This window comes from Akebia trifoliata, chromosome 8 (assembly GCF_017979445.1).
Source record: "Akebia trifoliata isolate Shusen 1 chromosome 8, ASM1797944v1, whole genome shotgun sequence".
NCBI lineage: Eukaryota > Viridiplantae > Streptophyta > Magnoliopsida > Ranunculales > Lardizabalaceae > Akebia > Akebia trifoliata.
Genome location: NC_141382.1, coordinates 16,960,497 through 17,104,675, shown reverse-complemented (window position 1 = coordinate 17,104,675; position 144,179 = coordinate 16,960,497). Strand labels below are relative to the sequence as shown.

At 36.3% G+C, this 144,179-nt stretch overlaps 1 protein-coding gene, 1 long non-coding RNA gene and 1 pseudogene across 5 annotated transcripts; 2 read left to right on the top strand and 1 right to left on the bottom strand.

Annotated features, from left to right (window-relative positions):
* The first annotated feature begins 24,788 nt into the window (after positions 1 to 24,788).
* Positions 24,789 to 29,658, top strand: LOC147396318 (uncharacterized). Of its 4 annotated transcripts, XR_015180818.1 has the most exons (5): positions 24,789 to 26,098; positions 26,495 to 26,538; positions 26,887 to 27,839; positions 28,830 to 28,921; positions 29,001 to 29,658. It is a non-coding gene; the product is annotated as an uncharacterized LOC147396318 (long non-coding RNA). The 4 variants fall into 4 exon arrangements; XR_015180820.1 differs by having other exon boundaries at positions 24,790 to 26,098; positions 26,495 to 26,525; positions 28,830 to 29,658; XR_015180819.1 differs by having other exon boundaries at positions 24,790 to 26,098; positions 26,495 to 26,529; positions 28,830 to 29,658.
* Positions 29,659 to 46,850: 17,192 nt separating this feature from the next.
* Positions 46,851 to 124,009, top strand: DGS1 (dgd1 suppressor 1). The gene is made up of 14 exons (XM_086452015.1): positions 46,851 to 47,284; positions 55,040 to 55,154; positions 55,262 to 55,465; positions 63,107 to 63,244; positions 63,401 to 63,568; positions 68,678 to 68,872; positions 73,087 to 73,187; positions 91,722 to 91,811; positions 92,455 to 92,527; positions 92,608 to 92,636; positions 92,716 to 92,839; positions 108,169 to 108,279; positions 123,339 to 123,439; positions 123,658 to 124,009. The coding sequence occupies exons 1-14, from the start codon at positions 47,049 to 47,051 to the stop codon at positions 123,776 to 123,778; spliced, it is 1,806 nt and encodes a 601-aa protein (XP_086308141.1). The 5' UTR covers positions 46,851 to 47,048; the 3' UTR covers positions 123,779 to 124,009.
* Positions 124,010 to 132,927: 8,918 nt separating this feature from the next.
* Positions 132,928 to 133,452, bottom strand: LOC147396316 (uncharacterized; annotated as a pseudogene).
* Between the last annotated feature and the right edge of the window lie 10,727 nt (positions 133,453 to 144,179).

Sequence of the window (144,179 nt, the reverse complement as noted above, 5' to 3'; positions counted from 1 at the left end):
ATTTTGACATTTTACCGTTTCATACCATTTTCTCATTCTTTTAAATTTTTACACTTTTCACTTTTTAAACACATCATTTATTTTTCAATATTCAATTACTCAATATGAGTTTATTGAATATTAAATTCTTTATCAAACTTTGAAACTGATTTTTATCAATAACATTGAAAAATTACAAATTGAGGTCAAAACATGGTTCGAGCAGTATACATATCCCAACTGACAAAAATAACCCAGTGAAATGTTCTACCCACGTATAATTTGTTGTAAACCACAATTAAACATATCAAATATATAGGTCCTAGCGTGAATTTGAAATAACAAAAAGAATTTTATGTTTTTTAAACATATAACTAATTTTCGTTAAAATCCTAAATGCAATCTTTACAATCTACAATTACCAATAGAAATTGAGAGACATTACTAAATCATTTTACTATATGCAAAATTTTACATAAGAATCAACGATCAATTATTACATTTAACAAAGGATGAGCAACTAAATATTTTAAAACTCACATTACATCTATCAGCAGTACTCCCTATAACATTTTTTTTATACAAATCTAATTGACTAAATTAAAACATTAAACATGCAATTCATTTTATATATAAAATAATGTACACAATGGTAGAATAGTGAAATTAGAGAGTTGGGATTCATGACTGAATCGTTCTCAGTCGGGACATGATGTTTCATAATAAAGTATTAGTTCCTGATTTTGTGGTTAGTCGTTATTTACCACACTTGCGGGACCATTTATCCGACTCAGACTGTCCATTTGACGTGACCGTAAACAATGGGTCTTTTTTCGATATGTCAAAACGTTCGAGTACTATAGATTGTTATTAATTACTAAATAATGATCTTCGTCTATACTTATCAGGCATGCATGTGATTTTCAAAAATATACCCCATTCGTATACGACTACTTTTACATTATAAATTTACTGGTAAAGATAGAAACGAATAAATCTAGATTTCAGTTGTGACTCCACTCTCATACGTGTCTCATACCACGTATGAGTTTGGTTGTTCCTACCATACATCCCAAGATTGTATATCAATTCGGATGATATAACAGATTATCCATTCACGTATTGGCAATCCCTTTAACAATTCACAAATAGCTATACATATCATTTTCTTTCTTTGAAAACAAATAAGAAATTAACATTACAGAGTTGAGAATAGATATCCAATTTCCTACCATGCAATTGTGGCCACGCGGCCTAAAATAAAAAATAGAACAAAAACATAACTTGTGCATCACGCTAAAGAAATTTAATAAATATGCAACCAATATCATTATCCCTGGATATCCATTTACCAACATACACACAACACAATAATGTAAAATGTAGACATCATTCCTTGGTCGTATTTCCTACCTGCAGTCACGTGTTAGCTCATGGAGCCTGCTATGTGTAGCACTGCTACAACATCGTTATCCCAACTGATCACGAGCCCAATTTGGCACATGCACAGGGTGTGACATCTTATCTTTTTAGTATTTTCACTTTTCATTTTTATCATTTAAATTAAAATTACAAAACTTAAATCAAAACAGGGTTTAAGCTGTGCATAGAACCTAACTGGGATAAATAACCCGGTGAAATGTCTTACTCACGTATAATTTGTAACAAAATATAATTAAACACATCAAATATGAAGGTCCAGACGTGAATTTCAAATAACAAAAAGAATTCTATATTTTGGAAACATGTTACAAGTTTTCATTAAAATTCTAAATGCGATTTTCACAATCAACGGTTAGCAATAGAAATTCAAAGTCCTTACTAATCCCTGCATGAGAGAATTAAAGCACGTATGCAAAAATTGATATAATTGGCATGGAAATCGAGGCAGATCGAATGTCGAGGCAGCTAATTTTTGAATCTGGCCTGGTTGTTTCAAAATTCTCGATGACGTCGTCCTTTCTCCCTTCTCCGACGGAGGAAAAATTGGCCTCAAAATGAATGAAATCCAAGGTTTAAAAATCGAAACCCCCGTATCACATATGACTAATTTTTGACAATACGGGGTGAAAAAAAAAAGAAAATGAAAGGAAATTGGATAGGTTTTGTAGAGGTCGAGGTTGTAGACATTTTTCCCTTTTGCTTCGGAAGTCAACGGCTACCCGTTCGCAACAAATCTGAGGATGAACTTTGAAAAAAACCAATTTTTCGTTTAAAAACCTTTGGTTGATTTTTGGAAAAAAATAAGAGATGATGAATAGTGTTTACATTTAAAAAAATTATTTATATAAGTGTGGGATGAAATCAATATTTTTTTATATTATTTCGTTTAACGATAACTTGACCGTCTAACTCCAAAAGTGGCGCATGAATACTCTATTTTGTATAATTTCTCATTCTAAATCTAATGGTGTAGTCAAATTCTATAAATTATATCTTTAACAAAAAATTATTTTTTCTGTCCAAGGGACTCTAAAATTGATGTTGTTTCCGTTTTTGACAATAATTCGACTTTCTGTACTCCTAAATTGACAAGTAAATAATTCATTTTCTATAATTTTTTGTTATGAATCCTATGGTGTGATCAAAATTTAAAAATTCTTGCTTTAAAAAAAAGTCATTATTTTAACCTGGTCTGACTTGAAAATCGAAGATTTTGTAACTTTTCTATTCAGACTCGCATTTGAACGTGTTTATAGGCTAAACTATATTTTCCAACCATTTTGAATCTAATGGTGAGGTCAGATTTCATTAAAAATGACCAGAACAAAATCTTAAATTTTTTTTCTAAGTCCCACTTTTAAGATTTTTTCAAACTTCCATTATTTTTTTTCGATATACGAATCAAAAACTCAGGATTTTATATTCTCCCCCCCCCCCCTTAATAAAAATTTCGTCCTCGAAATTGAAGTCATACCTTATCAAACTTCATCCCCACCATACTAACACAACATGTATAATAAATGATACCTATCCTCATTTATCATCTATTCTTGGTTTTAAGTCAATCTAATTTTCAATTTATAAACCTTATGCCACCTATTTTTTATCAACCCAATATATCCATCAATTAATCACTCCAAATCATTCATAAATTCCAACTAATCCATTATTTGTATAACCCTAAGACAACAATCAACTAACATTATACCTATTCTACACAATACACATTTTCACGTATAATGTTCTTTTCTACCCTACTTTACTTTGCATATTTCATCAATATTTTTTGTCCCATACTATCTCAATAACTTTTTACCAAGCATAGTGTCCCTGTGGTGTAGATAATTTCATTACTCGACTCGAGTTAGTAGTTTCTGACTCTGACAAGTGTGCAAAATCTTAATACAATTATATGATTTAGAGGAACCAAAATTGAATAAAACTCTACTTTCTTATATTATACTTAAAAATCGTACTTTCCAAAATTTCATCAGAGACAAGTACTTTCTCCAAGGTCACAACCCCTTACTTGCGACTGTGATAGAAGACATTCTCTCCTGATATGTCCCACTTGACCCTATGTGTAACATGTCAACGATCTTGTCTTCGTAGGTTTGTATGGAGTGGACAATTGGTAAACTAGAGCCTGCATGTTCTGAACCTGCCTTATTGGTTCCTTTAGCCCTATTTGCATCATTGAAGTCTCATTTTTCTATGACTCGATGAGGGGGAAATCTTGTAACTCAATAGTGGAGTAGCTCTATACTATGGGTTCGATGAACCAGGAGAGATTGAGCTCGAATACATCAACCTCTCGATCGGGTCTGATCTAGAAGGAAGAGAGGTCTAGGGTTGACTAGTTTGTCCTCAGGATATCTGTAATTCTATTCCCTATCGTTTTCGACCGCTAGTTTGGTATGTTTGTGGTGGTATAAGTATGTCATTAATCTTGTTAAAATCAGTGGCCTTATTGCTCCTTGAGTTGGCCCATCTAGCATTTTTCTGAGCCATGCATCTTGAATCGGTTGACATCGATCCGAACATTACTCCCCTTTATGTTCTAATTTGCCACACTCATATTATTGTTTCTTACCAAATTCTTCCATCCATTGAGTTAGTATGTCTATAATCCCACTCTTCATGTATGGTTATTCTTCTTATAAATTTACTAGTTTCGTAATTGTTTATCTCTTATTAAATATTAATTACCTTCCTTCCATTTGACTTCGAGGTGGTGGTGGTTGTTTTATTCATATTTCCTCTCGTAGTCCTCCCTGTGGTGGGATATTTACTCTTTGATCATTTTGGGATTTATCCTTAAAATGGTGGTTGAGCCTTTTTTCTATCCTCTCTAATCTTTTTGTTAATTGACTCACGATAATCATTTAGGTTTCAAACATCTCTGATTGTCTTCTTTCCATGTGAGCCTGACTAGGATAACTACGAGACTACTTCTATCAACCGTTCTATCTTGGTGAGTTTATTAGACCCAGGTAGATCTTCTCCACCAGTTTGACTCCTTATCATAGGTCCAGTTGCGCCTCTTTTTCCTTTCATTTTTCTTAACTTACAAGTTCAGTAATATTCAATTAATTAGAAGCAAGGCACTTCTTAGAACTACACAAACATCATTCTCATGGAAGCATTAACTACTAGTATAATAAGGAATCTAGTTATGAACACCATTTTTTATTACTAACAGAATGAACCTAAAATCTTATCCTACATTTACTAGGCTTTAAGGACTTCTAGACACAAAAGAGCTCGCAATCCTAGTACAAAACTATTAATGAGCTCGAATATCAGATTCATACTGACACTCTATGATTATCTCCAATGTTTGTGGTATCAGCCTATTCTCCAAAACATAACAAATCTGTATCCTATAACGATCTAATGCTATGCTTTGATACCATCTGTGATGCCTCCCGAAACACTAGCATAAAGTCCCTTATCAGATTTTGAGGCACTAGGTGGCACCTCAAAATTTCAGTATGATCTCTTCTGTTTATGTTAGCATTCCAAGACATTCAACCTGTTCCACTTGATAAACATAATTCATAATATCCTGTACATACAAAATATAATAATAGCGGAAGCCAATATACATTTAATAACGTACGATAGATCAAAGTGCGGAAGGATAAACAAATTACATGATTATATAAATATTCCTCACTCTAACAAAAGTCTTAACGCTCAGTACAAAACCCATAATACTAATTGAACGAATTAACACCACTAGGGGATATAGCTCCAGTACTCACCAGGTAACGGACTCTGGTTGTTTATCTAACCAACCAGATAGTTCTCACTCGTATTTTTCAATTGTTTCACCAAGCTCCAAATCTAAAACTAAAAAAAATGGAGAAGGAAAGGGTGAATAACAATGATTACCCAGAAGGGAAGCAAATAATTTTTATTAATAACCTCTCCTAACATGAACGAATAAACATATTGAATCATTTTACAATATACAAAAATTATTTTATAGAAAAAACTATGATTAACTGGTACATATAACCAGGGATGAGCAACAAAACATTTTAAAACTCACATTACCTCCATCGGCAGTACTCACTATAACATTTTCTTTTTATACAAATCTAATTGACCAATTGAAAATATTAAACATACATTTCATTTTATATATCAAAATAAGATAACATATACATAATACATAATGGTGGAGTAGTGGAGTTAGAGAGTTGAGATTCACGATTGGATCGCTCTCAGTCAGGATATGATGTTTTATAATAAAGTATTAGTTTTTGCATTTGTGGTTAGTCGTTGTTTACCACACTTGCGGAACCATTTATCCAGCTCAGGTTGGCCGTTTAACATGACCATAAGGAATAAGTCTCTTTTCAAAATGTCAGAACGTTCGACTACTATAGATTGTTAGTGATCACTAACTAATCATCTTCGTCTATGCCTATTGGGCGTGTATGTGATACCCAAATATACACCTCATTCGTATATGACCACATTTATATTGCAAGTTCACTAGTAAAGATAAAAAGGAATAAACCCAGATTTCAGTTGTAATTCCACTCTTATACGCATCGCATACCACATATAAGTTTGGTTGTCCATACCGTACATCCTAAGATAGTACATTATTCCGGATGATATGACAGACTATTCCTTTAGGTATTGGCAATCTCTTTAGCAGTTCACAAAATGATATATATATATATCATTTTCTTTATTTGAAAATAAATAAGAAATTAACATTACAAAGTTGAGAATGAATATCCAGTTTCCTACCATGCAACTCTGGCCACGTGCCTAAAATAAATAACATAACAGAAACATAATTTGCGTTTAGCGCTAAAAAAAGTAATAAACACGCAACCAATATCATTATCATTGGATATATGTTCACCAATCTACATACAACACAACAATGTAAAATTTAGACATCACTCCTTAACCGTATTTCCTACCCGCAGCCATGTATCGCACTACTATCACATCAATATCCCAACTGATCAGGAGTCCAATTTGGCACGTGCACAGGGTGTAACATCCCATATTTTCTTTATTTTCACTTTTAATTTTTATAATTTAAATTTCAAATTTGAAAAACTTAAGTCAAAATAAATTTCAAATTTGAAAAACTTAAGTCAAAACAAGATTTGAGCAGTGTACAAAACCTAACTGGCAGAAATAACCTAGTGAAATGTCCTACCCACGTCTAATTTGTTATAAAATATAATTAAACACATCAAATATGAAGGTCCGGGTATGAATTTGAAATAACAAAAATAATTTTATATTTTAATAAGTACATTACAAGTTTTCTTTAAAATCTTAAATGCGATTTTCACAATTTACGGTTATTAATAGAAATTGAGAGTCCTTACTAATCCTTATGCCAGAGAATTGAAACACGTGTGTGAAAATCGATATGATCGATTTGGAAATCGAAGCAAATCAGACGTCGAGGTAACTGATTCTTAAATCTGACCTAGTGATTTCGAAAATCTCGATGCTGTCGTATATTGTTCTTTTTGCGACGAGTGAGGATTTGACTTCAAAATGGATGAAATCCGAGGTTTAAAAATCAAAACCCTCATGTCACATATGATAGATTTTTGAAGATATGGGATGAAAGAAAATAAAAAATGAAAAGAAATAGAATGAGTTTTGTAGAGGTCGATGCTCCAGATGTTTTTCTCTTCTGCTTCAGAAGTCGACGACAACCCGTTCGCAACGAATTTGAGGTTGAACTTTGGAAAAAACCAATTTTTCGTCTAAAAATATTAGTCTGATTTTTGGATGAAAATAAGAGATGATGAATAGTATTTTCATTTAAAAAAATTATTTATATAAGTGCGGGACGAAATCGATATTTTTATATTGTTTCGTTTGACGATAACTTGACCATCCAGACTCTAAAAGTGACGTATGAATACTCTATTTTATATAATTTGTCATTATGGATCTAATGGGATGGTGAAATTCTAAAATTATGTCTTTAACAAATATTTACTTTTTCGGCCTGAGGGGACCCTGAAATTGATGTCGTTTCCATTTTTAATGATAATTCGACTTTCTGTACTCCAAAAATGACAAGTAAATAGTCTATTTTCTATAATTTTTCATTACAAACTCAATGGTGTAATCGAATTTTAAAAATTACTACTTTAGAAAAAAAATCATTATTTTAACCTGGTCTAACTCAAAAATTGACGATTTTACCATTTTTATATTCGAACTCCAATTTGAATGTATTTATAGGCTAAAGTTTATTTTTTGACCATTTTGAATCCAATGATGAGGTTAGATTTCATTAAAAATGACTGGAACAAAATCCTAAAATTTTACCCTAAGTCTCACTTCAAGATTTTTTCAAACTTTCACTATTTTTTTTTCGATATACGAATAAAAAACTCGGGATTTTACACCATGCAACGTTAAAATACCTTCTCTCTAAGAAGGATGTCAAAGTAATATTAATTCCATGAATTATCTTATAGTAAAATTTGATATCGAAATTCGAGATAAGAAAGGATGCGAGAATGTGGTTGCCGACTACTTATCCAGACTAGTAGTTGAAACAAGCTTTGACTCCCTTCCCATTTTCGAGAATTTTCTAAATGAACAACTAATTTCTATTTCCAATCTAGATACACTTTGCTATGCTGACATTGTTAACTACATGGTGATAGGGCAAACACCTACCTCATGGAAGAAACAAGTGAAGTGCATGCGCGAAAATCGAGATGATCGGTATGAAAAAGGAGGTGGATCAAACTTTGAGGTGGTTTATTTTTTAATTTAATCTAGTGGTTTCAAAGATCTCGACGCGATCGTCATTTCTCCCTTCTGCGACGGAAGACGGTTTGACCCCGAAATAGGTGAAATTCGATGTCGAAGTTACGAAACTCCCGTATATATATACGGCTGATTTTTGATGATATGAGACGAGCGAGAAAATAAAATGAGAAGCAGTTGGGTGGGTTTTATAGATGTCGATGCTACGGACCTTTTTTCCTTCTACAACGGAAGTCAACGACGGCCTATTCGCGACGGATCTGAGTTTGAAAGTTAGAGATAAAACAAATTTAAAAAGAAAAACGTTGGCTAATTTTTGGATGGTTTTAAATAACGATGAATAGTGAAAAATTTTAAAATTTTATTTATATAAATTTTTAAGATGAAATCGATATTTTACCTATTGTTTCGTTTGACAATAACTTTACCGTCCGGACTCTAAAAGTGACAAATGAATATTTCTATTTTATCTAATTTTTCATTCCGGATCTAATGGTGTGGTCAATTTTTAAAAATTATGTTCTAGCAAAAAATTATTTTTTTTGCCCAATGGGATCCTAAAATTGACATCGTTTTTATTTTTAACGATAATTCAACTTTCTGTGCTCCAAAAATGACAAATAAAATTTTTAATTTTTATAATTTTTTGTTATGATCCCAATGGTATGATCGAATTTTAAAAAATTTACTCAATCAAAAAGTCATTATTTTAGCATGATCTGACTTGATAATTGGGGATTTTGCAACTTTTCTGTTCGAACTCGCATTTGAGCGTGCTTACAGGTTAAAGTATGTTTTCTAACCATTTTGAATCCAATGGTGAGGTCAGATTTCATTAAAAATGACTAGAAAAAAATCCTAAAATTTTACCCTAAGTCCCACTTTTAGGATTTTCTCAAAATTCTCTTATTTTTCTTCCTCGAGATACGAATAAAAAATTTGGGATTTTACATTCGCCCCCTCCCCCTTAATAACAATTTCGTCCTCAAAATTGAAGTCATACCTTATCAAACTTCGTCGTCACCATACTAACACAACATGTGTAATAAACGATACCTACCCACAATTATCATCTATTCTCGGATCTTGCCAATCTTATTTTTAATTTATGATTCATAAACCTTACGTCACTTATTTTTCATCAACCCAATACATCCATCACTTAATCAATCCAAATCACTCTCGTATTCCAACTAATTCATTATTTTTATAACCCTATGATAACAATCAATTCACATTATATTGCTTTCCCACTAATATCTATTAACAACAATCCTTTCACATATTTCCTATTATTTATCTTTACTTCTCTCACCAATTACATCGTCTATTATATTTTACTCATATTTACTATGAATATTACTCCTCAATGTATAGATTTATCGCAAACACACCACTATTATTTGCACACCATTTAATACTCCTTAATAAGATAATACACAACATCCACACTTAATATACCCCTACTATAATATAAATATCTACTAACACTAAATTCGCAAACTGTATTAAAATCTTCATTCCCAATACACTATTATATTTATATTCAATGCAATATTCTATTTTTCTACTCTACCTTATCGTACCTATTTCATTAATACTCTTTGTTCCATACTACCTCAATAACTTTTTATCAATCATAGTTTCCCTATGGTGTAGATAATTTCATTACTCGACCCATGTCAGTAGTTTCTAATTCTAGCAAATGCACCAAATCTCAACAAAATTATATGATCTAGATGAATCAGTATTGAATATAACTCTACTTATAAGTGTGAAAAATATTAGCAACAATATATGATCTAAAAGAATCAATATTAAATAGAACTCCAATTTCTAACATCATAATTAAAAATCGTACCTTCTAAGACATTGTCGGAGACAGTTGGTTCCTCTTGGGTCACAATCCCTGCCTGCGACTGTGATAGATGGCACTCTCTCCTAATATGTCCCACTTGACCACACCCATAACATGTTAATGACTTTGTCTTCGTAGATTTCTGTAGAGTGAGCAGTTGGCAAACTGGAGTCTGAATTCTCTGGGTCTGTCTCGTTGGTACTCTTGGCCCTATTGGCCTCGTTGGAATTCCAACAACTCTATGACTTGGTGATGAGGGAACCCCACAACTCGGTGGTTGAGTAGCTCTATTCTGTGGGTAAACTGATCCCGGGGAGATTGGTCTCGAATACATTGGCCTCTTGGCCAGGTCTGATCTGGAAGGAAGAGAAGTCGAGGGTTGACTGGTCTGTCCCTGGCACGTCTGTAATTCCATCCCCCCTCGTTGTCGACCGCTAGTTCGATTCACTTGTGATGCTATAAGCATGCCATCGACCTTGTTAGAATCCGGTGACCTTATTGTTCTTTGAGTTGGCCCATCTAACATCTTTCTGAGCCACGCATCTTTAATCGGTTGTCGTCGACCCGAATATTGCACCCCTTTGTGTCCCAACTTACCGCATTCATAATATGCCACTACTTTTTTCCCTCGATCGATTTAGTATTATATGTTCTTTCTTACAAAACTCCTCCATTTCTTGCACGGGTATTTCTATAGTCTCGCTACTTATGTATGGTCGTTTTCCCCGTGACCCTGCTAGTTTCGTGATTGTTTGCCTCTTGTTGGATCCTAGCTGCCCTTCTTCAAATAGGCTTGGAGGCGATGATTGTACTATGCTTATTTCTTCCCGTAGTCCTCCTTGTGCTGGGATATCTACTCTATGGTTCTTTTGGGATTCATCCTTAAAATAATGGTCGAGCTTTTCTTCTATCTTCTCTAACCTCTTTGTCAGTTGCCCCACTATAATCATTTGAGCCTCAAACATCTCTGATTGTCTCCTTTCCATGCGTGTCTGACTTTGGGATAACCACGAGACTGCTTCTATCAATTGTTCTATCTTGGTAAGTTGACTTGACCCAGGTAGGCCTTCCCCACCACTTTGACTCCACGTCATGGGTCCAGTTGTAACTCTACTTCCTTGCATCTTTCCTAACCTGCGAGTTCAGTAGTCTACTATTTATCATAAGCAAGGTACTCCTTAGATCCATGTCAACACCATTCTTTCGAAAGCATTAACCATTATTATAATACGGAATCTAGTAATGAACACCATTTTCATTACTGTAGAATGAACCTAAAATCTTATCTTAGGCTTACTAAGCTCTACGGACTTCTAGACACGGAAGAGCTCGTAATCCCAATACGGAACCACTGATAAGCTCGGACATCGGATTCCTAGTGACACTCTAAGATTATCTTTAATGCTTGTGGTATCAGTCTATTCTCCAAAACATAATGGATCTATATCCCATACGGATCTAATATTGTGCTCTGATACCATCTGTGGCGCCCCGCCAAACGCTAACACAAATCCCAAGGCCAAATCCCAAGGTACTAGGTGGCACCTCGAAATTTCGGCATGGTCTCCTCTATTTATATTAGCGTTTCACGGAACTCAAACCTGATAAACCAATTTATAACAAAACCTGTATATAAAAATGTAGATACAGGAAAATAACAGCGGAAGACTAATTACATCTAACATGTAAGTAGATCAGAGTGCGGAAGATTTATCAATATACAGGCTTATCAAAACACTCTCACTCTAACAGAGGCATAAACTCTCAAATCCAAAAACTACATACATCCTGGATGAAACTGACAACACTAAGGGATGTGGCCCTAGTGCTCACCAGGCAATAAACTCTGATCGTCGATCTGATCGACCAGATACTCCTCCATTACTGACTCTACGCCTGCCTCGACAGCTGCAAGTGCTGAAACTAAAAAAAATAGGAAGGAAAGGGTGAGTAACGAAAGTAACCCAGCAAGTCCACAGCCAATTCCTACCAATAACCCTTCCTAAGCATGATCGAATAAAGCATACTGAGTATTTTTAATACATGCAAGGTTTTACAAGATAAAATACGATCAACTGGTACATATAGCCAGGGATGAGCAACTAAACAGTTTAAAGATTACACATGGCATCAATCATCCATACTCATTATACATTTTCCATTCTATGCAAATACCGTTGACAACATTAAAATGATAGACATGCTTTTCAGTTTATAATTCGAAATATAACAACAGATACATAATACAAGTGGTGGAGTATTGGAATTAAAGAGTTGGGATTCACGACTGGATCGCTCCCAGTCAGGACATGATATTCCCCAATAACATCGTAGTTCCTGATTTTGTGGCTGGTCGTGTCTACCACGCTTGCGGAACCATTTATCCGGCTCAGGCTGGCCATTTGACGTGACCGTAAGCAATGGGTCTCTTTTCGATGTGTCAGAACGTTCGACTACTACTAGATTGTTAGTGATCACTGACTAATCATCTTCGTCTATGCCTATCAGGCGTGCATGTAATTCCCAAATGACACTCCACTCGTATACGACCACCTTTACAATACACGTTCACTGGTAAAGATAAGAAAGGAATGGACCCGGATTCCAGTTGTGACTCCACTCTCATACGCGTCCCATACCACGTATGAGTTTGGTGGTCCCTACCGTACATCCCAGGATAGTGTACCCCTCCGGATGATGTGACACACTATCCCTTCAGGCATTCACAAACCCTTTAACAGCTCACAAAATAGCTACGTACATATATGATTTTTCATTTAAAACAAAAGAGAAATTAACAGAACAGGGTTGAGAACGGATATCCAGTTCCTACCATGCAACCGTGGCCAATCGGCCTAAAATAAATAACAGTACTCAGCGCAAGCGCTAACATAATCGGAAATAAACATGCAACCCTTTCATTAATAACCTGGATATCCTTTCACCAACCTACACACAACATACAATGTAAAATGCAGACATCACCCCTCGGGTGTGATTCGGACATTTTACCGTTCATTCCCTTTTCCCATTCTCTCAACATTCTCATTTTTCATCCTTTCAAATCAACCATTCATTTTCAATCTTTCAAAGTCATTCTTTTAGTCTTTCCATTGAAAACCACCGAAGTTTATTAAAAAACAAGGTCCCAGCGATGCTCGGGACCAAAGCTGTTAAAAATAGAGAAAGCTGGTGAAAATTTGGCTAAGTGTCAGAAACTCAAATTTTCAAAGTTCTCGAAATTAAAAACGGGTTTTTCGAAATGAAAGTCTTGATCATGAGATTCGACACCATATAGTTTTTGTAATCTAATTCAAAGAAACGCGAAAGTTATTTCATTTTGAAAACTTGCCGAAAACGTCGAAAAATACGTTTTGTTCTTGAAACCAAAATTCGGATTTTGATCCTTTGAGATTTGGATCTTAAAACCATTCCCATTGTTCCGAAATGGGGGGTAAAACCTTAATTTCATTAAAGAACTTAAAGTAAATGGAAAGTAAAAATTAAAGAGGGGCAGATGTCGGTGGGACCGACGGTCCTGCCGACAGCATAAAATTTCATCGCGTTTCGTCGGTGGTAGAAGCTTCATTCTGTCGGTGGGACCGACAGAATGCCTTCGGTAGGTGCCGGTGGTACCGACCCTTCCTACACCGCCTTCCCACCTACAGCCTGAACCTCGCGATTTTTGGGTTTTTCGATCCCTTTTTCGATTTCTCCTTCCATTCTTCGAACCATTCGACCCACCCACGATTTTGTTATCAAAATTCGATAAAACGTAAACAAAACACCTACTTCTACCATGAATTTGAAATTAAAACACCAATTTCTACCATTTAAATGCAAACAATAAGTTTTGTTTCAAAACCCTAAATGCACATTTGAGAAATCTAAAGCTACCAATAAGAATTGGAAGTCCCTTACATGGTTGTGGACGTCGAACGTGATAAACTCGCACAATGATCAAGGTTGGTGGCTCGAGAGTTGAGGTTGGGCTGACTTGGACGCGAAACGAATGAGGGTTTGTAAGGTATCCGACAATGACGCTCTCCTTCTCCTCTATAATGAAGTATAGACCTAGCTCCTAACTCGATGAAGCCCTCGGACGGAAGGTGTTGAGGTTTACTCGAGCTACCCAGCTGGTTTTTTTGATGGAGGATGGAGAAAACGAACAAGAATGAACAACCAAAGGTGGTGAAGTTGTAGCCCTCGTCGTGGCCGACAACTTTGCTTTCTTCGTCGAGGTTCAACTCGGCTTCGTTCGCGCACAAACTTGACGGAAATGGGTCGAAACCCTAGGGTGGAGAAGTGGCTGTCGTTTGGGGTTTTCTTAGAGAAGAAGAGGAAAGAATGAAATAAAAGAAATCAGATCCCTTTTTATAATAAAGTTGAGGGGCATACTTGTAATTTCCCCCTTATTTCTAGTTTCGATCGTAACTTAACTATTCGGACTCGAAAAACGACAAACGAATATACCATTTCGAATAATTTTTCGATTCAGATCTAATGGTGTAATCAAATCTTTTCGATTCTCGCTCTAACGAAATTCCACTGTTTTGTGTCCCACTTAACACGAAATTCGAGGATTCTATAATTTCTCTATCCAAATTTGAATTCGGACTTGCTTACAGGATAATGTATATATTTCGATCCTTTTGAATTTAATGGCGAAGTTGATTTTTCTCGAAATTAATCATAACAAAATCCGAGTATTTTACTCTAAGTCTCTCCTTCGATATTTTCTTCCAAATCTCACCATTTAACTTTCTCGAGATATGAGTTGAAAATCCGGGGTGTTACACATTAGTTGTGTTATCAAGTCAGTGGTCTGATCAAAAATCTGTCTCGTCTCTGTTGCGTTTCGACCTCTACCTTGTCCATTTCTCTCGTTTGTATTTATCCGTAACAAGGAACTTATCAGAATAAGGTCAAAACTGCTCTTACGTAACTGTGAATTGCTATCGAAGCCTAAAACTTAGTAATAGACTCCATTCTACTTACTAATAAAACAAACCTAGAATCATATCCTAGGCTTACTAAGCTCTATAGACTTCTAGACACAAAAGAACTCGTAATTCCAATACGGAACTGCTAATGAGCTCGGATATCAAATTTCTAGTGACACTCTATGATTATCGCTCTACTATCTGTGGTATCAGCCAACTCTTCAAAACATACTAGATCTATATCCCATATGGATCTAATACTATGCTTTAATACCATCTGTGACGCCTCGCCAAACGCTAACACAAAATCCTATGTTAGATCTCGAGGTAGTAGGTGACGCCTCAAAATTTCAGCATAGTCTCATCTGTTTATGTTAGCATTCCAAGGCGTTCAACCTGCACCTAGTAGACGACATACATTATCCTGCATATACACATACAAATTATAATATTAACGGAAGCCTATATAAATCTAATAATGTACGATAGATCAGAGTACAGAAGGATAAATAAAATACAAGATTATATAAAAATTCCTTACTCTAACAAAAGTCATAACACTCAATACAGAATCCATAATACTTCTAGACTAACTGACACCACTAGAAGATACAGTCCCAGTACTCACCAGGTAACGAACTTTGGTCGTTTATCTGACCTACCAGATAGTCATAACTCATGTTCTACACCTACGTTGCCAAGCTCCGGATCTGAAACTAAAAAAATAGAGAAGAAAAGGGTGAGTAACAATGGTTATCCAATAAGGAAACATACAATTTCTGCTAATAACCACTCCTAACGTGAATGAATAACCATACTAAATCATTTTAACATATACAAAATTTTACAGAAGAAACTACGATTAACTGGTACATATAGCCAGGGATGAGCAACTAAACATTTTAAAACTCACATTACATTCATTAGTAATACTCACTATAACATTTTCTTTTTATACAAATCTAATTAACCAAATGGAAACATTAAACATGCATTTTATTTTACATATCAAAGTAAGGCAACAGATACAAAATACACTATGGTGGAGTAGAGAATTAGAGAGTTGGGATTCATGACTAGATCGCTCCTAGTCGGTACATGATGTTACAATTCCTTACTTGCTTTTAGTTCCTGATTTTGTGGTCGGTCGCTGCAATTACCACGCTTGATTAACCATTTATCTGGCTCAAGCTGGCCGTTTGACATGACCGTAAGCAATAGGTCTATTTTCGATATGGCAAAACGTTCGACTACTATAGATTGTTAGTGATCACTGACTAATCATCTTTATCTATGCCTATTAGGCGTGCATGTGATTCCCAAATATACAATCCATTCATATATTACCACATTTACATTACAAATTCATTAGTAAAGATAGAGAGGAATAATCAGGATTCCAGATGTAACTCCACTCTCATACGCGTCACATACCACATATGAGCTTGGTAGTCCCTACCATACATCTTAAGATAGTAAACCACTTCGGATGATATGACGTACTATTCCTTCAAGTACTCAAAGACAATTTAACAACTCACAAAATAGTTATATATATTATTTTCATTTAAAAATAAAAGAGAAATTAACAATATAAAGTTGAGAATTGATATCCAGTTTCTAACCATGCAACTGTGGCTTCCCGGCCTAAAATAAATAACAAAACTCGGAGTCTCTGCGCCAACATAATTTAAATAAACATGCAACCAATCATTAAACCTGAATATCTGTTTACCAATCTACACAGAACACAATAATGTAAAGTATAGACATCATTCATCTGCCATATTTCCTACTCATAGCCATGTGTCAGCTCATGTAGCCCGCCATGTGTAGTACTGTTACCACACCGCTATCCCAGCTGATCACGGATCTAGTTTGGCACGTGCAGAGGGTGTGACATCCCATCTTTTTAGATGTAAAATGCAGACATCACCCCTCGGGTGTGATTATGACATTTTACCGTTTCATCCCCTTTTTCCAATTTTTGTAGTTCTCAATCTTTCAAAAAAAAATTCACCTTCTGATATTCATCAACTCAATATGAGTCCACTGAATATTAAATCATTTTTTCAACTATGAAATTCATTTTTTCAATAACATTGAAAAAATATAAAACTAAGATAAAAAAGGGGTCCGAGTGGTACACAAGACCTAACTAACGGAAATAACCCAGTGAAATATCCTACCCACATATAACTTATTACAAAATACAATTAAACATATAAAACATGCAAGTTCTGGTGTGAATTTGAAATAACAAAAATAATTATATATTGTTGGAAATAACTTACAAATTTTTGATAAAATTCTAAATGTAATTTTCACAATCTACAATTACTAACAGACATTAAGAGTTTTTTACAATCTTGGTGCGAGAGGATTGAAGTGCGTGCACAAAAATTGAGATGATCAGTACGGAAATCGAGGTGGATATAACTTCAAGGCGGTTGATTTTAAATTTGACTTGGTGATTTTGAAGATCTCGACGTCGTCATCATTTCTTCCTTTTACAACAAATGACAGTTTGACCCTGAAATAGGTGAAATCCGAGGTCGAAGTTACAAAACCCTTGTATATATATACGGCTAATTTTTGATGATACGAGGCGAAAGATAAAAGGAAACAAGAAGAAGTTGGGTGGGTTTTGTAGATGTCAAGACTATAGACTTTTTTCCGTTTTGCGGTGGAAGTCAAAGACGACCCATTCGCGACGGATCAGAATTTGAAAGTCAGAGAAAAAATAAATTTAAAAAAAAAAACGTTGACTGGTTTTTGGATGGTTTTAAATGACAATGAATAATGAAAATTTTTATTTATATAAATTTTTGGGACGAAATCGATATTTTACCTATTGTTTCGTTTGACGATAACTTGACCGTCCGGATTCCAAAAGTGACGAATGAATACTCTATTTTTTCTAATTTTTTGTTTCAAATTTAATGGTGTGATCAATTTCTACAAATTCTGTCTCTAGTAAAAAATTATGTTTTTGGCCCAATGGGACCTTAAAATAGATGTTATTTTCATTTTTGACGATAATTTGACTTTCTGTGCTCTAAAAATGATAAATAAATAATTCATTTTCTATAATTTTTTGTTATAAACCAATGGTATGATTGAATTTTAAAAATTCTTATTCTAGCAAAAAGTCATTATTTTAACCTAATCCGACTCGATAATCTAGGATTTTGCAACTTTTTTGTTCGAACTCGCATTTGAGCGTGCTTACAGGCTAAAATATGTTTTTTTGACTATTTTGAATCCAATGGTGAGGTCAAATTTTTTTTAAAATGACTAGAACAAAATCCTACAGATTTATCCTAAGTCGAACTTTTAGGATTTTCACAAAATTCCATTATTTTTTTCTTCTTCAAGATACGAATAAAAAATTCAGAATTTTACATAGTGTATCAGGATTAGTCTCGTGTTGTTGTTTGGTTGAAGATAATAAACTTAGCATTTTTCTGGAGGTAACTCTTGATTAGAAGGCTTGTAACATGTTATTGCAGCCACGTAGAAGCCGTTTATGAGTAGCATTTAGTTTCGTAGTTTAGATTGTTTTTAAATTCTAGTTAAGATCATTTGTCTTTTAGTATGTAGTATTTAATTTTCTTAAACTACCTATCGATTACATGTACGTTCAATCTATGCAGATCAGTGTAACATCAATATTTTTAATACCAAAATTGACTCAGGTGTGATCTTACCTCTTCTCACTTTCTTTATTGCTTCATATTGAGGATAATACGTTGATTAGGTTTGGGGATAGGGTTAGCTCACAATTGCATTTTAATTCTAGTTGTTTTTAGTTTTATTTTCTTATTTTAATTTATTTTCCTATTTTCAGAAAAAATGAAAAAAATCAAAAAAATATATTTAACACGTACAAAATATTTTCTTCAAACTTCTTGTATATAGAGTTTACATATGAATTTCAAATCTTACACTCATGTCATAATTTATCATAAGTTCTTTTTAGTTATTCCTCATCAAGAAAATCAAAAAATTACTTTGAAAATCCATAACACTTCTAATTGAGTCACTGGAAAAATAAGATTTTATGGAACAAGTGTTGACCCTCTCATCTATCTAGAGTATTAGGGGACACCAAATCTAGTAAATTATGACTTCCTTATCCTTTGGTTGACTGGTTAGAAGAAAAACAGAATTGGATCTAGTACGACTTGAACAACAACCTTAGGATTAGACTGGTACCTTGAAAAGGCCTACTTGTTTTTTGAAAAAGAACATTAAGAAAATGGTGATGTGTGAAAAAATTAAGAAAAGATAAAGCGAAAAGATGTGAAAAAGACCAAATCAAAGCAAGGAAGCTTCAATTGAAAAAAATATGTGCAAAATGAAAAGAGTTCAATGAGACCAAATAGTTCAATAGGATGAAAGTCGTCAATTTACATATATGAGTATGCTAGAATATCGTAGATAATGCCCCTTAGAGGTATTAAAATGAATATCCACACCTTTCACAATCCCAGACGGGATGCTTAGTTTCGAGTTAGAACTAAGGTAGAACTGACCATTCTTAGCAGTTAAGAGGTGAAATCTTGTTCCTAAAATGTTATTACTTTTAAAAGAGAAAAATCAGAAAAATTGCACAAGCACTCAAGTTATCTTTGAAAATTTCTAAAGTGCGGAATGAAAATTAAAACTTTTCTTAAACGTAAATGACCTACAACTGATTTGTGAAATATCGTTATATTTGCCTCACCTCCATTCAGTTTGAGTTTCATATTTCTGTGAAGTATTAGAATTTTGTGTGTTTATTCTCTACAAATCCTCATGAGTTAAACTCGTCCACTAAAGGTAACCTAGGGGTTTAAGGACTTGTTGTATCCGCTAAATGCAATTGTGTAACCTATGAAAGTGGTCTGTACTTTAAGTATTTACTTTACTTTTGTTCAAGACTAGCAAAATCTAAGTTTGGGGGTGTAATCAGAGTCTAGAAAATGATTTTTAGAACCTTAATTATATAGATTTTATCAGTAAATCATACATTAAACCTTTTAATTGAATATAGTTCATTGTTAGTCCAAAATAATTCTTTTTTTCAATTTAATTTTGTATTTCAGAACTAATTGCATTTAATTTCGTGTAAACAGGAAGATCGTAGATTTTCGAAATAATTCAAAAGATTTGAAGAAATCATTATGATCAAGGAACCAAACTAAGTCAACAGACCAAGACCCAAGTCACGTGGGCCTAGTTGGATCTCGATGCTATGGTCAACCGTGGTGGCACGATCAACGCAAACAGTCTTGCCTCGAAATTCGTATTGAAGTTTGGCGGCTAAAAACATTCGTAATTGACTAAGGTTTTAGTATTTTTCTAATCACGGAATATTTTTGAAAATCTAATTCCCACAAAAAACCTTAATATGGTTTCTCTATAAATAGAAGACGAGATCAATAGTTAAAGACATCTAGATTTAAAAAATTAATAGTATCAATTTTATTTTTTTTGTTTTCTTTTATTTTCCCAGAAGTTGTAAGGAGACTCTGTCAGTTTCAGAATTAAGTAGCAATAAAGAATTCATTTTCTCTTATTCTACTCGTTCTTTCATGTTATCTTTACTTTAGTTTTACTTTATTGCTCTTGCGATGACTATTAGCTAAACTTTTCGTTAGATCGATTAAGGAAACTAGAGCAAGAGTTTGTTAATGTTTTTACTCTTTTCATAATTGCTTCATAGTTTTATTGTGATAGTTGTTAGGTAATTATTATTAGGTTAAACATTGAATGTTTCTCAAAGTTTTGATGGTTAATTCTTTGATTAGTTCAAGATGAACCATGTTTCACAGAGAATAATTAATTTATTGTGTACTTTCAATTTCATTCTATTATAACTGTTTGATATTCCGCTTGATAAACATTAATCTTATTTAGTGGATCGAGATAAATAGAGAATTATAAATCATTGATAAAATTTGTAAAGTGGATTCAATTGATTTACACTTTTTCGTAATATTGTAACCCTTTTTATTTTAATACTTTGTTTTAGAAAATTTCTCTTGAAAATTATTTTTAATCGTTTACATGAACTTAAAATGGATTGGAAATAAAAATATTTTGGATTAACGTTGTCTATGTGGTTTGACCCTTGTTTGCCAAGGTTTTCTTTTGTTATTTATTTTATCATCGCATACAGCTCGAACATTATGCTCACAATATTCTATGATTTTGACATTATAGAACTCTGTACCATGATCACTTCTGATTTTCATGATAGTGGTTCCTTTCTCGTTTTGCATTCTTCTACACACTTTTATTAATTCATCAAAAGTACATGATTTTTCTCTAAGAAAAGTAGTCCCAGTGTATCTAGAGTAATCATCTACCATTACAAGATAATACCTTTTACCACTTATACTTTCTACCTTAGTTGGTCTGACAAGGTGAATATGAATGAGTTCTAGAAGTCTGGAGGTGCTAATAAACTTTTTTTTTCTTATGAACTGATCTAGTTTGCTTACCTATCTGATATGCCCTACACACTGACTTCTGGAGTTTTCCTAATTTAGGTAATTCCCTAACTAATTCCTTATTGCTAAGTCTAGACAGATCTTTAAAATTAATGTGATCAAGCCTTTTATGCCAAATTTCTGCATTGTCAATTTTATTTACATTTAAGTATACTAGTTGTTTTCTATTACATAGCAATTATCGGTAGTTCTAACTCCTTTCAAGATAACTTATCCAGTATGAGGATCACAATTTCACATACATTACTTAAAACTTAACAACATGATCTTTATCATAAATTTGACTAATATTCAAGAGATTATGCTTCAGTTCATCTGCACATAGCACATTATCAATTTTAGGAAGAATTGATCATTAAATAATTCTTTTACCAATAATTTTAGCATAGTTACCATAACCAAAAGTAACACTACCATCAATGCAATAATTCAAAATACAAAATTGTGATTTATCACCTGTCATATATCTAGAGCAACTATTATCAAGATACCATTTTAAAAATTTAGAACCTTTAAGAGAAGTTTGCACAACAAAATATTTTAAATTCTTCTTTTTGATTAATTTCTTATATTCATACTGTGGTTCATATCTATTAGGATACAATTTGTCATGCCTCGAAATCCAAACATGACTCCATAAGATTTATCAGTTAGAATCTCAAACTGTAAGGTAAACAAGGTAAACATACACACAACCTGATAGAACATTCAAGAATAATAATACTAAGAGATGAATAAACGCAGCAGAACTATACTGAATAACCTCAAATAAGAGTAACGGAAGCTAAATAGTCATAATCATAATCCATGACAATCCTCAACATCATAATTATATCCCAAAATACAACTCCCAAAAAAATTACATTATCTCCCATAATTCAAAATTTAAACACATCATCTCAACTCCTAAAGTGATTCTCAAATTGACAGAGGTTGCAGATTGTCGACATAACCTTCTATGGGGACCTTTTTGAATGGCACCTTGGAAACAGGCTCCTCAAAAGCTGGGCAATCTGAAAAGGTGAAGGATAGGGTGAGTAACAGGGGGATGTTATTCAACAAGATGAATATCGTTCACTACGTGAAAATCCTAAAAATTGACAAAGAAATTTGTTGGGCGTAGCCCGACGAATTTTTCAAGTTCAAATTCCGCGACCATGGGCCCATGAATTTCGAGTTTTTAAGTTCCATTTTTCTGCTCTCACTCACTTTCTCGATCTCTTGACCTCTCGATCTCTTTCGATTGTGAGCTCTCCTTCTAGATAGATCTCTCTCTGTCTTTCTTCCTCTCATCTTTCTCTCTATCTTCCTCGATTTGATCTCTCACTCTCTATTTGGTCGCTCGATATGTCTCTCCATCTCGAAGTGATCTCGATCTCTCAACATTAAAGATGATGGAGTGAAGTAGAAACCATTAACCTAAGCATCGAAGTCACTCTCGAAATTTCTCAGGTTAGTGGATCCATTATGTTGTTCAGGTTGTCGAAGATGAGATCTAGGGTTTCAGATTCCTCATGCTCTTCGATCTTAGAGCTAAGTCAAAACTAGATCTATTGAGCCAGTTGAAGGATCTAAAAGTCCCCCACAAGCTCTGCTCCGTGTCACGAAGGTCTCACACAAACACACACACACACGATTCGTAAGTTTTCATCTTCTTTGATCCAATCTTCTACGAATAGCTAGATTATTACTATTTTAGAGTACACTGCGCTTTAATTCTGCGAATGCTGATTAGCAAAAAGGTTGTTTAGATGATACAATTTAAGAAAACTTTCTATTTTGATTCATCTTTCAAGTTTTTTCGCGGTATGATTCAGTTTTAAGTTTTAATTGATATTGATTAGTGTTTTATTTTCTGCGTACTAATTTCATTGTGTGTAGCATTTTAATTTACTCAATTATCTGTTTTAGTATCAAATATCGTTCAATCTCTACTATCCAATCGTGAATTTTTTTTTCCAAAGTGGATTAAGCTTTATGAAAGGTTGTTTAGATAATAGAATTCTAGATAAGTTTCTTCTTTGATTCATCTTTAAAGTTGATTGGTGATTCGGCTATATGGTTTAAACTAAGTTGGACTGATTAGTGTTTTTTTTTTCCTACCAATTTCAGTGCTTGTAGAATTTTAATTTACTCAATTATCTGGTTCAGTATCGAATATCATTCTATCTCTACGATCCAATCTTGATTTTTTTTCTAGAGTGGATTAAGATTTAATTTTGTAAATTCTGATTAGAAAAAGTTATTTAGATGATATAGTTTCAGCTTAGATTCTGCTTCAATTAATCTTTCAAGGTGGTTTGTGACAGAGTCGGATTTGTGATTTTAAGTGATGGTGATTAGTATTTTTTGAACCAATTTTATTGCTTACGTAGCATTTTCATTTACTCAATTTGTGGAAAAGTTGAGGTTCAAATGCGTTACATGGTTTTCCAAGACTGTTTTGTGGTTTATGTTACATTTTCGTGGTTTAGAACGAATGAACTTGTTTATACATTCTTTCAGGATCTTGTTCTTAGATTGGAGCCGAGCGACAAAAAAAATTAAAAGGGTAAATGAGCACAATTTTGAGATGTGAATTTAGGCTTCAAATTTTTATAACCCTTGGAAAAAGTACCTCGGCTAACCCAAGTAGCTTCACCATGACAAGTGGACAAAAATGCCCAAGGAGGCATCACCATTGAATATAATTCTGTAGAGATAGCAGGTTGAAGCAGGTCAAATGAAATTTGACTTGCCCAATGAAATTTTATCCTTGTAGATCAGTTATCATCTAATGCTAAAAGAAATGTAATGAAATTTCACTTGCTACTACATCTATTTATCTTAGTCTTGTTGTATAGAGAACATGACGTGCTTATGAAAATCTCAAAATGTCACCATTTTTATAAAAAAATATAAAGTACCCGAGTCTTTCATCTAATGCTTTACTCATGGCACTGTTAGGATCTTTCAATTGGTAACATTTTGGACTATGTCTTATTCAAGTGGCAAGCAGACATTGAGTGAGTTAGATTGGTGTGTGGTGGTCATGTGTCTTGTAATGCAGGACAAATGAATGTAGTTTTATTTGTTGATACAAAATACTAATGCAAGTACTGTCTTTATCTAAACTTTTTTCAGGGAAAAATCAGCTATCAGTCATAGCATTACTTGGTGTCATCCTATTTCTGTCAAAAAAGTTGAAATTGAAGGAGCAACAACATATGCAGTTGCTAGTTTGTTGTTTAACCTAATTTATTACTTCAATTTGAAATGTATTGTAGGTTTGACTTGATCAAATACTTTTACTATTAGTTCTCCTAGTTGGGATTGTATTTGTTTATTTATTTTTTATTTAGACATCTAGTATTGTCTCCCACCTATAATGCATATGATTGTTCTGTTTGTTTTCATTCTTATCGTCTTTTGGATGTTCATCAAGACCATCAACTGCCATATCTGTAAGGAAACAGAATTCATGGCTTTGATCATGCAAACATGGCCCCGAGCTTTATCGTTCTTTGTATCGTTGCAGTAATAATTGAGGATATCTATCTATACCAAGTCAAATCCATCTACATTCATTATACTAATCCTAGAGGTTCCATCATCAAACTACCTCCATTTTGGATTACATTGCCGGAATTATGTTCATAGTCATGGCAATGTTATTTCGGTGTTTTAGTTTTATCAATGCATCATACACCAAGTGGTTTGTGGAATACGATGTGGCATTAGTATCTATCTACTTCATGATTCTACTTGGATTTATCAACGATATCCTCCATCTGCCTAGTAAAGTGAATTTCCTTTTGCGTTTATCTGCAATTCTTCCTCTCTTGGTGGCATATAGTAGACTTACTACCGTCGATGTACCAAAACCTCTCATTCAATATGTTGGGCAAGAGATTTTGGAACTAGAATATATTTACAAAGTCTACCTAGGGATTTTGGTGTTTTTTTGCTCAAACTCCATCAAATTTCATTCCGGTATAAATGGCCTTGAAGTGGGCCAAATGGCTGTTATTGCATTTTTTATTTTGATGCATAATGTGACGCAAATCGAAACATCTGTGAACATTGAGTGGAAACAGGCTCGTGCGTTGTGTACTTACTTTGTCCTACCCTTATTCTGCATTACTGTGGGTTTATATATGTGTGACTGGTTTCGTCCTTCAATTTTTTCTATTGGTGATACCTACACTTACCTCGCTGGGATGACTTTGGCTGTAAGTGGCATACTAAGCCACTTCAATGGAACACTTATGATCTTTTTTTCCCCCAACTTCTCAACTTGCTCAGCTCATGTCTACAGATATTTGTCTCTATCAAACGTCCACGTATTCGTTTGCCAAGGTTTGATCCTCAGACTGGACAATTGATTGGGACAAATGATTGGACGCTTGTGAACATCTTATTAAGATTGTTTGGTCCATGCTCAAAGCGGTTACTTTTCTGTGTGCTTCTTTTGTTTCAGGGTTGGTGCTGTCTTTTCGGATTAATTTTGTGGTATCTCCCTACCTCCTTTGAACAAGTAACAAAGTTTTGGAGTGAATGTAAATGTGAGTCATCATGAAGAGAAGCTGATGAGACAAACGTGATGACTGTAGGTAGTGGTAATATTATTTATGACATGGGATTAACTTTAATTTTATATTAATAGGTTAAAGGTCGTTTTTCAAAGTCTTAACCTTGCTAGTTGGATCATCTTGAGTTGCACTCAAATGGTTAAATACGTTGCTAATTAGATGAAAAAACTTCATATATTGTTTGCAATCTTGAAATTTCTCTTTTAAAAAAAAAAAAAAAACTTAATAGTTATAAACATGTTTACTTAATTGTGAATACTTGTTTGATCACTTTTCTGATTATGTTATTTTAAATTGCTAGATGTTGTTCAGTTTAGGCGATAATTTTATATTTTTTCTTGTCGTCATTACATCATGCTTATAAATTTTTTTCGATTTTTTTGAGTTGCTAATATGTTGTCCTATGTGTGTTCACAGGTAATCAGTGGCATCAACATGGGTAGCAACTGTGGGTATCACGTGTTAGTACCATATTCAGTGTTTTGCCTTCTTTATGATAGCTACCTTACTACTAACTAAACTAGAGAAATATTCTTAATCATAATGTATTGCCTTTATTGAAAAGAGCATAATAAGAAATATTCTTTATACCTTAATTAGGTAGTCCTTGGGATAAGAATACAATATAGTTAAGACTATGGAAATTGAAAACCATATTATTTGAGCTTTATGACAGTTTCCTTAAGGTTCTCTCACACAGTAATTTAGCACTTAACAATTTGGTTCTTATTCCAGCTTTGGTATTTTATCATGATTTGGTGTTTGCCACACTATCTGATGTGCTTCCTCCCTCATTTTTCGACGTGCAGTGTTTACTCTTGGACAGTAGGTGGTGCTCGAGAGGCTTTCTTTAATGGTGTACCTTCTTTGTCTATATCATATGATTGGTATGAAAAATATTTTAATTACTGTTTTTTTTTTTAGCCTGAACACCTTAGACTAAAAGAAAGAAAACTTGCAAATTTGAAGTAGTTACTGTACATTAACTACTCATTGTATGATTATTTGTTGTATTAGTGGGAAGAGCACATTACACATAGATGATGTCACACTAGAAGAGTATGAATACATTATATGGACTTTTTACTAATTGTTCACCTTTTATGTTTTTTAGGCATGAAACCCAAGATCGATTAAGAGAAGAACCATACAAATTATTACCAAGAGAATAACCACCTTCATTGAAGAAAACTATTGGAAAATCAAGGAAAATACCCTTAACAGCTTCTGAGATTTCAGGGACCTGAGCTCATCTAATCAGCTACACTTCAAACCCATTTAGGTTTGCAATGTAAAGGAAATCAAATGGGCAAATCCCTTTCAATTCTAGCTTTGATGAATCAGACCCATTTGGAAATTTGGTTTTTAAAGATCAATATCTTGAAATATCAACCAAATTGCCTAGTGATGCTTCACTATATGGTCTTGGACACACAACCCAAAGGGATTAAGATTAATTCCACTAATTCGCACACTTTGTATACAACTGACATCTCTACTATTAATCTTAATGCTGATTTATATGGATCCCATCTAGTTTACATGGATCTTAGAAATGTAGGTGGAAAGGCTTCAACTCATGGAGTTCTGTTGTTGAACAACAATGGAATAGATGTGTTTTACAAAGGGAGTTATTTAACTTATAAGATCATTGGGGGTTTACTGGATTTCTATTTCTTTGTAGGTTCAACACCTTTGGCTGTTGTGGATCAATATACCCAGTTTGTGGGTCGACCTGCTCTCATTCCTTACTGGGCTCTAGGTATGCTGTCTTATATATATATATATATAGATATATATATTACTTTCAAATGCTTGAGATTTATTTTTTATTTAATGAGGAATGATCTTGTAAAAAAACACTAAATTATTCTAGTTTAAATCCATAGGTATTCATGCACATTGGACTAAATTTATTTATTGTAATTACATTATTAAAATTACCAATCAATGAGGTTTAAAGAATTTAGGGGTGTAATTTTTTTTTTAGTAGATGAGATAAGGATTGTAGGATTATTGTTGATTAGTGTTTGGGGTCCAAGGCTTTGGCCTTGTATCGTGCATCTCTTCACTTTTCTATGTTTTCTAGTCAATCTCAACCTTCTCTTGTAAATGAATTTTATTTATTAAAAAAAAGAAAGAGAGAGGTAGTCTTGTTGATTGAGATGATTTCAGGTTTATGACCATGTGAGCTGGTTGTGGATAGAAAGACTCTTTTAATAATGTTCTTCTTGTGTTAGATGTTTTAAATGGAGTTGATGACTGATCACAATTACAAACAGCAAAAAAAAAAATACTCTCATCTAATCCATGGTTGTAGGCATTACTGAACCACATTAATTCTTATTGTGTTCTTTCTTTTATCTTAATTGCTTCTGTGATGTAATCTAGGCCAGGGTTTAATTTTCACAGTTTTAATTCAAGCATATCTATAATCTATAGTTTACATTGTAAGATCTGTGCATATTATGCATCTCTATTAAATGCATTTTATCCTTTTTTTCTATTTTTTCTCCTGGTGATCTTCATTAAAACTTGCTGGATTGCTTTCAGAGTTCCTTTTTAATTACTATTACTAACTAAGATTAGAGTGATGTTTAGAATTGTCCTTTTTATATAATCAACATTTCAATGAAAAATCCTCATCTTATGTATGAGGCCAACTAGATTAATTCCATGTCTGTTGCTCATTATGAAAGATGATCTTTGTTCAATCCAACAGATTAACTAACTGGATTTGTTCTCTTTGCAGCTTATAGCTAGCCACATCATAAAACTTCATGCCACTGCTGATGCAGCTTTCAGTGATACTAGAGCCCCAAAAGAAGAGAATTGGTTGAAGAGGTAAATTTATTTATCTGTCTTTAAACCTTCTTTGTCAAATTCCCATGTTGTAGATCTCTATAAGTTCCGATATCTGTAGGTACATCCAATATTGTCGGACAGAATGCCACCCTCAACTGATAAAATCCTCAGCCACCAAGTTGCAAAACAATTATGTTAAAATTAGACAGGTATGCTAACAGTTAGCCCTACTCTTATAGGAATCACTATTTGATGGGTCTCTTGACTAAGAGTCTCTTAGGGTGTAAGTTGTCTCAATGGGGTGATTCCAGCTATATAGTTTCGTTTAATTCTTGGGGATGGTCAAAAATATAATGCAAATTATCGGGCAGAAAGTCGCTGAATTTGATTCTTAGGGTCTTTTAAGTGTTTGAACTCCTTTTGCTCCTTAAGAGTACTAGAGTGTTCTGTTGTGATGATTAAATTTTCTCCTAATGAGCTGGTTCTTATAGGATAATTGGATTTATGATTGTTGCATAGCTTTAACTGAAGTAATTGATTCATGCTTTTGTAAATTGCATTGGATCGGCAACATTGTTGTTTACATTCTTATCATCGTTTTAGTTCAAAAACTACTTTAGTTTGAGAAGAAATTATGTTTTCAAAATACTAGAAACACTTTGTTTTCCTGGATATTGCCCTTGTTAAGACCATTTGAAATGAAACGTTTGATCTAAACAGCCATTTTGAGTGAAACTGTCAAGAGTCAACTAACCCAACTTTAAATATTTATTCATTGCCCTAGAACCAGCTCCACAAAGAGTAAATCACACTTTTCATATACTCACCATTACTTCCCCTTGTCTTTGATTATTTATTGTTATAAGTTTATTCAAAAAGATGGGGATGGATGTTTGTCTGTTGATTTAGTTGTGGAGAATGAATTTCTGTGGGGATATTAGTGCATTTTTTTTTATTGAGACCTTTCTCCAAGTGTGCGGATTGCTCTGATGTTAATGTTATGAACTTTCAGGTGTGTGAATTTATCATTTCTGATTGCTATTTTTTGTGATTTTATCTTTAATAACCTTCTTATTTGAGTCCATGAAATTTGACAAGGCGAAAGTTTTTTTCTTTGAGAACAATGGTAATGTACAGGAAATCTAAACCTTGAGGAAAATAAGAGGACATGATAGAGCCGAGAAAGCCAGAAGAGATCAAAAGCATCACGACCATTTGCTTTTGATTATGTTTTATTTTTAAGTAATTATGTGACTAAATTTCATTTGTAAGTGCCCAATTGCTTCTATTAGAATTTGTTTAGTAATGAAATTTCAATATATAATATAAATTTTGAGTTATTTAGTTTAATATGGAGTTTGTTTTATGATTTTTCTTTTATTTTTTATATATATTTTTTATTTTTTTTATTACTATTTCGTTTATTGTGATTGGTGAATTAGAGGACCGTCCTATTGTTTATTAAATCTCCATATTCGACGGTCATACTCTCTGGATTTTTTTATTTTTTTTAAACTTATTCTCCAATAATTTGATATTTAGGGTCGTCAAAAAAAAATTCTACAAGAAAATATTCGACGATCATATTTGACAGGATGGTCCATTAAATTTTTCAAAATTTGACGGACTAAGACCGTCAAATATGGGCTTTTTTCACATAGTGGTTCTAATAACGAGTCATACATGCACGAGTAATCATCTAAACAGTTAAATAATGTAGAATTTTTATAAAATAATATACGAGAATTGTCTAAGTATAATTAGTAAGCAATTGTAATAAACTTCAATCTATCATTTAAAGTAGCATATACAGCCTTCAAATAGAAATCATCTATCAACATTACAAATAACGAAAAGATACATAATACGAACACGGCGATGTAGTCGCTAAGAGAACGAAGGATCACGTCAATATAACCGCCTTGGCAATAGTAAATTCGATATTCTAAACTTCAAATCTGACATGGAATCCTATCGTTATAATCTTACTTTTTCGTCGGTCTAGCATACCACGGTTGGTTGATCATTTATCTGGCTCAGACTGGTCGTTGACTAAGAATCCAATATTAAGTTCAACTAAAGGTAAGGTCGACTGTTTGACGACTACTGGCTAACAATGAACACTAACTAGTTCAGGAGACCCCTCACGTTGAAGCCTATCAAGAGAATACATGTGAACCCCGCCTACCTCTACACTATACAGATACCGTCTTTATACACACAAGGTTCCCTAAAAAAGAAGTATGAGAAATTCCTGGATCTCAGAAGTTATAATATGCTCTAAAGTATTTCATACTATCAAAGTGCATATGACATCTAGTGCTAATCCTAGATTGACCCGCTGCTTCTGGATATACAACAACGCATCACTCTTTCTACGTTTTCTACAACTCTTTTTTGGTAAATAAAACAGTTTGTTTTGTAAACTATATACTAATTTCATTTTACAGAAAATACAAGTAAACTTTGTAGTGTCTTCTAGTGACATCCATCTGTCTTTTCATCAATCTATCAATCCATGCATCTATCTATCTATCATGTTTTATGTGGCATGGCTACTGCATAAGACTAGAGGCATTGTCTTATCATTTAGTCAAGAACATACATTCTCTCTATCCATTAATCAATCAATCGATCAATCCATCGTCTAACTTCCTACAAATATATATATATATATATATTAAAGTATCTTTATTTTTAAAGTTATTCAAGACCTATAGGGCATCAACCAATTCCATTTGATGGTTTTGGTTGAGTCGAAAAACTCAGAAAAATGCGATAAACTCATAAAACATAAAATTAGAAAAACTATCAAAATTTAACTAAATGTTGGAAAGAGTGATTTTTTCAAAATTATCAAAATTGAAAATGGATTTTTATAAATGAAAGCCTTGATAACATAAGAAACACCATGTAATTTTTATAACTTAATTCAAAGTAACGCTAAAGATATCGCATTTTGAAAATCAAACGAAAATGTCAAAATTTACGTTTTGTTCTTAAAACCAAAAATTACATTTTGATATGATAAGATTTGGATCTCAAAACTATTTCCAAAGTTTTCAAATGGGGGGTAAAATCTTAATTTCATTAAAGAACATAAAGTAATGAAAAAAAAATAAAGAGGACATTTATTGAGAAAAATAAAGAGGACATTTACTTAAATGTTTTTAAGGAAATAAAGGTATAAAAATACTGTATAAGTTGTGGGAAAAATAAAGCTGAAGCTATTTTTTAACTTTTGGAAGTTTTTGGATATGACGGCGGCTGACAGCGACAACATTAGTGACTGACGTCAGCGCCGTCAGCAAGCGAGAATGCCCTAACATTTTCATTGATTTTCATTTTTTCACCAAAAGTCAATCATAATCATTACAAAAGTTATATATTTGATTTTAAAACATTATTTAACTTATAAACAACTTAAATAACATCTAATGAGTCAAAATGAATCGAAAATAATCACGCAAACATGATTAAAATCATTCAAACATGTACAATTTAACGAATAACTCGAAATTTGGTAAGACAATCAAATATCTAAAGAAACAAATGTATTTTTCTATGAAGTTGTTGTACAATTAGGAGGTAGAAGGGAAGACAACCTACATGAAAATTTTTTGATGGTTGATTGAAAGCAAGGAACGGTACGAAGGTCGAGGTTGGTGGTCTTGGATGCGAAATGATCGGGTGTTGTAATACTCTTGATGACGACACTCCCTTTCTTTCCTATGATGAAATACGAATCTTCTCCCAAGTAAAAGAAATCCCAAGTGGGATGTATCAACACACACTCACTAATTTTTGGTAAGGGACAGAAATAATGAAAGAGACAATAGACTCAAAGATTGTGAGATTGTAGAACTCGACATCCTTTTCAATTTCTTCTTTGTCGTCGAAGTTCAACGATCACTCGACCTTGACGGATCTAGGAAGGAAAAGAGTGGAAATCCTTGGTTCTCAATAGCTAGGGCTTGGGGGTTATTAGAGAGAAGGAAAAGTGAAATAAAAGAAATCAGGTTTCTTTTATTTAAAGGCTTTAGGGGTAAAGTTGGTATTTTTTCGTTATTTCTATTTCGACGATAACTTGACTTTTTGAACTCAAAATTCGATGAATGAACAGTCTATTTTCTATATTTTTTTGTTGTGAACCTAATGATGTAATCAGATTTTATTAATTCTTACTTTAAGAAAAATTCACCATTTTGGGTCCCACTTAACATGAAATTCGCGGATTTTATAATTTTTTCGTCCGAACTCGAATTCGAATGTGCTTATAGGCTAAAATATGTTTTCCAACCATTTTGAATTCAATGGTGAAGTCAAATCTTATTAAAAATAAATAGAATAAGATATGAAAATTATATCCTAAGTTTTTCTATAAGAATTTTTCTTAAAATTTCAATATTTGATTTCAACGAGATATGAATTGGAATCTCAGGATATTACACAGTTTTCTTATATGATTTAGTTTTTTTAATTTTTTGCTTTAATTAGTCTTGACTTTCTATTGAGTTCAGTTATTTTTTAAAATATCTCTTTAATTTTTAGAAAATTTTCTTTTTGAATCTTAAGATCATTTTTTTCAACATTCAAATTGCATATGACCTGTAATTCCACAATAATAACAGTTTTAGATCTCATAACATGTTGAGGATGATTAATAGGTCTTTGGAAAAAATTGATTTTTCCTAGTGAAGATTTTGCTTTAACAAAAATAGTTTTGGATATTGAAGGTACAAATTTATCTTGAAAATATCTTAAACCATTTTTATCACAAAAAATTTAAACTCAATAACTTATCAAGAGTTTCAGAACTTTGAAAGAAATTACCAAAAAAAATTTTGTTAGCTTCAAGTTTCTTAATTTTAGCTTCAACTTGGATAATTTCTTTATTCATAATTTGGCTAAGTTTTGAAAGTTCATTAATATTGTGTTCCTTTTCTCTTAAAGTGATTTCGCAAAGTCTTAATTTTTCTCAAAATTTATTGCAATCGAAACTTAGTTTTAGGTTCAGTTTAATCAGATTTTTAAAGTCAAGATTTTTAAGTGATAATTTAGAGTTTTCATTTACTACCCTTTTTAAATATGATTTAAGTTCACTTACAATTTTGGCTTTCTTAATACTTTCTTGATATAAAAAAAAAATCGTAAGCTTCAAAAATGCAAAATGTGTTTTCATCTGCTTCCTCTTTATCTTTTTCATCTAAATTCTGAACAGATTCATTAGCGATAGTCATTAATTATCCATGGATATCTGTTCACCAACCTACACACAACACAACAACGTAAAATGCTGACATCACCCCTCAGGTGTGACTCTGACATTTTACCGTTTCACACCCTTTTTCCCTTTTTTCGAATTTTACAGTTTTCAATCTCTTCAATAAAATATCCATTTTCTGATATTCATCAACTCAATATGAGTTCATTGAATATTAAATCACATTTTTCAACTATTAAATTTATTTTTTTATCAATAATATTGAAAAAGAATACAAATTTTATATCAAAATGGGGTCCGAGCAGTGCATAAGACCCAATTGATGGAAATAACCCGTTAAATACCCTATCCACGTATAATTTGTTAAAAATTACAATTAAACATATCAAACACGTAATTTCTGCCGTGAATTTTTAAATAACAAAAGAATTCTATATTTTGAAAATACATAAAAAAAATTCGATAAAATCTTAAATGCAATTTTCACAATCTACGATTACTAATAGAAATTGAAAGTTCCTTACTATCTCTAGGAGAAAGGATCGAAGCGTGTGCGCGAAAATCGAGGCGATTAATATGGAAATCGACACAGATTGAACTTCAAAGTGGCTGATTTTTGAATTTGACCTGGTGGTTTTGAAGATCTCGACGCCGTCGTCCTTTCTCCCTTCTACGACGGAGGACGGTTTGACCCCGAAACTGATGAAATTCGAGGTCAAAGTTTTCGAAATCCACGTATATACGTACGGCTGATTTTTGACGATACAGGTTGAAAAAGATGAGAAAACGAAAGGAATTTGGTTGGGTTATGTAGAAAATGAGGCTGCGGACGTTTCTCCCTTCTGCGTCGGAAGACGATTTGACCCCGAAACGGACGAAATCCGATTTCAAAGTTTAGAAATTCCTATATATAAATACGACTGATTTTTGACAATATTAGATGAAAAAGAAAATGAAATGGAAAGAGGTTGAATGGGTTTTGTAGAGAACGCAGTTGCGGATCTTTTTCTCTTCTACGGCAATCTTCGAAAGTGGACCGTTTGCGAGGAATCTGAGGTGGAAGATCAGAAGAAAAAATGAATTTTTCGTTTATTATCGCAGCTGTATGGACGAGTTTGGGGAAGATGAGATAAAAAAAATTTTAAATATTATTTATATAAAATTTGGGACGAATTCGGCATTTTGTCAATTATTTTGATCGACGATAACTTCACCATCCGGACTCCAAAACTGACAAATGAATACTCTATTTTGCCTAATTTTTTGTTCCGGATCTAATGGTATAGTCAATTTCTACAAATTATGTCTATATCAAAAATTTACATTTTTGGCCTAAGGTGACCCCTAAACTTGATATCGTTTTCATTTCTGACGATAATTCGACTTTTTGGTCTCCAAAAATGATAAATAAATAGTCCATGTCCAATAATTTTTTGTTACGAATCCAATGGTGTAATCTAATCTTAATAATTCTTTCTCTACCAACAAGTCACTATTTTAGCCTGGTCCGACTCGGTAATCAAGGATTTTACAACTTTTATTTTCAGACTTGTATTTAAGCGTGCTTACAAGCTAAAGTATATTTTTCGATCATTTTAAATCCAATGGTGAGGTCAGATTTCATTAAAAATGATCAGAAACATCCTAAAGTTTTACCCCTAAGTTTTACTTTCAAGATTTTCTTAAAATTCTACTATTTATTTTTCCTCGAGATACGAATTAAAAATTCGGGATTTTACATTCTCCCCCCCTTAATAAAAATTTCGTCCTCGAAATTAAAATCATATCTTATAGAGCTTTGTCGCGATTCTATTAACACGACAGGTATAATGAACAACATCTATTTTCAATTACCATTTATTCTTAGTCCCAATCCAATCTCATTTATAACTCGTAGACTTATGTCTCCCATATTTCGTCAACCCAACACATTCATTAATTAATCGCTCTAATTCAAACTCATACTCCAACCAATCCATTATTTTTATAACCCTAAGATAACAATCAATTCAGCTTATATCACTTCCTTCGTAATATCTATCAACAACAATTCCTTCAAATCTTCTCTGTTCTTTATATTTACTTCTCTCATCAATTACACCGTCTATTATGTTTTACTCATACTTATCCTGATTATTACTCCTCATTGCATAGACTTATCGCAAACACATTACTACTATTTGCATACCATTTAATACTCCTTAATAAAATAATATACAACCTTTACACTTATTATATCCCTACTATAAGACAAATATCTACTAACACTAGATTCACAAACTGCATTAAAATCTCTATTCTCAATACACCAATATCTTTATATTCAATGCAGTATTCTATTTCTGCTTACCGTGACATCTCCTCATAATTTTCATAATTTAAAACCTTAATCAAGAAGGTAAATCTTACATCAATTAAATTGTTTCGCAACTAACCACGTGTGAAGGGCCTGACAAATACTTCTTCAACATGGACACGTGGAACATCCGGTGAACTTGCTCAAAATATGTTCAACTACTTTAAACGATCCCATAAACTGCAAGTCACACGCTTTCTTTCTCTACTCCCAAAATTACAGTATTGACCAGTTACTGTTTAAATATCATTGTAATATCAATTAATCCTTATTCATGTAACTTTATATTTTGCCTAAATCATACATATTTTCACTTATCATCCAATATTGACAGTACCACAATTAACTTTTAGAAATCTAACAACTATGTCTCATGACTTTCAGTTCACAAGTAATATTGCTATCTTACCTTCTCCATCTATTTCTCACAATTCTATTAAGTCACCATCAATGCAACCTTGTCACAAAATCATTCCTTCTCGCATTTTACATTGACTTACCTTGCTTTCAAAACTACCTTTTCTATCTAACTCTTCCCTACTATAATTCTAATCATTTTAACGCTACTCTTAGCTTAACCAATTGCCAAATCCAACATGTTCCACTATTCATAAATCTACCCCTTACCTTTCCTAATGAAATTCATCATTTACACGTCGAGTTTACCTCCAAATACTCATTCATTTTGATCGCCTACCAAATTTCAGTTTTAGATTGCACACCTATACTCTGTAGGTTCTTATCTAATTTTTCTAAAAAAATCTCCTTTTTTTTTTACAAGGTATCATCCTAAACATCACTTACCAACAAATATTTTTAGCCTTTATGCATACAAACCCAACACCATATTATTACCATGTTATAGATGTACTCATCCCCACACACATATTTCCCCGTATAATGTTCTTTTCTACCCTACTCTAATGTGCATATCTCGTCAGCATTCTTTGTCTCCTAGTACTCAACAACCTTTTGTCAATCATAGTCTTCTCGTGGCGTAGACAGTTTTATTACTCGGCCTATCTCGACAATTTCTAACTTTCGTAAGTGTGCATAATCTTATCAGAAGCATATGATCTAAACGAAACAACATTGAATAGAAGTCTAATTTTCTAATATCATAATTAGAAATCGTACCTTCCAAAATTTCGTCAGAGACAGGTACTTTCTATTGGGTCACAACCCTTGCTTGCGACTGTGATAGAGGGCACTCTCTCCTAATATGTCCCACCTGACCACATGCGTAGCATGTCAACGATCATGTCTTCGTAGATCTCTGTGAAGCGGATAGTTGGTGGATTGGGGTCTGTAGGCTCTGAACCTGCCTTGTTGGTTCCTTTAGCCTTATTGGCATCATTGGAGTCTCAATTGTTATATGAGTCGGTGATGAAGAAACCATGTAACTCGAGAGTGGAGTAAGAGCTCGGTACTATGGATATACGGGTTCAGAGGCACTCGGTCTTGAATACATCGGTCTCTTAGCTAAATCTGATCTGGAAGGAAGAGACGTCTGAGATTGACTAATATGTCCCCGGGATATCTGTAATTCCATTCCTTTTTGCTTTCGACCGCTAGTTCAGTCTGATTGCGGTGACAAAAGTTTTTCATCAATTGTGTTAAAATCCAGTGGCCTTATTGTTTCTTGAGTTGGCCCATCTAACATTTTTCTTAGCCACGGATCTTTAATCGGTTGACGTCGACCGGAACATTGCTCCCCTCTATGTCCTAACTTACCACATTCGTAACATGCCACTACTATTTCTTTTGACTGATTTAATATTATATGTTGTTGTTTCTTGTAAAACTCTTCCATCTCTTTGGCAGATATTTCTATAGTCTCACTTCTTATGCATGGTTGTTTTCCCCGTGACTTTGCTAGTTTCGTAATTGTTTGCCTCTTATTAGATTCTAACTGTCTTTCTTCAAATAGGCTCTGAGGCGATGATTGTAATATCCCTACTTCTTCTCGCTGTCCTCCATGTGTTGGGATGTTTACCCTCGAATCTTTTTGGGATTTATCCTTAAGATGGTAGTCGAGCTTTTCTTCTATCCTCTTTAATCTCTTTGTCAGTTGACCCACCATAATCATTTGAGCCTCAAACATCTCCGATTGTCTAATTTCCATACGAGCCTGCCTTTGGGATAACTCCGAGACTACTTCTATCAACTGTTCTAACTTGGTGAATTTACTCGACCCAGGTAGGTCTTCCCCACCAATTTGACTCCTTGTCACGGGTCCAGTTGCACCAATATTTCCTTACATCTTTCCTAACCTATAAGTTCAGAAATCTTCACTTTATCAGAAGCAAGGCACTTCTCCAAACCACACCAACATCATTCTCATAGAAGTATTAACTACTAGTATAATAACGAATCTAGTAATGAATATTATTTTCATTACTAACAGAATGAACCTATAGTCTTATTCTACGCTTGCTAAGCTCTAAGGATTTCTAGACACAGAAGAGCTCGCAATCCCACTACGGAACTACTAATGAGCTCGAATATCAGATTCCTAATGACACTCTATGATTATCACTAATGTCTATGGTATCAGTCAACTCCTCAAAACACAGTAGATCAGTATCCCATACGGATCTAATACTATTCTCTGATACCATCTGTGGCGCCCCGCCAAACGCTAACACAAATCCCCATGTCAGATCTCGAGGTACTAGGTGGCACTTCGAAATTTCGGCATGGTCTCCTCTATTTATGTTAGCATTCCAAGGCGTTCAACATGTACCTGATAAACGACATACAATCCTGCATATAAACAAATAATATATAGTACTAGCGGAAGCCTATATACGTCTAATAACGTACGAAATATCAGAGTGCGGAAGAATAACCAGAATACAGGATTATACAAAATTTCTCAGTCTAACAGAATTCCTTACACTCAAGACAGAATCCATAAGATTACCTGGAGGAACTGACACTATTAGGGGGTATAGCCCTAGTACTTATCAGGTGACGGACTCTGGTTGTCTATCTGACCAACCAGATGATCCTCATTCGTGCTCTATACTTGCTTCGCCAAACTCCGGATCTGAAACTAAAAAATGGAGAAGGAAAAGGTGAGTAACAATGGTTACCCAGTAAGGAAGAACACAATTTCTACCAATAACCTCTTCTAACATGAACGAATAAGCATACTAAATCATTTTAACATATGCAAAATTTTACAGAATAAACTACGATTAACTGGTACATATAGTCAAGGATGAGCAACTAAATATTTTAAAACTCACATTACATCGATCATCATTACTCACTATAACATTCTCTTTTTATACAAATCTAATTGATCAAATGGAAACATTAAACATAGATTTCATTTTATATATCAAAATAAGCAACAGATACATAATACACAATGGTGGAGTATTGGAATTAGAGAGTTGGGATTCACGACTGGATCGCTCCCAGTCGGGACATGATGTTACAATTCTTCTCTGGCTTTTAGTTCCTGATTTTGTGGCTGGTCGCTGTTTACCACGCTTGGTTGACCATTTATCCGGCTCAGGCTGGCCGTTTGACGTGACCGTAAGCAATGGGTCTCTTTTCGATGTATCAGAACGTTCGACTACTATAGATTGTTAGTGATCACTGACTAATCATCTTCGTCTATGCCTATCAAGCGTACATGTGATTCTCAAATATACAAACCATTTGTATACGACCACATTTACATTACAAGTTCACTGGTAAAGATAGAGAGGAATATCCCAGATTCCAGTTGTGACTCCACTCTCATACGCGTCCCATACCACGTATGAGCTTGGTGGTCCCTACCGTACATCCCAGGATAGTACACCACTCCGGATGATATGACGCACTATCCCTTCAAGCATTAACAGACTCTTTAACAGCTCACAAAATAGCTACATATATATATTATTTTCTTTTCTTTGAAAACGAATCAGAAATTTTCTTTGAAAATAAAAAGAAAAATTAACAATACAAGGTTGAGAATGGATATCCAGTTTCCTACCATGCAAGTGTGGTCACCCGGCCTAAAATAAATAACATAACGGAAACGTAAACAGCGCCTCGCGCTAACAGAAAGTAAATAAACATGCAACCAGTAATATTATCCCTGGATATCTGTTCACCAACCTACATACAACACAACAACGTAAAATGCTGACATCACCCCTCGGGTGTGACTCTGACATTTTACCGTTTCACACCATTTTTCCCTTTTTTTGACTTTTACAGTTTTCAATCTCTTCAATAAAATATCCATTTTCTGATATTCATCAACTCAATATGAGTTCATTGAATATTAAATCACATTTTTCAACTATAAAATTTATTTTTTTTATCAATAATATTGAAAAAGAATACAAATTTTATATCAAAATGGGGTCCGAGCAGTGCACAAGACCCAATTGATGGAAATAACCCGTTAAAATACCCTACCCACGTATAATTTGTTAAAAATTACAATTAAACATATCAAACATGCAATTTCTGGCGTGAATTTTTAAATAACAAAAGAATTCTATATTTTGGAAATACATCAAATTTTTTTCGATAAAATCCTAAATGTAATTTTCACAATCTACAATTACTAATAGAAATTGAAAGTTCCTTACTATCTCTAGGCGAAAGAATCGAAGCGTGTGCGCGGAAATCAAGGCAATTGGTGCGAAAATCGAGATGGACTGAACTTCAAAATGGTTGATTTTTGAATCTGGCCTGATGATTTTGAAGATCTCGACGTCGTCGTCCTTTCTCCCTTCTGCAACGGAGGACGATTTGACCCCGAAATCGATGAAATTCTAGGTCGAAGTTTCCAAAATCCACGTATATACGTACGGCTGATTTTTGACGATACAGGTTGAAAAAGACGAGAAAACGGAAGAAATTTGGTTGAGTTATGTAGAGAATGAGGCTGTAAACGTTTTTCCCTTCTGCGTCGGAAGACGATTTGACCCCTAAACGGACGAAATCCGAGGTCAAAGTTTTGAAATTCCTATATATAAATACAGCTGATTTTTGACGATATTGGATGAAAAAGAAAGTGAAATGGAAAGAGGTTGGGTGGGCTTTGTAGAGAACGTAACTGCGGATCTTTTTTTCTTCTGCGACAATCGTCGAAAGTGGACCGTTTAAGAGGGATCTGAGGTGGAAGATCGGAAGAAAAAATGAATTTTTCGTTTATTATCACAGCTGTATGGACGAGTTTGGGGAAGATGAGATAAAAAAAAATTAAAATATTATTTATATAAAATTTGGGATGAATTCGACATTTTGTCAATTGTTTTGATCGACGATAACTTCACCATCCGGACTCCAAAACTGACAAATGAATACTCTATTTTGCTTAATTTTTTGTTCCGGATCTAATGGTACAGTCAATTTCTACAAATTATGTTTCTATCAAAAATTTACATTTTTGGCCTAAGGTGACTCCAAAACTTGATGTCGTTTTCATTTCTGACGATAATTCGACTTTCTGGTCTCCAAAAATGACAAATAAATAGTCCATGTCTAATAATTTTTTGTTACGAATCCAATGGTGTAATCTAATCTTAATAATTTTTTCTCTACCAACAAGTCACTAGTTAGCCTGGTCCGACCCGAAAATTGAGGATTTTGTAACTTTTATTTTCGGACTTGCATTTAAGCGTGCTTATAAGCTAAAGTATGTTTTTCGATCATTTTGAATCCAATGGTGAGGTCAGATTTCATTAAAAATGATCAGAAACATCCTAAAGTTTTACCCCTAAGTCCCACTTTCAAGATTTTCTTAAAATTCTACTATTTATTTTTTCCTCGAGATACGAATTAAAAATTCGGGGTTTTACATTAAACATTTCACATTAATCAATAGTCCAATAAAAACTTTTTTTCTTAATGGAAGTAGAAACATCATTAACTACTGTTATTGTTGTAGGTTCACTCCATCCCTCTACCATTACATTCCATACATTTCATCAAGTGCGTTGAGAAAGAGTTTCATATGAACTTTCCAATGCGCATAGTGTGTTCCATCAAAATATGGTGGTCAAGAGACTGAGCTTTCTTCCCCTCTCATAACCATATTCATAATATAATAATCACACACCAGGGATGTTAAGCCCTAAAATAGGTGTAACCTTGCTCTGATACCAATTGAAATAACTCACAATAATACCTACATAGGGGTGAATAGATATTCTAAATAATCAAGTTTAATTTAAAAATTAATCAAATAATAACAACAATAGACAACCAAATTTTACAAATAACATTCAGTAGCAAAGTTTAGAGAGATGCAAATTACACAAGAGACATAGATTTATAGTGGTCGATATCCTCAGTCCCTACTCCACCATCAATGTAATAATAGTAAAATTTTGAGAAAATTCTTAAAGAACTTAGGGTAAAACACTCGAGTTTTGTTATGTTCATTTTTAACAAAATCTAACATTGCTATTGGATTCAAAATGATCGAAAAACATACTTTACCCTGTAAGCACTCTTGAATTCGAGTTCGGACGAAAAAATTACAAAATCCTCATTTTTTTGTGTTAGACAAGACCTAAAAAATGAATTTTTGTTAGAATAAGAATTAATAAAATTTGATCATTCCATTAGGTCTGTAAAGAAAAATTATAATGAATAGAATATTTATTCACAAAATTCTGAGTTCGGAAAGTCGAGTTATTATCAAAATAAAGACAAATAAAAAAATACCAACAATACCCCTCCAACTTTTTATTAAATAATAAACCTATTATTTTATTTCATTATCTTCTTCTCCAAGTAACCCAAACTCAGTTGATTGACGTCCAAGGGTTTCCCATTGCCTTTTCATCAAGATCCATTACTATCGAATCGTCATTTTGCCTCGATAAAAGAGAGAAAGTTGTTGACGTCGTCAAACTCTACATTTCTACAACCTTTGATCTTCATTTCTCATAAAAAACTAGTGAGTGAATTTCAATACGTTCCACTTGGAATTTTCTCTAACTAGAAGGAGAGTCGTTCTTCATCGTAGAAGAAGGGAGAACTCCATCATCGAGAGTTTCACAACCAACCCAATTGTTTCACACCTAAGATTATCCAACCTTGAGTTTTGAACTGTCAATCATTAACTTTCATATTGTCTCACCTTGATTCTGTGTTATCTCATCATTTTTGACAACTATGAATTTCGGTAGGGAACTTTCAATTCCTATTGGTATTCATAGATTGTGAAAATTAATTTAGGTTTTTAACAAAAAATTGTAATGTGTTTCAAAACGTAGAACTGTTTTCATTTATTTCAAATTCACACCAAAACCTTTATGTTTGATGCGTTTTTATTGTATTTTAACAATCGATTCGTGGGTGGGTTAATTGATCGAAGAAATAGTGAAAGAATCCAAAAAATTTACACAAAAGACTACATAGCAAATTCGTAATTTTTCCTTTGCTGCCGATTCCACCAGTCCATGAAAATTTTCCCACCGATTTTTGCAAAATGTTGTTAGAAATTTTTTGAAAAATTTCTTCAGCTTTGTTAAGGTGTTCACATATAAAAACCACCTTCATTTCATAAAAACATTTAAGTAAGTGTCATTTATTTTAAGTTCTTTATTGAAATTAAAATTTACTCCCCATTTGAAAAAAATGGAAAATGGTTTAAAAACCCAAATCTCAAAAGTTCAAAATTTAGCTGCTTGTATATTTTTGGCATATATATATGTAGGATTTGTTATATTTAGTTTATCAGGTTTTTAAGTGTCTTGGAATGCTAACATAAACAAATAAAACCATGCTGAAATTTCTAGGTGCCACCTATTACCTTGGATATGGGGTTTGTGTTAGTGTTTCGGAGGTGCTATAATTGAAAATCTCAAAATCTTGGGTTGATATTTTTTATTCAATGCTTTCGAATTACAACCGCTTACACAGAAAATACCCAAAAACTCTGCTAAGAACTTTCACCTAAGCCGTTTGAATGATTTCTCAACTAGAAATCTTTAATGAAGAATATCCAATATTAACAACTTTCTTTCTTTCTCTAACTCAAAATATTATTAGGAGAAGGGAGAAAAAGAAAGAAGTGAAAAATATCTTTTAGATCTATAGAAATTTTACTTTTTTCTTTTTAATTTGATGAGAAGCTCTGAGAGTTCTCTCCTATTTATAGAAGATAATATGAGATAGGGTTAGAAGAGAAACCCTAACTAATTAGAATAAAATCTAGATGGTTCAACAAAATTGACGAAACTGAAAGATTAGATAAATCTCAAAAGATATGATCGTTTGAAACATAATATGAAAAAGTCGTGAAACAGTTTCTAAGTGCTCGGTTGACCGAACGAGAGTGGGTAGACTAAGTGACCAAAACTCGAGAGCTATGAGATTTTTGGGTTCGGTTGCCCGAATGAATATAAAGCGAGGTCATCAAATTTCGGGTTCGGTCAACCGATCAGACTCGGTCACCCAAATGAATAAAAAGAGAAGTTATCAAGTTTTGGGTTAAGTCAATCGATTAAGTTCGTCGTCCGAGAGAAGAAAATAAGTAATGAGCTAAACCATGGGTTCGGACGACCGACCAAGAACAGTCACATACTAACTTGAATTTCATTACTTCAAATTTTGACGAGAGTTGAACTTAGTCTTGACTTTCCTTGAACTTGAGTGTTTTCTTCACTCTTCTTAAAATCTCATTCGCACTTGATCTTCAAAAGGATTTAAATTTTCTTGAAACTACCTAATAACTTGATCTTTCAAAAGAATTTAACTTTGACGTACTATATTCAAGCTAAGTACATACGATTTTATACATTGATCGTTTACAAAGTCTTGCAAGAATATCAATTTACATGAATGAAATAAAAATAAGTTTACCCATACTTACTCTCTATGCATTACTATTTTTGAACATTGCTTAACATTTACATTTTTACTATTTTAGAAAAGACTTAACCTATAAGTTCCCCCCCTATGATTTCTATAAATAGAGGGGAAGAACTCTTATTTAATGGATCGGAAGATTAACCATAAAAAATTAGATTTGAGATCTTGAAAGAGGGAGTGAAATTTCCTTTGTCTAAAATGGAAATTCATTGTAACTTCAAAACATTTTAACCAAAAAAAAAAAAAAAAACAAGGAGAGAAGATTCAATTAAATTTGTAAGGATTTATCCAATTTGAGAGGAGGTGAGATCGAACTCAATGACAAAAAATGTCAAACTTGATGTTCTAAAACCTATTCGTTTATTTTTCTTGAGATTTTTTGACTAATACATGGCAAGGTTGACTAAAAGCTTGACATAACGATCTGTCTAAGATTATTTCAAACCAAAAGACCCATCTTTGACATTTTTCATAAAAAAAAAGAAGTAAGAAATTGAAAAAACTCTACTTTTTGACATAAGTATTCAAAATACTTGAAAATCCCCTTGAAAAATGACTTCTTCTTTCTTCTCAAATCCTTTACGTCAGAATAAAGTCTCCTAAACTCGATTGAGATGTTGAAAATCCATTTTTTTGGATGAAAATAATGAGTTTGAACGGTTAGGGCACATTCAACATTTCAATTGTGAGAAATGCGAGGAGTGAGGTTCAATGATTAATTACAAAAAATGTTTTACTAAATGGAATATTAAGAGAACCCCTAAAAGTTAGGGACTAATTAGAAAAAAAAGTCTCTTTGCTTGGGATCTTTAAGTAATTTTTTTTTTAAATATGAAAATATGGAAAAGAGAGAATTGGTTGAGATATGTTCATTTTTTTGTTTTTTTTTTTTTTTTTTTCTTCTTAATTAGTATAAGGTTATTTTGGTAAGGAAAAAACCTAATATGAAGGAGAGAAAAAGGGACTGTGAACAAATAAGTGGACCAATAGAGTGGAAAGGTCTGCAAATCGAGGGTCCCAAGATCGCACTCCACTTCTAGTCCACCTCTTACTATAATAGTAAAGTTTTGTGTATTGGAGAATACTAACATCGAAGACCTCAAGGACGCTAACAAATCTACTTTTCAATGATATTCCACAGTTTGTCTTTTAGTGAGAAGATAAGGGTAAATTAGTCTTTTACATAATAAATGCTTATTTACACAATAAATATTAAAGGTATTTTAAACTTTTGATTTAAATATTTTTTTAATAAAAATTTAGACATTCAATATCAACATAATAAATGCATTTATTATGTGAGTAATATACCTTTATTTTTTAATTAAAAGATAAAATCCAAAGAAGTATTATTAAAAAAAAAGTGTTAGATAATACTAAAATAATTATAATAACTCGATCTTGTGCAATAATAGATATAAAAATAAAAATTAGTTTTGACAAAAAAATTAGGGAGATGGTATACTATGAGGACCAAGGATCACGTGGGGTTTCTATATTGCGGGTCTCCAAAATCTCAGTCGACCCACGATGGTCAAGGCATGCCGTTACCGTTGTGCACGCTAGGAAATTTGCTGGCTTTTCGAATCGAGACCTTTTCGACAATTTTGTTCCCTTAAACACCTTAATTTAATAATTTTTAAAAATTAAAATTGCCACTCACGTAAACTCCCATTTATACCCTACCGAGAACCATTTTAAAAACATAAAAAATTAGTTGCAGAGCTCGGATTGAAGCATTCATGGCGGTTTCACCTGGAAACCCTAGAAACGAAGCAGCAATGGATTTAAAAACCCTAATCTCTTCTTACTCAAGTCACCTATGGAGAAGTTTCAGTGGTTTATTTCCATCTTCTGATTCGAATATAATCCTCGCGAAAATTTCATATTTCTTTCTACGAAAATCTCGCGCCCGATCTTGGAGACGCAAACCAGGGCTCCCTCTCCCATTACCTTCAAATTCACTCGAATCTTCTGTGTAAGCTCTATCTCTCTCGTAAGTTTTATAGTTATGTACTGATCTTTCGTTATGGACCTATGGTTACAGTTCATTTTTAATGGATTACAATCCATTTAGAAGGTATTATGAAATTAAATGAATTCTACAGGAGAGTGTTGATATCGAACTGATCGTATTTATTTTCTTCCTTATTTCTCCCCTTTGTTTTGATTTTATTAAACTTTAAATTGGCTTCAAGACGCCGGTATCATTACTCGTGTTAAGAGTCACCATGCCGTAATGGCTTCTACTTGTGAATTTAAGGGATCATGATGGGGTAGGCAAGCTGTTTTGACAAGACTCGCAGAAAAACTTCATGGAATCAATGGTCTCTCTGAAATCCATCAACGAACAAATGAGGCATGACTTTTACATGTTGAGAACCCATTAAGTTGTCCAATTAGGGATTCCAATGCAAAGAGAAAGTTCGGGTGATATTCCATGAAATGGTTCTACAAAGCTACAACCATTCAAAGCGGAGCGATTTGAATCAATTTTCTCCATTCCGAAAGTGAGGAACCCGCTGGATGGATACATCTAGTGGAACAGTTTCAATGTTTCACTTGAATTCCTGACGAGCAAATGGTTGGTAGCCTTGATTCACGAAAAAGGGGGCTGCGATAGCAGGCCCTTTGCTTACAATTTGGATCATTACAATGTGATGGTCCCCTAGGGGCCTTGTCCAATTTATGTCATACTGGGAGCTGCAAGAATACCAAACCCAATTAAAAAACTAGCCAATTGGGTATCATATTCATGCCTACCCAATCATACTTGATTAGTTGTTTTGTATCCATGTTGAGGGATGATAGTCGGGTTGGGGTTCAATGTGTCCAAACTAGTAGCCTAATACACAGTTATTGCTAAGCACTTCTAGAGGAAGAAAGGGTCTTAGTTTGCTGGCAACACATGAGATTCGATCAACATCAACAATTATAAACACAAACGGTTAATTGGCTAACCCCAACAAAGATTTTTGAAAGGTGCAAATATGGCCTATGTTATAACTATGATGACAAGTGCAACCTGAGTCATTAGTGCGAAGCTCAACATGCAATCGTTGAGAGATTTGAAATGGATGATAACCATACTATGGACCACAAGGAGAAGTGTGGAGAACTTGAGAAGGATGTACACGTGTCAGTCTATGCTTTGCCTGAATTATTGGCCCTTTGCACCAAGCATTTTTGAGGACTGGCCAATAAGCAATCTGTAAACATCTTTCTTAATTTTGGAAGCCCTCTTAACCGTATAAGCATGCGTCTTGCACAACTTTTAGCCTGATATGTCATTCGCCATGAGTAAATTTGAGGTTATGGTAGCTGGCGGTGAAAAACTAGCTAGCTAAGGTAAGTGCTCCAACATTCCTTTGGAAGTACATGTGTACAAATGCCATGTGGATTGTCATATCATTCCATTGGGCAGGTACAATTTTATATTATTTGAATAATGTTTAGCCACCCATGGGGGAGGAGTCAAATGGGATTTTTAACTTTTAGGCTGATAATCTCCGTCCAACTTATCTTCCCAAAAATGAATACTTTCTCCATTTCCCACTTTGAACCTAATCCACTTCTTGAAGTCTTGACTCACTCTAACAATTCCCTTCCAAACATCACAACTGGAAGAATTTCTCACTTCCCTGCTCACCCAACCCAAACTTTTCTCTCCAAACTTCTCTTGAATGACTTTTCTTCGTAAACTATTTTTCTCCTCTCTCCAAACCTCCATAATCATTTTTCAAGTAAAACAAAATTTGTCTACCTAAACCCTTTGATTCCTAGACTTCCTTCTTCTTTGGGGCACAACCTTCCAATTCATGAAGTGACCAGGGAGGAATCATGGATTTTTACAAGAAGCTTTATGAGGAAGATCACCATGATAGATTGATCCTGGAGTTATTGGAGTTTGATTCAATTTCCCTTGCAAAATGGTTGGCTTGAAAGGACAATTGAGGGTGAGGAGATTAGAAGAGTGATGTTGGATATAATGAGAGAAATCTCCGGGGCCAGATGGTTTCTCGATGGAATTTTTTTAGACTTGTTGGGATATAGTTGGGGAAGTTCCTCTGAGAGTGTAAAAGAAATATTTTTGGGAATCATATAACCAAGTAATTGTCACGACCCGGAATCTCAACACGAATCCCTATGATTCATCAGTCAGAATCTCGAAGTGTGAGGTAATCAATCACACAACCTGATAGAACATTCACAAATACTAATACTTATGAAAAGAAAATATACGCAGCGGAATAAACATTTAACTAACATTTATACGAGAGTCTAGAGTAAGCGGAAACAATCATCAAACACTGATATCATCCAAGTCCTCAGTCTCATAATATATGGAATTACAAAAATTTCTAAGACTAACATGTTTCTTATCTACAACCAAAAATCGCTAGGATCCTCTACTAGTCCTCAAAGACATGGCGGCGGCAAGACATCAATCTGATCCTCCTCAGGGATCTCCTCAAAAGATTCTTCAAATAACGGCTCTTCAAGAGTTGAATAATCTGAAATGTGAAGGATAGGGTGAGTAACAAGGGAATGTTACTCAGCAGGATGAACGCCGTTCTAACAGTGAGTCATACATGCACAAGTAATCATCAGAACAATTAAATGATGCAAGTTTTTATAATGTAACATACGATAAATGTCTAAGCATACTTAGTAAACAGTTATAATAACTTTAATCTATCATTTTCAATCATTTAAAGTAACATATGCATCTTTTAAATGAAAACATTTATCAATCATTACAAAATAAGGAAAAGATACATAATAAGAACACGGCGGTGTAATCGATAAGAGAGCAGAGGAACACGTCGATAGAACCGCCTCGGATATGACAATACGATATTCCAAACTTAACTTCCGATGTGGAATCCTATCGTTATAATCTGATTTTGTGGTTGGTCTAGCATACCATGGTTGGATGATCATTTATCCGGCTCAGACTGGCCGTTGACCAAGAACTCAATACTGAGTTCAACTAACGGTGAGGTCGACCGTTTGACGACTACAGACTAAAAGTGATCACTAATTAGCCCAAGAGACCCCTCGCGTCGAAGCCTATCAAAAGGCAATGCATGTGAACCCCGCCTAGCTCTACACTATACAGAGACCGCCTTTACACACAACGTTCCCCAGGAAATAAGTAGGAGAAATTCCAGGATTTCATAAGCTGTAATATGCTCTAAGGTATCCCATACTACCGAAGAGCATATGACATTTAGTGTTATCCTAGATTGACTCGCCGCTTCCGGATACACAGCAACGCGTCACTCTTTATGGATTTTCTACAACCTTTACTGGTAAACAAAATAGTTTATTTTGTATATAATATATCATTTCTTTTAATCGAAAATACAAACAAAGTCTGGTAGTGCCCTCCAGTGACAGTTATATGTCATTTCCATCCATCAACCATCTCATCCCTCTATCTATCTATCACGTTTTACGTGGCATGGCCACTACGTAGAACTTGAGGCACTGTCCCATCAATCAGTCGAGAACATACGTTCTCTCTATCTATCCATCAATTAAATCGATCAATCTATCATCTAATTTCCTACATATCTATCAAAATAATGTCACCTTTAAAGTAATTCGAAATCCATAGAGCATCAACCAATTCCATTCGATGGTTAGGGTTGAGTCGAAAGACTCGGAAACAAAGATAAAACCATAAGACGTAAAAGCTGAAAATTTGTGAAAATTTGGCTAAGTGTTGAAAAAATGATTTTTTTTTGTAAAGTCGAAATTTAAAATGGGTTATTTATTTATTAAAGAACTTAAAGTAATACTTAACTGTTTTTAATGAAATAAAGGTAGGAAATGGGTATACATACTATATGGAAGCAATAAAAAAAAAATTAGAACCAAACTCAACATTTGGATACTTTTCTGAATTGCTGATTTTTCGTCGAAATTCGATCAAAATCGATCCAAATATTATACCAATTATAAAATGCTTATATTACATCATATGAACTAAAACCAATCATAAATAAGTATACCAACATGATTCAAATCGTTCAAATATGTATAAACTTAATGAAACGATCGATTTATCGACAATCACATGGATTTTCTATGAAATTATCGTATAACTAGAAGGTAGAAGGGAAGGCAACCTACTTCAAGCTATATTCAACGGTTGAACGGAGTTTAAAATTGCCTCCGGCCAATCTCCAAATTTTTCTTCTGACGAAAATCGAATTTCTTTGCGTCCACGCGTAACCCTCGGCAAGAGGAACAACTTTCCTTTATGCGACTAAGCTTTGATCGTTCTCGTTTGGCGTAGATCTGAGTTTCAAATATCGAGGGAAAAGGGTTGAGATTTTTTTGGAAAGGAGAATAAGAAAAATCTGATTTTTCTAATAGAATTCAGATATTTATATAACTTAAGTTGGGACATACTTGTCATTTTGGGAATTGTTTTTTCCGAATGCCGAATTGGACAAACTTATACTCTATTTCGGGTGATTTTTCGACACGAATTTAATGGTATGATCGGTTATCTTAAATTACGTCTCTAAAGTGTCGTTTACCTGTTGGGAAAATATCTAATGCGAAACTCAAGGATTTGATAACTTTTTCAATCGACTTCAGATTTAGGCGTGCTTATAGGCTAAAATATGTTTCTCGATCCTTCTAAATCTATTGGTAAAGTTAATTTTCCTCAAATATTAAAAATTAAGAATCTATACTTTTAAATTAATGCACGGATCTAAAATTCTTTCCTCGAGATACATTTTTGGATTTTCAGGTCATTACAGTAATAGTCCTTATCCCTCTTCGATACTCGTTGTTTGGAGAAATATTTTGTACTTGGTGTATATGCGTAGATTATTGGTTCCTTGGTGATATCTAAAGAGAACTTTTCAATACCCATTGTTGATGAATTTTAAACGAACTACATGGTGCCAAGTAATTTTCAAAGCTCAACTTACAAGCTGGCTACCACCAAATGTTTGAGAGATAGATTTTCCAAAGATGGCCTTTAGAATGCACGAAGGGCATTACAAATTCCTAATTATGCCATTCCTGTTAACAAATGCCCCTTCTACGCTCCAAAGACTATTGAATGACATTTTGAGAGCACCCACATGAATTCATCCTTATCTTTTTTTATGGCATTTTAATTCATAGCTCCAATTGGAATGCCCAACTTCATCATTATTCCAAACTCTTCTAATATGGCAAATCATCAACTTAATGTAAAGAGATCCTAAGTGCATGTTTGGGTTTACTAGGGTGGAATATATGGGTCACATCCTCTCCCAAGGAGTAATAACTTACCCAAAAAAGATTGACTGCATGATTGATTCAGATTTACTTGAACCTAAGAACATCAAGGGATTGCTATGCATTTGTGATCCAACTTTAAGGTTAAGCTAGTGTTAACCACTCTTCTTTCCTCTGAGTCTTCTCCCATGTAAACAATTTTTATGATTTTGGCGAGTCTTCTACCAAGTGATTCAGTATAGAAAAATCTATTCGTATTGGTAAACTTTGGTCTTTTATGCTCTTTGGTCAGCTATGTCCGCCTATGGTGCTTTGATAGAGCTATTGGTTTGTTAAAGAGAGGCCTTTGTGTAAGTGACCTGTCATTAGGTTAGTCTCAGCCAAGGCCTTCATTGAAGCCTAAGCAAATGACAGTTAGTGAGGGGACAAGCATTGACGCTACTTTGAATGTTTCAATAGAGCTAATTTTTTTTTGCTCTCTCTTTCGATTGAGCTGTATACCACATTTTGTTGCAAGTCCGGAATGCAAATGACGTATACATAGAGGTACATATTCAATTTTATGGTGGTTTTACTCCATGATAGTGAGTTTGGAGGTTATTAAAGTTATTTGATAGCTTGGAAGGAATATATGGATATAAAAGGTGAGTTTTGTTCTCAGACTATTTTTTTTTGAATTTTTTCTAGTGGTTTCCCTTGAAAAGTTGCCCCATCCACCCACTCAAGCATTGGTAAAAATTGTGGTTTGCAAGTCTAGTCTTCCTAATATGATGATTAATGCAACTACTACATTTTTGGAGCAACCTATGCCTGATCCTCACCTAAAGTGGTTTGTCTCATGGAAGGATAGTAGGGTTCATTGGAAAAACTCAAGTATGGACCAACTCAAGCATCATAAAATTGACAGTATGCAACTGAGATTCCGAGTAGAAAATGGATTTGGCGTTGTTATGGATTGTTTGCTCCTTAACCATGATTGAAACCTTCCTCGAGTCTGGTTTTGAACCTTTGTTCCTCAAAGCCATTTTGTGCAGTACCTGATCATCTCTAAGCTTGTTAATCTCATCATCATGCTCCAACCTACTTCATTGATGGACCCTTCTAAGCCAATAACTCTTCATCTCCAAGTTTTGTAGATATGTGTATATGGCCTATTAGTGTCAATGACTAGGATCATTGGTCCGAATTGTCTAAACCCGCCTCCTCTAGACTACATATATGACACGTACACCCCAATTATCAGTAGGCATAATGAGCTAATTAGTGGCCATCTAATTCCTTAGTGGAGGCACCAAAAGGATTCAGGAGTGTAGTTTGGGTTTTTCTTGTTTTATTTGGGTGTTCCTTGCTGTAAATCACTTGATATAAAGGCCTTTGTGCTATCTTGGTCTGGTCACTGCATCACTCTCTACTTTGTTAATGTGAACCGGAGTTGGCTCTAAATGGTGCCTTTTAACGCACTTTGTTCATCCGGGCTCTTGTTGCAATCCACTCTTTCCAACTCCCTTTACTTATGAAGTCTCAGTACACTATGTCTACCCGTCGCAAGGTGCGTGTATATTTATAAGGCTGGTTGAAGAACATAGTTTTATATATGCCTATTGGTGGGATGCATATTTGAGTTCTTTACAACTAAGCAAATGTTGCTCAGGCACCTGTTGCAAGTAGGATTCTGGATGGTGTATTTATGTTCATGTCTGGGTTTGTGATCTGTGGGTTGATGAATCTTGATCTTGTGATTAGGAAGATGGGTTAGCTCGGTAGCTTTGTCTTTTGTTACCTACTATATTTTCCCTTGTTCTTGTACATTATTGTCTTGTTTTATATATTTACACATCTGAAAAAAAACTTGTATTCCTCACATGTACTTTTATCAAAGTCTAGGTACTTAAACCACTGCTTTTGAACGTGGATGTATGCTGTGAGGTTCTTCAAGGGCCCAAAACACGAGGCATAAGTACACCTTTTTAGATGAATGCTATAGATAATCAATTAATAGTTTTTGCTAATTTGAGAAAAATAATGAACAGAACTGTTGATCAATTACATGTGGAAAAGGAGATTGTTTTGTAGCCCTCTTACATATTATTTAGTCTAGCATAGAGAGGAGGGAAAAAATGATTACAAATTTGGAGTTTCAAAGTATGACGATCTAAAATTATGAACACCAACATATGCATGTGAAGTGACTCTCTAACATGAGCATCCAAGAAGTGCAAGGGACAAAGGCTTATTATGCTTTTTCTAAAGTCTCGGTGGATGAGCTGTATGGCCCATGTGCATTTTGAGTCTTCAGGATCTGCTTTGGAAAACCATGCTGTAAGCTAGGCCTCAAAGGCCTTCAAAGAATTTTATTTCCCATAAGAATGAAAGATGCATAATGAATAAGTTCTTTTTATTTATTACAAATACCTTTCCTTGTTCACGTATTGGACCTCCAAATCAGATCTTCAAAGAATAATCATGTGTTTGACACTTGTAGGATTTTGACGGAAGAATCTAGAGTTTTTGATGTTTTGGAGGATATTTTGGATGACATTTTATCAAGTTTGCATAGCATTCAAAAAAGTTTGCAGTTTTGGCAGTCTAGAGCAGAGGTTGGTATATGTTTAGTAAACAGCAACTGTTAAGTACCATACACCACAAGCTGGTTTGCTTCCCATTGAATTGTGCTTGCTTATATTCATCATCTTCTGTGCTTCAGGGAACAAATGCTCGAAAGGCATACTTTATGGTTCTTGAAAGAGGTCCACGTGCCTTTATTGATGGAACTGTTCAGTTGATACGTGGGTGTGTCAGGGATGGTTCACCCTTACAACATCTTTGTCATTCTGCAGCTTCTCATATATCTGAGAGGATAGCCATCTTAACAAGTCTACGCCAATGCTTGGCTACATTTCTTGCACAGGTATGTGATCTTGTTTTCTAAATGGAGGCAATTTTTGCAGTTTGTCATTTAGCTTTTACAACTATTAGTGCTTTTTTTTTCTTCTTTCCGTCAGTCTCTCACTACCGAATATTGGATATCAACCGTTCTGAATGTGCTTGCCTTAAGGTACCTTGCTCATTTGTTGCCACATTGACTGCCTTTCATCCTATGTAACTAACCTAGTTTTAAGTTTCCCCTAATACAGCCAATTACGTACTCTATGGTTTTTGTATCAGTCGGCTTCAGCATGAAATTCTAGGGGAATACTTTGCTTCCCATTATTGTTTGAGTATCCAAAGTTCGTAGTTGAACCATCTCAATTGTATATTGACAGAGAAATGCACATAATCACATTTTTTTTACATTCAATCAAGTTTGTAAATTGCTAAGGCAAGTGTGAAGGTAATGCCGCTGCTGCCCTTGGTCGAAATCCCCCTTCTGTATTTTGTTATTAGTCCATCTTACCAACTGTTTAAGAACTCCTAGACCATGCTTGCCAAATGCCTATCTAAAAGGGAAAAAATGCTAAAACAATTATGACACATAATTCGGAGACTGAGTCAGATAACATATGACAACACTCATTAAGTTACATGGTTGTAATAATTATACTCACGCAAACCTGCCATGCTGAAGAACTAGTGAGCCATCAAAAACCTTCTCTCTAACATCTCCTTCACGCAAACTTGCCATGGATCGAGCTAAGGAAATTTCTTACTACTAAGGAGCTCGTACAATGGCCGGAGTTATGAAGCTGAAGGATGGTTGGAGTTTCGTGGTGGAAGCTAAAAGATTTTCAGTGAGAAAAATGTGGCAAAGAGGTAAACTTTTTGTCTTTGTGGGGAAAATTAACAAAAGAGGATCTTTTTCTTTAGATTTCACTCAGGAGGAATTGCTCTGGTTACAAGATTTTCTGTGTCAAGCTCTAAATCTTCCTTTTGAGAAATCGTTGTGGAGAAAGTCGAAGTCAGGATTTGGAATCAGAATTGCGGAAAAAGGTTCAAACAAAACTGTCTCCTTTATGTGTATCTTGAATGTTCAAGAGGGGAGGGGTTCGCCTACCTTGTTTATTCCCAGAGGGAAGAAGAACCAAGGGTGGGCTAATTTGGTAGAAGCTCTAGCGGAAGCTGGAAAAGAGGATAGTAGTCTAGTGTTACCTTTGCCTCCTCTAGGTAGTATCATAGATGGTTTACTGTGAAAGAAAATGGGTGGTGGCACTGAGTTGTTCGTAGTGGTACAAGAACCAGAAGTTGAAAAGGTGAATGATTCAGTACAAATAATTAAAGAGGTGGATGATTCATTTCAGATAAGCAAAGAGGGTGCTGTCTTGGGTAACCATAAGGGGATTGCGGGGGTGTTTGACGGTAAAGAAAAGAAGGATGCTTTCAGGAAATCTGATAATATGGTTTTAGTCAAGGATAAAGGTGTTGGAGAATGGAAGTGGGCAGTATTCTGTGAAGCCTCTGAAGTTCATTGTTGGGAGATGTAAGAGTAGCTCTTGAAGTTTTAGCTAACATAGAGGGACACTTGATTGAAATGGAACCAAAGAGAATTTTCTTGGCCAAATCAAAGGAGATCCAAATTTTCTTGTGTTCTCTTGAATCTATTAGAGTTGGCTCGGTTCAAATCTCATTTCGTTACCGGTGGGCGTTGTGTAATGGGGTGTCAAAACTATGGTTTGAATGAGAAACTTGGGTAGAACTGTGGGGGTTGCCAATGTTTCTTTGGGATTATGATTCTCTAGAAGTTATTGGTAGGGCTCTGGTGGGCTAATAGAAGTGGACGAAGCGACAAGAATAATAAACATTCTTCAGGTGGCAAAAATTAAAGTTGCAGTGTGTTGTGCCTCAATTCCTCGTTTGATTCAGGTGCAGTGTGGGAGGACCTTATATAAGATAATTGTGTGGACCAAAAGTTTGGAAAATAGAAAGAATGGACTAAGAGGAAGGGTGGATGATCCAACAGGAAATATGCTTTCAGAAATAGAATATTGTTGGGATGTGGAAGCGCATGTTGGTCCAAGTGTGGGCTCGTTAGAGAAGACGAAGCCTGATGGGATCATTTTTGGCATGGGAATAACAAATCACACAAGTCAACAAGGGTTAGCTATTAAATTGGGGGCTAGAGTCAATTCAATTTTCAAAAAAGGCAGAAAGGGTGGTAAATCACCTACACGTGGTGGTTCGAGGTCTAAGTGGGGAGTGAGGTTGGGAGGTGGTATGCGTAAAAAGCTTGGGAAAATTCAAATCAGGCAGTTGTGCAAAGGGAGTTTAGGAAGACGTCAGGTGAGAAATCATTGGTCGTGTGTGGAAGGAAAGAAGCTTCTTTCGTTAGGCCAAAATCCACAGGATAGCTACTTGGGAACAAAGAACATCTGTTTTGTTGCGTCGGCATCACGTGGGAGGGTTTCAGAGAACAACATTTTCGGAAGGACACATGGACGGTTGAATCGTAAAAAACGAGACTTGTAGACTTCAAGACATAGTAAGCCCAAATTCAAAAAAGGAAGTAATTGGGCCAGAAACTTCGTAAATTGAAGTAGATGCTGGGCTGGGAACTTAAATACAGTTAGCACTTCGCGAGCTGGGCCAAAGACCTAAGTGGGCCGCGAGAACATTAAAAAGCATTGGGTTAGAAAAATAAGTGGTATTGGTGTGGGTTTTCCTGTTGGGGTCGGGTTAGAAAAAGATGGTACATCTCGTGGTCCAATGTGTGGGTTTGGATTTGAGATGTATAGGGCTTTTAGCAAAGATCTGGGTGAGCACTCTCATATTGAAATTTCTTTAACAAAGAAGGGGGACGTCAGGGAAGAGGAAGGATCGTGGCGGGGTGTTAAGAAAGTGGTGAAATTTTTCGGTTTTGACGAGGTCTTCACTCAGGCTGCAATCTCATCCAGGATTCTGGCTACACGAACATTGTTCAAGAGGGCAACCTGGGAAGTTTTGTTCAAACAGGGGGATGCATGCTACCAATTCCGATCGACGTCGTTAGATTTAGACTTGCTGGCGAAGAACTCTTTGATTTTCTTGGGACAAAAATTTGGTATGTTGGCTTTGGGGGTGAAGGGTCATGGTTCCTTTTGGCATCCAATCGATGGTTTAGTCTTGCCTACTCTAAAATTTATTTGCTTTCCATTTTGTCTACCATTCTTCCTTTCTAGTCACTATCTTTTGTTCGTCAGTGTTGTAATATCACCTTTCTATAGAGTTTGTTGGGTGTGGTCCTCTTCGGTTGTGAATGATTGCAGGAGGGTTTTTGAAATTTCGAGTGCCCAAACCCATTTATCAGTTTCTGAGAAATTACAAGATTGTTTTGACAAGAGGGAGGAGGAATGTTCTGTATCTCCTGAGAAGTCCAATCAATTGGTCTTGTTTGAGGCGAGTTTTGTAGACCTTGACGAGGAGGCTCACGAAGTCAACTCTGGGATTATTGGGAAGTGGGAGTGTGGTGCCCTACAACTAATAGAGGCTCCATTAAGTCGATAGGAAGTTTCAGATTTGGAAGATGAATATTGGAGAGTGGAAAAAAAGAGGGAGATGTTAGTCTGGTTATCCACGCAAGTGACGGATGTTGCAATTAAATCCGAGATTTGTGAGACAGAGAACCATGATCTATCCTCTCTAATTTTGAAAGTAACTTTTGGTAAGGAAGAGTTGAATTTCTCTATCAATTTGGACAACCATCAATCTGGTTGAGGTGTTGTTGTAGAGTCGAAAGAGAGGCAGGGTTTGAATGAGAAGTGGGCAGTGGAAGGTGCCTCAAATAATAAAGGTAAGAGGTTGGCTAAGGAGGTGGAAAGCCTAGTGAGATATATCAACAAGCACCCACCAAAGGATTTTGGTTCAAGGGGTCCCTACGAGTTGAGTAATGTTAAAAATCCTTTCATGAACACTAGAGGTCTAGGGGATAAGAGGAAAAAAAAAAAACGTTAGTCAAAGCAATTGTAAAGATGAACAATCCAGATTTGGTGGTGTTGCAAGAGTCAAAATTGAAGGTTTGTAATGAGACAACTATTAAGGAACTTTTTTTTTTTTTTGGGGGGGGGGGGGGGGGGGGGGGTGCTATCTACCATTGATCGGGGCTTTGGGTGGTATTATAATTATGTGGCAGGAAAATAAATTGATGGTGAAGGAAAATTTGGTTGGGGCGTTTTCGGTGTCAATTTTGTGTTCTCTTGTTGATAATAATTTTAGGTGGGCGTTCACGGGAGTGTATGGTCTAACAAAGTTTAGTGAATGATAGCAATTGGGATATATTGTGGTGTATGGGGGGGGATTGTAATGTTGTAAGGTTTGCTCATGAAAAATTGGGTGGAGGTCGGGTTTCGAAGAGTGAGGGATTTTGGGGCATTTGTGATTTGGCTAGCATTGGAAGATTTGCCTCTTCAAGGTAGATCTTTCACTTGGTCGAATAATCAAGGGGTACTTAGACTGTTGAGACTCATTAGGTTTCTTGTATTGGGTGTTTGGGCGAATCGTTTTGGGAACATAGCTCAATCTGGAACACCAAATCCAATCTCAGATCATATCCAATTTTGTTGGAAGCAAGAATGAGAAGAACTACACCAAGACCCTTTAGATTCGAAAATATGTGGCTCCTTCAGGAAGACTTCTGTCCAAAGGCAGATGGTTGGTGGAAAGAGTTTATGCTTAACGGAAACCCAAGTCTTATGTTTAGAAAAAAACTAAAAGCACTCAGAAAAAAAATCAAAATATGGAATGTGGAGAAATTTGGAAGGGTGGAGGAGAACAAAAAAACAATCTTAGAGGATATAAAATTTCTTGATAAGAAAGAAGAAGTACAAATCCTCAACTTGGATGAAAAGGTGAGGAGAACAAATTGGAGAGCGGAATTTCAAAAGGTTGCTTTAATGGAAGACGTGTGTTGGAAACAAAAGGCAAGGATAAATTGGTTAAAAGAAGGTGATAAACCCCACTTATGGAGGAGTTTCCACTCTTGTATTTGACCACAACTAAAAAGGGGTTGCCTATAGCTAGCTTTAGATGTTTCTCGAACAACTTGGGGTCTTGGGAGTTTGGTTTCCATAGGGATTTTAATAATTGGGAGATGGAGTCGGTTGGTTTGCTCTGTGAACTCTTTAGCTCTCAACTCTGAGAGAGAGGACGTTCGAATTTGGAGGGTGAATAAGGACGGATTGTTTTCGGCTAGCTCCTTCTATCGATCTTTGTGCTCTGAGGGTCATGCTTCTTTCCCAGAGGTGGCCGTGTGGGGGCCAAACGTGCGTTCCCAGGTGGCGCTTTTTAGCTAGACAACAATGCTTGGTAGGATTCAAACCATGGACTTCTTGATGCGTCGAGGTTTCTGTGGGGTGAATTGTTGTGTTATGCTATAACGATGATGAATCAAGTGACCACGTTTTGTTGCGTTGTAAAGTCACATATGAGGTTTGGGCTCACTTCTTCTCTTTGTTTGGGGTGTCGTCTTGCCTACCAAGTTCAATGCGTTCTCTTTTCAAATCTTGGGCAACACTTGGGAACTCTTTCTCCGAGGTCAAGAGGATATTGTGGATCATAACCCTTTTTGCAATTTGTTGGGGCATTTGGAAGGAGCGCAACGGAATTTTTTTTGAAGGGAAATGTCTTAATCATCATTCTATTATTTTTTTCTGTTTTGAGTTTAATTTTCCTTTGGTCCAAATTCTTTATGAGCTTAGGGGGATTTTGTTTGAAGACCTTGTGAGAAATTGGGAGGGGGTTTGTTGCATTGTAAGAGATTAGTCGGTTTGTATTTGTTTCGCTTGGTCGGTCAACTCGCTTGACCTTACCTCTATCAATGAATTTCTGCTTATAAAAAAATGTGAGAAACGTGGCCAATTTTATAAGATTGGAAGTCAATGGGGAAAGCGTTGAAGGGGAGGAGTTGATAAGGACGAAGGTAGTGGATTTTTATAAAGACATGTGTTACCCTCGTCTAGATCTTTTGGAGTTTGATGTTATATCTTTAGATCAGAGGGACTGGCTTGATAGGTCATTTGAGGTGGAAGAGGTTCATAGAGCGGTGGTAGAGATGAATGGGGACAAGGCCCCTGGCCCGGATGATTTCACAATGGCCTTTTTAAAAAGTTGTTGGAGAATGATTAGTGAGGATTTAATGAAAGTTGTGTTGGACCTCCAAGAGAGAAATTTTGTAGATTATGTCTGAACAATTCCTTTTTGGCACTGATTCCAAAGCACCCAGAAGCACTGGATGTGAACCATTCCTTTTTCAAAAGTTGATGGAGCACAGTTAGCGAGGATTTCTTTGTTTTTGGAGGACCCCTCACTGTCCTGTTGATTTTAATAGAATTTATACTTACTACCATTTTTTTTTTCCTTTGGTATCCTTGTGTTTCACTCAATTTTTCAAATCTCATCCACGTTGACTGCTACTCTCTAAACTTACAAAACTGATTTGATAATGGGGGACCTTCATATTCCTTTAATATGTGTGTCATTGTGTTGACATGGTATGAATAACTGTTGATAATGAATATTTCTAAATTTTAATGATGATGGGGTGAAGGGTTTAAATTGACAAGGGAAAACTTCGAAAAAAGAGAAAATGCGAAAGGGATAGGAAAAGATAACAAAATACAAAAAAAATAAAAATATTAGAACTTAGAAAAAAGGTCAACAGGCACACACGCATGCACACACACGGACAATATAGTTTTGAGTAAGAAACACACTATCGACTATCTATGCATGATAACATGTTTTCACACATCAATATATCTTTTAAGAAAAATAACACCCTATTGAAAAATTTAAAAACCATGACATCAGTACATCATCATCAAATTCCATGTAAACTATATTTATGAGTCACCAAATCCTATATTATGTATCAAATCTCACATTAAACAATATTCATTAAACAAATAACTAACAATCATAAGGCCACAAAAAGCAATCACAAGCCCACAAAAAATGTATTTTTTTTTCTTTATTAATGAAAAATGCGATTACAAGGTAAGAAATGCAAAATAACATTTTTTTCTTTAAGGAAAAAAAAAACTCATTTTTCACTCTTTTTAATTGTTAGAGATAAAACTTGTTTTAAATGCGACTTTCAAAAAATCCATTTTTTGTGACTGTGGTTTGTGGTTCCATCTTTATTAAACGACTTTGATCCAACATTGGACAGTGGTAGGTGAACAATGCTTTCCACGTATCTTTTGAATACAAAATTATAAAATATTGGAACTTAAACATTGAGGTATAATGTTTAGTTGGTCTGATGGACTTCCATGCTACGCTTGGACAGAATTTTAGGCAGTGTCAGACTGGAGTATTTGGTCTGACTATCTTTTCAACCTAAAAGTTGAGATTAAACAGGCTGTCTGTCCAGGTTGTGTCAGATCTTCTAAGCACACCTTGGCCTTAGTGGATGTTGAGCTTACTTTCTACAATGTCGAGCTGCCCCAGGCTGACATTCCTTAGCCTTTATCTGGCAATTTAACAGGCATAGTGAGGTCTTCAATTCGATGATTGGATTCACCTAGGCAGTTCACCTGTCTTATTTACGAGTCCAAGCTATCTGTCTATTGATTTGTTTATCCATTCTCAAAATATATGGTTTATGTTTTCCACTAAGTTACTACATTGATTTTTTGTACAGGTTTATATGGAAGTTAATAAATTTGGGGACGATTTAATAAAGAACCCAGAGAAGCCATTGCCCTCATTATTGGTGACTATTAATAGCTTGTTTTCTAAACTGGAAGAGTCAATCAGCCATCCTAATGCAATGTATCAGGTACATACTAAAATAAAATGTAGTCACCCATTATTGGTTTTTGGGTTTGGTATTTGTTTTCTCACTGTTGTTATTCTCATCTACAAAGCTTGCCTTTACTTTTATATTCCTATGAATTTTTTGATTCCAACCTTTTCTGATGCAATGGTATTGCAGAGTGATTCTTCTGTTTGTGAGGATGGTAGCAATTCATGTCCTCTGCAGTTTGAAAAATTGCCGGAGATTAATCAGGAAGGCTCTCAGTGGACAGATTGTGAAATAAGAGATGCTATCAACTTGATTTATCAGAATCTCCACAAACTTGATTCTTACTTATCTCTCCTTGTAAGTTCTCTCTCTCTCTCTCTCTCTCTCTCTGTGATGTGCACGTGTGTGCGCATCTCAGTGCCAACGTGTGCATGTGCATATTTGTGTGTGTGTGAAATGTGAACCTGGCATCTTTTCTTTTAGTGGTTTAGTTCTCTCGAAAGACATAAGATACTGGATAATACTATTCACTTGTATGTTTTGAAATGCAGTACCTGTAATCCATTCTCCCAAGCACTTCAAATTAATTGGTGCTTTCATGTGCAATACTTCATTGAGGATGATGATGATGTCCATCACTTTGGTATTGCCTATAAGAGGAATGCCATGTAGCTATGGTGAAGGTGCAGCTAACCTTTGCCACCTTGCTATATATATGTTGCCACACCAACTTTTGCTAACACCACCCCAATTCATATGCAAGTCACCAAAGAATTACACACATCTTGGGGTGGCGTTAGCAAAAATCGGTGTGGCAATATATATGTTACGATGTTGTAATTGTGTGAACTGGCTATTGCTAATCTTTTTTGTCGTTTAGCAAGGGAAAGGTGTTTTGCATCTTCAACACTGAATCTTAGGACTCTTTTTTGCGTTAAGGGTAATTTAGTGGTTATCTAGTGGTAATCCTATACTCTGAAAAAATCCACTTTCATCATCCTGGAATCTGAAAAGGGAAATCCTAAACCTATCCACTAAGCAATCCTCATGGTTGCCCTGATAAAATGAACGTTAGAATCCAGAGTTCATAACCGCAGTGATGCTCTCCAAAGTAATGATTAAATGATGACATAATTAGTGCAACGAATGATCTGACAACCAAATGAAACCAAGACACGACATCCAAATACTGACACATGCCCATCATATGTAGAAGAGCCTCCATGAAGTCTCGAAGGAACCACTTACAGTGATTTTTAATAGGAATGATGTAGGAATATTTTAACATGATACAAACAAAGATTTTCAAATACTATATAAACATGGGTGACAAAGGCGAATGTACACAATTTCACTTGGAGATTCCTTGTTATTCTGTCAAGATTTATGTTGGCTTGATTGTTGGAGTGTAATAGTAGGGTCAACGGAGCTAACGTTTGAAAGTTGTAATTTACCATCAAGCTTAAAGAAAAAAGATTGATTTAGAAGAATATTTGCACCCACAAAGATTGGTGTTGCCCATGGGAAATTTTCTTCCTTCTCTTTTTCTCTTGTACTATTTTCCAACCTTTTATTTTGCTTGTACAAGAGTTTGATCAGTTTGTTGAGCATTAAGGGAAGATGACAAGAGCAATGAAGGCAAGATCAAGCGTAGTGCAAGATAACATTAATGTAAGACAGGATTTTGAGCCGAAAATTCCTTTTTGGACTCATTTGCATCTGATGACTCAATTGTTTTTTTTAATAGGCTAAATATAATATATTAATGACAAGGTTGAGATGACATCTAGAGAAACGTACAAAGAAGAGAAAGAGGTAAAACAAGAAGATTACAAAGAGCATAACATATCCTACTTAAAAACCAACTCCTCAAAGAAAACCCCTCTAAAAGTACCATCCCATTTGCACCAATAAAACATCCCTAATATGCTCAAAATCAAGTCCTGAAAAGGCCTTGCAATATTCGAGAAGATTCTCCTATTCTTTTCCTACCGGATGCCCCAACAAATTGCAAAAGGAAGTAGGTCCCATAGAGTTTTGTTCCTCACAACGAAACCGACCTTACCCTTGCTAAAAAACAAGGACGACAATGAATTTGGGAAGACCCAACTAATTTTGAACAACTGCAAAAAATGATACTGAAGGAACAATGAATAAAAAATGTGATCAATGGATTCCCCATATTTGCAACAAAGAAGGCAAAAATTTGGAATTATGAAGCCTCTACTGATAAGATGATCCAAGGTGAGGAGCTTATCGGAAATTGCAAGCTAGGCAAAGAAAGAGATTTTTGAAGGGACTTTAGCCCCCAAATTTTAGTGACTGGAAAACCACCATCCCCTTGAGGATCAAGAGCAGCCCTGAAAGAATTCATCGAGAAACAACTTACCTTGGTGTAGGTGCATTCCCAACAATCTTTCTTGATGGTTCAAGTCTCAAAAGGTCCAACTTGGAGGAAAGCGCTGCCAACTCGTGAATCTCCCAACTGATGAAGGTCTTCCTAAAACTCAAATCTCACAGTCACAATTCCCTCATGAGTCACTAGGGCAGAAATAGGCAAGTCCTTTTTAGAATGGACATCATAGAGCAAGGGAAATTGCGTAGAAAAAGGGGTCTGACCATCCCAATTGTCCTCCCAGAAGTGAATTCGTTCTCCTTTACTCACTTTAAACCTAATCCACGAAGTCACAATACCCTATGATGATTCAATTTATCCAGGTGAAATTGGAGGAAGTTAGGGTAGAATGGTGCTACAATACTAGGAGCAAAGAGAATTTATGGAGTGCATAATGTACCAATCCTTGCGTAAAAAATTGAAGAGTTGATGAGGAATGTGCCAAGGGATTATATCATACTAAGCGTGGGCCATGGGCACGATGATGATGAAGCGGAATCAACGTTGTTTCCTAGGGACAAAAACGAGTTTCCAGATGAAATACCATCGCAGATGGGAGGGTTGTCGAGAGAAGAAGCATGTATAATGACCTGGAAGGGAAGAAAATAGCTGGCTACCGTTCCAAATGTGAAGGTAGATGACAAGATGACATTCCTAGAAGTAAGAGATGTTAGACAGTTATTTTCTTTCATGTGAGGATTATGCATATGGAGCCTCTACTTTGGTTGAACACTTCATTTCTGATAGCTACTAGCATTTTGGGAGGGGAATGACGTGTTACTCTGCAATTTCTTATCGTCCAATTTGGAGGGAAGCACCCCTACTTTGTTCCACCATTTCTTGACTTCCAACTATTGCCAATTTGGAAGGCTTATGTGTGGTTTTCATGTCGCAACATGTCTGCAACAAGCAACGACGTGTAGACGTTGATTCTTTTTTCACTTGACACAGTCTCCCAGGGAGTCACTATGGAAATCCATGAGAATATTCAAGAGAGTAGCTACGTTGATAGACCCACAACAATACTATATTGTTTGCTTTGGGTCGAAGCCCGCACAACTTTAAAATGTGCTGTACCATGTAAGGTTTGCTTTGTCTTTATAACCTAGGTTATGAACGTTCTCTTGTCCGATGTGGGACTAATCACACTCCTCCCTGCTATTCCACCCTGCAATGTGATTGCTCCACTTTGACTCCTTAGTCTCAACAACTCTTTCCACGTCCAGCTAGTGGCGCACCGGTGAGGTCTTGACAACGTGGTTATAGCATTCCAAAATGTTGTGGAGCTTGACTCCCTCTTGTAAGCGTCCCTATGAAGAACTGATCCAAGAAGATGGAGAACTCATAATTTGACCCAAAAATGCAAAGTGGAAGGATGACCATAAGATTCGTGCCAAGTAGGGCAAGACTGTCGTTCATGTTGTTGTTCAATTTGTTGACCAACTTCCAATTGAGTTTCGAAATGGGGGAGGTGCGAGTGGAACACCTAAGAAAGACAAACAATAGACCAATAATAGAGTTTGTTCATCTCAACATTTTCCATCTAAGTTTTTGTCAAAAATAAAGTCAACCATATCAAATGGTCTAGACCACTCAAAGAATGAGATATCAAGTTAGATTAACCCTACTATGCCTACCACTAGGCAAAAATCAATGTGACCAACCTATGATGGGCCCTATGCCATTACGTCCAGGACCTGGTCAATCTTGTTCGTGTGAAGGAGTATGTGGGATAAAAAAAGGAGTATGGGAACAAGGGTGGAGAGAAGTGAAGAAACCCAAACTTGCCAGGTAGTAGGAGATGAAGTTCGACTCTTGAGGTGTACCTATACAGCCTGTCAATATCACCCAAGCATTCATGGGAAGATCCCACCATTGGAGAGGGGTTACGAGTTGCATGACAGTGAAGTGGTTGGAAGACTGCCACATTATTGAAGTATGGATGTTCGGGAGCAAGCAAGAGGTCTGCCCGAAGCCTTATTTTCTTAGATCTAAAGGGCTTTATTTTCTTAGATCTAAAGGGCTTTGTGACCAAATCCTTTCTTAACCTATCGCTCATCTTTTTATTAGAGTCAACGACAAATCTCAGTGGCAAATCTAGAGCATTCCAGCCATTTCCACCTTCACCTTCTGGGTCTAGCAATGGCCTCACCCACCCTCTAACAGTATTTTATTGAATCCACCAAACCTACGATCTGGTTCTGGACGCCCACCACAAGGACTCTACCTTCCATCAAATGTTTAGATTACAATCACTTGTCTTGAGAAGCATTCCCAGCTTTAGACAAGGCCATACTAAGCCACATGCCTCTCGACCAAAACCAGTGACGACTTTCCCCTTCGCCCTCTCTCAACCACTTCAACTGCTTTCCAATTCTTTACCCAACGCACCGTCAACTCAAAAAACTTTGAATCTACCTGAACCAACATGGTTTAGAAGCACACGTACCAGCTTTGAAAAAGGAGATTTAGGAATGTGTGTGTGCCGCACATTGGAAAAGAATTCCTTCACGATTAGCCATTTGATATCCATCCTCATGATAGTTCAGAACATCATTAAAAGTGATAACAGGTCAGAAAGCAAGCTGACCAGAAGAGCCACATAAACGTGCCATGTTTCATTCATCTTCTATGAACTTTTGGTGTTGATTTAGATTATTGTTGAATGAATTTTGTTTCGTAGGGAATTTCTCTCTTTTTTGATGACTAGAACCTTTGGCTCCAAAAATAGTGTATTTTCCTTTTTGTAAAACAAGAGGTTTCTACTTCCTTTCATTTCTTCTATGTAATAACTAGTTGTTCTGGGAGATGGCGTGGAATCTCTTAGCATGTAACGTTTCCTATCCTATTTTGGAATCATAGGTTCTTTTTAGTTTTCGCCTTTTAAAAAAATTTCTAGTATCATTTACTTTTCTCAATAATGGTAATTAATGTCTATTGTCATTGTACTCTTTTTTTTTTTGAAAAGTCTCTTTTTTTTTTTTGAAAAGTGACACTGTAGTCTTATTTTCAAATTGTATTTCAGATGCTGAATTGATTATCCATTTTTGTGATGTATTTCTCTCATTAAGGTTTCTAAATATCGAAAGCCAAGGAGAGCAACTTTATACTGGTTTCGTTATACATGTGGAGCTGTTGGTCTCTCAATATGTTCGGTGTGGCTCTTACGTCATAGTAGTTTGACTGGAAGTTCTGACATTGACAATTGGGTTCGTGACGTACGGGAATCAACAGTTAGATTTTGGAATGATCATGTAGAGCAACCGGTATGATCTACATGATTCGACATTGCTTTTCAAATTAATTTATTTATTTCTGTCACCTTCAAAATTAGTTGTGCTTGCCATTAGTAATATATGCAGGCCTACACATTTTTGAGGTCATTAAACCTTTTACTATAAGGTGCAGTTTGGATTACCATTTTACACCAGAAAATGATATTTTCATAATTATTTTTTTCTCGCAAAAAATAAATTTTTTCTGCTGTAAAAGTGACACTAGGAATTGCCCTGAAGTACATTCTTCTTTATACTTTAATAGCCATTGACATGACATCAAAGCAAATTTTGCCATTAATGGCCTGATTAACAAATGCATGCCTTCGTTCATAATTTTTTTCATTTGTAGTTCTTTATGAGTTTGACTTATAATAGTCTGGAAAAATTGAGTTTATGTTGTTGATACACAAATTTTTATGAGATGGATCTGCAAAGTTTTCTGCAAGAATAAGATTATCTATATTCAGCTAACATTTTTATGTGCTTATGAAAAAAAATATTCTTCTTATAGGTGCTGAAAATCAATTTTTAGTTAATGGATATGCCCATTTGACATTTTTAAACCAGTTAATGTTCAATGTAAAGCTTATCCACAAGGCCCAGGTGACAAGGACAATTCATTTTTCAATAACTTTATGCCGGACACTTTCATTTCCACATTTTGGACTCAGACCCATACACCTTCTCTACCACATGTTAATTTATTCAACTAGTGGTTACATGATTTTGGTTTATATTAGTTTATTTGAATACATTTTTTCCATATTACGTGCTTATCATAAACTCACCATACACAAAATATATTCTTAGCATGTGGAAAAACTGTATGCATGTCTGGGTTGTGTTAAACACTTAATGTTGGTGTCAAACACCAACACGTGTCTGTGTCATTGTTTCCTTTATACAAATGAATGATTTGGCTCTACATTGAATTAACTTTCAACCAGGTTGTGAGACATAATAGTGGTGTTTTTTTACTCTCTCTCTCATCCCTATTTTGCTGGGCCTCCATAACTCCGATCAATTACTTACGATAAATGTTTAATGCTAAAACCATGGTTTAAAGTTTTGTACAGTCTCGAAATGTTTTGGCCAGGACTAGAGCAAATCATTGACCCTCAAACATTGAATGTTCAATTTTGTTTTAGAATGTTTGGGGATGTTGCAGAATATCTCATAATTTTTCAGTCGAGATTGTTTCGGATTTTCTCCTTGCTGAATGTTCTCTTGAGGCAAAATTTTAAACCTTTGCTGAAACTGCATTATTCTCCTATCATTATTTGTTCTTCAACACATGAAGAATAACCTCTTGGTCTTGGAGGCGCCTGCCCAAAATGACATGCTGGGAGACAAATATTTCAACTGACCAAAAAGTACCTTGAGACCAGACGTAGAACCTTGCTTTTGGGTTTGCATAATGAATTCTTAGAAATTGAAAGTTCTGTGTTGAGTGTATATTTTCCTCCACCCTCAGGTGTATCATACCCCAGTCAAGCCCCGTGACCCTCTTATATTCATTGTTCTCCCCTTCTCCTACAGATCAGTCTTTTGGAGTAATTGGTTGGTTAATATGGTATCAGAGCGCTAGGTTTGTATAGGTCACGGGGTTCAAATCTTTCCACCCTTATGGACTATTACAGAAGCAAGTCAAAGAGCTATGACTACCATGAAAGCTGAGATAATATTGATTACATCATGAATGTTATCCCAAAAATCTAGGCCTGGCTAAACAAATCCACTTCCTCCATTTAGTTTTATCTAAGCCATTTCTTCTATTAATTCATTTGTCTTCAGATATGCTCTCTACTTAAATCCACTTTCTTTTTGGTCTTCCTCTTGCGTCTTTTAGAACCTTCAACTTGCATATTTCTTCTAACTGGAGTTGTTATTGGTCTTCACTGCTCATGACCAAACAAAATATCAATTTACTTTCCCTTAGTTTATCACCTATTGGGGCTACTACATTTCAGGACAGTGTTTTTTTTCTAATTTTATCTTTCACATCCATTTTTACATTTGTATCTCTGTTACTTCAATCTCTAACATATTGTTGCTTGATTACACAACTTTCAACCATATAATGCATAGCTGGTCTTACTGTTTAAATTTTCCTTTTAATTTGATTGGGATGTGTTACTTGGTCACATAGTTTCTAGAAGCATACCGCTTTAACCATCCAACTCTAATTCCAAGGGCAACATCCACTTCAATCTCCCCATCCTTGTGGATAATAGAACCATCAGAACAACAAAAATGGTAATTTGTTGGTATTACCTGATTATCAATTTTGTTCCTTTTTCTCTGTCCTTACAAAAATTGTACTCCATGTTTGTCCTTACAGAAGTTGTATTCCATATGCTCTATCTTTTACCAGTTACTCTAATTCCCTGGACTCAAAGCAGTTCTACAGGGTTCTAGTTTTGTGTTGATTGCTTCTTTAGTCTGATCAACTAACTCTACATCATCTGCAAATGACATATACAAAGATACCTACTCTTAAATATGCACAATTACTGTTTTATAACTAGAGCAAAGAAGACATACTCAGAGCTACCCATGGTGGACCTTAAATAGATAAATTAAATCATGGATCTCATGCTAGTAGTATGGAAGCCTTTTTGTCACTTCTATTACAGAGAGTGTTCCTTTTAGGAGTGGATATTATAAGCTATTAGCTATAGGTAGAGACAATGGGTTTCCAATAATTGAGATCATATCTCACTAACACCTCTTAGTTGGTATTTGCTGTAACAAGCTGCATTTTCTGCAATAAATTATTAATTGTAAGTGACGTCTCCAAACTTTGTTACGAAGGTTAGCTGCAAGAAGTTGCAATTTTTTTTGGTAATTGTTTATGCATTTCTGTCCATATTTCCATGTTTAGCAAATTAATGAGAAGATATCTCTGGTATTTTTTTGGTGTAACATATAGGAACCCACTTTAGAGTCTAGACAACATATTTTTCAGTCTAGTAGGGATCATAAACTGTCTTGTTTTTATTGGTCGGGACCATAAACTGTTAGTTTGCTTAATTAGCTACTAGGGAGGCCCAAGAATGCAAAGGTACTTTTTATTCTCGTTGGGGTCTTTGGGGAAAGATGCTGGCTTAAAGAGGCGTAGTGTTCTCTTTAAGAAGATTTCTCTGCAATAAATTATTAATTGTAAGTGACGTCTCCAAACTGTGTTATGAAGGTTAGCTGCAAGAAGTTGCAATTTTCTTTGGTAATTGTTTATGCTTTTCTGTCCACATTTCCATGTTTAGCAAATTAATGAGAAGATTTCTCTGGTATTTTTTGTGTGTAACATATGGGAACTCACTTTAGAGTTTAGACAACATATTTTTCAGTCTAGTAAGGATCACAAACTGTTATTTTTCTTATCGGTAGGGACTGTTAGTTTACTTAATTAGTTACTAGGGAGGCCCAAGAATGCAAAGGTACTTTTTATTCTTGTTGGGGTCTTTGTGGAAAGATGCTGGCTTAAAGAGGCTTAGTGTTCTCTTTGAAAATGTATTTCAACAAAAACTTTATAAGGAGGTGGAAAGATTGCATATGCGAATATTTTCCCTTAGATAACGTGTTTTGTTATAAGTTTATTACTGTACTAGTGGATTAGTTCAGGTTTTTTCCTTGGTTCTTTCATTCTCTATATTTCATTTTTTTCCTTCTTCCTCTGATAGATAGTTTGATGCCTTTCATATTCATTATGATTCTTGGACATTTCTATTCTGGCATCCTTTGGAACTTTGGATCAAAGCACAATGCCATGCATCCTGATACTACCTATTGATGAAAGTATGATTTAAAGCATCCAGCTATATAGCTACTCAAATCATATACAGTGACTGTCTGATCTAGATGTCTGTCATATAATTAAGTCATTATTAGATTTTGCTTTTATCCATACCAAATATAGATCATTCTTCATGTGTGTATTGTTGGTGCTTACAGCTTCGTGATGCCCGTGAAGTAAATTTTTCCTTTATATTCTGTTTAACTATTTATTTACTATGCCTTGTGACTTCATTCTGTAAACTTGCTCAAGCATTGGAATTTTTTGAGTAATAACAATTATATGTTAGAAGTTGTTTCTGTTTTCTCCTGGTGTAAATTCCTTCTATAATAGTGACTTCTCGCAGAATTAAAGATGAAAAAATTCCTAAATGTGTTTTGTTTTTTTTTTTTGGCCAATCATTCATCAGCTTATATCTATTAGAGATGAGCTTTTTGAGACTTTCCGAAGGAGGCACAAAGGTGTAATGGAACTGGAAGAAGTGCAGCTGACTTCAAATTCACTCCACAAGTTAAGCTCTTTATTCAATATGAGGATATTAATATTAATAATGAAAATTATGCTTTGTTAAAGATAGATTGCTGCATTGTCATGCATGATCTATGTCCTTATGTAGTGTGATGTCATTTAAAACTGATCTTTTGGTGGAAATTTGTCAAAATATGAGGATTTTATGTGACCCCCAATTTAAAGTATGTAAAGAAGTCGAGGTTAGATTTTAGTAAGGTGAATGGAATGAGGCATGTAAGTTATGTGATTTTTGTCCTAGACTTCGGTGGCTGTTCCCGGTCAAGAAGCTTACAGTGAATCACTATTTAAGAAGAAACAATCAGATTGTATGGAACCCTGTGTTTGGAAGAAACCTATCTTATCTGGAGATAGAAGAGTGCATCGAGCTCTTCAGATGTCTTGATAACATTTATATTCGTTGGAGGCCAACAATCAACGAATATGGAAGTATGGGCCAGACATTTATTTTACTTCCAAGTTCCACTTTTGGCTTTAAAAGGCATTTCAGTATGAAGGGCACAAGACCTTTTGTTTTACATTGACTGGATCCAAATAATCTGAATTGTTCTATCTGACTTGGTTTTGTCATAATCTAAACCCCGAGTCTGAGATTTAAAAAATCATCGTGAAAAAGCGAGTGTTGATCATTTCTTGGAGCATTGTGGTGTCGAAAGAGAAATGTGGGTGCTTTTTTTTTTTTGTAACTCTTCAACTTGCTGTATCTTTTTTTGAGGCCTTCATGGTTCTAATGTTAGGTGGAGATCTGGGCCATGAATCCTTTGTAGTACCTTTGTGGATGCTATTAGTCTGGGCAAGATTATGCTGTACAAACTTTAGTTTCAATTTATGATAATTGAGCTTGGAATGGAAATGGTTCATTCAGTATAGAAATACTTAAAATTTCTCTACTTACATAAATATTACAGAAAAGATAGGAAATACTCTTTTGAAAAAATATTTAATACTTAGTTGTTCTATTTCTTGTTAGTTAGCTTTGCTTATCTCTCCCAAATAAGCCTTCTACCTTCTTGCAGACATACACAAATTTTAAAAGACATCCATCCATCGGCCATTAGAGTGTAGCCATATGGTTTTCCATGCCTCTTTGTACTCAACAAGAAAATCTTTAGTGATTTACACTTGTTGTTAAAACACATGTATTTTATTTCATGATACGAAGGTAATTTTAGTTTATGTCCAGTTTGTCTTAATGATTTAATCATCAGTTTGAAGCTTTTCAATTTAATTGAATTGAAAGCAATGCCGGATTGTGGATAAAGAATAGTAGAGGAGTTGAGTTAAAGGAGAAGGGTAATAGGCGAGAAGCGATTATCCAGCTTAAGGAAGAAGAAGCATCTTGGGTCTTGAAGCAATTAGAGTTAGCGAGAGTGTCTTCGAAAAACTTTAGGGTCAAGTACTCCAAGGAGAGTAGGATCTTTTTCATTCAGTGTGATCAGAACACCTATGGAAGGTTTTTGAAACTACAACAATTTTCGGAAAAGGTCCGATCGCGAGCAATCGTTTTTCCAGAAGGTTTGGGAGGCAACGGATGGGGAGAAGTTGGCCTCTTTCTGAAAATGTTGCTAAATCCAGATATGAGAATGACAGCACTAGTGGAGGGTGTTGAACCAGGAAAAACATGGGCAGAGGTTGTTAGTGATTCCCAGGCCATCAAGCAGAAAGGTTCTGGTGGGCTGGTTGGGGCAGCGACCTCTACTTCTGGTTGCAAGCAAGCTCTCAACATCAGCACAATCTATGGCAACTGGAGATGGGCCTTCATTTGCAAAGCGAGCTCTCCGGAGGCAGATTGGGAAGGCTTCCTAACTGTTATTAAACAAGGTCTTAACAAGCCTGCGGGGATAAAATTTCTAGAGTGGGAACTCGGCTGTTTCATTTTGATGGTGGAGGACAGAGTTGATTTTTTGAAGGTATACCCCAGAAGAATGATTGTGGTGGGAGGTACGTCTTTCCATCTTCGCTCTTGGTTTGCAGATTGCAATAGCATCAAGCCGGAGTGGAAGACTGGGGGAACTTGGATTCGCATCGGGGGCCTACCTTTTCATCTTTGGAAAAGTTACGTTTTTAGAAAGATTGGAGAGAAGTTGGGAGGTCTTCTGCAAGTGGACTCGACCACTCTTTGCCGTGCAAAGTTGGACTGTGTGAGACTGAAAGTTGGTCTATCGCCATGGAGGATGCCACGTGGCCTATACCTTTGGGTCGATGGTAGCAGATATGCGTTAGGGATTGAGATGGCAATTGATGCTGAAGTAGGACTTGATGTTGCGGCGGCAGTTACAGCAAAAACATTAGATAAGGGAGAAGTTATGGGGGTTAGTAGCTCAGTAGAGAGAGGAACTCAGGTGGAAGAAATTTGGGTACGGTCGGAGGCAAACAGGTTCCAACCGGTGGAAGAGACAGGGAAGGTAGAGGCACCTGGAGTTATCACTTCGAACCGATGTTTATCGAATCCAGAGAGAGGTAGCGTCTGGCAGAAACCTCTGAAAAACTTGTTAAACAAGCAATGTTCCTACAGTGAAACACGAGGCAGTAGTATTAATTGCGGGCAGCCACGCCGGTGGGAGAAAAAACATTTGAATTTAGTGAAGTTATTGGGTAAAGCAGCGAGTAACTTAAAATATATGAAAGGGCTTCGTAAGATTGGGGCAGTAGAGAATAACAAGCCCAATTCGTTTGATGAAGGGGTTACGGTATCATGGGCCCAGTACGAAGAGGGAGGCCACAACACCAAAGTTGCCCAAACCAATACCGTTGATGGGTTGGACTTTGAGGCCCATAACCTTGAGGTAAGGCACACTGATTCTATAACCCAGGATAGGGTTGAAGTTGGGCTGGGAAGTGTGGCCTATGACGTTGTTGTTGGGCTGGGTAATAAGGCCCACTTCGATGTTAGAGAGGGTACAAGTTTAAAAACACAGGCGAGGGAAGCAGTTGGGCTTGGCGAAGAGACGCACTGGACTGCAGACTGGCCGGGCAGTGAGGCCCATAGGGACGACAATGGGTTTAATGCGACCGGAGTTCAAGAACGAGCTTTCGATGGGCAGGAGAGCGAGGCCCAAAGCAATGATACAAGGATGGGCGGACCAGACTTGACGGACAACAGTAGGATGTTTAAACTTGGGGGCCCAGGCGAGTGTCAAAACTGCAAGCCCAAGGGGAGGCATGGTAAGGCTGGAACTATTTGGACCGGGCCCTTTAAGGGGCTTGGGTTGAGGAGAAAGAAAGCCTGAGGCTTGTTTCTTCGTTGCAGGGCCTATAAATCAATAATTGGTAACATACAAGCTGAGAAGGCAGATCAGCTGAGGACTTCGTCTATCTGGAAGTCGTTGGAGAACTTTGAAAGCTTACAGGACATCGACAATGGTTCTGAGAACTGGAGGAGCTTCGTCGCAGACAGGTCGACAAAATGGGAGGAAACGGAAATTGAATGTCTAGGTAAGGGGATAAGTAGGGCTGGGCAGAAACCGTTTAACGAAGGAGAGAAAGATGCGGAAGAGCAGCTTGTTGGTTGCGCGGCCATAGTGGAAGGAAATGGATCCATTGAGGGTTGTATTCTTAGCATACGACAGGGAGAACCCAGGGCCATGGTGATTTCGCAACGACATGGAATAGGAATTGGTGAAGGTCAACCCCACATCATAACAATAGTCGGGAATTGGACTCTGGGTTTCGAGGCAGAAGGAAGGTGCTTATTTACTTTGTCGAAAGGCACAAGAAAATTGTGGGTTCCATGGGCTTGTTTCTCCGCATTCACGCTGGGGGGCTTCGTTGGACTGGGAAATTTTTCTGTTTTAAGCCTACCCTGCAGGAGATTAAACTCCGTAGCAAGCAACCAAGATCTTTGGTATGATTACCGTACGAGAGGGGGGGGGGGGAGGGGGTTTCTCTGTTTGAGTCTGATATGGAGAAGGTTAATAGGAGGCTATTGAAAGGCAAGGTGTGTTCTCTGTTAAAGTCGGCAATGCCAGAAAGATTGGGTATGGATAGCAGAGAGCATCAAATTGAGATACGGAAATTAACAGAACAAATCTTGGCCAATTTGCTGGAAGCTGGTTTAAAAGTGGGGATGTCCGTCAGAAACGAAGGCAGAATGTCCCAGTTGTTGGTTAAAGTGGCGTTGAAAACCAGTAACAGAGTGGAGTGCTGCATGCAGAAGGTGATGGGACAATGGCCCCTTTCAGGGGATGATATAACTGTTAACGAGGGAGTGGTAATGTCGCCCAGAGAGCGTTTCCAGTATGAATTCTCCAAGCTTAAGATCACGAGGCACCTAGTGTGTTGTGATAAAATGGTTAAGGAAAGGAATTAAAGGCTGAAGAAGGAGATTATCCAACTCAAGAGATCTGTGGAGGATTTTTCACTCATGGCTACAAAAGGGAAGAGGGTCGGAAGGCGCTTATCAGGTCTTAATGTCGATTAGAATTTTGTCTTGGAACGTTAGGGGCTTGAATGCGGTCTCGAAAAAAGCAGCAATCAAGGCCTACCCGAAGCAACAAAAACCGCATCTTGTAGCCTTGCAAGAATCAAAGTTAGATAAGGTGGACGATAGGGTGATCAAGGAAATTTGGGGTATTAGATCAGTTGGGTGGTGTGCGCTTCCTTCTTGGGGGGCCTCGGGCGGTATCATTTTATTATGGAACAAGAAGTTAGTGGTGGTGGAAGAGAATCTCATCGGAGCTTTCTCAGTCTCAATCTTATGTAGGTTGATCGGAGAGGATTTTTCTTGGGTCTTTTCAGGAGTGTATGGCCCAACCTTAGAGAGTGAACGAACACATTTTTGGGAAGAATTAGATGACATCAAAGGTCGTTGGGACAAACCGTGGGTTTTGGGGGGAGATTTCAATGTTGTCCGGTTTTCGTTTGAGAAGAGTGGGAGGCCGAGAATCACACCAAAGATGCGTAAATTTTCAGAATTTGTTGATCGTAATGCTCTGATTGATCTTCCGCTAAGTGGGGGAAGATTCACGTGGTCCAATAATCAAGTGAACTACAAACTTAGCAGACTGGATAGATTCCTAGTTACGATGGGTTGGGAAGAACATTTCGGAAGGCTTATTCAGGACAAATGGCCAAATCCCGTGTCAGACCATAGTCCTATATCTTTGGTGGCTGGTTTACCGAGAAATCGGCCAACCCCCTTCCGTTTTGAGAATATGTGGTTAGAGAATCAAGGTTTTGGGGAGATGATAGATACTTGGTGGAAAGAGCATTATTTCGATGGCAGGCCAGGAAAAGTGCTTAGGCTCAAACTGAAGGCTATAAAAGGGAAGTTGAAAACCTGGAATAAGGAAATCTTTGGGACTATGAATGACAGAAAGAATAACATGCTGTTGGAACTTCAAGATCTTGAAGACAAAGAGGAGAGAGGGATTTTGAGTGTTGAGGAGAGATCAAGACGGGCGAATCTAAAAGTTGAGTTCCAAAAATTAGCCACAATGGAGGAAATCTGTTGGAAACAAAAGTCGAGAGTGAGCTGGCTCAAGGAGGGGGATAGAAATACTTCTTTCTTCCATCGTATGGCGAATTTTCATAGTCAGGTTAACTTCATTTCAAAACTCAAAGTATATGAGTCGTGGAAAGTAGGGGATGAGGAAGTGTGTGAGGGGGTGGTGAAATTCTACAGCGATCTTTATACGGAAGAGTATGTGGACCGGCCCACTCTAGACTCTCTACACTTCGATGGCATTACCCCAGAGCAACAGAGATGGCTTGAAAGATCATTTGTTGTAGACGAAGTGTGGGGAGTGGTGCGTGGTTTGGCTAGCGATAAATCCCCAGGGTCGGATGGTTTCTCACTAGGTTTCTTCAAAGCCTGTTGGGAGACGGTGAATGATGATGTTATGGCGGCTATCGAGGATTTTTACAGGGAAGGTTTCTTAGATCTGGGTTCTAATTGCACTTTCCTGGCTTTGATTCCCAAGGTGTCGGGAACGGAAGATATCAGGGATCTCAGACCGATTAGCCTGGTGTGTTCAGTTTATAAAATTATCTCTAAATTCTTAACCTCAAGATTCAAGACGGTGTTAAGCAACATCATTGGTCCAGCATAGGGAGCATTTGTGGCAGGGAGACAAATTCTGGACGGGGTTCTTATAGCTAATGAATGCATTGACTCACGTAGAAAAGCGAGAAGTCCCGGGCTAGTCTGCAAAGTTGATTTAGAGAAAGCCTATGATCATGTGAACTGGAACTTGGTAAAATACCTGTTGAGGAGGGTGGGTTTCGGTGATAAGTGGGTCAGGTGGGTCATGAAGTGCATCTCAACTTCCACGTTTTCGGTATTGGTAAATGGATCAGCAACGGGGTTTTTTAGAAGCTCGAGGGGTCTTCGCCAGGGGGACCCGTTATCGCTTTTTTTGTTTGTAATTGTCATGGAGGCCTTGGGAAGGATGTTATCCAAGGCGGTGGTGGAGGGGGAACTCACTGGCTTTTCCACTAGTGTGGACGGGTTGGTGTCCCATCTACAGTTTGCAGACGATACCTTACTCTTCCTAGATTACTCACCGAGACAGTTGAGCTTTTTAAGTAGCATTCTTAGGTGTTTTGAGGCAATCTTCGGTATACCAGTAAATTTTCGTAAGAGTAAGTTGTTTGCTGTAGGTGAGGTGGACGGGTTGGAACCGGCGGCGGCCTTGATTGGGTTCCAGACAGAGACCCTTCCATCCACATACTTGGGTCTTCCTTTGGGGATGGGTTATACTAGTAAAGACATTTGGGAGTCGGTGTTAGAAAGGATGAGGAAGACACTTAGCATGTGGAAAGCTAAACTATTATCTAGTGGAGGGAAGATTACATTTATCAAGAGTGCACTGGCCAGCATCCCCATTTATACTTTTTCTTTATTTTCCTTGCCAAAAACTATAGAAGTGCAACTAGAAAGATTTTGTCGAGACTTTTTGTGGCATGGCAAAGACGGCGAGAGAAAACATCATTGGGTGAGTTGGAGCAAGGTATGTCGACCCAAGAGGTATGGGGGATTGGGTCTTCGGAACTTTGGTGTTATGAATTCGGCGTTGTTGGGAAAATGGCTCTGGAGGTTTGGGGAGGAAGGGGAAAGTCTTTGGAGGAAAGTAATTGTCGACAAATACGGAGTCACAGGAAGTGGTTGGGAGAGTGGTCCGGCGAGAGGTGCGTTGGGGTGCGGAGTGTGGAAAGGCATCCTTAGAAGATCGACGGTGTTTAAGAATAGAGTAAAATGCAAAGTTGGGAGTGGGACCAAGGTGAGACTCTGGGAAGACTGGTGGTGTGGGAACGGTCCACTCAAGGACTCTTTTCCAGACCTCTTTGACTTATCCCTAAAAAAAGATCAAGTTGTAACTATATTCAAGAGTTTAGAAAATGGCACGTTGAACTAGGACTTTGGGTTTAGAAGAAATTTTAATGATTGGGAGGTGGATAGACTAGGGAGACTGATTCTTAGGGTGAAGAATAACTATGTGCATAATTTCTTAGAAGACGAGATTGTGGGTAGGAACTCGGGACGGGAAATTCACGGTTAAATCCATGTACGATAGCATTGTTCTAAGTAGTTTAGCGGTTTTCCCTCATGCTTTTGTCTGGGGTGGGAAGATACCGCCCAAGATATTGGTTTTCATCTGGTTGGCGGCTTTAGGGAGACTCGCAACTTTAGACCAGTTGATTAGAAGAGGCTTTATCTCCCCAAACCATTGTTGCCTGTACAGAAGTCAGGCGGAATCGGTGGATCACTTATTCATTCATTGCCGAGTGGCATATCACATGTGGTCGCACTTTTTGTCTTTATTTGGGGTAGTGGGTTGCTTTCCTCACTCAGTCAAGTCGGCTTTGGAATCGTAGTTGACATGGGGAGCTTCATTTTCGGCTTCGAAACGGATTCTTTGGTTCTTGACTCCATTTGTTATTTGTTGGGGTATCTGGACAGAGCGCAATCGGTGCATCTTTGAGGGGAAAGTTTCTTCAACGGAAGGATTAGTCCTTTCTATTTTGGAGCTCTTGTATTTTTGGAGCAAACTCTAGAAGGAATTTAAAGGGGTTTTCTTTGAAGATTTTCTCGTGAGATGGGATAGGGTTTGTTCATTGGCTTGAGAGTAGCTCGTCTTCCACTTGTTTGTTTGTGTTTTTTCTTCCTTGTTGTGTTTTTTTGTTCTTGTCGTTTCGCTTTGTTTCTTGGGTTGGTCACCTCGACCCCCTTGTTTTTCTTTTTTCAATAAACTTATCTTTATTGATAAAAAAAAAAATATATTGGATTTTTGACTTTTGTTTTGTTTTTTAAATCTTTACAATGATTTTCCATTATCGTTTGAGTGGGTCCTTTACCTTTCTCCCTTTGGGCAACCATGTCCTCTTGATGTAATCTACACCATTATTCTAGTGGACTAGGTAGGTCCAAGAGATTAATTAGGTGCTTGAGATGGTGGTCTAGATGACCCCGTATCATATTCATGAAGATCATCAGTACCACCACCTTCCATGTGATTTTCTAATATTTCAACATCATCATGGTTTTTCCTTGATTGTTTATCCCTTAATGATTTTCCTTTTGATTTTAAGAGGAACACTGAGGCATGGTAGAGGATTTGATGCTGCAATGCGCACAAGGTGTTAATGGTGCCGTGCAATGCCACATTAGCTTACATCACCACACAGTTTACAAATAGTGGTCCCTTCTCTGTAACACTTATGGTAATGCTCGTATTTCCAACCTGGGTCATTATATTTAGGCCTTAGCGAAGAAGTGGCCAAAGAAGAAGACATCATGATGAAAGATGATAGTACAATAATTAATGTTGCTTATGGAAGATGGAGAATCACTTTCAGGTTCTTGAATGTTGCTTCTTGAATTTAAGGTTGGTTGGATATTGTTTCTTGAAGAGACCCTGAAGATGAAGTGAAAGACTTGCTTCTGAGCTTGAATGGTTCTAGATGCTAATGTAGAAGAAGCTAGTGAAAATGGGAGTTATAGGAGAAGAGGGAAAGAAATTACTTAGAGTGGAGCAGGAATTGGGTGGGTGGGGGCTTTGTGTGTTTGGGGGGGATTGGGTATTTACAAGAGAAGACGAATTAATTTAATGCTCCAATGGTCAAAGTTTTGACCATTGGAGCATTGTCCTATGTCATATTGATCCAATAGTCACTAGATCACACATGCCATGCAATTTAGTGACCATAAATCGCATAAGCAATCGCTATGACAACTATGATGGACATGCACATTATCTTTTGAGGATGGAACATTACTCTTGATGCAGTTATCAAGCTGTCTTTTGACTTCTTTATCATCTTTGAACGTAGGATTGTAGTGGAAACATGTGTTCGGAAATCAACCATTGTCAGTACAATGCTCCTTTATTCAATCTGCTTAGAATGTCCAACCTCTCTTTGGAAACTATGACAAAAGTAGAGATGGTCATATGTAATACTTTTGCATCATTAATATCATGACATCATTCACAAAAAGCAATTATCATGGACATGAATCCCATCAGGCTTTTGTTGCATGTGTACTTCCATTCTTCATATCCTAACACGGTACACCCTTTAGTTGTGTGCTTACTAGTTAAATTTAGCCCTCCAAAATATTTCTGTAAATGCACTACGTTTTCCAATTGTCACAGCATGTATGGGCAGTAGGATTGATGAGGACATCACAAGTATACTCTTCAGAGTGTTTCAAAGGAGAAAAATACACTTAGATTCATTGTGGATGGACGGAGTATAGACGTGAAGTTTATGGACGAGCACCATTGGAATTTTATTGAGTCATCATATTTCGTGTTTTTATTTAGTATGTGTTTATGAGTCTATTTTCATGTTTAGGATGAGTATTTGAGCTTATTTTCATGTTTTATTAGCCTATGGTGTTAGTTTAGGTGTTTAGGGGCAATATGGTAATTTCATATTGATTTTTTTAACGAGTTTTCATAGGCTGAAAATTCAAGGGAAATGAAGTTACGGGATTAGGACATAAATGGTATTTCTGCTTTTATTTTAAGTTTTATTTACAACCATTGGATCTCCTTATTTTAGTTGGATGGTTGGGATTAGATTTAAGGTTTAGAGAACATTATAAATACTTGCTTCTTGCTGTAATTTTCTTCAGTGATGAATAAAATTGAGATAAAGTTTTAATATTCCCATTAATTGTGTGGTGTGAGTCCATTTTGGAGTGAGTTCAAGGCTACATTTGTTTTCTCTATTGATTTCTCAATCGAGGTGGTTAGTTTTTTTTTCTTAACATCTTCTTTCTCACTTTCTCTATTAAATTTCTGTTTTGAACCACTAAAACATCCATAAACCCTACTCAATACATTCTATAAATCAAAACCCCATCGACATTGTCTTCTCCGTTGAAACCTAACCCTAATACCCATAAAAACCCGATCTAACCATTACCCACTTGAACCACATCATTCCTTACCACCCAAAACCCTAATCACCTTCCATTTTTTTAGCCTACAATTTCTCCAAAAGTTGTTAACTTATTGCTTCCGTAAATCAGCACCACTTATTTGACTATTTTTGCATTAAAATTGAGTTTAGAAATATGTTTTGAACATCTAACTGAAACCCTAAGCTAGAGGAAGACTTGTCTTCCATTGGAATCTATTGTTAGTACTTGAATAGCTATTATTGTGGGATTGTGACGAATCCTAGGACTATTTTGATTATCTCTTGGATTCTCTTGCATATCCATGAATGTATGACCTAATGATTTATATTTTAATTGCTTATGTTAATTCAGTCTGATCTTAGATTTATCATCTTAGGGTAACATTTCATGGTCCTGCATCAACTTTGGTATAAGTGATAAGGTTTAGCTTAGGGTTCTTGTCGTCACGCATTTAGATTAGGATTCATAGAGATTACCTTGTACATATCATTATCTTCTTGGAAATCATAATCTTATGTTGCATATGTCCACTCATAGTGTTAAGGGTGACCACCTCGAGAGGGATCTCGTTGAGCTTACCCGAGTATTAATGACCCTTTCAAACCGTGTGTCTCAAAATATCATTGATAACAATGCTCGTTTGATCGTTTTGGAATCTATTTTACAAAACAACCCCGATGCCTTAGATGACATTAAGGTCCATATTGGAGGTCAAGGTAGAGGTCTAGATTTAGGTCAAGGTGGAGGATGAGGTAGATTTCCTCCACCACGGTGTGTTGAGGTTTGGGATCCTTATAATCTTGATGATAGAGTGATGTGTAGCATCAAGATTGATGCCCCAAACTTTGATGGACGACTTGACCCAAAGGCCTTTCTTGACTAGTTATCAAACATAGACCATTTTTTTTTGAGTATCATGAGATGTCTGAAGGTTGTAGAGTGAGGTTAGCCAAGATGAAATTAGTGGGCCAAGCCAAACTTTATTGGACTAATGTTGAACGCAAAATTGAGAGAGCTGATGAGTATCCCGTTGTCAATTAGGCTGAGATGAAAGAGAAGCTCAAAGAGAAATATCATACTGTCCTATCAAGAGAGACTTCTAGACCAATGGAAAATGCTTCGCTAGGGATCTATGATTGTGAAAGAATACATCTCAAAATTTGATGAATACATGATGCAATACGATGTCAACGAAAATTCCCGTGTGACTCTCTCTAGATTTAGGATGGACTTACGTCTTGCGTTCCAAAAAGAGCTCATTCCCCATGACATTAGCATCTTAGATCACACCTATCTAATGGTGCAAGAGTTAGAGAGGTATTTGAAATCATAAGTAATCAATTGATTTGATCATCATGGCCGAGAGTTTCGACTTATTGCTCCTGGAGCCTAACCTAACTCAGGAAATCCGCCACCTGGGAATCAGATAAGCACTATTTCCAATATCAGGAATGACAAAGGAAAAGCCATAGTTGGTGAGCGTCAACGAGGGGATGGCAAATAAAGATGTTATAGGTGTCATGGTTATGGACACCATACATACCAGTGCCCCTCTAGAGACATCAACAAAGCATTGTTGACAGATGAAACAGAAAAGGATGAAGGCGAACAGGTTGGACTTGATGAAGTAGTATATAATCCTGAAGTTGGTGCCAATGATGAGGAGGGTTATGACGACCTTGATAGTCACATGGGTTGTGTTAGGCATGCCCTGTATGTTGATGAGGTCTCAAGAATCTTAGTGGTTAGGTGTGCCCTAGCACAATAGAAGAAAACAAATGACAGGCGTAGGACTTCTATCTTCCATACTTACATTAAGTGTCGGGAGAAGAATTGTAAAGTCATTATAGATAGCGGGAGTTGCACAAATGTTGTATCAGCTCATACCATATCCCGCTTAGGCTTAACTCCTGTACCCCTCCCCCAACCTTATAGAGTTGCATGGGTAGATACATCATCTATCCCAGTTTCCTAGCGGTGTCAGGTCCCTATTCAGTTTTCATCTTACAAAGAAATCTTGTGGTGTGATGTCGTACCCATGGATGTAGGTTATATCATTCTTGGTAGACCTTGGTTGTACGACAATGATGTAACCATCTTTGGTCGTTCCAATTCCCGCTCTTTCACCCACGAGGGCAAGAAAATCAGATTCAACCCTTTGCCATCTAAACCTCCCGCGGAAAAGAAAGAAAAAATGACCAAAACAGAGGTTAGTCAAGGGCCAAAGTCAAAGTCTCTCCATATCATAAATGCGAAAGAGTTTGAAAAAGATATGAAGGATGAGAATATCATCTATGCATTGGTCACAAAAGAGGCCTCCCTTGCCTCAATTATGGAAATTCCTAGACAAGTTGAGCCAGTGCTTAAAGAATTTCAGGATGTCTTACCTGATGATTTTCCAAAAGAACTTCCCTCAATGTGTGATATCCAACATGCAATTGATCTTGTCCTTGGAGTGGCTCTCTCGAACTTACCACATTATAGAATAAACCCTACTGAGCATGGAGAATAAAAGAACCAAATTGACGAACTTCTAGAAAAAGGGTTCATCAGAGAGAGTATGATTTCTTGTGCTGTGCCTACCCTCCTCACACCTAAAAAGGACGATTCTTGGCAAATGTGTGTGGATAGTAGAGCAATCAATAAGATTATCGTCAAGTATAGGTTTTCAATATCAAGGCTCAACAATATGTTGGACATGATGGCAGGTGGCATTATCTTCTCAAAGATAGATCTTAAAAGTAGCTACCATCAAATTCGTACTCGTCTAGGGGATGAGTGGAAAATTGCCTTCAAAACGAAGGATGGTATGTATAAGTGGTTAGTCATGCCCTTTGGGTTAACTAACGTCTCGAGCACCTTTATGAGGGTTACGATGCAGGTGTTGAGACCCTTTATGGGTAAGTTCCTAGTGGTTTACTATGATGACATTTTGATTTATAGCCACTCTCAGGAAGAACACCTAGACCACTTGAGACAAGTCTGCAGTGTTCTTAGGAAAAAACAACTCTATGCTAACCACAAGAAGTGTTCGTTCATGTTCAATCAAGTTGTCTTCTTAGGTTTCATAGTTTCCTCTGATGGGATGTCTGTAGATCCCAAGAAAGTCAAAGCCATATTGGAAGGGCATGAATCACGAACCATTCATGAGATTCGTAGTTTTAATGGTCTAACTACATTTTATAGGCGACAGTTTATCAGAATATTCCGTTCCATTATGCCCCCCATTACAGATTGCATATGAAAAGGGGAATTCAAATGGACGAATGCCGCATCTAAGGCATTTAAGGAGATCAAGTCAAGGATGACTGAAGCTCCCGATATGCGCCTTCCCGGCTTTTCAAACGTCTTTGAAGTAGCTTGTGATGCTTCAGGGGTAGGTGTTGGTGGAGTCCTAAACCAGGAAAATCACCCGATTGCATACTTTAGCGAGAAACTGAATGATGCAAAACAAAAATACTCTACTTATGACAAAGAATTCTATGCGGTAGTCCGACATTGAGATATTGGAGACATTACCTATTGCCGGAAGAGTTTGTTTTGTTTTCTGATCATGAGGCTCTGAGATGCCTTAACTCCCAGAAGAAATTAAACCCAAGACATGCCAAGTGGGTTGAATTTCTTCAAAAGTACACATTTGTACTTAAGCACAAGGCGAGAGTTGAAAATAAACTTGCGGATGCACTGAGCCTCAAGGTTGCACTATTACATTCCGTGAGTGTAGAAGTGATTGGGTTTGAGCAGATTAGAGTTGATTATCCTACGTGCCCAGATTTTAGGGAGTTATATGCGCCATCTCAGGAAATCAAATTAGGAGTAACAGAGAATTTGTCTTACAAGATGGATTTCTTTTTAGTGGTAGTAGATTGTATCTTCCTCGCACATCCTTACGAGACTTTCTAGTTTGGGAGCTCCATGTAGGTGGGGTAACTGGTCATTTTGGTCAGGACAAAATTATTGTTCTCATTGAGGATCGTCTTTATTAGCCAAGTCTCAAGCGAGACGTAACTAAGATTATAGTGCAATGTAAGACATGTTAGCTAACAAAATAAAATAAGTAAAACACGGGTTTGTATACCCCTTTACCGGTTCCACATTCCACATGGCAAGACATCAAGATGGATTTCGTGCTAGGCTTCCCAAAGACTATTCGGAAGCACGATTCTATATTTGTGGTAGTAGACCATTACTCAGAAATGGTTCACTTCATTGCTTGTTCTAAGATCTCTGATGCTTCTAATATAGCAAAGATTTTCTCTGAGGAGGTAGTTCGTTTACATGGGTTGCCTAAGACCATAGTGTTTGACCAAGATGTTAGATTCATGAGTTATTTTTGGATGACATTATGGCACATGATGGACACCAGGCTCCAATTTTCATCGGCATACCACCCACAAATAGATGATCAAAATGAGGTTGCCAATAGGAGTCTAGGACATTTATTGAAGTGTTTAGTAGGAGAGCATGTTAGATCATGTGATTCATTACTGCCCATAGCTGTGTTTGCAGATAATAGTTCCACTAATAGGACCATAGGCACGAGTCCATTCAAAGTAGTACATGGTTATAAACCTAGTAAGCCTGTAGATCTTATATCCATGGCAGTATCACGTAGGCCTTCTAAGTCAGCAGAGTTATTTGCATGTCACATTTATGAATTGCATTATAAGATCAAAAAAAAAAAAAAATTACTATAAGCAATGCACAATATAAATTATCTACTGATGCATATCATAGGTTTAAAGAGTTTCAAGTAGGTGATTTAGTAATGGTAAGGCCTACGTAATTCCCACAAGGAGTTGTGAAGAAGTTAGAAGCCCGCAGTGCTGGCCCATTCAAAATACTCAAATGACTTGGTCCCAATGCGTATTACATTGACCTTCCGACAGACATGGGAATTAGTCGGACCTTCAATGTGGAGAACTTAATTCCTTTTCATGGCCCAACATCTGTACCTAATAATCCTTACTCGAGCCATATCCTAGATCCTACCCAAACAACACCAATTTCACCTGATCATGCTAGGCCTACTACTGATTTAGCCATTGACCCCTTGCTTGACCAACAATACATGCTATCCCAATTTTCTTAGCCTTTACCTCGAGTATCTATTTTGCCTCACATGAGTGAAAAAATAGAGAATATGATCACCAAGTGGTCTCCACTAGACATCGAGGTTATCAAAAATACCTCGTCAAATAGAGAAATAGACCGGATTTAGATAGCACATGGATTACAGAGACGGAGTTACAACGGATTGATCCAGACATATTGAAGAGGTATCACCGTTTTATTTCACTAGAGGCGAGTTCTTCTCGGTCGAGGGAAGTTGATGAGGACATCACAGGCATACACTTCAGAGTGTTCCAAAGGAGAAAAAGATGCTTAGATTCATTGTGGATGGACGGAGTATGGACATGAAATTTATGGACGAGCACTGTTGGAATCTTATTAGGTCATGTTTTTATTTAGTTTGTGTTTATGAGTCTATTTTAGCATTAAGGATAAGTATTTGAGGTTATTTTCATGTTTTATTGGCCTATGATATTAGTATAGGTGTTTAGGGTTAATTTGGTAACTTTATATTGATTTTTTAATGAGTTTTCATAGGCTGAAAATTCAAAGGAAATAAAGTTACGGGATTAAGACATAGATGGTATTTTTGCTTTTGTTTTATTTAAGCTGTTTTTAAGTTATATTTACAACCATTGGATCTCCTTATTTTAGTCGGATGGTTGAGATTATATTTATGGTTTAATGAACACTTTAAATACTTTCTTCTTGCTGTAATTTTTTTTCAGTGATGAATAAAATTGAGATTAAAGCTTTTATATTTCCATTAATGGTGTGGTGTGAGGCCGTTTTGGAGTGAGGCCAAGGTAACATTTGTTTTCTTTATCGATTTCTCAATCGAGGTGGGTATTTATTTTTTTCTTAACATCTTTTTTCTGACTTTTTCTATTAAATTTCTATTTTGAACCTCTAAAACATCTATAAACCCTACTCAATCCATTCTATAAACGAAAACCCCATCGACATTCTCTTCTCCCTTTAAAGCTAACCCTAATACCCATAAAAACCCAACCTAACCATTACCCACTCGGACCACATCATTCCTTACCACCCCAAACCCTAATCACCTTCCATTTTTTTAGCCTACAATTTCTCCGAACGTTGTTAACTTGCTGCATCCATAAATCAACACCACTTATTTGGCTATTTTTGCATTAAAATTGAGTTTAGAAATCTGTTTTGAACATTTAACTAAAACCCTAAGCTAGAAGAAGACTTGTCTTCCATTGGAACCTATTGTTAGTACTTGAATAATTATTACTGTGGGATTGCAACGGATCCTAGGACTATTTTGATTATCGTTGGATTCTCTTGGATATCGATAAATGTATGACCTAATGATTTATATTTGCATTGCTTATGTTAATTCAATCTGATCTCAGATTTATCATCTTAGGGTAACATTCACAGTCCTGCATCAAAGATGGTGTCTTCAAGCATCAAATCCAAGCAATTCACACAATGACCAATACAACTTTTTATTTGTTTTGATCAAAATTATAAAAAGAAGTATAGTTTGCAAATTTTCCACAGTTATGACTTGAACAGCTTTCCTTGACCTATTTCAATAACTGCATCAAGAAGTTGAAAGAAGTTCTTTTATATTCTTGATACTATCAGTAACAACCATTTCTTATGAAGATACGTTTCGACTATTAACAGAAAGTTCACAAAAGTTCTACACATTTCTGCAGTCCAACCTTTGGACATAATAGTACAAGTTGTACAACCGGTGTAAAGGTTCCATTTCCTTCCCGATGCTTTTTCTAGTTCATGATAGCTCCATCTATTTTGTCCCAGTCATAATGAAGAAACAAACTTTCTAACTTAGGTAAATTTTTAAGATTTTGAATCATTGAATGCAATGGAACTGGAGTGAAAGAAGTTAGCCATTTCTTGACACACATTATCCATATTGTCCTTTCATATTTGATCAAGCATTACATGTTAAGGTTAGGAGATAAGATCAATTAAAGTCGCACAAGATGGTGTGGGAGTGTTCATCGGAGACCAATAACAATGCTAGTGAGGAGTGCGTTTAAGGCTTTATGAAGTTTCTCTTTAATTCATGCTTTTGCATTCTTGTGGATTTTAAGTTGATGGTTTTCATTTGAAAAATCTCTCTGCAATATGTTCTCACAATATTGCATTGAAGTTCAGTTTTATTGTTTGGATGGACCTAAAATAATGATCCCAAATGCCCCTTCTATACTTTTTGTTTTTTCTCCGTTTTTTTACTCTTGCTTGTGGGATTCATATCACCAAAAATAGTCACATTCTAACATTATGAACTATATTTAAAAGCTCCCTTAGTTTAACAATCCTGATTCTTAGATTAACAGTTGGGTTCCGTTTACTCAAGAAATAAAGACATGATCCCGATTGTGCAAGTGTGAAATCCAATGGTCAGGATTTATTATCAATATAGATATCAATGGGTTACTTTTATCAAGATATGTATGAATCCTGACCATTGGATTTCCTGCTTACATGGTTGGGATCGTGTGTTTCTTCTTCAGTCAACGGAATGTGACCCATATATATCTCATTTTATCCTAAAACTATAAAAATGTTTTAAGAACAAAAAGGAAAATGGAATTTGGAATTTTTGAACTTGAACAAAAATGCTCTTGAGGCCCTCAAAATGCATGTTTCAAAGTTTTGTTTCATCTATGAAGGAATGAAATAGGGAATTAGAAGCAATACAAGTGACTTCATTTAGTTACAATTCCACATGAAACCATAGCTGGCTCATTTGAATCGAGTTGCGGTATTCAATTTAATGTTTGTGATTTTACCTCTTCTGATTTTTGAGTGGATCAGTTGGTATTAACCCACTTACTTGATACAGTGATGGCAATTCAAATCAAAATCTATCCTATTAATTTCAATTGTACAACACAAATTGCAAATCATATAATTTAAGAAGATTTCTTCATGGAGTTTGGATTTTCCGCAGGCTTTCTATCAACTGAGTGTTTTATATTTGATTATTGTTGTGGTGAATGTCATAAACACAAGTTGGAATATGAGAATTCCACTAACCTTGTTTTTTTGTGCTTCCTGGTTTGCAGAATGTTGTTGGCTTTCAGTGAACAAGCAAGTGGTCAGAAACTTCCAGAGAATGCATCAGATCAGGAAATGTTAGAAATAGTTATGTCTAGGTGAGACCTTACTGTACTTATAACAAAGCCAGTCATGAACAATGACTCTTGTACAGAAGACTTGGGCATGGAAATTTGCATCTAGAATGCCACTATAGAATGTTTATTGGCTACTTATGGTTGTATGAAATGTTCTCTCTTTGATAGTAGATCCAATAAACGTGTCTTTTTCTTCTTTTTAATCTTCTTAAATTTTCTTCCCTTTGCTTCAAATTTTGTAGCTATTTCTTTCTTCTTTCTCTGTTATTTTGGATAGGCTCTTCTTCCTCTTTTCTGCAATTCTAATTCATTTGCTGTCCTAATATTCTATGTTAGCTAGTCTTGTAGACCTATCGTTCTCTCTCATTTGGAAAAAACGCTGAGAGGTGTGCTTCACCCTCAATACAAGGCCCCCACAAAAAGAATGTAGATAAAATTAACCTTAGGCGTAAAGGCTTCAAGTCCATGAGACTATAGTTTTATCATCTGTTTAGACATCTCTCATCAATTCTTGTTCAGCTAAAAACATAAGAAGTGGCATGTTCTTGTATGTAGCTTGAAGTGGCTCTCTCATGAACTGTTAAGGGGTGTACGACTTGCATTGGATTCAGAATTCTTTACTTCAGTATGTGAATGCACGATCTCATAGATTTCTCAAATTCAGGTACGAGAAGGATCTTATGCATCCAATTCAGAATCTTCTGGGGGGAGAGCTTGCTCGTGCTTTGCTCATTCAGGTGTAGTGCACGCTACTTTTAGGCCATTGGTTGATCTTGGATTTCGTCATCCCTGACTATGGATTTTTGTGCCATCGCAGATTCAAAAGCTCAAACTGGATATTGAGACGTGAGTAGCAATACAAGTATAATCATCTTGGTAGACTATCAAATGATACTCATAATTTTTCTAATGGCATGCTAAACAGGGCAATGCTCGAACTGAACCAGATTCTCAGGGCTAACGAAATCAACTTTGCTATTCTTGCTGCTTTACCAGCATTCTTTCTTTCCCTTCTTCTTCTTGTATTAGTCCGAGCATGGTTTAAACAGGTAAGAGAACTAAGAGGATTGTCTTGACATTTCTTAACATGTACCTTGATTTATCATTTCATTGTGTACACTTGTTCCTGTGCTGCATGGTTTATGTACATGCATGACTTTATAACGGTCCTCAAGTAGGTGCACCATTGTGCTACATTGAGGTGGTTGCCTCTCCAAGTTCAATCTTGTACTTCGAGCTTCTAGAGTTGAGTGCATCGTCCTTCCCTCATTCTCTTGTTTGGGGTGGTTTGATACCCCACAAGATATCTTGCTTCCTTTGGTTGGTGGCGCTGGGGAAGCTTGCAACGTTGGATCAATTAATCAAAAGAAGCTTCATTTCTCCGAATTAGTGTTGTATGTGCAGTTCTCAGGCGGAAACTATAGATCATCTTTTCATTCATTGCCGGGTAGCTTATCACGTTTGGTCACATTTCATGTCTTTATTTGGACTAGCGGGTTGTTTTCCTAGTTCAGTCAAGTCGACTTTGGAGGTTTGGCTATCGTGGGGAGGTTTTTCTCGTTATCTAAGCGGATTCTTTGGTACTTGACCCCTTTTGCGATCTGTTGGGGTATTTGGAAAGAGAGAAACCGAAGTATTTTTGAAGGGAAAGTTTCCACATTGGAAGGATTAATTCTTTCTATCTTGGAGATTATGTTCTCGTGGTGTAAACTCTACAAGGAATTCAAAGGGATTTTCTTTGAAGACTTTGTTGTGAGATGGGATAGGGTGTGTTCCTTGTCGTGCGTGTAGTTGGTAGTTTTGGGTGGTTGTGTTTTTGTGCTTTGCTCTCTTTGTTTTTTTCTTTGCTTTGGGTGGGTTTCCTCGACCCCCTTGTTGTTTTTCTTTTCTCTTTCTAATAAATCATCTTTATCGATAAAAAAAAATAGAATTCTTTTGCACCGTTATGAGTTAAGAAGAATTAGGACTGGAAAATGGAAGTACCAGTTTGTTTCTACTCCCTCCCCTCCTTTTGCGTACTCTTTATAATATATTTTAGTGATCAACCATCACATAAAATTCAGAAGTCACAATATTTGGTAAAGAAAAACTGGTCAACCAATGCAAATCCACGGGTTTCTCAAACATTTGCATGGTCATCCTTTTTCTGGTTATCAAAAACATTTTGGAAGACCTATTGATACAAAAAAAAAAAAAAAAAAAACCAGATTTGTGTGTCCTTTTATTGTTTAATCTTTTGGTTCTAATTTTCAAACAACTCTCTCTCTCTTTCTTTCTAGCTCTTTAAGATCTAGCAGGAGGGGCGGATGTACGGTGGGGGCACTTGCCCCCTCAAGAAATTTCAAAGACTAGAGATTAATGAGCTATTGCTAGATATATTAGCGCCGGATAAAAAAATCCGCCACTATTGCCCCCAAATTTTTTTTCCCACTCTTAGTTGCCCCCACAAAATAATTTTTTCACTCCTAAGTTGTCCCCACAGAATTTTTTCTACTCTTAGTTGCCCCCACATGGGCAAAATCCTGGCTCTACCCCTTAGATCAAGCATTTTTTTTTTCCTTTTGAATCTCTTTCAAGTAGTTTTATGACATTAATATTTTGTTTGTTTAGTACATATTATTTGGTTTTTTATCTTATATGACATCATAGCACATACTATTTCTCAATAAATATTTTCATTGAAAAAGGATGGGAGAACCAAGAAACCTAAAAGCTTGGAAACTTCAAAGGATAAAATGAAAGAACTACAAAATCTTGGAAAGACAATCTTCAAAAATAAGCTCCTCTGCTCCGTAATATATCTCTTTCTTTGCCTTAAGAAAACCACCTAATCCTTTCAAACAAGGGTCCACAGGAAATCGCGAAGAAAGATGCTTCCAAATCAAATGACCTATAGATGAGAAGGCATAGTTCGAAACAAATATAATACCATGTAATTATCCAGAAATCTCCCATGTATCGAAAAAAAAAAAAAAAAAATCCAAAAATCCCAAATTGATAAAAAAAGAATCCTCCACACTTCTAATGTTGAATCACAATGAAGCGGGAGATGATTGATGGATTCCTTGTTGACCTTACACAAATGAAAAACCTTCAATAATTCTTCTATGAAAAACTAAATGGTCGACATTTAGCACTCTTTTCTTCACCCATTCCTTGATTTATTTATTTTTATTTCTTTGTTTCTATTGCATTCTTCTATCTCATCGTATCACATTCTTAGGATTTTGGATTCAAGGATTTTCATCTTGCTTATTTGCTAAAACTTTGTCGATGATATGAACTACGTTGTATCTTGTGATTTGGAGTTGTTTAGACTAGAGATGAATGATCAATTAATACAGTAATGTCGTGTTTCTCAACATGGGTTTAGTTAATGTACCTTCTAGTCTCAAGGAGACAAAAGGAAATTTTGATTTTCATTATCATTTCTCTATAATATTTCTTGTCATGTTCATTCTTAATACCAATTCTTTGAAGGATTCATCGATAAAAGACATTGATGAACCATAAGACCCTATTAGCCATTTCCATGAACAAGGATGTTAACCTTCCTTCACCATGTAGTTGCTAATCCTTTCATGTTTAACTGTAATATGTGCTAGACTGCTAGTATATTGACATTGTAAATTTGGGTTTTAAAAGAGAAAAGCTGAGAGAAAAAGACTAGAATGTTGCTTCAGGAGGGAAAAGTCTAAATTGAGTCCACCCTAGTTGCACCATCTATATTATATATCATAACCAAATAACAAAGAAAAAAAAAGGACGATACTACCCTTACTGATAATAACTTATTACTCCTAACACTCACCTTTAAGATGGAGAATATATCATATAATCCTAGTTTGTTACAAATATAATCCATCCTACTACAACCCAATGAATTGGCAAATAAATCAGCTATTTGATCTTCAGACTTTACATAGGAAATTGCTATTTCATCACTTAAAAACTTGTTGTGAGCAAAGTGACAATCAACTTCAATATGTTTTGTCCTCTTGTGAAATACATACTTAGAACTTTGAAGTTTAGGTATACGAATGCCTGATTATCACAAAAGAGACTCAAAGGTATTTCTACTATAAAGCCTATCTCTTGAAGAAAGTGTCTCAAGCAGGTTAGCGCACTAGATGTATGTAAGATAGTTGTATACTTGGTCTTAACACTAGATCTGGAAACAACTGTTTGCTTCTTGCTTTTGCATGTCATAAGCTTATCACTCAAGAATGTACAACAATACTGATGTAGGACTGTGAATGTTACCCTAGGATGATAAATCTAAGATCAGACTGAATTAACGTAAACAATGCAAATATAAATCATTAGCTCATACATTCATTGATATGCAAGAGAATCCAAGCGATAATCAAAATAGTCCTAATGTTCATCACAATCCCACAATAATAGCTATTCAAGTACTAATAATAGCTTCTAATGGAAGACAAGTTTTACTCTAGCCTAGGGTTTCAATTAGATGTTTAAAACAGATTTCTAGGCTCAATTTTAAGGCAAAAATAGCCAAATAAGTGGTGCTCATTTATGGGGATAGCAAGTTAACCACGTTTGGAGAAATTGAAGGCTAAAAAAAACGGAGGATGATTAGGGTTTTGGGTGGTAAGGAATGATGTGGTTTGAGTAGGGAAGGGTAAGGTCGTGTTTTTATAGGTATTAGGGTTAAGTTTCAACGGAAAAGAGAATGTCGATGGATGTTTATGGATGTTTTAGAGGTTCAAAACAGAAATTTAATAGAGAAAGTGAGAAAGATGTTAAGAAAAAATAAATATAAATACCCACCTCGATTGATAAATAGAAAACAAACGATACCTTGGACTCATTCCAAAATGGCCTCACACCACACCATTAATGGGCATATGAAGCTTTAATCTCAATTTTATTCATCATTGAAGAAAATTACAACAAGAAGCAAGTATTTATAATGTTCTTTAAATCCTAAATCTAATCTCAACCATCCAACTACAATAAGGAAATCCAATGGTTGTAAATAAAACTTAAAACAACTTAAATAAAACAAAAGCAGAAATACCATTATGTCCTAATCCTGTAACTTCATTTCTCTTGAATTTTCAACCTATGAAAACTCATTAAAAAATCAATATAAAGTTACCAAATTTCTCCTAAGCACCTTTACTAACACCATAGGCTAATAAAACATGAAAATAACTTCAAATACTCGACCTAAACACTAAAATAGACTCATAAACATAAACTAAATAAAAACATGAAATATGATGACAATAAGATTCCAAAGGTGCTCGTCCATAAACTTGACGTCCATACTCCGTCCATCCACAATGAATCTAAGTGTCTTTTTCTACTTTGGAACACTTTGAAGGATACGCCTATGATGTCCTCATCAACTCCCCTTGGTTTAGAAGAACTCGCCTCTGGTGAGATAAAACTGTGATTCCTCTCGAATATGTCTGGATCAATCCGCTGTAACTGTGTCTCTGTAATCCACGTGCTATCAGAATCCCATCTATTTCTCCACTTGATGAGGTATTTTTGATAACCTCCATGTCTGGTGGAGATCACATGGTGATCCAAGATATTCACTATTATTTCACTCATGTGAGGCAAAGTGGGAGAAGAATAATGGAATAGAAATAGTCAAGTTTCAATTAGAGAACATGACAGAAATTTATAATAATCAAAGAGTCAAAAAGACTAAAAAGCCCTTACAATAAGAAATATGAAAATAAAATTTATAACTAAACAATTAGGACTAAAATGACTATATTATTTCCAATACAACCCTCTAGTTGGGGCAAATATATCAACTAAACCCTGCTTGATAAAGTGAGAATTCATGATAGAAGGACCGATAGATTTCGTAAGCATGTTGGTAAGCTAATATGAAGAAGAGACAGACTGTTTGAAAATCAACAGACTGAACTTTCTCTCTGAGAAAGTGAACATCAACCTCAATATGCTTAGTTTTTTCGTGAAGGACTGAGGCAGAAGCAAACATGATAGCAGACTTGTTGTAACAGAACAAAGTAAAAGAATTGGAAATAGGAAATCCCAATTCCATTAGCAAATATCGAAGCCAAATTAGCTCACACGTGCCAAGGGCCATAATACGATATTCAACTTCAGCAGAAGAACGAGAAATCACATTCTGTTTCTTACTTTTTTACGAGATAAGATTATTACCATAAAAAGTACAAAAATCATATGTAGATCTCATATCTATAAGAGAACAAACATAATCAGTATCTGTAAAATAAGACAAATGCTGTTGGGCAGTGGAAGAGTAGAAAAGTCCAAGACCAGGACACAGTGTTAAGTAGCAAATAATACGAGAAACGACATCAACTGACTGACCACACTAGCTGCAAAGGATAAGTCCAGTTTAGTGTTAGTCAAATAAATCAGATGACCTACAAGTTTTTGATAAGAAAAAGGATTCGATAAAAGATCATCAACGTCAGTCTGAAGATGGTGATTATGATTTATAGGGGACGAAGCAGGACAATAACCAAGCATCCCAGTGTCCTAAAGAAGCTCCAATGTGTATTTATGTTGAGATAGAGAAATACCATTGCGAGAGCGGATCACTTCTATTTTCAAGAAGTACTTGAGTGGACCGAAGTCTTTAACCTCAAAAGCACCGACCCAATAGCATCTTAACTTTGTCAATCCACTGTGCATCATCACCAGTCACAATAATATCATCCACATAAACTAAGACAATAGTACAACGACCATCCACTGCTCGACGAATAAAGCAAGTATGATCGGAGTGGCATCTACAAAATTTCATAGAAAAAAACCTTAAAAAAAGTTGAAACTAGGTTCGTAGGGACTGTTTCAGGCCATACAGACATGTAAGATGGCAACATACTTTCTTAGAATACTCTTCTTGAAGACGAAACCTAGGAGGGGGGTTCATATAAATAACCTCAATCAAATCACCATTCAGAAAGGTGTTCTTTACATCGAGTTGGTGAAGTGGTCATGAGTGACATGCAGCTAGAGAGATAAGAAGTCGAACTATGGAAAGTTTGATAACTGGAGCAAACGTGGCACCAAAATCTTTTCTAGGAGTTTGTGTAAACTCTTTAGCAACGAAACGTGCCTCATACCGATCAACAATCCCATCAGCGAGATTGTTGACAATGAAGACCCATTTGCAATCAACGGTCCTCTCCCAAGATGGAAAGGTAGCAAGCTCCTAGGTATTATTTTTCTGCAAAGCATCCATCTCAGTAGTCATAGCTATAGTCCATTGAGGATGTCGCAAAGCCTCTGACATAGACCAAGGAACACGAATAGAATCAGTGGTTGCAATGTAGGCCTGATAAGAGAAAGAAAGACCTTGGTAGGAAACAAACTGGGCAATAGGATGATCAGTCACACACTCTTGCTTACCTTTGCGAATGGTAATAGGCAAGTGAGCGTCAAAAATAAAAGGGATAAGGACTGGTGTATGTGTAGAGGTAAGAGAAGATATACTGTAATCCAAGGATGATGTTGGCAAAGGTGGAGGAGGGTGAGGCCGACGAGTGTAGTAGATCTTACGCGTTGGTGAAGATGGAGAAAAAATTAGAGAAGACAACACTATAGGAACGGATCCTGCAAAGTAGATGTGACACTAAAGTATGAGACATTTTCAAAGAAAGTAACATCAAGGGAGTGCATGACATGGTGAGAAATTGGATCATAACACCGATATCTTTTTGACATAGAGGAGTAATCTAAGAAAACACACTGAATAGCTTTATCATCCAATTTGTGGGATGAAGAGTTCTATCTTAAACAAAGCACGTGCACTCAAATACTCAAGGTGTAATGGGAAAAAGTATGCTATCATGTTGAAGGACATGAAGATGCATTTGTTCCTTTAAAGTGTGACTCGGAACGCGGTTAATAAGAAAAGTCGCAGTGATGATTGCCACATTCCAAAATTTCTTAGGAACATGCATTCCTCGGAGAAGACATTGAACAATGTTCATGAGATGGCGATTCTTAAGTTCTGTCATCCCGTTCTACTGAGGAGTATAAGGACAAGTCAACTGGTGAAGCATACCATTTTCATGAAGATGGGAGTGAATCCCATTAGATATATATTCTCCCTCCATTATCAGACCGAAGAGACTTTATAGTGATATTATACTAAGTTTGAATCATTTTAAGAAAATTGACAAAGATAGGAAACACCTCAAAACGAGAACGCATCAGAAAAACCCATGTGCAGCAAGAATAGGCATCAATAAATGTAACATAGTATCTATGACCATTAAAAGTAGTAATAGACATCAGAATGAACTAAATCAAATATTGTATATAATCGATGCGTACGAGGAATATAAGAAATACATGTATTTAGAAAGTTTACACACAGAGCACTGAAATTTATGTCCACCACTACAAGTAGTTTTTAAAACAGGAAATAAATAACATAATTGCTGAAAATTGACATGTCTTAAGTGAGCATGTCATAAATCTAGATTTTGAGAGGAACAAGTGTGACTTCCAGAGGAGGGAAGCATAGAAGTCGAAACAATAGTAGGTTGAGATCCAAACAAGTACAACCCATCCCTCTCATATCCCTTGCCAAAAATCCTCCTCCAAGTTAGGTTTTAAAAAATACAGTGAGTAGGAAAAAATGTAACTGAGCAAATTAGAGACTTAGTAATACTACTCACAGACAAAAGATTAAGAGATAAGTAAGGGACATGAAGTACAGAATCTAGGAAAATCCTTGTGGATAAGGGGATGGTATCCTTGTTGTGGATTGGAGTAAGAGATTCAATAGCAAGGCTAACCTCCCTATAGGTGGTGGGAAAAATAGAAGTAAAATGGTTAGACTCAACGGTCATGTGATTAGAGGCACCAGAATCAATAACCCATGTTAGAGGAACAGAACTAAACTGAGTGACATGGAAAATATAGGATGTACCTAGAGGTGTAGTAACTGAGGCCATAGTAGATGAATGAGTATGAGCATGAATCTGATCTCGGACAATGGTAGCAATTTGAGTCTGTAACTTTTGCAAATCAATAGTGCCAAGTGAAGGAGTACCAGTGGGAGGAATGGATGACGACTCTACTGTAGTGGTACGAGGAGCAGACTGTCTCAAAGATGGAGTGGAAGGAGATCATGGTATTAGATGAGGATAAAGTTGAAAGCAACGAGCCTTCTCATGATCAGTCTTCTCACAATGATTGCAAGTAAGGCCACTCCCTTTACTATGGTCACGATTCCCGGATCCAGGGGTATGAGAGTCGGAAAAACTTGAGTTGACAGCTAAGACCATCTAGTCTGTAGTCAGAGCAAAAAGAATACCAGAGTCTAAGAATGAACAATACGACGACGACGCTCATCACTATCAATGGTTGTAAATATCTCAAATATAGAAGGTAAAGGGGTGGTGTTAAGGATCTGTATCCAAAGTGCCTCAAACTCAGGACGTAGACCCATAAGACTCTGGTAGGTCTAATGTCGAGCAATCCTCTTAACCACATAATTAACTATTTTTAAAGACAATTCAACCATAAACTCATAATGAGAAAGTTCTTCTCAACGAGACTAAAGAAATCCAAAGTAATCAACTACACTTTGAGTCTCTTGGGTAACCTGGGCAATATCTCGATAGAGTTCATAAATCCTTGTGTCATTCCTGGCATGTGCATATGTTTGAGTAAGTGCTGACCACAAAGATGAGACAGTCTCATGGTACATGAACATGATATAGATGCGTTGCTCCATAGAGTTGAATAGCCATCCAAGGATAGTGCAGTTGTCGATTTCCCATGATTCAAATTTGAGATCAGTAAGGGGTGGTTTAGTAACGGTGCTAGAGAGCCATTCAAATTTCCCTCTACTACCTAGATAAAGTCGTATAGATCGAAACCATGACAGAAAGTTCCGACCATCGAGAAGAGCAGTGGTAATACGTTGGGCTGAGGAATTAGCCCCAAGTATAGTGTTGGAATCCTTGATCCCTTGATTCAGTGTCATCGCAGAAATTAAAAACTTTGGCTTGAAGGTAGATCTCTAGGAACATTAACCCAATATGAAATAAATCACGAGAAGAAATGGCAGTCTTCTAATCCTTGAAAATAGCCAAAAAAGAACCTCAACCTTTTACTTAGCTCACAACAACACCCCTTGTTGTTGTCACAGGGCAGAAATTAGCCTAACAACTTGCTAAAATTGTTCCTATGGCTGTTGTAAGACAGAAAAAGGGCAAACTGCCTTGCCGCAGTACCCAGAAGTGTAGAAAAAGACTAAAAAATTTTGCTGCAGATTTTCCCAATGCTGTCGTAGGACAGGAAAGAGTCTAAAAACCTTGTTGCAACATTTAGGAGTGATCCTATTGCTGTCTCAGGTGAGACAAGGGGTCAGCAGTCTTACCGTAATACCCAAAATTGCAGAAAGATGGCTAGTAGTCTTGTTGCAGCACCCAGAAACCACTCTTTTTCTGTCACAAGGGCAGAAAACAGCAGTCCGGTCTATCATAGGATACCCAATAGTACACCAACAGCCTTAGTGAAGAAACAAACCCTAACGTAGGGTAGAATCACAAAGCAAAAACCCTATCGCAACATGTGATAACTAAAGAAAAATCTCTATCGTAACATGTGATTAAAGGAGAAAAAAAGAAAAAAAAAAGGAGATCTTCTAACGTCGAGGCTGCTAGGTTATCAGATCTCAAGAACTAGAAGATTTATGAGGGAAGAAAGGAGAAGAGAAGAGGTGAGAAGGGACTTCAAGATCCAAACTAGAAGAGGGGAACCCAAAGGGGGACGTTCTCTAGAGGCTCTGATACTAAGAAGAATAATGGAATAGAAATCGTCAAGTCTCAATTAGAGAACTTGGTAGGAATTTATAATAATCAAAGAGTCAAAAAGACTAAAAAGCCCTTACAATAAGAAATATGAAAATAAAATCTATAATTAAACAATTAGGACTAAAATAACTATATTATTTCCAAAAGTAGGTACTAGAGGTAAAGGTTGTGGAAACTGGGATGATATGTATTGTGGGTCAAGCGAGGGGTCAATGGCTAAATCTGTAGTAGGTCTAGCATGATCAGGTGAAATTGGTATTGTTTGGGTAGGATCAAGGGTATGACTCGAGTAAGAATTATTAGGTACAGATGTTGGGCCATGAAAAGGAACTAAGTCCGCCACATTGAAGGTTTGACTAATTCCCATGTTTGTCGGAAGATCAATGTAATATGCATTGGGACCAAGTTGTTTCAGTATTTTGAATGGGTCAGTACTGCGGGCTTTTAACTTTTTCACAACTCCTTGTGGGAATTGCTTAGGCCTTACACGAACCATTACCGAATCACCTACTTGAAACTCTTTAAACCTATGATGTGCATCAGTAGATAATTTATATTGTGCATTGCTCATGGTAATTTTTTTTTCTGATCTCAAAATATAATTCATGAATGTGATGTGCAAATGACTTTGTTGACTTAGAAGGCCTATGTGATACTGCCATGGGTATAAGATCTATAGGCTTCCTAAGTCTATAACCATATTCTACTTCGAATGGGCTCGTGCCTGTGGTCCTATTAGTGGAACTATTATATGCAAACTCAGCTATGGACAGTAATGGAACCCATGATCTAACATGCTTTCCTACTAAACACTTCAATAAATTTCCTAGACTCGTATTGGCAACCTCAGTTTGACCATCTGTCTGTGGGTGGTATGCCAATGAAAATTGGAGCCTGGTGCCCATCATGTGCCATAATGTCATCCAAAAATAACTCATGAATCTAACATCTCAGTCAGACATTATGGTCTTAGGCAACCCATGTAAACGAACTCCTCAAAGAAAGTCTTTGCTATGTTAGACGCATTAGAGGTCTTAGAACAAGCAATGAAGTGATTTTTGAGAAGCGGTCCACTAGCCTAAATATAGAATTGTGCTTCCAAATAGTTTTTGGGAAGCTTAGCACGAAATCCATGCTGATGTCTTGCCATGGGGAATGTGGCACCGGCAAAGGGGTATTCAAACCCATGTTTTGCTTCTTTTGTTTTGCTAGCTGACATGTTTTATATTGCGCTATAATCTTAGTTATGTCTGGCTTAAGACTTAGCCAATAGAAACGATCCTCAATGAAAACAATAGTCTTTTCCCGACCAAAATGACCGGCTACTCCACTTGCATGAAGCTCCCAAACTAGAAAGTCTCGTAAGGATGTGTGAGGAACACACAATCTACTACTTTTGAAAAGAAATCCATCTTGTAAGTCACCCTCTGATACCATAGTTGATGCAGAACCGTGAATGTTACCCTAGGATGATAAATCTGAGATCAGATTGAATTAACATAAACAATGCAAATATGAATCATTAGCTCATACATTCATTAATATGCAAGAGAACCTAAACAATAATCAAAATAGTCCTAATATTTGTCACAATCCCACAGTAATAGCTATTCAAATACTAACAATAGGTTCCAATGGAAGACAAGTCTTCCTCTAGCCTAGGGTTTCAGTTAGATGTTCAAAATAGGTTTCTAGGCTCAATGTTAATGCAAAGATAGCCAAATAAGTGGTGCTGATGGAGCAGTAAGTTTACAACGTTTGGAGAAATTTTAGGCTAAAAAAAGAAAAGGTGATTAGGGTTTTGGGTGGTAAGGAATGATGTGGTTCGATTAGGGAAGGTTTAGGTTGGGTTTTTATGGGTATTATGGTTAGATTTCAATGGAGAAGAGAATGTCAATGGGGTTTTGGTTTATAGGGTGAATTGGGTAGGCCTTATGGATGTTTAATAGGTTTAAACTAGAAATTTAATGGAGAAAGTAGGGAAGAAGATGTTGAGAAAAAAAAAAAATACCCACCTCGATTGAGAAATCGATTGAGTAAACAAACATTACCTTGGACTCACTCCAGAATGACCTCACACCACACCATTTATGGGGATATGAAAGCTTCAATCTCAATTTTATTTATCATTGAGGAAAATTATAAGAAAAAACAAGTATTTATAATGTTCTCTAAACCCTAAATCTAATCTCAATTATCCAACTAAAATAAGGAGATCCAATAGTTGTAAATAAACTTAAAAACAACTTAAATAAAATGAAAGCAGGAATACCATCTATGTCCCAATCCCATAACTTTATTTCCTTTGAATTTTCAGCCTATGAAAACTCATTAAAAAATCAATATAAAGTTACCAAATTTCCCTTAAACATTTATACTAACACCATTGGCTAATAAAACATGAAAATGACCTCAAATGCTCATCCTAAACATTAAAATAGACTTATAAACATAAACTAAATAAAAATATGAAATATGATGACTCAATAGAATTGCAATGGTTCTCGTCCATAAACTTGACATCCATACTCCGTACATCCACAATGAATGTAAGTGTCTTTTTCTCCTTTGGAACACTCTGACGGGTTTGCCTGTGATGTCCTCATCAAATACTTTATGGTGGATCTTCTATTTGAACAAGAATCGACTTAGTCTGCATTTGTGTACCTTCCTATACAAATTTGAGCATTGGACTCATAACAAATCACGTTTTGGAAGCCCTTGAAGTACCTGATAATACATTGCAATGCCACCCATTGAGGTACTTTTGAAGCTTCCTCAAACTGATTTACAATACTCACAGTAAATGAAATGTTTGGACTAGTAATAGTGAGGTAATTAAACTTCCCAACAGGTCTCCTTGATCAATAGTCAACTTCTGTTTTGGGTCCATTGGAAAATTCATTGGTTTGTACCCAAATAAACTAGTCGCATCTAGTACATCTAAGATATGCTTCATATGTAAGAGACTAATACCACTAATTGATTGTGCCACCTCAATACTAAGAAAAAATCCGCACTTACCCAAACCTATAGTGTGAATCTTTTGTTGAAAAAATGACTTTGAACTTCTCAATCCCCATAACATCATTGCTTGTCAACACAATATCATCCACATATACAATTAAAACAATTGTACTTGTTAAGGTGAATAAAAACAAGTGGTATGTCTGACACCTTAACATCCCAAACTCATTTACATTGCTGAATTTTCCAAATCATGCTCACGAGGACTATTTCAAATCATAGACCGCCTTTTTGAGCCCATAGGTAACAAACCTAGGTGGTTACTCTATACACGTCTTCCTACAAATCACCGTGAAAAACATTCTCACATCAAGTTGGTACAAGGGTCACCTAGACATTGCAATTAAATAAAGAATAACACGAATGGAAGCATTCTTAGCTTCTGGAGAGGTCTCAACATAATCAAATCCCCTAAGTTTTTGTATATGCCTTGCCTTCAATCTATCAATTGTGCACCTATGGTGAAACTTAACAACATAAGCCCATCTACAACCACTACCTTTTTTCTAGGAGGAAGAGACACAAGATTCCACATATGATTACGATATAGGGCAGTCATTTCCTTTTCCATTGTTGTTATCGACCCAGATGAGATAAGTCATCTAGAAGACGTTTATGAATAGTAATAGAGGACAACAACAAAATAAAAGAGGACAAGAAAGAATATAATGAAGCGTATGTAACAATGAGGTGTTTAGTAATACAAGAATGAATGCTTTTACCTAGAGTAATAGGTAACATGCTTGGAAGTGGAATTGGAGAAGGAACTGAATTTAGGGAATGATTGGACTTGTAGATGAAAATGAGATTGGCATTGTTGGTGTTGTAGTGGTCCTCAAATGGTACACTTTAAGTGGGACAATAGTATGAATGAAAATAGGAATAAACAACATAATAGGACCAACCCCAAAGTCATTGGTGGTTGTATTAGAAAATATGGTCCCACTAAAAGAATCTAACATCGTCGACATACAAAATGTTTTTGAAAAGTAGGACTATTACATATATAACCTTTTTGTGTATGAAAATAGCCAAGGAATACAGATTTTAAACTTTTCGTATCTAAGTTATCTTGACTAGGTCCCAAAAAATGAACCCAAACACACATTAATTAAGATGAAAGGGCGTACTATCAGAAAATAATACCTTAAGTGGAGATTTACCTTCAATTATTTCTCTTATAAAATGAAACATTAGAAAATTCTCTATAATGCAAGAAAATTATCGAAAATTATGACATGCATGAAAAGTGATTAAAGTGATGCTACATACACAAAAGGAACATATTTTTTTTTTATCTTTTGTATATATATATATATATGTATATATATAGGTAATAATATGTAAAAACAATGTAATAATAAAACAAATTCAAAATATGGGTTAGAGGTTTTGGATTGAGCTGATTTTTTGTGATGATGATCTCTATGATGAGAAGATCATCCTAAAAAAAAAATCAGTCCAATTTGAAACTTCTAACCCATCAAAATTGATTTAGAATGTGGACCGTCGATTTTTTACCAATAATTTGTAAAGCACTTTTGATGGACTTAAAAGTTTCAGTTTGAGCTGATTTTTTGTGAGGATGATCTCCTCATCATAGAGAACATCCTCACAAAAATTCAGCTCAATCCAAAACCTCTTACTCATATTTTGAACAGCCATTGTTTTTACATATGTCCCTTGATCCACCCCCATATATATTGAGTATTTTAACCTTATTTTACCACTAAACAACTGAAAAAAGAATGCAAAAAAGACAATAAAAACCTAAGCATGCCTAAAACCTAGAAAATTGATGTGGTGAATGCGCTAAGGTGTTAGAAGTAACCTCTTTATCTTTGAGGGAAAGATATCTCAATCCTATTTTAAGAAAACTAAGCTATAACGCGACACTAAACATGCATAAAATTGATAAAAATAACACTTTTTATATAGCGTTGATGAATGATGATCAAGAGGATGACCTCAAGATCATTCTGTTGATCAACTTCTTTTTATCCTGTTTGAATTGAATCCCAAAAGAGATGAAAGAGTTAGGTACTCAATAGTTATTTTTCTCTTTTTACTGCAGTTTTACCAATGGATTTTCTTAAGTGCTTGGTAAGGAGGGATGATCAACTAAGATAAAAGAAAAGATACCTCCTTTTTTTACATTGTATGATTGTGATTGAGTCATTCCCTTAGAAAAATGCGAAGATCTTTCCTTGTTGATCAATAAAAATAGAGAGAAGTTCAATAGCCTTCTAGAGAAAGATGCAATATGTTTCTAGGCTTGACGAATCTTTTTTTGATAGGCTTGTAAGGATGTCATCCTCACAAAAATCATGCCTTGACTCATCTTGATGTGGGGCCAGACCCATGTAATTAGTTTACTTTCCCAATCTATCATTTTGTCTGTTTTCTGACATTTGACATGTTTGAAATTTTAAGATGTTATCCCATTGTATTTAGATGGGAAATGACCTATGGTTGCTCTAGTTCCAATGTTTTGATGCATTGCACGTTTGTAATTCATGTTAATCCAATATCAGGATAAAGGGGCAGAAGGTAGAGGAAGGATTGCTCGACTCCAAAGGAGGCTGCTTGTTGTGGAGGTTGAGAAAAGGATTATGCAATTCCAAACTTTTGTGGATCGAGGACAGGTATTGTGTCAAATTTTAACCTGCTAGTGCGCATCATTGTATTCTAAGAGATTTGATTTCTAATAGTGCAAGTGTGCAACAAAGCAAACATGTTGAACAGAGATTTGCTTATATATCTAGTATTTATTAGAGAATCATAGTACACGACTAATTTGGTCCTAACTGCTCTTATAACCATGAAACTATATTCTTCTATGTTCAAACGTATGCTGTGATGTAAAGCTCTCTTATTTCTTCAATATGGATTCTAATGCATAAAATAGACCTGGTTCACAACTGGAATCGAATACTATGTAAGAACTTCTCACTCGAAATCACTACGGTTCACGATTTTCCTTTCTTTTCTTCTATGGGCCACATGACATTAGTCAACATTTTTAACATTATTAGTTTCAATAGAATGCTTCTTTGTTTGTCATCACAAATAGAATGCTTCTTTGTTTGTCATCACATATAGAATGCTTCTTTGTTTAAAATCAATGAAACTTATATTTATATATGTCTATATCACTGGATAAATGATATACACTATTGTATGTACTATGTATCTCATTTACCGCTTCATATTGCATACATTGATCTTGCTTGGCAGCACCGTAGAACACTGTAAACACAAAACTTTGAGTTTACGGAGTTTTGTAATTACAGACTTTTTTTATTTTTTGGGTAAGCTGGACTTAAACGTCTTTTTGTGGGTGGATTGCTTGGTAGTATCTCTGGAAAATTCCTGTAATATTTTCCAGGTGCTTGGTTGTCAAAGTAAAACACAAAAAATCGTAAATTTTTTTTTTGTTGAAAAATTATAATTTTTACTAAACATATTTTTCAAGTAAAAATTGACCACTTTACTTGACATAGATCCATCTCATGCAAATTCAACCAAATGATAAGTTTACCCAACCTAGAAATCTTGAAACCAATTTAATCAAAAAAGCAGTGTTTGAGAATCAATCTATCCAAACATAAACACTCCATGAATATAATCACTCTGCATAAACATTCCATGCAATCAACAACCATTAGTATTATACAGGTTCTATTGTTCTAAGTTCTAACCAGCTAGAGTTTCCCTGTGCCTATGGCATGGTCATCCTCTTTGGGGTTAAGGGGGTAAAAGAGGAAAGACAATAAAGTTGTAGGGGTATTTCTTGGAAAAGTGGTAGAAGTGTAATGGCTTTAAAGTTGAAGGGGAGAAGAGGAACGACAATAAAGTTGGAGGGGTATTATTAGAAAGGGGAGGAGAGAAGGGAATAAAGTTGAAATCTTTCCTTGGGATGCGGGGGATAAGCGGTGGGGGAAGACAACTGTTGTGTTTTATTATATAGATTATTAAGCAAGCCAAAATATGCTAAGACATTACAATGACTAAAAAATACCAAGAAATATATCTTAGCTTTCTTTTACTAATTTTCTAGGTTCTATTGTTGAAACCAGGACAAAGCAACCAAAATATGTATAGATGAAAACTGCTGGATGTATATGGATGGAGGGAATACTAGAGACAATTTTTTAACATTGTTTTATTACTGGTTTATGTTATGTAATTAAAAACAGTATATACTGGTCAAAACCTTGATACCAAAAGGGCTGAAAAAACAGGAAATATATCCTATTGTTCTTTCATTGCACAGTTTTATTTTATTTTATTTTTTATTACACAGTTCAATGTTTGATAGTTGAAACTATTAATAAAGAAAACCTTAATATGAGCCTCCTCTACTCTTTTTTCTTCATTAATATAATTTATATTTATCAAAAAAAAAAAAAAAAAAAAAACCTTAATAAGAGCACATGCATTCTAAAATTTAGCATAATAGTTACCAACTTTTAACTTGGTGAATTATGGAAAAAGAAACACAACTTCCAAAGCACTGATTTCCAATTTACATGTGCATTGAGCTAGCATCACCAATGGATACAATGCTATTATAATTCAATTCCTATGTATCCTTATCTACCAATCCATCAACTTAAGGTCTGATCTTAGCTTACAAACCAAAATAGAGATAAGCTTGCTTTAGATAGAATACATTAAAGATCAAAATATATGGTGAAACAAGCAAGAGTTGACAAGTAAAAGACCATTTTCCCTTACTGTTCCATGTAAGTACAAGTAGCACACATGCAAGCTGGTTAAGTCCCACCGTTCATATCTTGAAAGATTTCTTACTCCATTCTTTTGGAAGGACAAAAGAATATCTTTTTGTTTTTGAAAGTTAATCAGGGGTTAGGCAGAACCCCCCTACCAGGAAAGGCCAAAAGGCTTACAATCTTTCATAGGCATAGCCATTGGCATCCTTTTCAACGATGTTCTTTAGATCACTAGGAAAAGCATGAAAATTTAAGTCCACTCTACCTACAGAGTTAAGAAAGGTAGCTAGGAAGTCTGGAGCAAAGTTCCCTCTCTGTAGTAGAAATCAATGTTCATTTCCTCAAAAAACAGAAGGTCTGATCTATCTAACAAGCCTGGTCATCTTCTAAGGAATATCACAATCTCCTTTGATGCACTGAGCTGCCACTTTTGAGTCGCTTCTAATCCATATCTTCTTAATATTAGCGGTTATGGCTACTCTCAGGTCTTTCTCCAGCGTTCCCAGCTCATGGTACATAACTGACTCCGCTTCTGTGCAAGTAGCCATTCCACAAAGAGGGTTTCTTTCATGATCTCTGATGCTTGCACCCTCTCTTCCGCTATTCCCATGCATAGAGCCATCTAAATTAAGCATGTAAAATCCTTCAGGAGGTCTGATCCAACTATAAAGGATTGGAATTCTGTGAAAGTACTCCGTCTCAATATTCCAGGAGTCCATAAAGCTCTTGTTTTCTGCATTGTCCTCTACTTTCAAGCCTTCTTGTTGCACAGCCATAACAACATCGCTGATAATGAGCCTCTCAATACATTGCTATGGCTTGTATTCATTTCTAAACAATCTTATGCACCTCTCCAGCCACACATGGACATAGGCATTGAAAGCCAACTTTCTTATTCTGGTGGGAAGCTTTTTGCCTTCTGAATTGCTTGCCAACCACTTGATCTCAAGCTGCCAATTTCTATTTGATCTATGAATTAGGGACCTTCGTTGAATCAGCTGCCAAAGATCACAGGAGTAGTTGCACTCCAGGAAAAGATGCTCTTCATTTTCTGGAGAGGCTCAGCAGAACACACAGGCGGAGGAAGATACGCACCCTCTTCTCATAAGGTAGCGTTGAGTCTTTAGAGTCTTGCTCAGCATCATCCAAGTTATTGCACAGTGACTGGGGATCTTATTGGTGAACCAAATGAGCCCAGACATTAGTGCCATTCAACTTAAGAGTGTTGTAAGCTGAAGCTGTAGATAACTTCCCTTTCAAGTCAGGTTTCCATATCACCTTGTCTTCCTGAGTAGGAGCCATTTCCACCTCATTTAAGCTGCTCCATATCTCCTCCTAGTTTGCTCTCGAGGGGGAAGGGGGCATCCATTGGCTGTTCCTGATGAGGACACCTTGGCCTCTCGATGAAGCAGTGAGTCATACCAGAACTTCTTGAAATCTTTCCATAAGGCTTCCCTCTGGGTGCAATGGATCATGCCATAAGAAAGTTTGGTTATCATGAGTCATAGACTCTATCTCTAGATTCCTTGTCTTCAACACATGTCTCCACATCCATGAAGCTTCATTTGGGATCTTCACAGTCCAGAGGTGATACTTTTTGATGAGGTTCTTTTTCATCCATTGAACCCATAAATTTTTCTTTATTATTAATTATAGCCCAAACTTGTTCAACTATACTAGCATTGTTGAAGAGTCCAGTATCTTTTAACCCCAAGCCTCGTCTTTGCTTCTAGCCATTCTTCTCCAGCTCACTGCATGGTGCTTTTTTTTCCATTGAGGACCCTGCCCAGATGAATTTGGTTAGGATCTTTTCAATCTCCTTAGTAACTCTGCAAGGCAGCTTAAGAACACTGGTCCAGTTAACCTGACTACTACTTAATATAGATTTAACCAACTCAATTCTCCCAGCTAGAGAGAGGAATCTGGACTTCCATTCTTAAATTTTTGTTGTAATTTTCTTTACCAATGGCTGGCAGTCTTGGTATTTTAGCCTAGTTGTTGTCAGGGGGAGGCCATGATATCTCATTGGGAGTTGTCCTTTCATCTTGAGGATGCTTTTAAGGGACTCCTCTCTGCCATTAACTCCAGAAAAGAACTCGTTACTCTTACCTTCGTTGATCTTAAGGCTAGTTGCTTGTTTGAACCATTTCAGGCTTCTAATTACTGTTGATGCAGATCTTTCAGTTCCTTTCAAAAAAATCATTAGATCATCTGCGAATATAAGGTGGGATACCACAGGATTTTTTCTTTTGGGCATTAGTTCCAGCTCCTTGTTACTACTTCTTTGCAGGTCTCCTGACAGCAGCTCCATTATAATGACAAATAGGTAAGGGGAGGGAGGGTCTCCTTGTCTGAGCCCTCTCTTGCCAGAGAAATAGCCTAAGGCACCCATTAATAGATATGGAGTACATGGGTGTTGACAAATAGATAGGGGAACCTTTATCTCTATGGAAGTTTCTGATGAGCTCATGTGACAGCATAATGTTGTCTCCTATATTCCTTGCTTGAACAAAAACAGATTGGTTCATACTGATAAAGCCATTCAACCAATGCTTAATTCTGTTTGTGAGGATCTTGGAGGCACACTTATAGATAACATTGCAACATGCCATAGGTCTGAAATCTCCCTCCTTATTAGGTCTTTCAGTCTTTGGAACCAAGATAATGGCAGTTGCTTTTACTTCCTTAACGAATTTTCCTTTGTTGAAGAACTCAACCATGGTGGCACAAAACTCATCACCTATGATGTCCCAACAGTGCTGGTAAAATTTTTCTGTGAACCCATCAGGTCCAGGTGCTTTGTCACCATCCATTGAGAAAATGACTTCTTTGATCTCCTCCCTAGTGATTGGTCTTGAAAGCAAGCTCTTGTCTTCATGTCTGATCTTCTTGGACTGTTTAGGCCAAGTCTCATTGGAGGGGTAGCTACAAGTTCCATACAAATTCTTATAGAACTTAAGGATCTCCTCTTCTACCTGCTGAGAGAAGAATTGTAGAATTGTCAAGTTCTAATTAAGAGCTTGGCATATATTTGTAATAATAAATAAAGTGAATGGACATAAATGCCCTTACATAGAAATAATAGAATTAAACTACTAACTACTATTTTCCAATACTCCCCCTCAAGCTGTAGCCAATATATCAACTAAACCCAGCTTGACAAGATGAGAGTTCGAGATAGAAGGACCAACAGACTTTGTAAACATGTTGGCATGCTGATCTGAAGAAGATACAAAGATTGTCTGAAGAGCACCAAATCGAACTTTCTCCTTGAGAAAGTGAACATCAATCTCTATATACTTAGTTTGTTCATGAAGAACTGAGTCAGAGACAAGTATGATAGCAGACTTGTTGTTGCATAACAACGAGGAAAAACTAGAAGGAGGAAATCCCATCTCTGTCAGCAAAGATCGAAGCTAGAGTAGCTCACTTGTGTCAAGAGCTATAGCACGATACTCAACTTCAGTAGAAGAACGAGAAATCACTCTATTTCTTACTTTTCCATGAGATAAGGTTACCTCCATGGAAAGTACAAAAACTAGAGGTAGATCTCCTGTCTATAAGAGTGTCCGCATAGTCAGCATCAGTGAAACATGACATATGTGGTTGAGCAGTGGATGAGTAGAAAAGTCCAAGGCCAGGACATGACTTTAAGTAGCAAAGAATACGGTAAATAATATCAAGATAAGACATACGTGAAGTATGCATAACCTGACTGACTACACTAACCGCAAAGGTCAAATCTAGTATGGTGTTAGTCTAATAAATTAGACGACCTACAAGCCTCTGATAAGAAGGAATAGATAATAGATCATCAGTTCGGCATGAAGTCGATGATTCTGATCCATAGGAGAAGAGGCAGGACAACAACCAAGCATACCAACGTCTTTAAGAAGATCCAATGTGTATTTGCGCTGACATAGCGACATACGACAACGAAAGTGAGCTACTTCTATCCCCAAGAAGTACTTAAGGGGACCCATGTCCTTAACCTCAAAGGCACGACCCAATATCATATTTTCCTTGTCAATCCATTGTGTATCATCTTCTGTCAAGATAATATTATCTACATACACTAGAAGAATGGCACAATGACTATCCAGTCCTCGATGAACAAAACAAGTATGATCTGAGTGACATCTGGTGAATTCCGTAGACAAAATAACTTCTGAAAATCGTTGAAACCAAGTTCGCAGGGACTGTTTTAGGCCATACAGAGATCTAAGAAAGCGGCATACCTTCCCACAATACTCCCCCTAAAGACGAAACCAAGGGGGGTCCATATATATAATCTTAGTCAAATCACCGTTCAAAAAAACGTTCTTCACATCGAGTTGATGAAAGGGCCACGAGTGACAAGCTTCTAAAGAGATAAGAAGACGAGTAGTGGAAAGTTTGGCGACATGAGCAAAGGTGACACCAAAATCTTTCCCTGGAGTTTGCGTAAATCCCTTAGCAACTAGTCGCGCCTTATATCGGTCAACAGTGCCTTCTATGTGGTATTTCATAGTAAAGACCCATTTACAACTAACGGTCCGCTCCCCAAATGGAAGGGTAATAAGTTCTCAGGTATTATTTTTCTACAAAGCATTTATTTCGGCAGTCATAACTCTAGTCTACTGAGTGTCTCGCAAAGCCTCTGATACAGACTCAGGAACTTGGATAGAATCGATGAGAGTAAGGTAGGCCTGATAAGAAAAAGAAAGACCCTAATAGGAAATAAATTGTGCAATGGGATGATTAGTACCACACCCTCGTTTACTTTTGCGAAGAGCAATAGGCAAGTGAGAGTTTGTTCCTTCTAATAAAGCTTACCATTCTCATTAAAATGGGAACGAATCCCATCAGAAATATATTCCCCCCCATTATCTGACCTGAGAGATTTAATAGTGATGTTGTACTGAGTTTGAATCATTTTAAGAAAATTAACAAAAATATAGAGCACCTCAAAATGAGAACGCATCAAATAAACCCAAGTGCAATGAGAATAGTCATCTATAAATGTAAAATAGTATCTATGACCATTAAACGTAGTAACAGGGGAAGACCCCCACACATCAGAATGAACTAAATCAAATATTGCATTAAACTGATGCGTATGAGGAATATAAGAGGTACGAGTGTGTTTAGAAAGTTTAGACACAAAGTACTGAAATTTGTGTTCACTACAAGAAGTTTTTAAAATAGGAATTAAAGAACATAAGTAATGAAAATTGGCATGTCCTAAGCGAGCATGCCATAAATCTAAAGACAGATGAAAAAGTGTGGCTCCCAGAAGATGAAAGCATAAAAGTCGGAATTGTAGTCGGTTGAGATCCAAACAAGTACAATCCATCTTTCTCATACCCCTTGCTAAATATCCTCCTCGAAGCCAGGTCCTGAAAAATACAACGAGTCGGGCAAAAAGTTATGGAACAATTTAAAGATTTGGTAATGTTACTCACAGATAAAAGGTTAAAAGATAGGTGAGGAACATGAAGCACAGAGTAAAGAGAAAAATTAAGGGATAATGATATGGTACCTTGCTGTGGATAGGTGTAAGAGACCCATCAGCAAAGCGAACCTCCCTATGAGTAGTAGGGAAGATAGAGGATGTAAAGTGGCTAGACTCACCAGTTATGTTATTAGAGGTGTCAGAATCAATTACCCATGTCAGAGGAGCAGAGCCAAACTGAGTAGCATGAAGTGCAGTGGATGTACCTGGGGGTGTAATAACTGATGCAACAATCGAGGATGAAAGAGTATGAGCCTAGATTTGATCCTGTACAATGGCAGCAATCTGAGTTTGGAGGTGTTGCAAATCGATAGTGCTAATGGAAACTTGAGAAATTGATGTAGACTCCACAGTAGCAGCACGGGGAGAAGGCCGTCCCACAGAAGATTTCAAAAGGTGGGGGATAGAGCTGAAAGCAGTGGGCCTTTTCATGTCCAACCTTCCCACAATGGCTGTAAGTAAGGCCATTCCCTTTACCACGGCCACGGCCTCCACGGGCTTGACTTTAATGTCTTTGAGTACGAGAGTTAGAGAAACCTAAATTGGTTGTGAGAGCCATTTGATCTGTAGCTAGAGCAAAGACAATCCCAGGGGCCTAAGTTTGAGAAGAAACTGCACAACGACGACGCTCATCACTATCAATAATCGCAAATGTCTCAATTAAATATGATAAATGAGTGGTGTTAAGGATTTGTGTCCGAAGTACCTCAAGCTCAGGACGTAGACCTATGAGGAATTGGTATGTCTGATGTCGAGCAATCCGCTTAACTACATACCCAGCTGCCTCTGTAGACAACTCAGCCGTAGACTCATAGTAAGAGAGCTCCTCCCAACAGGAACTGAAGGAATCCAAAGTAATCTGCCACACTTTGATTACCTTGGGTAGCTTGGGAAATATCTCGATAAAGTTCATAAATCCTCGAGTCATTCATAGCATGCGCATATATCTGAGTGAGGGCTGACCACAAAGAAGAGAGTCTTATGGTACATGAACATGGTATAGATGCGTTACTCCATAGAATTAAATAACCATCCAAGAATGGTACATTTATCGATTTTCCATTATTCAAATTTGGGACCAGTGAACGGTGGCTTATGGATGGTGCCTAATAACCAACCGAATTTACCTCTACTACCCAAATAAAGTTGCACAGATCAAGACCAGGACTGAAAATTATGACCATATAATAGAGCACGACAATTCGTTGAGTAAAAGAATTTGCCCCAAGAGCAGTGTGGGAGTCCTTTATCTCTTGAGTAGATGTCATGACTTACTATAAATAAGAAGTAAAGGTGCTTGTGGATTGAAGGGAGATCTTGTATAATCTAAATTAAGGGAGATCACCTAAGTATCGAGCTTTGTTGCCACAAATCAAAACAACCACACAATAATGGTGTTGTCAAGGTGTTGTAAGGTCTGTGGTTGTCGTAGGCCCTTGCTGCTGTCGCAGATCACAAACAACACTACATCTGCTGTTGCAAGGTCTATAGGCCTCCCAAAGATGCTTTGCTGTTGTTGCAGATCACAAACAACACTATAGTTCCTATCGCAAGGTCTGTAGGCCTCCCAAAGAGGTTCTCTTGCTGTCACAGGTTTCTAAACAGCAGCCGAGTTGGTTCAGCTGTTGTCGCATATGACAAACAACACTTTAGGGTCTGTCGCAGGCTTTTAAACAACACCCCAGTTGGTTCTGCTGCTGTTGCAGATCACAAACACACTCCAGTTGCTGTCGCAGGCTTGTAAACTGCACCCCAGTGGGTTCTGCTGCTGTCGCAGATCATAAACAACACTATAGGGTCTATCGCAATGTCCTACAGGCTTTGCAACCACTGTCGTAGATCTCCAATGGCACCATGTGATCAAAGCCCTAGCTAAAAAGAAGGAAAAAAGAAAGAACCCCCGAAGGGGAGACTGCTTAACGAGGCTGTTTTAGATTAGGATATTTTTCTATAGAATAGAGAGACGAAGATAAAAGAAAGAGAGGGAGGAAGGAGATCAAAGGGGGGTGTTGGATCCTAATGGCTCTGATACCGAGAATAATTGTAGAATTGTCAAGTCTCTAATTAAGAGCTTGGCAAATATTTATAATAATAAAAGAAGTGAATGGACATAAATGCCCTTACATAGAAATAATAGAATTAGACTACTAACTACTATTTTCCAATGCTGAGCATCTTGCAGCCACTGACCATTGCTATCCTAGATTGCTTGACTTCTGTTTCTGGCCCTTCTAGACTCGGGAGATTTGTGGAAGAACTTAGTGTTGCTATCTCCAGGCTTAAGCCAATTGATTCTAGCCTTTTGTCTGAGGGAAGCTTCCCTTTTTTTAGCTACATAGCAGTAATCACTCATGATTCTCCTTTCCTCCCTTACGAGGTGAAGGTCTAAAGGACCAGTCTGGATAGCTAGCTGAATAGACTCCAATTCCTTCCCCAAAATGTTATCTCAGGGGACTTACATTTTCCACCCGAACTTATTCTGGCACACCAATTACAGAAATTCTACATAACATGCCAAAGGGTCTCTATGAAAAAGGGGAGAGGACGAGTAAGAAGGGAGCAATGACCAACTTTTTGGTTCCTTCATCAAATTCTAATTTCATAACAAGCCATAATTCTTTGATTTTTTTCTTTCTTACTGAAAATCAGGAATTTTTTGGCAAATAAGGGGTCACCTGATTTATTCATTGAATTAATCTTCAATTCGTGGAATTAATTGATGATTCTCTAAATAAATCGACGAATCATTGAATCGAAAAATAGTTTTTCCCCTTTTCCGATCAATTGAATCTGCCACCATATTCTGAAACCCAGCAATCTAATCCATCTATTTTATTGATTAAAAATATCATTTTTATAATCTTTCTTTTTAAAAGAAAATCTTTCATGAATTAAATCAAGCTGACCTTTCATTGAATAATTGTTGCTATGTCTTGTTGAGTCTTCTTTCCCCCTGTAATTGGGGACCTTTGACCTATCGAGTTGGTTCTAGGGTCCCGTTAGACTGGTTACTCTGGTTGGGCATCATTGGCTTTACTGGCTTTTCCCTTTTGCTGTGCTATTTCTCACCAATTGGTTTCCTACCCACTCCCTTTTAGCAGGTTCCCCTGTTTGGGTGGGAGTTCAATCTTTGCCTCTAGTTGTTGTATCTTGAGTGGCTTGAGTCCCTGCTAATAAGAGTTTGTTCCTTCTGATACTGCTTCCCTTTTGCCTTGTTCCTTCCTCTTACATCCTTCCTTCTCTGTTTATCTCCTTCCCTCTGTCCTCCTATAGCTTCTTTGTTTTTACCCAAGTCATTTGTTGCCTGAACCTCACCAGGGGATTTGCTTTCAGTGCCCAAAGGTGCAACAGTTTGATCACGTTGGGGGGCCAGCAATCGTATTCAATTTCAGTGTTTGTCATTTTCCCTTCTTCCACACTGAGCTTGGGACTTTTTGGAGGCTCCTCTTCAGCATCTAGTTCCACCCAGATCCTTGCATAGTTCATTCTTATAAGTTCTTTCGTAGCGCTATCCATAAACAATGGTTTTCCAATCCTGTTCGCAATAAAGCCGATAGTATCTGGGTTCCATAACTGGTTCAGGAGGTTGTATATCTTGACCCATATTGGTATAACTAAAGTCTCAAGTTTGTCTATCTTAATGCTCGGCATCCATTCTTTCACCACTAACATTCGACCTGAGATGAACCAAGGACCCTGCTGCAGAGCTTTTTGTCTGTCTTCCTCCTCCCCAAAGTTACAGAAGAGTTTATTCCCTTTGGAGAACCCAGAACCCTTTGGCTTCCAAAGTCTCTTAACAACACTCTTTACCACAGAAAACAAGAACTTATGGCCCAAAAATTGGCCTACTAAGCTACCAGCCCACTCACCTCTTTCCATCATCTCCTTTGGGCATTTTACTATGGTTTTATCTTCACCCTTTTCTGGGGGATAATACATTAGGTTTTCCCTTGCCTCTTGAGGAGGCCCGAACATTGTTCCCAACCATTGCAGCCCACTATTTAGTGCTTGGAGCACTAGACCTCTTGGTCTTCCCCAACCTTGTACTATGAACCCCATTGATAACCCTTTGTTGCTGAGCTCCACTGGTACTATCTTCTTTCTCCCTAATTGTCACTTGATCTTCCTGATTTTGAGTGGTATTTTCTTCTGAGCTTGTATTACAGAATTAAAAAAAATGTACAAATGGGGGTTGAGATATCCAGCCAGAAATAAGAAAACAAGCAACAAAGAAAAAAACCTTACCTACTGGGCTAATCCTCCTAGTTACAAATCCTATCTCATCTTACAAGAAAATCTTAAAAAAAAAAAAAAACACTTCTAAATACCTTAGAGTGCTTCCCCCAATAAAATAGAAGGGCTAACACCGAGTGCACTACCTAGTTACATCTGTTTCTACCCCATAAAAAATTCTTCTATTACTTTCCTTCCAAACAGCCCAACAAATTGCGAAAGGGGTAATGTTCCTCAAGATCCTCTTTGCCTTGCGAAAAGGAAAGCCCCAATGCGCCCAAAACTCAAACAAGGTGCTTACCGAGTTGAAGAAGGCAGCCATAGATTCCAAACAACGAGAGAAAGTGATCCCAAATTTGATGAGTAAACTTGTAGTGAAGAAGTATATGATTAGAAGATTGCCCATTTGCTTTACACAAGGCACAAAAATTTGGAGTAATCCTTCCTCTCTTAATGATTTGATCCATTGTAGGAAGATGCCCTGATGTAACTAGCCAAATAAAGTTAGAGATCTTCATAGGAACTTTAGTGCCCCAAGCTACCTTTGGATGTAGGAAAAGTCTCCATGTAGTGAACCCTCATCGAATAAAAGGAGCGAACTAAAAAGGTCCCATCTTTAGATGCCACCCAAAGCCTCTTGTCCTTAACGTGAGGATTATTATGAAACCCCTCTAAGCAACTCAATAGGCTCCCAAACTCATTCATTTCCTAATCATTAAAGTGTCTCCTAAATCCAAGGTCCCAATCCATCCATTCTTCCTCACCCGATTTAAAATAAGAAATTGTTTTACCTTTTTTCGTAGATATTGCAGAAATGGAAGAAAACCTTTCCATAAGCGGGAGAGCATCACACCAATGATCTTCCCAAAAGCGTACTCGGTTCCCTCTACCCACTTTGAAGTTAACAAAACTCCTAAAATTCGGCAAACCTTTAAGAATACCTTTCTAAACCCCGCACCCATAAGGATCTTTCGCATATTTACTTTCCCACCCATGATCCTTCTCACCTTGTTTGCTACATATAACTTTCCTCCACAAACCATTATCCTCCCCTCTAAACTCCAAAGCCATTTACCAAGAAGTGCGAAGTTCATCTCACCAAAGCCACGCAACCCAAGGCCACCTTGTTTTTTCGGCTAACTAATCTTTTTCCAACTAACCATAGGGAATTTTTTCATATCATCTCTATCATTCCATAAGAAATCTCTGCAAATCTTGTCAAGTTTATTTTCCATGCTACGGGGTAAAGAGATTAAAGAAATAGTTGGGGATTTTGGCCAACAAACTCTTAATTAGAGTCAGTTTCCCTCCCTTGGATAAGAATTTGGACATCTAAGAAGAAAGTTTCCTCCCAACTCTTTCAACTACCGGGTCCCAAATACCTTTACTATTATACGGGGCACCCAAAGGTAGCCCTAAATAGGACGTTCGAAAGGATCCAACCTGAAAGCCAAAAGAAGCCACCGCCAACTCTAACAAGGGAATATCTCCCACCAGGAATATCGTACTCTTTTGAATATTAACTAGGATACCCGAAATAACTTCAAAGCAACACAAGATGCTGCTTAAGAACCTCAACTGGGAAGTTGAATTGCCCAAGAAAACCAAGGTATCATCTGCGAATTGCAAGTGAGATATTCTTTGGCCATTAGTTCCTACCTCAAATCCATACATCTCTCCAATGTTCACGGCTCTAGAAACTATATGGCCCAAGGCTTCCACCAGCACAATGAACAGAAACGGGGACAACAGATCACCTAGTCTAAGACCCCTCGAGCTTTTGAAAACACCTTTTGGTGATCAATTCAATAAAATCGAAAAAGGAGGAGACATTTCATCACTCAACGAATCCTCTTATTTTCGAGCCCCATAAGCTTTCATCACTCAATGAATCCTCTTATTTCTGACCAACTTACATGGTCATAAGCTTTCTGGATGTCTATCTTGCACACCATTCCCGGCACATTCATCTTCATTTTAGAGTCAATACATTCATTAGTAATGAGTATTCCATCCAATATTTGTCTCCCTTTCACAAAGGCACCCTGGGCTGGGCCAATATTTTTTTGATCACCGATTTCATACGAGAGGACAAAAGCTTGGAGATGATTCTATAAATCAAGCCAACCAAACTGATAGGCCTAAGATCAGAAATATCTTCCACCCCCGTAACCTTAGGAATGAGCACTATGAAAGTACTATTAGACCCAACATCTAGCCCTCAAAGACTGCCAAGAGTTCACATTTTGTTGTAACCCAACAAGCCTTAAAGAACGCCATTGGAAATCCATCCGGTCACGGTGCCTTGTTACTTGCCATACCCTAAATAGCCTGAAAAACTTCTTCCTCAAAAGATCTCTCCAACCACACTCTATCCTCGCTCGAAATGGCATCAAAGTGAAGATGGTCTAACGTCGGTCGGTTATTGGATTCCTCAGAATACAGTTTCTCATAGAACTCTACAACTCCTTGAGCAATCTCTTCTTCCTCATTCTTCCACACTCCATTTATCTTTGACTTCGGAATAGCATTTGTTCTATTTTGGCTAGAAGCCATTCCAAAGCATTCTGGTTCTCCACGATTTCAATCCCTTTGAGATGTGTCCACCCTGCTCCAGTTTCATCGCTCCTCCCTAGCAATCTGATGTCCAAATCAAGCCTCTCTCCCATCATCTTTCCGTTGAAAAATTCGAAACCCTAAAATCACCTTTCTAGATCTATCTTCATACTGTTTTCAACCTCAAGCCTGAAAACCCTTGATCTTTCTCTCAAAATCCCTCACCTTCAATATCAATCTAGGAAACCCTTGATTTTTCAACCTCAATCCAGAAAAACTCTTGATTTTTCTCACCCAAATTTGTCATCTTAAATCTCAATCTCTCTTAATTGTTCCATCTCCATTGAAGTTTGGAGATGAGTTTTGGGGGAAGAGATCAGATTAGGATTTTTGATTTTGGGGAAGGGATCCTTAGGTGATGTGAAACAGGGTTCAGATGATGTAATATTCTTCCATTTCAGAAGAAGCAGAAGAGGCATATAGAGTTGGTGTGTGAGGCTTTCATGAAATGTGTTTAGGCATTTTACCTCACTGCATCTCGTGATTGATGAAAATTTGATGTCATTTATGTTCAAAGGCTAGACAAAATCACACATGAATAATTTAAAAATTCCTGTTATTTCATGCAAAGATAACCAATGCTCTTTAATATTCATGTAGAATATTTTGTTTCTGCATGTTGTAGGAAGAAGATGCCCGATGCATGTTTGGATTGGTCCTTTATAGTTTGGATCGCCTATACAAAGCAGTGGAAAGGCATGCCAAGGAAACAGGCGAATGGCTAAGGTTAGAGTAATTCAATGCTTTCATCAATTAGCTTGAAAAATCTGATCAAAAGTATAATTTATTGAGTTTCAAAATCGACTGGTGTGGAGACATTGTTCAATTATAAATGCCCTATCCATGACATGCCCTACCCTGTATTTGCCTCATCTTGATAACACATTCAGAACCGATAATGGCCGTCTGACATAGAGAAGCTAACCAGTGCTTATTTTGTACAGTTTAAAGCAAGATATTATTGATTTGGGGAAGCCTGATGTGCAAACTTCATACAAGCTCATTGTGACATCGCGCATGGAACAAGTGTACGATTGCCTGCTTCCTTCAACAACCCGACGGTAATCCCAGTAATTGGGATAACACGTGGACAATAATGACGATTTTCATTTTTAGTAAAGGATCATGTTACCATTCTAAAGTTTTTAGAGGAAAGAAATTCTCTAATTTTTCCAAAATTACTTTGTGGAGCGGCATAATGAGCATTAATTCTGCTTCTAACTTGGATGCACCTGCCTTCAAGTACATAACTTTCGAGGGTAATGAGGTTTAATTCTACTTTTTAACTTTGATGCACCTGCTTTCAAGTTTATCTGATGCTTAGCATAATCTCAGGGGAACTTACATTTTCCACCCCAACTTATTCTGGCACACCAATTACAGAAATTCTACATAACATGCCAAAGGGTCTCTTTGAAAAAGGGGAGAGGACCAGTAAGAAGGGAGCAGTGACCAACTTTTTGGTTCCTTCATCAAGTTCTGATTTCATAACAAACCATAATTCTTTGAATTTTTTTTTTTCTTACTGAAAATCAGGAATTTTTTGGCAAATAAGTGGTCACCTGATTTATTCATTGAATTAATCGTCAATTTGTGGAATTAATTGATGATTCTCTAAATAAATCGATGAATCATTGAATCGAAATATAATTTATTCCCCTTTTCTGATCAATTGAATCTGCCATGACCACTGCCTGTTTCCATATTCGGAAATCCAGCAATCTAATCCATCTATTTTATTGATTAAAAATGTCATTTTTATAATCTTTCTTTTTAAAAAGAAAGTCTTTTGTGAATTAAAGCAAGCTGACCTTTCATTGAATAATTGTTGAATCCAAACATCGAACTTCATTGCTATGATCATGACCTGCTTTTTTAAAGTAAGATTAGCTTTCCTTAAATAGAAATCTAAATCGATGTGAAGTTTTGAGAGTTGATACTTCTTTAACCTCACTCTTAAAATAGAGTTGATCATCTTAAAATATCAGAATTTGCTTTCAAAATGTTGGAAACCTGCTTGTCCATGATACCAAGTATGTCATATGTATATGTCCCCAAAAACATATATTGGAATGAAATATTGGTGAGTACTGCGAATGGTGGACAAGAATAGAGTAATAATAGAAATTATGAATTAATCTGAAACCCTTAAAATATATGTTGAATGTTTATTAATAATAAACAAATATTGATTAAGAACTACTTTGTTGTAACTAATTGAATGTGAGGAATAGCATAATAAAGTGATTTTTAGCTCACAACACCGCATCCATTTTGAAATGTGGCGCAAAAGTGAAAATCAATAGAGGTCATCTCTCTCCTTCCCATACATCCTCTGATCATTAAATTTTAATTGAAGATTTCAAATCTTTAGAAGGGCCAGGCTCCGCTTGGATCACCACATTGTCAATCCTTCTAGATTTCTTGGAAAAACTGATATTAAAAAAATAAAATTCATTTTTTAACTTGATCCAAGGCGTTGAAAATGAATGGCTGTTGATTACCCAAATTTAAAATTAAAATTAAATAATAAAAAAAGACCTTTATTTTATTTTATTTTAAATTCATAGAATCTTGTCCTCTATAGCCCCATGGCATCTGCTTTTCATTGTCCGTAGGAGAGAAATTTTCTCTTATTTATTTGGTCAAATTACTTGAAGGACCCTGGTGGAGGGCTTTCTTTCTCATTAGTCCCTAAGTTTTGGGGAGTAGTTTGATAGTCCGTTTAGTAAATTTTTTATTTCTTAATGGCCCTTATTATTGGTGAGCTCACCGCTTTTTATTTATTGTTGAGGTCAACATTTGTGTTGTTGAACTCAACATTTTTATTGTTGAGCTCACCACTTTTTATTTTGGAGTTCAACATTTTTTATTATTGAATTCGAAAAGTTTTAAAAAATGTGGAACTTGACACTAAGAATGGTGAACTCACTAGCAAAATCCACCCATCTTCCTTTTTTAAGTTTTTCTGACAGATGCATGGAAAAATAGACTAAAATAATTGAGATAATGAATTGTTTAGATGACTTCAAACCAAAAGATTCATCCTTGCACGATTTTCATTCAAAAATGAAGAAAATATTGAAAAAATCCTAATTTGTTACATAAGTTTTCAAAAAAACTTTAAAAAATAACTTCTTAGAATAGAAAGTTTTACTAAATGAACACTATTAAACGAAGCCCTAAAACTTGGGGAGTAATTAAAAAGAAATCCCTCCGTCAGGATCCTTTAAGTAATTTCTTCCATGTATTTTGTCATTTTAGCGACATATCGAAAGGCCGCTCTAAGGGAAAAATCACTCAAATTATTACTATTCAGCTATTACAATAGAGCTATTGATGTGAGACAAAGGAAAGTATACCATGTGGAGCTGTGATTGTATTTTTCAACACAAAATTTATTATTAAAAAGTATGTTTAATTTTTCAATTGTGATAAAGTTACGGAGAAAATGTATGTGATTAACGTGACAAGTGCAAAGAATTATAAATCTTTTTTTCCGGGATACACAAGAAAAAAGATTTACAGTTCTGTGAACTTGCCACATCAACGGCGGCATATAGACCGAAACAATTTTAGCATGTCATTTTATCATTAACGTTAAGTAGGAAAAAGAGGATATGTGTTTACAAGAGATGGTGTGGACTTATTTTATTTATGCGTTCTGAGCAAAGACTTTCCATGTGAATGCTAAGTAAGACTTATTATGAAATAAAAAGAGCTTGTCATTTGAATTATAGCTATATAATATAATATCTTCTTTTTTTTATTAGTTTAATTTTAAGTATGTACACGATGTCTTAGACACCATTTTTGTGGTATTACCGTGTGGACTTCATCAGTACCTACCACACCCTTGGACTTATCCTAATCATCCATCCCCATGACGGACTTGAGAAACGATATGTAAAGTACTTTTCTTTACTTAAATAATAAGTGAGCAATACTTTTCGTAAGTCATGTGCGTAAGTCATGTGCCTCAAGTCTTCGATGAATTTTCTTTTTCTAATAATGACTTTCTGACTCTCCTTCCATTCTTCCTACATGACACATGACAATCGTAAATTTTCTTTTTTTTAGATACACAACGACACATATTTATGAGAGTTGCAGTTGTACATCTCAAGAAAATAAAATCTATGGTTCTATAGAATGCCACATAGAGAGTGTAGAGGGGGAGTCAGTCAGAAAATCACAACTCTTTTTTTTTTTGTTGTATTTTTCTAAAGTATATGGATAATTGTTGTGTGTTCGGATGCAAGTTCTGAAAAGTACTATCAGAAGTACTTTTGATAGAGTTTTGTGTTTGGGAATTATTCTGGATTATGTTAAAATGACCAGATTGCCCTTATGAGTATTAATTACTATTTTTAACATTATAATTCAACAAATTATGCTTCAAAAGAAATAAAAGTGGTTACTAATTTTATCCATAAAAACTTATATAAACATCCAACAATTATACAACCACTAAAAAATGAAGAATCTTTCATTACATCAATGGATAGTAAATTTGTGTGTAATTGTTCACATTAATCTTGCAAGAAGAAACTTTCAACTATGGTAGGAACCCTCATAGATAGATTATTGAGTGAACAATTGAGGGAGCTATAAATTCAAATCCAAATGCTACACTAAAATGCTACCATTACATTAATGCATAGTAATATAATATTATTCAATTGCATTTTTGAGGGTATGCTTGTAATTTTCAAAATTTATGAGAGACATACTTGTCCCAAATGCTACACCACATCAATGGATAGTAATATAATATTATTGCAATTGCATTTTTGAGGGTATACTTGTAATTTTTAAAATTTATAAGAGGCATATTTGTTTCAAATGTTACATCAAAAAGCTATCACCACATCAATAGATAGTAATATAATATTATTACAATTGCCTTTTTAAAGGTATGCTTGTAATTTTCAAAATTATGAGGAGCATACTTGTCCTAATCCCGTCATTTTGACGGTGTTTTGTGGCTCCGTGTAAGAGTAGTTTAGAGAAGTAGCACTATCGATACTTCGTGAAAAAGCACCAAAATGACTCCAAAGTAAAGTAGTTCTCTCCAGGAGCTATTTATCCAAACACCCTTAAAGTGTTTCTTACTCCCCGCAAGAGTTAGAAGCACTTAGAAAAGTTAATCCACACAGACCCTTGGTTTTGGAAAAATTCGGGGATTAGTACGGGAATAAGTGGGAGGGGTGTTTAAGGTTTGGGAAATGTTTTTGGGCTTTCGAAAGGGTTAGGAGTATATTTTGAAACTTTTAGTATTTTCGATTTTGGATGGGGTTCGAATGTTTGGGTTCTGGGAGGTTTTAGGTTTAGGTTTATGGATTTTGGGAAGTGGTTCAGGGAGTGGATTTTTGACTTCTTTTCTGCCTTCAGACCTCATCAGATAGAAAAAAAATCTACCACAACACTACCTCTTAATACTAGAAAAGATCGTTGTGCAATTTTGGGGTGTCTACAACTACCCTTCTGTGCGAGGGTTGCTTGCAGCGAATCACAAAGATTTTTAACTACTTGAAATTGTGTACTTTTAGCCTCTTGTCAATCACGTTTGATAGGCTACCCCATTGCATTGTTTGGTTTTATGGGATAAAAGTAGTTAAACCTCACGCTTCCTCATTCACACGAAGTTCAACCGTCTAATTATTGAGCTCCAAAAAGGTTGCCCTCAACGGACCAACATCAGTGCATGGAAATAGCTTGTTCTAAGGTCCCAATAGTTTGCTCATGAGATCGACACTTCGATCAAGTTGCGATGGGGGTACGATATTTGAAAGGGAGTGATGCGTTGTGATAATTTTCTCAAATTTGATCGACTTTGTCTTGCAGAACTGGTACTCTGATGAGTTTCGAAAGTCAAGATCTATTGAATTGATATTGGCTCCAAGGATTGAGCGCATTACTTGTGTGTGGGACTGATTCTTTGAGATATTATTTATCACGTTGAAATAAGCTTTTCTTGCATGCTACTGGCATTATAAATATATATTTTTGAAAAGCTCAATATATACAAACTAGAACGAAATGGGGCTTGGACTTAAGGGGAGCGAACCTCCATGACTTACCCTTGCCAAATAATTTGCTTGATGTTGGAGATCGTACTTGAGGGTACATGGCATTTCAATAGAAAGTATAGACGTAGTCGTGTCATTTGGCATGACTGCAATAAGTGGGATAATGTTTCCTACTCCCGTTCCTAAGCTATTAGAACATGCTTTGACCTTTGTTTTGACTTTATTTTCTCAGATTTTCTTCTAATTTATGTTATTCTTATTGTTTTCTTGCTTGTGCATTCATTGGTGACAAGAGATATGTCTTAATTTAGACACAAAACTAGGTTACCCAAATACATTGTACAATATGAAGTCCTCTTGATGCTTGCCCATCAAAGAGAAACTCCAGGGTGAGCATCAGGCCAAAATTGTCAATAGAGCTTTCCTTGATGTAAAAATGCAGGTGCAGAGAGGAATGTAGGAAATGAAAACCAATCCAATTCCAGCATGAGCTGTCTATCATAACCTGGCCAAGTCAGACAAACGTAATAAAAAATTGTCCATCTGACGTGCATGAAACACTAAAAAGCCCAAAGTTGAGTCCAAATACTAAAAGGCAAGAAACCTTTGAGGAGTAACAAGGAAACCAACCAAAAGCTGGGAAATACCCTACCCTAAGTCAAATGTAGTCACCATCAAGGACTAACCAAGCCACATTGAATGATGCCAGATGAGAGAGAGACCTAAATATAATTTTGTGGTGACAATGGGTTGGAGCTGAAACCAATTGGTGTAATGTTCGTACTTGGATGACATAATAAATTGGGATCAGGGTTAGTGTCAAAGCCCAAACCATCAGTCATGAGACCAATATGTATAGGCTTCAATCTATACCCAAATCCAAGTTCACCAGAAGCCATGAAGACTCAGAGAGGAGCCCAATCTAAAACGAGGGTAATAGGGTCCCAAGCCCAAACGCAACATAAAGCAACAGTCCAAAAAAGTGCATAATCATTTCATGCGTATCTCCAGGAAGTTCAAAGTAGATAAAAAAACATGTTAGCAAAATAAACATTGCATTTTGGAAGCCTCGTGATCTTTCAGACTCCCATGCAAAACCTTATCAAAATGCCCTTAGACGCTTATTTCTAAGGTGTATTTATTGCACTTTAACATATGCCCTACAAAACCCTTAAAAGAAATAATATGCTTGAATAAGATAGAAGTCAAAGAGGGCATGTCATCTACTAGAAAAGAAATGAATATCTTAAATATTCAGCAAAATGTGAAGGGGTATGATGTCAAATTAACCCTAAAAGATGGTTCACTACTTTCCGTCCATCTTAATTAATGTTTTGTTCTTTAATTAATAAATCTATGGAAAATACTGAAGTAACGTAAAAGTTGATATCGAAGATGTATGTACATAGGAAAATACTGAAATGACAAAAAGTATTTACTGCGATTCTCACAAGTCTGACGTGGGATGTGCATGTGTTTCCTCGTGATACGAGTAAAACCAATCTACGGTTATGTATGCATGTCCACGTCAAAATGTGAGAATCACAATAAATACTGTGTCACCCCAGCACGACTCATGTAGATAATCATAGTTGCTTTTCACACACATATAAGTGAAAAGCATTTATGGCTACGTGTGTACGTCCACATCAGCAATGGGAGTCAATTTTAATGTATTTTTCAATCAACTTTCATTCCTTGTCTAGACTCGATAGATATTATTATAATGACTAATACTTAAGTGACATCAAGATTGGACCTCACATTGCACACCCAGACGTGAAATTGTATGGAAATCATAGATGCTTCTCCTCGGGACATGCATATGAAATCAAATATTGAGGTCACTTCGGCACGACTAAATTATAATACTCAATAAATTATTATATTTCTATAATAATTGCATTCCATTGTATTTGAGGCTGCTTGGATTAACGTCATTGGCCCCACATCTACTACAGTGCTACTAGTTTTATAATTTATTATACTAATAAATAGTCCTTATCATATGACTCGCCAAGTGGTATACTCAAATGACTCAATGACGTGGATAAGTTCAAGAATCATAGATTTATACATCTCGGGATACACAATTCCCTTGGGATACACTTTTTTTTTAGGAGTTGCAATCATGGATTCCGAAATGCACAGATCTACGATACTCAAACTTGCCACGTCATGGAGTCATTTGAGTATGCCACCTGATGAGTCATATTATCACGACTCTAATAATTAAATCCATATAGTCTTTGTTGCTCTTGCTTCACATTAAGGAGTGGGATCCACGTCCATGTTTGCTTGATAGCTCACAATTGAGTTCGACAAGTCTCACTATGTTAGTAAGGATTCGACCCTTACTAAAAGTCCTTGGGTTCAACCTATGGCATCAAGAACATGATATGATGCTTCAGGGTTGTAGAGGACAAAATTCTATGATCTTTAAAAATAAAAACTTTTAATTTGTCTTTTTTTCTACTGTTCAATTTTAATTTTAAATTTAGGACTTATGTGAAAATTCAGTAACTGTCCAATTTCACGATCTTAGAGTCCAAAATAATTTTTTATTTGATATAATTTTTTGATGAAATTTAAATGGCGTAGTGTTGAATTGCTAATGTGATAATCAAAATGAGCAAAAGGACCTTTAGAAATGATGAAAATATTAAAGGAAAGGGTTTCACCTCACATTTTTCTCAAAAGTGGGTCCCTCCAGATTTATATGTGTCTGCCCTATCTGTAAAGTGAAGGAAACTTTCGGCAAGGCTTCCTGTACCAGCTACTAACAAATCCGACAATGGACACTATTGGTGATTGATTGAAAGTTCACGGACCAGGGTCCCTTTTTTTATATGATTGACAAGAAATCACTCGGCATTCTTATTACGAAAATAAGTCTCAGTCATTGAATTTTGCATTTAAAGGATTGGAATTTTTTATGAATCATTCTTAAGAGTCAAGGGATCTGACCCTTAATTCATTGGTCTCATCAACATGATTATTTTTTTCCTCAAAAAAATGAGAAAGTAACATATGGGAAGAAATGTGTAAAAGTTATAAGTGGATTAAAAAAAAAAAATTCGTGATAATCTGACTACCGCACGTGACAAACTCAATTGACTACCTGATATGACAAGTTCGGAAATTGTAGATCTGTGCTCCTCGATATACACGATTCCCTCCTAATACACTTTTTTTTTTATGGAGAAATGCAATTGAGTATACCGAGACACAAATATATGATTCCGAACTTGTCATGTCAAGGTAGTCGATTGAGTGTGCCACGTGGGCTAATCATATTATCACGATTCAAAAAAAAAAAAACTTGGAGCAATTCCAACCATGCTTTAAAACTTCAAATTTGGAGGTTCGGACAACAAAACTAAACGATTGAATCGTCCTTCAAATTAAAGAAAGTGACTTTAAATCATTGCTCATTGCTTTATATTTGAAGTGGACATAAAAAGTTTAAAGCTCCACCTTTTCCACTATTCATCTTTTTCAATAAATCCTATTGTGTCCCATTTTTTTTAATAAATGTCCATTTTAACCTCCTCTTTTCATGTAACATAATTTAAATGTCACTTTCGCCTCTTCACAATTTTTAAAGTATTTTTTATTTAATATTTTAAAGACCAAACTAAATCAATTAATCCATCAAACTCGATGAAATTTGTAACAAATTATGTTTGATTGTGAAATGCCAATTTTGCAAGATTTTCTTACTTATGAAAATAAATTAAGGTAATATATATCTATATATATATATACATAAGATGATCCAACCAAATTGAATAATGGTTTGACCTAGGTCCAAACAATTTGATAAAAAAATTATCCAAACATTGATATGATTAATAAAACATTACTTCATCCATTTATGAAAATTTGCTAATTTGTAGCAAGAGAGGCACTTTTTGAAGTATTAAACAATTTTATAATGAAAATACAAACATAAAACATCAATAAAGAGTTAAACATTGATAATAATTTGAACCAAATTAACTATCACCATGTCTTTCCCACAAATGTTCGATCAAGGCAATTTTTAAGTGTATAGTGAGCATTTTTTTTTTTTTAAATTTATTTATGTCGAGCAAGAAATTGTTGAAATCGACCTGTTTCATCTATCACTTTCTCGACATTTGTGATAGGTGTTCGATTAGAATTGGCAAAATTTACATCTCATTCATATGTGACAATAATGTTGTGCATTATGATGCATGCAGACATAATATCATGTAAAATATGTTTATCTAAAAAATGTGTCGGTTCCTTGATAATGGTAAATCTTGATTAAAGAACTCCAAATGCCCGTTCTACATCTTTTCGACATGATTTTTGTATTATTGTAAAATATTATTTCTTAAGACCTTGGGGTTGGGATATTGTTTGTACAAGAGTTGATCACTTATGGTATATGTTATTGGCCAAATAATAACTAACATTATACTCTATGTTTCGAATGGTATAATGAGCAGGAGGAGATATACTTTGAGTGAGGTTTACGAATAGATTTGATGACTACAAGACATTAATAACATTGTTGGAGCCTGGTAAATCAAAGTATGCATGCCATATCCGAAGGTCATATAATGCCATTACCTCAAATATTATAGTTGGGGATCCATGACGTCCTAGGTACTGTCTTGCCGAAGTCGTTGGACAATTTTTCCAAGCCCAATGCATACAGTCAAGACTCTCCAACATTCTTGAAAGGTTACGTTCTTTGTCTTTTTGTAGTAGCCTTGCAATATCTTTAGCATTTTGTGATCTCCGTTATTCTTACCCAAATAACTCTACAATTTTCCTATAAAATCTCTCCATAAATATAATTGTAGTTGATTCACCAATTCTAACATATTCATCGATGGAATCTATCTGTGCTTCATTTGCCAACATTGAAAATACAATTGTTATTTTTTGTAAACTTGACAATCTAAGTCTATCACAACCATTAGATTGTATACTTGTACTAACCATTGGATAAAAAATAAAATTTATCTTAACCTGTAGATACTCCAATTTGAATGGGCACCCTACTCAAAAGGGCCCAGAAATATCGATTTTCCGAATAAATTGGCCAACGGGCTTCGAAAGTCCGAATCATTAAAAATGACATTATTATCAATTAAAGGACCCTAAGCCCCCCTAAGGGTCTAAGGGACCCACCAAAAGGACTTGGCGTACCCACACCTTCCCTTCCTTCACCGCTCCCTTCCCGAATCAGAAATTATCCCAAGCCCACTCAAAGCCCACAAACCCTCAACTCACAAAAATGTATTTCTCACCTCATTCGATCTAACCTAAACTTAATCCAACCTCACCTAAACCCTAAAACATACCCACCCTCAAAAACACATTTCAAAATAATCATAACCAATCCCTAAACAACTTATAACTTTCCTAAAACCCAAGCCCAACACACTAAAGCCCACAAACCTAAATCCATATCAAATTCACATCATAATTCATAATCCATTACCCATAAACCACTACCCACGTCAACCAATCCCTTTGATCTTTAAAGGGAACACATGTCATCACCCCAACTCACCTCTCTTATCCAATTACCTACCCCCATCACCTATCTTTAAAAATCATCTCAACCCATACCCTTCCCTAACCTACCACATCATCAATTCTCTAAACAAAACGTCTACCCCCATCTCAACCCATACCCTTATCTAACCTACCCCCACTATCACTTACAAATCCATTTTTACAAACCAAACCCACATCCCTCATCTCCAATCTAACACTCATTCTCTCCAATCAACTCATCTAATCACCTCACCTCCCCATTCTTTTTGACACATGTAATCATCCCCTTAACCTTTTCAAAATCCAATCAACCAATCCCTTACACAACCCATTCTCCTAATTTAAACACCTTGCCTCCTCAACGCACCTAATTAATCAAGGTCTAGAAAGTTGTTTCTAGAATCCTAATTACATAGACTTTATCAGTAAATTATATACTAAACCCTCTAATTGCATATAGTTCATTGTTAGTCCATAATAATTCGTGTTTTCCATTTAATTATGTAATTCAGAACTAATTACGATTATTTACGTGTAACATGAATTATTCGCAAAGTTTCAAGATGAATCAGGAAAAATCGAAGTTACCACTATGATCTAGGATCCAAAAGAAGACCGTAATTCAAAAGTCAAGTCAATTGACTAAAACTTCACGGCGACGCCATGGTTAATTGTGGCGACGCTGTCAACTAAGAAAGTCAAACCTCGAGATTTGTACTGAAGCTTGGCGACTGGATACCATTCGCAGTAGATTATTTTTAGTATTTTATGTAAATACGGAAGGTCTTCGAAACCCTAATTTCGATAGAAAATCCTAATCTGGTCTCTCTATAAATAGAAGACTAGACCAAGAGTTGAAGGGGGATTAGAATAGATTAGAGAGAGTTAGTTTGAGGATAGATTTCAGATAATTAGATTAGTGTTTTATTTTTTTTATTTTATGAGTTTTATGAAAGTTGTAAGGAGGCTCCGCCGGTTTGAAGTCAAGCAATAAAGATAACTTCTTTCTTCCATCTTTCCTTTCTCTCCATATTTCCTTTATTTTATTTTTGCTTTATTGTTCTTGCGATGACTATTGGCTAAATTTTCGATAATCGATTGAGGAAGTCTGAGCAAGTTTTGTTAGTGTTTTACAGTTCTCATAATGATTTAATAGTTTATTGTAATAGCATAGGTATTTATTATTTGGTTGAATATTAATTATTTTTAAAGTTTTGATGGTCTCTTTCTTGATAATTCAAGAAGATCCATGCTCTACAGAGAATAGTTAATGTTTACCTAATAATCTCAGCCTAAACTATTTCATACTTTTGATTTTTGTTTATATTATAACTGTTTAATTTTTCGATCCACAAATATTAGTTTTGTTTAATGGATCGAGATAAATAAAAAATCAGAATTCACTGATAAAGCTTGTGAAGGTGGATCCAATTTATCTACACTTCTCTCTCATATTCTTAAGTTTATTCTATTTAAGTAGTTTATTTTAGATAAATCATCTCTTGCAAACTGTTTTTAATCGTTTTTCGAAAATTTGAATTGGATTTGAAGAAATTTACTTTGGATTAACGTTGTCTCCATGGTTCGATCATTGCTTGTCAAAATTTTCTTTTGTTCATTATTTTATCATCATCTACAGTTCGAACAAATTGGCGTCGTTGCCGAGGACAACGGTGTAATCCAATATTTTTTTTTTTTTGTATCCGAAAATCTGATTCGATTTTCTGTCGATCAAAATTTTTATTTCAGAAAAATCTAAAAAAAATACTGTTGGATTCTTGAAGTTAGCGCGAACAAAACCCTAAAATTTGAGTCAATTTCATCAAAAATCTTCCACGTCGCCTAGGTCAACTGTGACGCCGCGATCAAACCTCGAGATTTGTACTTCAAATTTTTTGCAGAATTTTTCTTCAGACTTCTGGATTTTAATGAACATATAATTTTTTTGGAATTCTAACTGTGATTTGTCTTCTATTTTCAGCTGAAGGAGTCGACGAGGAGTAATGTGGTTCGAAAATTTTATTTCACCACCCGGATCCGATTTTTTGATGAAGAAATAGGAATTTATTTATTATTTTTTTTTGTTTAAAGTAGAACTACAGTAGGATTTTATTTTTAGAAGTTTTAAATTTATTTATTTTTATTTAATTTTAATTATTTTGAGAAGGCTCGGAATGTAATAGAATTAAGGTAGGACGACAGTGGGACGTAACTGTCTCGACTCCTCGGGTTCGTACACCGAGTTTGGTGTCGGTGGCCTGAGTCAACTCAACTCGATCATCCCCCGTCTAGAACGGGAGGTAAAACTCTAAACACCCACGTATCCCTTGCAAGTGGGTTTCTGTATTGAATTTGATTGAGTTAATTGCACACTTCTGATTGCACAATAGTAAAAAGGGCATCCTTACGAGGATGACACTAGCAACATAAGAATTGGATTTCATCACCCCATTCTTGCCCTATTAGGAAATTAATTCACACAAGCCCAAATTTAATTAAAATCTGATTAGACTTGACCATAAGTCCCATCGAGCTCAATAGGCAAAGCTAGCCTGAGTTGCATCAATTGCACTTCTTGATCGAAGTCAGTGCCTAAGCGAAATCCTGCCCCGCTGTACCCTACTGTATGAGGGGGATAGACTACGTCTATTCTAGACGAAGAGGTGATTTAAGAGTGCCCTTACTCAGCATCGCGCGCCACCTTTCATCTTGGGATTAAACTGGTTGATTTCGATTTCAGATAACTGGGTTGGAGGCTCAAGCTATTCCTTTGAAACAGTTAGGAGCTGTCTAGTCTAATAGGAACCCATCAAGCATGTGTGAAATTCCTCCCTATTATCTGTGTTCATCATTAGTGCATGTTAGGTAGGAGATCTCAAAAGAATCCACTTAAACCATTCGATCCCTAGATCACAAGATCTCACCCACTTCAAAGGATTAGAAGATAATTCAATTCCTCACCTATCTTTCAGCCACCCGAGATGGCTCAGTCGATTGCCCCAAACATCGAGGAAGATCAACGAACTCTTAAAGAGTTATTCGCACCCACTAAAGTCACTCCCCCGTCATGTATTGCTTTACCAGCAACTAATGTAGCACGATTTGAAATTAAGGCAGCTACTATCAATATGCTCCATAAGTTTCATGGGTTCGAGAGTGAATAACCTTATAACCATTTGAACAAATTTCTAATCATATGTCAAACCTTTGGAAATAGTCACCTCGATGATGAAAATGTCAAATTAAGGTTGTTCCCTCTATCTCTAGAAGATCATGCAGCATCATGGTTGAACTCGATGCCCTCTAACTCGATCACTACTTGGGATGAGTTATCCCGTAAATTCATGGCTAAGTTCTTTCCAATGGCAAAAACAGAACAAATCAAAAATGCCATTAGGAACTTCAAGGGTAAACCTGATGAAGAATTTTCCCAAACCTGGGAAAGATTTAATAACCTGCTTGTAAAATGTCCACATCATGGGATTGATAAAGTCCAACTGGTCAATTTCTTCTATCGTGGTCTTACAACAGCACAACGTATCCTTTTTGAGTCTATGCACAAAGGAAAATTATGAATCAGACTCCAAATCGAACTTACGATTTCCTCGTAGAAGTCGCTGAAAATGCTCGAAACTGGAACACCAATTTAGGAGACTCTGATAGGAGTGACTTTGGAACCAATAAACCAGGAATGTACGAGATCAAAAATGATCCTGATCTCAAAAATGTAATGACTACTCTGGTTAGTACTATGCAAAACTTAAATAAGAAATTTGATGCTTTCAGCATCAAAACTAACCACCAGGAGGTACATCCTACACTCCAAGAAAAGTCAGAAATGCATTTCGCATGTAACATATGTGAAACTTTTGACCACCTCACGGAAAATTATCTTATGGCAAATACAGAACAAGCCAATGCTATTGGGTCATATAGCACTTTTAGGAAACCCACTCCAAACTCGTATAATCAAACTTACCACCCTGACAATAGGTTTCACCCCAACTTCTCCTATCGTCAGAACGAACCTATCAAACAGGGTGGTGCTACAGGTTTTCAAAAAGGTTATAATAGGCAATCTCAATCCAGTGCGAACCTTACTTTGGTTCCACAAACATCTTACTCGCCACCCCATACGTCTGATCAAAGGGCGATTGTTGTCGACCCTATGACCAACTATTCTCCCCTAGTTGCACAAACAAACTCTGCATTAGAAACAATGGTGATAGAGATGTTCAAGCAACAACAACAATTTTAGCTTACAGCTCAACGAATACATAAATTCATGCAAGACCAAGATCAAAAAAATCAAAGTCATGAACAATCAATTAAAAATATTGAGGTTCAACTAGGACAATTATCGCTCTCTCTTGGGGAGAGAAACAAAGGACAATTTCTAAGTCAAACTGTGCCTAACCTAAGAGGAACTGCCCCAAAAGGACAGTATGAAATAGCAAGTCGACCTGGTTCCTCTAATGACTTTGTTCAAGCAGTCCACACACTACGTTCTGGTAAGTTAGTGGATAACCAAGTGCACATGCCAATGAGGTCCCAATACCAGAAGACATCTAAAATGCACCTTCAACAAAAGAAGAGAATCAACAAAAAGAAACTCCTACTCAAATGGAAAAAGAAATTATCATTCCCAAGGCTTCATTTCCACATAGATTAGCAGACAATAAAAAGGAAAAGTAATTAGAAGGTATTCTTGAAGTTTTCAAGAATGTTCAGATTAACATTCCTTTTTTGGACGCTATTCATCAAATTCCTTCATATGCTAAGTTCCTTAAAGATCTCACTATGGTGAAAAGAAAAACCCTTGTGCCTAAAGAGGCTATAATGACAATCCAATTGTAGACACCCGAATTTGAGCGGGCCCTCGACGTAAGATGCCCCCAAAAATCGAAAATTGGAATGGGCCTTAAAGCCCAAACCTACACGAAATCCAATACGTTTCAATTAATAAATGTTCGAGGCCATTCACGTGGCCCATGGACCCGCACACCTCACCACTCTCAAAATCCATCCAACTCAAGCCCAATTCAACATAAACCCAACTCAACACTATTCTATCCAAGCCCACAACCCTACCCAATCCATTACCTAAGTCCACAACCCTACCCAATCCATTACTAAAGCCCAAAGCCCAATCCACTACCCAAACTCAATCTAACCCATCATCATCTCATCAAACCAATCACCAAGAGATGACACATGTCATCATCTCCTTCCACCTCCCTCATCTAATCAACTCAACCCATAACCCTACCCTAACCTAACCTATCCCCCATCCTCTCATCATCAACAACCCACAACTCAACCCATAACCCTACCCTAACCTAACCTATCCCCCATCCTCTCATCATCAACAACCCACAACTCAACCCATACCCTATACACCCTAACCTATCCTTCATTCTTTAACCACCCACATCACAACCCATATCTATCCATCACTTTCCCTTAAAACACTCCCATAAAATCACCTCAACCCATACCTCAACCCATACTTCCCATACTCTTCTCTCTAATCATCTAACCACCATCACCAATCAACCAATCTCTCCATCTCTCCATTTGCCACATGTCATCATCCCTTCAATCCTCTCAAAATCAAACCAATCACCACTCATCTCTCCAAATCAAACACCATACTTCTTCAACCATCTCAACACTCTTTCTCCAAACAACTCCCTTACACCACCACTCCTCCCATCAACCATCACTCATCTCATCCCACCAAACACTCTACCCAAATGGATTTGGGTAAGATCCAAACCATTTGGGTTAAAACACAACCCATTTCCATCATTACAAAAATACCCTCATTCTCATCTCAAATTTCATACCCTTTTCCTCTCAAACCCATGCCATTAACCACTACTCTCATCCTTCACCCCATTATACCCTTAAAAAAAACCTCTCAACCTCTATAAAAACCCCACCATTCTCCCCATACACCACCGAATGAAAATTTGAGAAAAAAAAATCTTCAAAACACTACAACTCTCTACTTTACTCTTCATTACACTCAACCCTCTCTCAACTCTCTACTCTACTCTACTTACTCTCAACACCACTCTCAAATCTCAACCTTCTCTCAAGCAAATCAAGGAAGCAAGTCCAAGTCCACTCAAAAGAAGAACATCAAGGAAAGTCAAAGGAAGTCAAGGAAGGTCAAGGTGGGTTTGAAAAAGGACCATCCCCTTTAACCCCCACTTCTACTCTCCCCTCTCTCTACACTTTGCACACACCACCATGACTTGAGTCCTTCAAGGGCCCCTTTTTCAATAAGGGTGCCCTCAATGGACTAGATCAATATCAAAGCCCCTCACACTTGAGGGCACACATCAACTTATTTTTCATTTATTCCCTTTATTTAAAAAATGGCCGAATCCGAGGTTACCACGTTACGTGGATGGAGTAGGGTGCCTAACACCTTCCCTACTCCATAAATGGACCCCCTACCTTCGAATCAAAGGTTGGACCATACACCTTATCTTACGAGAGTCAACAAAAAATGGCAAAATGACATGAGTTTTCAAAAAATACAAATCCGGGTGACCATTCACACCCCTTTACCAATTTGAATGGTGGCGACTCCAAAACACCCCAAAGTGGAGGGAGGTTTGAAAAATATTCGAAATCCCGTGTCCACACCAATCAACTTGTCTGATTCAACATACAATTGTGCCTAAATTTAAGGATCCAGGCTGTCCAACAATCTCTATGCATATAGGGGAAACAATGATTGAGAAATGTCTGCTAGATCTAGGGGCCAGTGTGAATCTTCTGCTATTTTCTGTCTACAAACAACTAGGTTTGGAAGAACTCAAACCTACAGATATCACTCTCAGTTTGGTAGACAAATCAGTCAAGATTCCCAAAGGGATAGTGGAGGATGTAATAATTAAGGTTAAAGACTTCTATTTTGCCACTGATTTTGTGGTACTTGACACTGAACCCGTCATAAAACCAAACAATCATGTTCCAGTAATCTTGGGTCGACCATTCTTAGCTACATTTGATGCTGTGATCAGATGCAGAAACAGGATCATGACTTTAGCTTTTGGAGACATGAAAGTAAAATTGAATGTCTTCCACAACAAGTGTCAATCCATTAACATGGATGATATGGAGGAGGTCAATATGATTGATACATTGGTCAGCAGAACATTCCAAGAAGCGGAGAACATTGACCCGCTAGAAGAATACTTAGGTCAATTTGACCTCGAGTTTGATGAAGAACAGTCCATCAAGGAGGTAAATGCCCTTCTAGAATCCGTCCCCGAGATGGACTTCGCAAATTGACAACCTAAAATAGAGAGTCTCCCTACATCTTCATCCCAATCTTCAATTGAAGAGACTCCTAAACCTGAACTCAAACAGTTGCCTAACACGCTGAAATATGAGTTCTTAGGGAAGGCCGAAACCTTCCCTATAATCATATCACCTGACTTAGAAAAGTCCCAAGAAGAGCAGTTATTAGAAGTCCTTTGAGAACATAAGGAAGCTATTGGTTGGACCATAGTTGATATCAAGGGCATCAGTCCCTCTGTGGTTATGCACCAAATACACCTCGAGGATAACTACAAACCATCAAGAGAACCACAAAGGAGATTGAATTCGGTCTTATAAGAAGTTGTCTGAGGAGAAGTCCTCAAATTGCTAGATGTGGGTATTATATACCCCATCTTAGATAGTAAATGGATAAGTCTTGTTCAAGTGGTCCCAAAGAAATCCGGTGTCACCGTTGTGACCAACAAGGACAATGAACTAGTACCAACTCGTATCCAAACTGGGTGGCGAGTTTGTATAGACTACAGGAAGTTGAACTCTATGACACGGAAATATCACTTTCCTCTCCCATTCATAGATCAAATGCTCGAACGCCTAGCTGGATACGCTTAATACTGCTTTCTTGATGGATATTCAGGGTACAATCAGATCTCGATTGCCCTTGAAGATCAAGAAAAAACAACTTTCACGTGTCCCTTCGGGACTTTTGCCTATCGACGCATGACATTTGGGCTTTGCAATGCTCCTACAACTTTTCAACGATGTATGTTGAGCATTTTCTTCGATATGGTAGAAAAATTTCTTGAAGTCTTCATGGATGACTTTTCAATCTTCGGATCTAGCTTTAACAATCGCCTACATCACTTAAAGTTAGTCTTAGCTAGATGCCACGAAAAGAATCTAGTGTTAAATTGGGAGAAGTGTCATTTTATGGTCACTTCTGGGATTGTTTTGGGACACATCATATCCCACAAGGGAATTGAGGTAGATAAGGCAAAAATTGACCTTATCACTAATCTACCTCCTCCTAAAACTGTGAAGGAAGTCCGTTCTTTCTTAGGGCATGCAGGTTTTTACAAGCGCTTCATTAAGGATTTTGGAAAGATTTCCAAACCTCTATGCGACTTATTATCATGAGATGCAAACTTTGAACTCTTTATCACCTGTCTAAACGCTTTTGACAAACTCAAAACTGACTTGACAACAACACCTATCATCCAACCACCAAACTGGAATTTACCCTTTGAGGTGATGTGTGATGCTTTAGACTACACAATAGGTGTTGACTAGGGCAACGAGTTGACAAACTCCCCCATGTTATCTAGTATGCGAGTAAAATGTTGAACGATGCCCAACTTAACTATTCAACAACTGAAAAAGAGCTGCTGGCATTAGTCTTTGCTCTGGAAAAATTCCGCTCTTACTTAATAGGATCCAAGGTGATAATCTTCACTGATCATGCAGCGCTGAAATATCTTCTTTCCAAGAAGGATGCAAAAGCAAAGTTAATCCAATGGGTTCTTTTACTACAACAATTTGATCTGGAAATCCGAGATAAGAAAGGATGCGAGAATGTGGTTACCGACCATTTATCCAGATTAGTAGTTGAAACAAGTTCTGAATCCCTCCCAATCTTTGAGAACTTTCCAGATGAACAACTGATGTCTATCTCCAATATGGATACACCTTGGAATGCTGACATTATCAATTACCTGGTGACTGGACAAACACTGACCTCATGGAAGAAACAAGAGCGACTTAGATTTCTTGCTCAAGCTAAATGGTTTTTTTGGGATGACCCGTACTTATTTAAGTACTGTCCAGATCAAATAATTTGTCGGTGTATTTTTTACCATGATCAGAAACATATACTCAATTTCTGCCACAACCACGCCTGTGGTGGATATTTTGGAGGCAAGAAAATAACAGCAAAGGTGTTGCAATGCGGTTTTTACTAGCCAACGCTTTTTCATGATGCCCATATCATCGCTAAATCGTGTGATCGATGCCAACGTTTAGGAAAGATTAACCGAAGGAATGAAATGCCTCAACAACCCATTTTGATCATTGAAATTTTCGATGTTTGGGACATTGATTTCATGGGACCTTTCCCCATTTCGTATGGATTCCAATTTATTTTAGTCGCAGTCGATTACATATCTAAATGGGTAGAAGCAACAACATGTCGGACCAACGATCACAAAGTCGTTGTCAACTTCCTTAAAAATATCGTATTTGCTCGATTCGGTATCCCAAGGGCGATCATTAGCGATGGAGGTAAGCATTTTTGTAATCGAATTTTCGAAAGTCTCATGTGTAAATACGCTATCACTTACAAGGTCGCCACTTCATATCATCCTCAAACGAGTGGATAGGTCGAAATCTCCAATCGCGAAGTCAAGATCATTCTTGAAAAAATAGTCAATCCCTCACGAAAAGATTGGGCTTTGCGATTAAATGACGCATTGTGGGCATATCAGACTACTTTCAAAACTCCGATTGGCATGTCCCCCTATCGTCTCATCTTTGGAAAAGCCTGTCATCTCCCAGTAGAACTCAAACACCGTGCATATTGGGCTATAAAACATCTTAAC

Bases quoted from the DNA above. Each gene is read 5' to 3' on its own strand.
- DGS1 (XM_086452015.1), top strand. From the start codon at position 47,049: ATGGCGGTTTCACCTGGAAACCCTAGAAACGAAGCAGCAATGGATTTA. The intron at 92,637-92,715 runs GTGAGTAGCAAT...CATGCTAAACAG, and splicing joins CTCAAACTGGATATTGAGAC to GGCAATGCTCGAACTGAACC. The intron at 92,840-108,168 runs GTAAGAGAACTA...ATCCAATATCAG, and splicing joins TCCGAGCATGGTTTAAACAG to GATAAAGGGGCAGAAGGTAG.